This window comes from Plecotus auritus (genome assembly GCF_963455305.1).
Source record: "Plecotus auritus genome assembly, chromosome: 3".
Classification (NCBI taxonomy): domain Eukaryota; kingdom Metazoa; phylum Chordata; class Mammalia; order Chiroptera; family Vespertilionidae; genus Plecotus; species Plecotus auritus.
Window position 1 is genome coordinate 149,171,417 of NC_137772.1, and position 144,179 is coordinate 149,315,595.

At 40.2% G+C, this 144,179-nt stretch overlaps 1 protein-coding gene and 1 long non-coding RNA gene across 2 annotated transcripts in view; both read left to right on the forward strand.

Annotated features, from left to right (window-relative positions):
* The first annotated feature begins 1,171 nt into the window (after positions 1–1,171).
* PAWR (pro-apoptotic WT1 regulator) lies at positions 1,172–116,480 on the forward strand. The gene is made up of 7 exons (XM_080660283.1): positions 1,172–1,269; positions 1,732–2,374; positions 77,414–77,545; positions 91,177–91,211; positions 110,496–110,640; positions 112,633–112,737; positions 115,120–116,480. The coding sequence occupies exons 2-7, from the start codon at positions 1,868–1,870 to the stop codon at positions 115,204–115,206; spliced, it is 1,011 nt and encodes a 336-aa protein (XP_080516409.1). The 5' UTR covers positions 1,172–1,269; positions 1,732–1,867; the 3' UTR covers positions 115,207–116,480.
* A 23,715-nt stretch (positions 116,481–140,195) lies between these two features.
* LOC308243527 overlaps positions 140,196–144,179 on the forward strand; it is an 87,008-nt gene continuing 83,024 nt past the window's right edge. The window contains exon 1 of the long non-coding RNA XR_013960073.1: positions 140,196–140,520. This is a non-coding gene — a long non-coding RNA (uncharacterized lncRNA). The remainder of the gene's footprint in view (positions 140,521–144,179) is intronic.

Consider the following 144,179-nt stretch of genomic DNA (forward strand, 5'->3'; position numbering starts at 1 on the left):
GGCATTATTACTTGGATAGAGTGAGCTCAGTTTCCTCAGGTCCCCGTCAGCAGCAGCCCGCCCAGCCCGGGTGCAGAAAGCTTAGATGACCCGCACCTGAGGATAAGATTTACCCTAGGGCAGTGGTCGGCAAACTCATTAGTCAACAGAGCCAAATATTAACAGTACAACAATTGAAATGTCTTTTGAGAGCCAAATTTTTTAAACTCAAACTTCTTCTAACGCCACTTCTTCAAAATAGACTCGCCCAGGCCGTGGTATTTTGTGGAAGAGCCACACTCAAGGGGCCAAAGAGCCGCATGTGGCTCACGAGCCGCAGTTTGCCGACCACGGCCCTAGGGCGCATTTAAGGATAGAAAAAGAGAGGCACTCACCGCCCCAGCTAATATCAAATTAGCATCAGTGCAGCTTTAGTGCTTTGATAGGGAGCTTTTGCTGCTAAATTCATTATTTGCACAGAGGAGGTGTAGTGGCAGGGTTAAGAAGAAAACTCGAAATAGGATTGAGACAGCCAGTGCAACACACTGTCGAAATGTTTCTAATTTTCTCTTGTAAGCCTAAGATCACAGTAAACTCTTGATAATTCACTGTCCATTTAAGTCCGTGCTTTTAGGTAACCTTTTCCCTAGGAGGGTGAAACTTTTCTTACAAGGGCGGTGTTGGGTTTGTTTCAGTTCTTTCTGTGCTGTCCCTGCCATCTGAAAAGGGGCAGCGAGGAGGAACAGGACGCGAGAGCGTTTTCCCATCCCGGCTAGTCAGGCCCTGAATCATCCCAAGTTGACTGCACTTTCCCCCTCAGCCAGCAGCCTTCCAGACTTTCCCTCGAAGAATTCGTCTTGTACTTAAAAGGAAGAGTGGTGGGAGAAGGGAGAGGCGGAGAAGCGGAGCAGGGTGCAGGGCGTGGAGAGCCGTTCCCGCCCCGAGACCCAGGCGCCGCGAGGCCGGCCGCCGCGGGGCTGCGAGCCCAGGAATGTGCGGTCCGAGCCGCCGGCTGGCGCGGGCGCCGCGCACCTGAGCGCCGGGGGCGGGGCGGCGGCGGACCCACCCCCCGCGGCCGCGCCCCTCCGCCCGGCTCGGCCCTTTCCGCCGGCTTCGGCGGCGCTCGGTTCCCTGACCACCCCTCGCTCCTTCCCTCCCTCCCTCCCTCCCAGCCGGGCAGAGCCGGGGGCTCCGGACGGCGACTTGGCCGTGGTTCCTTTGGCGCGGCCGCTTCGGCTCACCTGGGAGCCCGGTCCCAGCCCCACGCCGCATCCCCCAAACTTCTCCCAGGTAAGGGCTGCCCGGGCGCCCGCGCTCCCCAGGCCCCCGGTCCCTTCCCGACTCGGCTGGACAGCTGGCGTCTAGCGTCCCTCCTCCGCGCCGTGCCCGGGGAGTGGGACCGACGGTGGCGGGGACCTGAGCGGCAGGAGCCGCAGCGAGCGCGGGAGATGCGACGGGCCGACAGGTGGCGGGGTCTGCCCGAGTCCTCTGACCACCGCCGGCGCGGACCCCTGAGTGGACGGGGCGGAGGCGGGGGTGGGGTCGTCCCTGTCCCCTCCCCTAGGGGCGGCGATCGCTAGCCGCCGTGTAGGTGTGTCGGAGGAGCCCTGCAGGTTGGGGACTCGGCGGCCGCTCGCCGGCGGGACCAGTGGGCGCGCTCCGGTGGGGGCTCCGCGGGGCGCGACGCGGGGCAGACCCTCTGGCGGCGCGGGGACCTCACGCTTCCCTCCCGCCCTGTGTGTTTCCCCGCAGACCGCGGCGGCTGGGGACCGTGCAGTCCGCGCCTGGGGCTGTTCGCTCGTCTCTGCGGGGCCGCGCGAAGGAGGAGGCGGCAGCGGCCGGGGCCGGGGGCGGCCGGAGGTGAGAGCCCGGCCGGCCCGCTGGGAACATGGCGACCGGTGGCTACCGGGCCGCCGGCGGCAGCACCACGGACTTCCTGGAGGAGTGGAAGGCGAAGCGCGAGAAGCTTCGCGCCAAGCAGAACCCCCCGGGCCCCGCCGCCCCGGGCGGGGGCAGCAGCGACGCGGCCGGGAAGCCCCCGGCGGGGGCTCTGGGCACCTCGGCGACCGGCGCGGCCCTCGAGCTCAACAACAACCTCCCGGGCGGCGCGGCCGCACCTGCCGCTCTGGGGGGCGTGAATTGCGCGGCGGGCCCCGCGGCGCTGACCCGGGCGGCCCCCGGCCCGCGGCGGCCGGAGGATGAGCCCCCCGCCAGCGCCGCCGCCTCCGCCTCGGGCGCCCCGCCGGTCCGGGGCGAAGAGGAGGAGCGGGACGGCGCCCCCGAGAAGGGCAAGAGCTCGGGCCCCAGTGCCCGGAAAGGCAAGGGGCAGATCGAGAAGAGGAAGCTGCGGGAGAAGCGGCGCTCCACCGGCGTGGTCAACATCCCCTCGGCCGAGGTGAGCCGGGGGAGGGGGCGGGGGGGCGCGGCCGGGCCCGGGGCGGGGGCTGCTGCCTCCCGCGTCTTCCTCCGGGGGCTCTCGGTCCCGGGCCCAGAGTTTTCCCACCGTGGCTCCTGCTGCTTATCCTTTCAGGGAGGCAGGCAGGGGGTGATGGAGTTTTACTCTAACCAATGCTTCCTGGGAAGTTCCCCAAACCCAAGCAGGACACGTGCTTCTCAGGCTTGCAGGCTGAGGTCTCCGACCCAGGATCCGTGTTTACGGCGGTGGAAACACAGCTCCTGGCTCCAGAGCTTCCTCGCTTAGACTTGGTTTTTTTATGCTTGGTCAGTTAGAAAAATTGATTAATGGTGATGACGACAGATTTTATTTAGTTTCTCACGTGTCCGGCTCAAATTATCAGATTGTTTATCTCCTCTCTTAACAGTGTTTAATAGCACCTGTAAAGGAAAAGAAGCCTTAGCCTGAGTATATCCAAGACAGCTTTATCTTTCAATCACCCAAGATGAGTATATCCAAATGAATATATGCGCTTTCCAACACACACACACACACACACACACACACACACACACACACTTTTTTTTTTTTTTTTTCTGAGTAATATTTAGGACAATAGGAACGCTGTAGCAACTCACAATTTTTTTCTGAGACGCTCTCTCGTATTTAAGTATTTGGCTCTGTGTGTTCTGGAAAACATTTGTGGTAAGGTTGTTGTTTTTTTTGAGCAGTCTCAAAACATTTCTGCAGGCAGTAGCATCTTTCCATTAGAGTGACTGGGGAAACATTTTTACTTAGTGAATAGCTGCACCACTTTACCCACAACAAAACAAAACAAAACAAAACAATCCTATACAAATTTTGTTTACTTCAGTAGTAGCTCACAGGTTTTGGGAAGTGATTCAACAACCTTGCTTCACCCAGAGTAGTTAGTGCATCTTTTTCTCATTGGCTCTTTAGGTTTCACTTTTTTTTTTTTTTACTCCTGCTCTTCAATTCATTCAACTTTGACTCCGAGAAGATAGTAAGAATTACTAACTTTAATTGTGGTTCAAGTAAAAGCATTGGCATTAAGTTAGGGTGTATATCAAACATACCCAAATTTTTAAGTCTTAATATGATTTCCGCACCTGGCAAATCAGTTTGTCTTTGAAGGGTATATTTTTGTGAGTGTTTCAGGGAGATTTTTATCAGCCAGCAAAACTGTTCACTGTGGTTTCTACTTGCACAAAAGATCTGTTATTCATTAAATTGTTTAAGAAGGAATTCTAAAAGTGGTAATCAAATTTCTAGGGTTTTTTTGTTGTTTGTTTAGTTAAAAATATGAAGATTAAGGGGAAACTGAAGACAAGGCTTTGGAAAAACTACATTCCTCAACTTATTTTTAAAAGTAGCTGAAGGTCCAAATAAAAGAACTTGTCATTTTCAATCTTTTCCTCATTATTCATCTGACAGGGTTCTTATTTGGGAAATACATTGTCAGATGTTAGATTTCATTATTTGTTTGGCTGCTTGTGCTAAAAAGATACATTTTTGTGTGTTTTTTTTGTTTTGTTTTGTGTTTTTTTTTAACAAGGGTAATGTTTACTGAGGGAAATAAGTATGGTGTATCTTGTGAGATCCTAAGAAACATCCTTTGTTAATACTTCTGCTTTGGGTAAGGAACATAGTGCTGAGAATGTAGATGACTCCCCATTACAATTGAGTCTAATACTCTGGAATGTTTTTCATTTGGGTGTTGGCAACTCCTAAATTTAATCTTCCTTAAAAACAAACAACCCAGGGTACCATTTTTTTTATTTTTTTTTGTCTGTGGAATTTGAACCTTTTTTATTGAATGGAGAATTGAGGACTGCTTTCTTTTTGTGGTTACTATGGGCTCTGTTTCATGCTGTAGGACTCAACAAAACATGGTCATGTTTTACCATAGTATCTAATTAGCAGGCATGCTTCTTGATGCCTCCTCCCCATGTTTTCAGTTAAAAAAAAACAAAACACAATTTAAGTCTTTCAGATTATTTTAGTAATGGTAAAAGATATGGCTCAAAACTTTGAAGGTGAACCATTTTCATATCTTTTGCTTACTGATTTTTACAATTTGTGCCACTCATTTCTATTAGTTGTTTCAACATTGAGAAGACCAGATGCGGAGCTTTGTGGGCGATACTACTTAGCACTCCTGTTTTAAAAAGTTAATATAATATTTTACAAATTTTTTTCAGGTATCAAAGCAGAAAACCACCAATCTGTCAGTATTCAAAAGTAGACTTGTATTATATGTAGTGTTGAGTAAGACTTATTTTCAAACCCTATTCCCAACCAAGTTTATATTAGATTAGCATGTAATTTGTATGCAAAAAGCTTATTTTAGTGATTGAACAGCAAGTTCCTTCAAGAAGTGTTTATTAAACATGTGTGTGACACATTCATTGTGACTTTAATTAATTCATTTTACTAACTACCAAGTATTATAAATTGTTATAAAGGTACCTGACAGCAGCTAAATATACCAAAAGCAACTAGAAGGTACTTTAAGAAGGAAGCAGGTCAAAAACTGAAAGCAGTAGATGAAGGTAAAATACTGGGTGGATACTGGGTCTGATGACTGTAATAAAAAGTGCAAATTTACAGATGCTTATTAGAGAGATAAACTTTAGTTCTCATTTACAAAGAGATTTTTTTTAAAAGCTTTTTTTCTAATTTTTTTTTGGGGGGATAGTCCATATTGGATATTGGATATGACATACTTTCTGCCAATAATTATATATGTTTATTAGATCAGTCAAATACTTACTACATGTTTGTATCCAGGTAATATCATTAGCATTGTGATGAAAAGAAGAAGTAGCAAGACTGTAATCTAGGAAGAAAGCTAAGGCATCCTATATAATAAAGAGCTAACATGCTAATTAGGCCAAACAGCAGAGCAATCTTCTGACCTTCCAGACGAAGCCGGGGCTGCGAGAGCCGAGCGACCTGATCTACCGAGCCCCTTGCAGGAATTTCATGCATCAGGCCTCTAGTAATTACATGAAAAACTTAAGAACTGAGTTAGTTTAAAAGTCATCTTAATAGTTTTAATTAATTGCTTATAAGAAATATTGTGTGTTTAAAGGGAAGAGTTGATTGGCTGAGAGAGGCTATTGAAGATGAGGGTCTTGAGCTAAGTCTTATGTTTCTATACCCATATGTACATACATGTATACATACCTGTTTGTATAGTATTTTAAAAGTCAAAGTGCAGTGGTACTTAACTGTGGCAGCACATTATTATCATGTGAGGATCTTTTTTTTTTTAAAAAAAATATATTTTATTGATTTTTTTTTACAGAGAGGAAGGGAGAGGGATAGAGAGTTAGAAACATCGATGAGAGAGAAACATCGATCAGCTGCCTTCTGCACACTCCCCACTGAGTATGTGCCTGCAACCAAGGTACATGCCCTTGACCGGAATCGAACCTGGGGACCCTTAAGTCTGCAGGCCGACGCTCTATCCACTGAGCCAAACCGGTAGGGCATCATGTGAGGATCTTAACAAAATACGCTCCTGTGCTGATTACTCTTGCCCTCTTCCTCCCTGACCCCCTTATGATTTAGTGGGTTTGGGATGGATCCCAGGCAATAATATTTTGATAAGCTTCCCATGTGATTCTAATGTGAGTCAAGGTTAAGAACTATTGGGCTGCAGTCTGGGTTACAGAAATGAATAGGACACAGGCCTTGCCCACAAGGGACTCCCAAGTAATAAAGGCAGTTATGGTAAGTACAGTGTTAAAGTACAGCCTGTTTCCTGAGCAGGGTACATAACTTAAGGAGGAGGGATATATTTGAGGAAGACTTCCTAGATATATACCCCTGTTTTCAGCGTGCTTGTTATTGCTGTTGAGGTTTGCATGAATGGGTTAACAGATGATTACCATAGAAAATAAACTCGTTTAATAGGTAGAACTCAAATGACACGTAAGGTTTTGATTTAAATACAAAATGTAACATATATTGAAACATTGATTTCATAATAGTTCGCTAATTACTTTGTGTTGTCTTAATTAATGCTCGCAGAAATCCCATGTAGTAGTTATATTTACTCTTTATCCCCATTTCCAGAGGAAGTAAAATGGATGCTTAGAGAGTTTAAAATGACTCTTGATCACGTAGACTCTAGAGGAATATTTTAAGTGTGTGTGTGTGTGTGTGTGTGTGTGTGTGTGTATCTAGGGAAGGGGAGTTTTAAAGAATTAACCTGTCTTTCATTATTTACCTTGTTTCCCTAGATTTTTTTTATAACTTTTTATTAGAGGTTATCTTAAATAATTTAAACATCTAAATGGGGAAAACAGTGAAAGTATGGAATTGAATAGAACTTAAGGTCCAATTTGTAGGCTCAGAGATTGCTTCTAACCCTCTAATCTGTAGTTTGCTTGGCAAAATTTTGCCAGGCCATCAGCAAAATATAAGGCTGTTTTTGGCTAGCAGTCAGTAAATGTGGGTCTTTGATTTTACTTGAGTGTTATGTTGTTCTGTCAAGGTGGGATTTTAACATCTACTCCATAGTTTAAGGAGCATTTTTAAATGAGCAAAATGTAAGTAATAATTACTCAGAATATTTGTTGAACATTATATGGGACAAGTTCCACTTAGTAAACTTTATAAATCCAGGTAGATTAAGAAATGCCATTTGGAATGCCCATTATATTCCAGACTGTCTACCTACCTGTCTATGTGGTGAGTCAGGGGAGGAACTAATAGTGAGTCAGAGTTGGAAAAATATAGCATAAACACTGAGGTTGCTTAATAAGATATAAGCCAGACTTTCCTAAATGTTTTACTTCATTGATAAAGTAAATTGAATTTTTAATATTATGATTTATAGTGAGTTGTCTAAGATGAGATGCTTTTTCCCATAAAAATAATTATGTAAATAACGTAGATGACATTTATGGTGTGCTTTATTAAGTGCCAGGCACTCTTCTAAGCACTTTACATGTATTGGTGCACAACCCTAAGGGAAAATGGGGGCCTCCTGAGAGGGTAAGTTACTTGTCTGAGTTTATGGTAAGAAGCAGAGTAAAGATAGTCTGCCTTCAAAGCCTGGTGCTTAATGTTATTATATACTAGAGGCCCGGTGCACTAATTCATGCATGGGTGGGGTCCCTCAGACTATCCGGGGGCTGGCCAGCCGGAGGGGAGGGGCTGTGGGAAGTTGGCTCTGGGAGCGCACTGACCACCAGGGGCAGCTCCTGCATTGAGCATCTTCCCCCTGGTGGTCAGTGCACATCATAGCAACTGGTTGACCGGTCATTCCAGTCGTTTGGTCGTAACAGTTGCTTAGGCTTTTATATACATTGATTAGTGTATTATATGCTATATTCTAAATTTAATAAATACAAAGATTATTTTAGTAAAATATAAGATACTAACATTGCTATAGAATTTGAAAATGGCCATATTATAAAAGGCAGATGAAGTGGGACTTTATTGGAAAAATTTAGCAAGTAAACATATTAGCATTGACATTAAAATTCTTATTTAAAATCTTTATTAAGCTAGTGGTCTTACTTATGCTCTTTATTAGTTTTTAGCATCTGTGATGTAAGCCAGAAAGTAATTTTGCTATTTAATAGTAATGCTAATATAATGTCTTAGTAGTTTAAAATTATTGGGAAATATTAGAATTTGACATTTTCTATGTTTTTTTTTTCCTTTTTAAAAAGTGAGATATAATTTATATAACATAACATTCACCCTTGTAAAATGTTCAATGTTTGTTGTTGTTAATCCTTGCCTGGTATTTTTTTCCTTGATTTTTAGAGAGAGTGGAAAGGAGGGAGGGATGGGGAGAGAGACAGAGAGAAACACTGATGAGATAGAGACACCGGGAATTGAACCCTCAACCCTTCAGTGGAGGGCTAACACTCTACCCACTGAGAAACACCGACCAGGTTTTAAAGTGTTCCATGGTTTTTAGTATATTCACAGATTTGTGCTCTCTTAAGTGCTTTTATATTTTCATCCTAATTTTTCGTTACGTTTCTAGAACCTGAGGTACCTAAGTGTTAGCTCTCCATTCAGTAAAGAGCAACAGTTTTCAAAGCATAAGAAGCTATTAAATTAAAATAATCAGCCCAGCCAGTGTGCTCAGTGGTTGAGCATTGACCTATGAACCAGGAGGTCACGGTTTCATTCCTGGTCAGGGGAGGTGCCTGGGTTGGGAGCTCCATCCGCAGTAGGGGGCATGTGAGAGAGGGCTGATCAATGATTCTTTCTCATCATTGATGTTTCTCTCTCTCTTTCACAGAAAAAATGAAATTAATGGTAATGGTAGAATCTACTTAGTTTTCAGTTTCTTAAAACTTGGTGACCTATTACCATTTGTACTGGAGTTTAGTGTAAGGTTTTTAATTTAACTGAATGTAACATATCAATTTATTTAAAATTTTACATATCATTCATGGAGATCTGCAAAGCTCCAATGTCTAAACCAATGATTTTCAACCTTTTTCATGTTACGGCACATGTTAACTAACTACTAAAATTCTATGGCACACCAAAAAATACATTTTTTGCTGATCTGACAAAAAAAAATAGGTATAATTTTGATTGAGTTACAAAGATAATAATAGAATTTACCAACCCTTTCTGCTCCAAAGTGACTTTTAAAAAAATCAGGTGCTGTCCTGGCTAGGTGGCTCAGTTGATTGGAGTGTAATCCTATACACCGAAGGGTTGCAGGTTCAATTCCTGGTCAGAGCATGTACAGGAGGCAACTGATGGATGTTTCTCACATTGACATTTCTCTCTCTACCCCCAAATCCCCTCCTCTTTTGCTCAAAATCAATAACATATCCTCGGGTGCGGAATAAAAAAAAAAAAATCCGGTGCCTATAGTTGTATATAAAGATTTCTGGTACCAAGAATTAACCAATCAGATGTAACCTTATTATATACATATTTCAAAATAGGGCCTTCACACCATCGAGGATTGTTGTGTTGGCTGTTATTTATTTTTATTTGACAATCTAAGGGAAAAGAGGTCAGTGCCCCTGACTAAATAGTCAGGTATTACAAAAATTCTTGCTGTACACTGGTTGAAAATCACTGATCTAATCATTTGGAAACTTTGAGTCAGAGCACAAATGGTGTTTTAGAGCACTTACAGTGTTAGTATGTTACTTGGATTAGTGTCCTAAAAGCTGTGTGTAGTTGGGAAAGTGGGGGCACTACCTGTATGTTGTTTCCTCCAAAATGCTGATTACTGAGGTTCATCTCAATCTGGGGAAGGGGAGGGATTATCTGAGACTGCATTTTAACATGTTCTTGAGTAATTCTTGTACACACTAAATTTTAGGAAGAACTGACTTAAATGCCCTGTACTGGTTTACTGATATCTCACAGGAAATTGATACTATTATCTAACAGGATTGTTATATGAACCAAATCAAATAATATTTGTAAAATGTTCTAAAGATGACCAAATGATAAGTTATAATTGCTGTACAGGTTACAATGACAATTGGTTTTTGATGTCTAATGGAAATTTCTTATTGGGATGTTAAGCATTCTCATTTTTTTCTTCTAATTAAACTTTATAGATATTTTAACAGACAACTTGATCTATTTGGAAATCCATTGTACCTTACAAACATTTACGTAACCGTCATATTGCATATATAATGTAAAACATTATATATGCTTTGTTTCTTGTTGAGAATTTGATAGAAGCTTAGACTACTGAAAAAAGCCTCTAAAAATCTATTTTGGCTGATACAAGTATTGCTGCTCCAGCTTTTTGTTTGTGTGTTTTCATTTGCATGAAATACCTTTTTTCATTCCTTTACTTTTAGTCTGCTTGTGTCTTTAGGTCTGAAATGGGTCTCTTGTAGGCAGCATATATACAGGTGTTTTTTGTTTGTTTTGTTTTGTTTTGTTTTGTTTAATTTAGCCATGCTGTGTCTTTTGATTGGAGCATTTCGTCTATTTACATTCAAAGTAATTGTTGATAGGTGTTAGCTATTGCCATTTTATTAATTGTTTTCTGATTATTTTTATAGTTCTTTTCTGTTCCTTTCTTATTCTCTTGCTCTATTTTATAGGTTGAGGATTTTCTATGGTGCTATATTTGGATTCATTTCTCTTTATTTCTTGTAAATCTCCTATAGATTTTTGGTTTGTGGTTACCATATGCCTCATATATACTAAACCATGTTTATAGTAGTCTATTTTAAGTTGATGGTTGCTTAAGTTTGAACACATTCTAAAATCACTACAATTTTAATCACCCTTTCCATGTTTATGATTTTATCTTTGTTGTTTACTTCTTTCGTGTGTGTGTTTGTGTATATTCCTTAATTTATTGTTGTAATTGCCCATTATGTTTGCACTTTGTCTTTTAAATTTTGTCTTTTAAGCTTTATACTTGGTTGATGTACTGTTTTTACTATTTGCTTTTGTCAATGAGCATTTTTTACTTTCCTATATTTTCTTACTCATATTTTAAAAGGACTTCTTAAAGAAATCCATTAACATTTTTTATAGTACTGGTTTAGTGGTGATGAACTTCTTTAGCTTTTTCTTGTCTGTAAAACTTCATCTCTTCTTTGATTCTAAATGAAAACCTTGCTGGGTAGAGCATTCTTAGTTGTAATCCTTTGCCTTTGATCACTTTGAATATTTCTTGCTAGTTCCTTATGGTCTGCAAAGTTTCAGCTAATAGTGTTATGGGAGCTCTCTTGTATGTAATCAACTGCTTTTTTTTAATGCTGTTTTAAGATTTCTCTTTGTCTTTAACATTTGGCATTTTAATTTTGATGTGCTGTGGAATGGGCCATCTTGTTCAGCACTCTATACACTTACTGGAATTGTATTTCTGTTTTCATCATCAAGATTTCAGCCATTAGTTCTTCAAATATGTTTTTAATCTTTTTTTTTTAAATATATTTTATTGATATTTTACAAAGAGGAAGGGAGAGGGATAGAGAGCTAGAAACATCAATGAGAGAGAAACATCGATCAGCTGCCTCCTGCACACCTCCCACTGGGGATGTGCCCGCAACCAAGGTACATGCCCTTGACCGGAATCGAACCCGGGACCCTTCAGTCCGCAGGCCGACGCTCTATCCACTGTGCCAAACCGGTTTTGGCTGTTTTTAATCTTTTGCTCTCTTTCTTCTCCTTCTGTTACCCTGTGGTGCAGAATGTTATTAACCTTGATAGGTCCTTTGAACTATCGTCCTTTTAAAAAATTCTTTCTTTTCTTTTTGCTCTTCCAATTGGGTGTTTTCTGCTACTTTGTCATCTAGATCTCTGATTCAGTCCTCTGATTCATCTAATTTGCTGTTTGTTCCTTCTAATGTATTCATCATTTCAGTTACTGTATTCTTTGTTTCTGACAGGTTCTTTTTTTATATTTTCTGTCTTCTTGAACTTTTCACTGAGTCCCTATATTCTTCTCCTCAGTTCATTGAGCATCCTTATAACCAGTTTTTTAAACTCTGTATGTGGTAGATATCTCATCTCCATTTCATTTAGTTCTTTTTCTGGAGTTTTGCCGAGTTCTTTCATTTGGGACATGCCTTTGTCTCCTCGTTTTTGCTGACTCCCTTTGTTTCTATGTATTAGGCCATCTCCCAGTTTTGAGAGAGTGGCCTTATGTAGAAGGTGTCCTGTGGGACTCTGTGGCAGTCGCCCTCATCACTTGTGCTAGGTGCTCCAGGGGTGTCCCCTGTTTGGGTTGTGTGTGCCCTTCTTTGTAGTTTGGGGTCAATTGCTGTTGGTATGTCAATGGATGGGATTGACTGTCAGGCCGACTGGTTGAGAGGGCTGGCTGTGACTACAGTGGATGAGCTGTTTTGGGTTGAACACCTGGAGCAGGAGTTGCTTTAGTGGGGCTCTGGTGCCAGCTGAGTTTGCCTTTTGGGTGTATTGTTACTGGAGCTGGTTAGGCGGTGCACCAGTGTGCTCTGAAACCAGCTACCAGGAGTGCTGGATCTGGGGCCTCGTAGAAGGGACTTGTTGCAGGCCATGGCCCACTGCTACTTATGCTGGGTGTGGGGCCTCTTGGTAGTAACTCCAGTGTATTAGTAACCTGTGGTTGGCTGCTACTTGTGCTGGGCCTGGAGGCACTTGGGACAGGCCATGCTGTGAACTGAGGCTGGTTGCCACTTGTTCTGGGCTTGGGACCCTTGGTGGGTGCCACATTGTGAGCTGAGGCCAACTTTGCCCCTTTTGCCGGGCTTGTGGCTGCTTAGCCAAAGCTATGTTCCAGGTCAGTACTGGCCACCGCTTATGCCAGGCTTGGATCCCGTTCATGGGGGTTACAATACAAGTTGAGACTGGTTGCTGCTGCTGGGTTTGTGGCTGCTTAGCAAGATCTACAAGGCATGCCAAGGCCAGTGATGCTTGTTTGGAGTTTGTGGACCTTTGAGAAATTTTGGGGAAGTCCGCAGGCTGAGCTGAGGCAGGCTGCTTGTGTTGAAAAGCTGCTAAGAGGCTGAGACAGAGTGAGTAAGTTGGGTGAAGGGAGGTGGTCTCAGGACATCACTGGGGCAGGGGATATGGTGTTAGCCAGGTTAATGGAGAGCACATACATGGTGCCTGCCAGGTAGGGCCAGCTGGGCAGGAGAATAGTTCAACAAAGGAGTAATGACAAATGCCAGCACTTCCATCCCTAGAAAAAGTTGCCCTGATCCTTTCCTCTTCAGCCCTGCTCCTGAAGTTAGTCAATTTAGTTCCTCCCTGTATGTTCTGGCAATTTTTGAGCTGCTGTCCCTGTGCTGGGACTTATAGTGAGTGGGTTTGTGAGTGAGTGAGTCTGTGCATGGTCTCTTTAAGACCTGCAGCTCCTTGGTCTCTTGCAACCATTTGTATCTCTGGCACATAATCTCTGCTGTTTTTCACAAAAAACATGGGGACTCCTCTTTTCTGCATTGATTCCTGATTTGGGGAGCTTGGACCCCTCCTCATTGGAGACCTCCGCAGCTGAGATATCCCTCTCAATTCTTACTTGCCACACCATGGGTGTGGGACCTGCGGGTTCTGCGCCTCTACCCCTCCTACCAGTCCCACATGGCTTCTTCTTTATATATTCAGTTACAGGAATTCTGTTCATTTCGTCTTCAGTTGGCTCTCAGTGATGGTTGTTCTATAATCTAGTTGTAATTTACAAGTGTTTGTGGGAGGAGGTGAGCAGAGTTTACCTGTTCTGCCACCTTGGCTGGAAGTCCTCAGTCTGTGGTGCTCTTGAAAGTGCACAGTAAGTTTTCAATAATAGTCTCATTTGTTTTAACTCATGTTGAATTGAAAGAAAATGGGCTGTTGTATTAAGAAAGTGAGTATTTTGGGGTTTTGGTGAAAGAACACAACAGAGATAATTTATGTTATAGATCATAATTCTGTGACAGCTACAAATTTGTTTGCAAGCTCTTTATATAAATTCTAGGGGACTAACTGATGAGACAAGTAAAAATAATAAAACACAATTTGAAATATGGAATGAAAAAACATCTTTTGTAATAAAATTGACTTCAAAATATACCGTTTAGTATTGTTAATAGCAGCGATTTTCAGCTGGTGAACTGCAAGAATTTTTAAAACATGCAGTAGCTGACTATTTAGTCAGAAGCACTGACCTCTTTTTCTTTAGATTGTTAAATAAAGCAAACAATGACAATAGCCGTCCAGTGTAAATGAATAAAAATGGCACTTCTGTTTTTGTCAGATTAGCAATTTTAGTAATTTTGTGTGCCATGAGATGAAAAAGATTGAAAATTGATGATCTTTGGGCATGTAAATGAACTACTTAATCTTATTTCTTTGATAAATTTGCAGGTTATATAAAGTATGGAATGATTTTCTATTTTGGAATTTCTTGCAGAATATTTTTAGTAGTATTAAAAAAGAATGGAAATTTCAGTTATGAAGAGCAAAATTAACATTTAGAAGATGGTACTTGAAGAATCTATACTAATAAAAGGGTAATATGCTAATTAGATTGGGTCGACCAGACATCTTCTGACGTCCAACTTCCAGACAAAGCCACGGTGGTGGGGGCCAAGGCAGGGGCGGTTAGGGGCAATCAGGCCAGCAGGCAGAGGTGGTTAGGGGCTATCAGTCAGGCAGGCAGGTTAGCGGTTAGGAGACAGCGGTCCCAGATTGTGAGAGGGATCCCAGATTGGAGAGGGTGCAGGCCGGACTGAGGGACACCCCCCCACCCCCACCTGTGCACCAATTTCGTGCACCGGGCCTTTAGTATGAAATAAAAGTAAGATTATATTAGCTGAAACAGTCAAAGAAGTTGCTTTTAGGTTTCAGATTTTTGATAAGACTTTGGTATTTTATAATGCATTTATTATTATTTTCTGGTAAAAGTAATTAAAAAAATGTGTTCAATGTAGTTTCTTTGCAGAAACACAAGGAAAGATAAACATTACCTGTTATACATAGTAATATCTGTTTTCTGTATATCTGCATAAAAAAGGGACCACATTAATACATATTCACATATTTAGTTATTCATTGTGGGTATTTTTATGATGTTAGTATGATTTCAAAAACAGGAATTTTTTTTTTTTTGGGTGTGGAAAATACCCATAACATAAAATCTTAACCATTTTTGTACATTAAATATATTCACATTGTTGTGCAACCATCACCATTCTCCAGCCTGTAACTCTTTTTATCTGATAAAACTGAAACTCACCCTGACCGGTTTTGCTCATGGTTAGACCATTGGCCCTTGGACCGCAGGGTTGCGGGTTCGATTCCCGGTCAAGGGCAAGTACCTCGATTCCAGGTTCCCCAGCCCCAGTAGGGGTGAATGTGGGAGGCAACCAATCAGTGTGTCTCTCTCACATCAGTGCTTCTCTCTTTCTTTGCGTCCTCCCTCCCTTTTATCTCTCTCTTCTCCCTCCCAATCTCTCTAAAAATCAATGGAAAAAAATATACTCGGGTGAGGATTAACAAAACAAAAAAACCCCTGAAACACTATACCCATTAAACAATTACTCCCTATTCTACCATCTCAGCAGCACCTGGCAACCACTATTATACTTCTGTTTTTAGCAATGGAAATGTTCATCTTTTTTGATATTAGAATACTTAAGCATTACTTGATTGGGAAAGGACCCTGCTGCTTCTCTGCCCTATTATGTAGCTTTCTTATTGGCAGATAAATAAGTCATCTTAACATAAACAGCTCCCCTTCCCCCAACCCCCAACATGCACAAACATATTGGGTGTCCTGAAGCATTTTCAAGAAAAGTGTTTGGGTCTTTCAAAATATCTCATAGGTACTAGGACTTTCAGATAATTGTGAAGGATGCCCAGAGTTGGTGCTTTATTTTTTTTTAAATCCTCCTTTATACCTTTGATTTTGGTGGAAAATTGGTCATCAGAACTGCAATAATTGTAAGTGTGGGTAAGCTCTTAACTCAACATACAAGTCCTTAAAACTCACTACGGCATGCAAAATCACACAATAAAAACCACAGGGCATATGACAAATTGAGTTTAGGGACATAACACTAAAAAACTGTCAGTGACATGTAAAAAGATAGAAACTTAATAAAGACAAGCACAATTTTATGCATGTTAAATTGTGAAGAAATACGTAAGTACTATAGTAAATATGACACTTGACCTCAAAAATGATGTAAAGTTTGCCTGGCTGGCATGGCTCATTGGTTGAGCATTGACTTATGAACCAGGAGGTCATGGTTTGTTCTGATCAGGACACATGCCCGGGTTGCGGACTCGATCCCCAGAGTGGGGCATGCAGGAGGTAGGCCGATCAAGGTTTCTCTCTTTTTTTTTTTTTTAAAATATATTTTATTGATTTTTTACAGAGAGGAATGGAGAGGGATAGAGAGTTAGAAACATCGATGAGAGAGAAACATCGATCAGCTGCCTCCTGCACACTCCCCACCGGGTATGTGCCTGCAACCAAGGTACATGCCCTTGACCGGAATCGAACCTGGGACCCTTGAGTCCACAGGCTGACGCTCTATCCACTGAGCCAAACCGGTTAGGGCAAGGTTTCTCTTTCATCACTGATGTTTCTATTTCTCTCTCTGAAATCAATCCTACATAATAAAAGAGTAATATGCAAATTAACCATCACTCCGCTACACCCACAAGCCACACCCACCAGCCAATCAGGAGTGAGTATGCAAATTAACCCAACCAAGATGGCTGTGGCCACGGAGCAAGTGAGCAGGAGGCTTGGGTTTCCCCAGTAACGGAGGAAGCCAAGCTTTCCGCACACCCTGGAAGGCCCAGGCCTCCACTCAAGGCTACAAAGTTTCAATTATAGAAGATAAATAAATCCCAACAAAAACGGTGGCAGCCACGGAGCTGGAGAGAGCAGGAGGCTTGGGTTGCCCCCCCGTGATGGAGGAAGCCAAGCTCCCCCAGTTCTGGCCTGCCTTGGCCTCTGCTTAAGGCTAGAAAGTTTCAATTATAGAAGATAAATAAATCCCAACAAAAATGGCTGCGGCCATGGAGCAAGCAGGAGGCTTGGCTCTGCTCAAGGCTACAAAGTTTCAGTTATAGAAGATAAATAAATCCCAGATACCAGGGCCTCCACTTGGGTTGCCAGGGGGCGTGGTCGGCCTGCAAACCACCACAGGCCCCTCGTCCAGGCTGCCCCATACGCCAAGGGAACCCCCACCCTGATCCAGGACACCCTTCAGGGCAAACCAGCTGGCCCCCACCCGTGTACCAGGCCTCTATCCTATCTAATAAAAGTAATGTGCAGATTGACCATCACTCCAACACACAAGATGGCTGCCCCCATGTGGACACAAGATGACCGCCACAAGATGGCCAGCAGGGGAGGGCAGTTGTGGGCGATCAGGCCTGCAGGGGAGGGCAGTTAGGGGTGACCAGGCTGGCAGAGGAGGGAAGTTGGGGGCAACCGGACCTGCAGGGAAGGGCAGTTGGGGGGGGGACCCAGGCCTGCAGGGGAGAACAGTTGGGGGGGACCAGGCCTGCAGGGGAGGGCAGTTAGGGGTGACCAGGCCTGCAGGGGAGGGCAGTTAGGGGCAAACAGGCTTGCAGGGGAGCAGTTAGGCATCAATCAGGCTGGCAGGGGAGTGGTTAGGGGGTGATCAGGCTGGCAGGCAGAAGTGGTTAGGGGTAATCAGGAAGGCAGGCAGGCGAGCAGTTGGGAGCCAGCAGTCCTGGATTGTGAGAGGGATGTCCGACTGCCTGTTTAGGATCGGGCCTAAATGGGCAGTTGGATATCCCTCGAGGGATCCCAGATTGGAGAGGGTGCAGGCTGGGCTGAGGGACACCCCCCCCCCCCATGCACGAATTTCGTGCACCGGGCCTCTAGTAAACATATAATAAAAAATGTTATAAAGTTTGCTTTTAGGAGTGGATGTCAAAAGAGTTACAACTTGTGATGTGGTGGAGGAAGGGTTATCTGAAATTGGACTGAAAGTGTAGCACCAGGTGTGGATGGGTGTGGCTCTTAACACATTCAGTGAACTGGGCTACCTGGCAGATGTTTGAGGCGTGTGCATTTTGCGTATTTCTGTGTGGCTGGGTTGTGTCTTTTGTGCTTACCTAGTGATTCTTGCTGTTGTACATGAGCAAACATGAAATTTGTCTCATGCTCAGCATGCTCCCTAATATATTGGTTGCCTTGAAACAAATCCAATTTTCTAAACAAATGTTACAGTGTTACAAATATATACCAACACATATACATCTACCTATATATGCACATCCATTATCCATTTATCCGAAAAATATAAAACACTGGCTTGGGAAAGATCGAGAAAGGGCTAGGGAGCAGACAGTGACTAGAGAAGAGTATACCAATACTGATTGCTAGGGCAGTGGCAGTGGAAAAGGAAAGGAATGGATGGATTTGAGAGTATTTCATTGGTATTAAAAGATTATGTAATGATGTTTTGAGCTGGAAAAGTCTTTAGAGATCATCTAGTCCCGTGGTCGGCAAACTGCGGCTCGCGAGCCACATGCGGCTCTTTGGCCCCTTGCGTGTGGCTCTTCCACAAAATACCATGGCCTGGGCGAGTCTATTTTGAAGAAGTGGCGTTAGAAGAAGTTTAAGTTTAAAAAAATTGGCTCTCAAAAGGAATGTCAATCGTTGTACTCTTGCTTGGCTCTGTTGACTGATGAGTTTGCCGACCACTGATCTAGTCCATTATAAAAAAGTATTAACTTGGTTTTTCCAGACTACTTCTGTCTCAAAATTTAAGTTGTATTTCACCCTCAACCTTCAGCTGAGTGTAGCCCAGAACCTAACTACCCAGATACCTTCCCAGAATCTTGCTTATTTTATTCCTTTCTTAAATACTCAGCCTTTCCCTTGGTTCATCTTGCCATGAAGAAATGTGTCCTTAATGCTGCTTCACCTTCAACTTGCTTTTTTCCTTAATGCTTATTTTAAATACGTTGTTTTCACCTGCGAACTCCCACTTCGCTGCTCACTTCCTACTATTTTATGGAAATTGATTCCTCTGAGGTTGCGTTCTACTTCCTACTTGCCAAATGTGACTGCATCTTTTATATTTTCAACCTATTTGTCCTCACTGTACCATTTGCCCTTACTTCTCTCCCTTGGATGCTATAACATTTTTGTAAGATTTTTTTTGGTTGGTTTTATTCAGAAACATTTGAGTACTCTAGTCTCAGTGCTAGATGATACAAAGATGAATTACAAACTCATCAGTCTTTAAGGAACTTACAGTCTTTATTCTGAGAAAAACACAATGTTTTAGTTCAGGTTGCTCTAATAGAATACTATAGACTGGGTGGTTTACAAACAACAAAAATTTATTTCTCATTGTTCTGGAGGCTGAAAGGTTGAAGATCAAGGCGGCAGCAGAGTTGATGCCTGGTGAGGGTTTACTTCCTGTTCACTCTGACTCCTCACATTGTGAAAGGAGTGAGAGAGTTTTCTGGGGTCTCGTTTATCAGGGCTCTGTCCCATTCATGATGGCTCCATCCTTATGACCTGATCTCATCCCAAACGCTCAACCTTCTAATACTGTCATAGAGGAATTTGGGGGAGACACAAATATTCAGTCTCTATTGGATAACAAATTATTAGAATTTGGTGTAATAAGAACTATGATGGAGAAAAGAACAAAATACTCAACTAGCTCAGAAGGAAGCCACCGATTATATAGGGGAGTCAAGGAAGGCTTTGCATAAGATAAAGTATTAAGCCTGGGTCTTGATTGGTAGTATCCCAGTGGAGAGGGGGACACAGTAACATCCTAGGTCAGTGGTCGGCAAACTCATTAGTCAACAGAGCGGCAAACCGCGGCTCGAGAGCCGCATGTGGCTCGCGAGCTGCAGTTTGCCGACCACTGTCCTAGGTAGAGCAAATAGCCTGTGTGAAGGCACAGAGCCAGGAATTAATAGCATTCTATCACATGCCAGCTGTATGCTGAGCATTGTGCTGGGGGCTTTCCATGCTTTATTTCTAATCTTCACAATAACTCACAAGGTAGATTTTTTATTCCTCATTTTACAGGATGAGGAAGTTGAGCCTCAAAGAAGTTGTAACTTGCCCAGAATCCAAACTGGCAGAACTTGGATTTGACTCCAGATTTGTGTGGCTGCCAATTAGTGCCCACACATTGGTTATCATTGTTGGAAAGAGGGAGGAGATATAATGTAACAGAGGAAACTTTAATGAGCAGATACTTTATAGTGGGGAATGAATGGAGAACATCTAAAGAGGGATGATGCAGAACAGTTGTAATAGATCTAAATGTTATGCCAAGGAATTCAGACTCTATTCTGCTGTTCTTTGTTAGTATTGTTGGCTAGGCATTTCCTTCCTCTGTCCATACCTGTTTATACAATAACTCTGACAGCTTCTGGAAACAAAATGTTTTGCCTGCCTAACTTGAAATCATTAAGAGGATTTTCTTGTTCAGAGACAGATAGCTATTCAAGAATAGTAAGTAATACAAAATCCTGTAAAAAGAAAATGTATCCTATCTAATAAAATAGTAATATGTAAATTAACCATCACTCCGCTAACCCAGAAGCCATGCCCACCAGCCTATCAGGAGTGAATATGCAAATAAACCCAACCAAGATGGCTACCGCCACAGAAAGCAGGAGGGAGGCATGAGTTTCCCCGGCAATGGAGGAAGCCAAGCTTTCCATCTGCCCTTGCCGGCCTAGGCCTCCACTCAAGGCTACAAAGATTCAATGATAGAAGATACATAAAACCAAACAGAAATGGTGGCAGCCATGGAGCTGGAAAGAGCAGGAGGTGAGGGTTTCCCACGGCAATGGAGGAAGCCAAGCTTCTGCAGCCCTGGCCGGCCCAGGCCTCCACTCCAGGCTACAAAGTTTCAATTGTAGAAGATAAATAAACCCCAGATACCAGGGCCTCTGCTTGGGTTGCCAGGGGGCGTGGCCAGCCTGCAAACCACCACAGGCCCCTCGCCCAGGCTGCCCCATGCCCCAAGGGAACCCCCACCCTGATCCAGGACACCCTTCAGGGCAAACCAGCTGGCCCCCACCTGTGCACCAGGCCTCTATCCTATCTAATAAAAGAGTAATGTGCAGATTGACCATCACTCCAACACACAAAATGGCTGCCCCCATGTGGTCAAAGATCCTGCCCCCATGTGGACACAAGATGGCCAGCAGGGAAAAGGGCAGTTGGAGGGGACCCAGGCCTGCAAGGGAGGGCAGTTGGGGGCAATCAGGCCAGCAGGGGAGGGCAGTTAGGGGTGACCAGGCCGGCAGAGGAGGAAAGTTGGGGGCGACCGTGCCTGCAGGGAAAGGCAGTTGGAAGGGACCCAGGCCTGCAGGGGAGAGCAGTTGGGGGGGCCAGGCCTGCAGGGGAGGGCAGTTAGGGGTGACCAGGCCTGCAGGGGAGAACAGTTAGGGGTGACCAGGCCTGCAGGGGAGGGCAGTTAGGGGTGACCAGGCCTGCAGGGGAGGGCAGTTAGGGGCAAACAGGCTGGCAGGGGAGCAGTTAGGCATCAATCAGGCTGGTAAGGGAGTGGTTATGGGGTGATCAGGCTGGCAGGCATAAGCAGTTAGGGGCAATCAGGAAGGCAGGCAGGCGAGCAGTTGGGAGCCAGCGGTCCTGGATTGTGAGAGGGATGTCGGACTGCCTGTTTAGGCCCGGTGGGATCGGGCCGAAACAGGCAGTCCGACATCCCTCGAGGGGTCCCAGATTGGAGAGGGTGCAGGCTGGGCTGAGGGACACCCCCCCCCCCATGCATGAATTTCGTGCACCGGGCCTCTAGTATAATATAATAAGTAAATCCAGATTTCCTCATGGGTTAAAATGAAATGCAAGAATAGGCTCTAAACAAAGTTGTGCCGAGTGGTTCTTTTTATTACAAAAACTATAGGCCTGGTGCACAAATTCATGCACAGCTGGGGTCCAGCCGGCCCGCCCCGATTGGGGCTGATCGGGCCGGCCAGGGGGAAGGGATGCAGGAGGTTGGCGGGCTGACCCACCCTCTGGTTGAACTTCTGGTCAAACTCCCAGTCAAGGGGACAATTTGCATATGAGCCTTTTATTATATAGGACTAGAGGCCTCGTACACGGAATTCGTTCATGAGGGGCGGTGTCCCTCAGCCCAGCCTGTACCCTCTCCAATCTGGGACCCCTCGAGGGATGTACCATAGGATCGGGCCTAAATGGGCAGTTGTAATACAAAACGGGCAGTTGTAATACAAAATCCTGTAATACAAAACGGGCAGTTGTAATACAAAATCCTGCCAGCCTGATGGCCCCTAACTGGCCTCCCCTGCAGGCCTGGTCACCCTTAACTGCCCTGCCCTGCAGGCCTGGTCACCCCTAACTGCCCTCCCCTGCAGGCCTGGTCCCCCCCAACTGTTCTCCCCTGTAGGCCTGTGTCCCCCCCAACTGCCCTTCCCTGCAGGCCCGGTCGCCCCCAACTTTCCTCCTCTGGCAGCCTGGTCACCCCTAACTGCCCTCCCCTGCAGGCTTGATTGCCCCCAACTGCCCTCCCTTGCAGGCCTGGGTCCCCTCCAACTGCCCTTCCCTGCAGGCTCGGTCGTCCCCAACTTCCCTCCCCTGCTGGCCATCTTGTGGTGGTCATCTTGTGTCCACATGATTGGCAGCCATCTTGTGTGTTGGAGTGATGATCAATCTGCATATTACTCTTTTATTAGATAGGATAGAGGCCTGGTGCACGGGTGAGGGTCAGCTGGTTTGCCCTGAAGGGTGTCCTGGATCAGGGTGGGGGTTCCCTTGGGGTGTGGGGCAGCCTGGGCGAGGGGCCTGTGGTGGTTTGCAGGCTGGCCACGCCCCCCGGCGACCCAAGTGGAGGCCCTGGGATCTGGGATTTATTTATCTTCTACAATTGAAACTTTGTAGCCTTGAGCGGAGGCCAGGGCTGGCCAGGAAATTTGGCTTCCTCCATCACTGGGAAACCCAAGCCTCCTGTTCACTCCGTGGCTGCCGCCATTTTTGTTGGGATTTATTTATCTTCTATAATTGAAACTTTGTAGCCTTGAGGCCTGGGCCGGCCACGGTGTGCAGGAAGCTTGGCTTCCTCTATTGCTGGGGAAACCCAAGCCTCCTGCTCGCTCTGTGGCCGCAGCCATCTTGGTTGGGTTAATTTGCATACTCGCTCCTGATTTGCTGGTGGGTATGGCTTGTGGGTGTAGCGGAGGTACAGTCAATTTGCATATTACTCTTTTATTAGTTAGGATAATTCTGTACTGAAGATAGATTTGGGAACAACCGTTTTTGGAGGAGCAGAATGGAATAGAGATAGGGCTGTAGTGATATTAAATTGCCAAATTCTGTTCTGAGTGTAACCATGTATAGCTTAATATTGTGCCTGGATTTCGACTTTGTCTTGTATTTGATATAAAAGCATGTGTTTATTCCATTCCCAGATTCTTCCAGTTCATCTTAGAATACAGGTGCTAAAGAATAGGCACTGCCTTTGAATCTTTTTCTACTTATTTATTTAACTTCTCCAATGTTCCTTCCTTCCCTTCCATCTGCCCTCTATTGTAGGGGAAGTCAAGTGTTTCTTCAGACTATGTTTCAGAAATAGTGTTTGTTTATATTTGATTATATGAAGGTGTAATGCCTTCTTATTGCAGAAAATTAGAAACAAACATCAAAAACAGGATTGTGTAAAGGTAAGGTATAGATTTTATCAATTGGAACACAGTCTTCCATTTTTATTTTTATGCGATGGGATTATATTCTATGTACATTTTTATAATCTACCTTTAAATTTGACATTATATCTTAAATAGTATTTCCTTTTTAAAAAATATTTTTTTATTGATTTCAGAGAGAAAGGGAGAGGAAGAGATAGAAACATCAATGATGAGAGAATTATTGATTGGCTGCCTCCTGCATGCCCCCAACTGGGGACTGCGCCTAAAACTCAGGCATGTTGTTTATTTCATATATCCCATGTTGTTTATTCCATGGTTCATGTGGGAATCGAACCATGATCTACTGGTTTATAGGTCGATGCTCAACCATGGAACCACACTGGCAATATTATTTCTGTTTAATTTTTTTTTGAAAACAGAGCTGTTAATTACTGCATATTTTTGTTTCATGAACATAATTCCTACCATCAAATGATAACTATTACTTTATAGTTTTGGTATGTAGTTCTTGAGGATATTTTATGCATACACTACAATAAGTATATTTATAAATCCGGAAATTTAGTCATCTTACAAATATTATACCCTTCTTTTTTTCAATATCTTATGAACATCTTTCTTTATACGTCAGTAAATAAATAGTTGTGTTGTTATCCTCAATGACTACAGAATATTCATAATTTGGATATTCCAATAATGTTACAATACATTTACTAGCTTCTTATGTTAGACACTGAATTAGGCCTATTACCAGCACCATCAGGATTTAGGTGAACTCTAATTCATGTTTTTGTCTTTGAGCAATTTATAATCTAATTTGGAGACATAAGATTATATAAGACCATTTTGAAATGTTAATAAATACATAATAACATGTTAAAGGTTGTGCTATACTGTTAGTACTGAGAAGTGAGAGATCCCTGAAGTACTAAATGGTCCTGGAAGTTTTGTGGAGCGAGTGTGAGATTTGAGCTGATCTAGAAGGACTGATAAGAATGGACAGATGAAGAGGAGAGTCATATTTCAGACAGAGAGAGCAGAGTGGGCAGTGGTACAAAGGTGATAGTTAGCTACCTGATCGGTACAGAGGGTTTACATTTGGAAATAATTATAATAGGTGACATTGGGGAGCAGGATTGTTAATTACCTTAAAAACTAGGCTGAAGATTGTAGGCTGGATGTGTCAGCCTATAGGAGAACTTGAGCAGGATACATTCATATTTGTGAAATTAGGATTTTAGCAAGATCAGTTATTGGGCAGTGGTGTGCAGAATAGGTTAGAACAGTGGTTGGCAAACTGCGGCTTGCGAGTCACATGCGGCTCTTTGGCCCCTTGAGTGTGGCTCTTCCACAAAATACTACGGCCTGGGCGAGTCTGTTTTGAAGAAGTGGCGTTAGAAGAAGTTTAAGTTTAAAAAATTTGGCTCTCAAAAGAAATCTCAATCGTTGTACTGCTGATATTAGGCTCTATTGATTAATGAGTTTGCCGACCACTGGGTTAGAACAGTGGTTCCCAACCTTTTTTTTAGCCATGCCCCACCTAAACATCTCTAAAATCCTGATACCCACCCCCCCCCCCGCCCCCGTGACATATAATTCTTATTATTCAAACAGTGAACTCTTCATGTGGAGGAAGCCTAAAAGGCCATTAACTTGGTCTAAGCAAGCTTCCAAAGAACATGGCATCCATGAAAGAGAAAAATTAAAGAATGAAAGGACAGTTGAAGTACTGAGAAAGAAATCACTAAGAAATTGTTAAAAAAATAATAATATGAAGTGATGTGATATGAAAAAAATAGCAAAGTTATAATAAAGAACTGAAATGCATAAATATGTCATAATAGATGTTTATATACTGTGTATGAGACCCCTAGAACCATAAGAAATGCAAAAAATTCACTGTTAATAACTCATTCTTGAATTGCCCCCTTAAAAAATCAAAATGCCCCCCCCCCCCCCCCCCCCCCGTTGGGCATGTACCCTATGTTGGGAACCATTGAGTTAGAGGAAGGAGAGAACAGAGGCAAAGAGATGAGTTGGGAGGTTGTCATATACCAGTTGGGGAGACATTATATGTGAAGTCATTAGAACATTGTAGTAGAATATAGCTCATAAATCACTTATACTACAAGCTGGTTTTTAGAATATTTTATTATTTTGATTATGGATGAAAAAGGGTATTTGTCTTTCAAGATATGTAAGCCATGTTAATAAATAACATTTGTGTGCTTACTAAGTCTGGCACTATTTAAGATCTTTCTGGGTCATTAACACATTGCATTTTAGAAAAACTCTAAGGAGGTCAGTGCTCTTCCTACTTCACAGATGATGAAAGTGAGGCCCAGAGAGGATAAGCCATGTTGAATTTCTGATCTGAGGAATTAGTTGCCAATTTTGCCCTTGTCTCTTTTTTTTAATTTTTTTTATTTTAATAAATCTTTATTCAGATTATTACAATTGTTTCTCCTTTTTCCCCCCATAGCTCCCCTCCACCCAGTTCCCACCCCACCTTCTGCCCTTACCTCCCCCCCACTGTCCTCATCCATAGGTGTATGATTTTTGTCCAGTCTCTTCATGAACCCCCCATACCCCTTTCCCCCTGAGAATTATCAGTCTACTCCCTTTCTATGCCCCTGATTCTATTATATTCACCAGATTATTCTGTCCCTCAGGTTTTTAATTCACTTGATTTTTAGGTTCACTTGTTGATAGATATGTATTTGTTGTTCATAATTTTTATCTTTACTTTTTTCTTCTTCCTCTTCTTTAAGAATACCTTTCAGCATTTCATATAATACTGGTTTGGTGGTGATGAACTCCTTTAGCTTTTTCTTGTCTGTGAAACTCTTTATCTGCCCTTCAATTCTGAATGATAGCTTTGCTGGGTAGAGTAATCTTGGTTGTAGGTTCTTGCTATTCATCACATTGAAAATTTCTTGCCACTCCCGTCTGGCCTGCATAGTTTCTGTTGAGAAGTCAGCTTACAGTCGTATGGGTGCTCCCTTGTAGGTAATTAACTGTTTTTCTCTTGCTGCTTTTAATATTCTCTCTTTGTCTTTTGCTCTTGGCATTTTAATTATGATGTGTCTTGGTGTGGTCCTCTTTGGATTCCTTTTGTTTGGGGTTCTGTGGGCTTCCTGGACTTGTAAGTCTATTTCTTTCACCAGGTGGGGGAAGTTTTCGGTCATTATTTCTTCAAATAGGTTTTCAGTATCTTGCTCTCTCTCTTCTTCTGGCACCCCCATAATTCTGATGTTGGTACGCTTGAAGTTGTCCCAGAGTCTTCTTACATTATCTTCAACTTTTTGGATTTTTTTTTTTGCTTTTTGCTTTTTCGGTTGCGTGTTTTTTGCTTCTTTGTATTTCAATTCTTTGACTTGATTTTTGTGTTCCTCTAGTCTGTTTTTGGGTCTCTGTATAATATTTTTTATTTCAGTCAGTGTATGTTTAATTTCTAGTTGGTCCTTTTTCATATCTTCGAGGGTCTCGTTATATTTATCGGCCTTTTCTAGGATATTCTTGAAAAGCCTTATAACCGTGGTTTTGAATTCTATATCCAGTCGTTTGTTTTCCTCCATTTCTTTCGTTTGTGATCTGATTCTTTGACGCTGCATTTTCACTGCTTCCCTGAGTTGGTAAGGTAGATTTGTGTGCTAGGTTTCCAATATGGCCCAGTGGGTCGGCCTCCCCAGTTAACCTGAGGTGGACACTCTTGGTGCACCCATTTGTGGACTGTGTGTACAGCCTTGTTGTAATTAAGTCTTGATTGTTGTTGGTATCACTGGGAAGAATTGACCTCCAGGCCAGTTGGCTGTAAGGATCAGCTGTGTCTATGCTGGGAGAAGTTCGGTGCTGGAGACAGCCTTATAGGATTAGACTTGCCAAATTGCAATAGCCTCTGTGCTCAGCTTGGATGGGGTGGAGCCTCAGTCTTGGCTTCCCGTCAGCCTTGCCCTTGCGCACACGTGCGTGCCTTCAGACCTCTGCCTTCCCCGGCTCCCGAGTCTCCGCCCGAGAGTCCAGACTCCCCCCACAAGAGCGTGGGTCCCCAGGGGCTCGCCTGGAACCGGGGTTCAGTGCACTCAGAACTGGGGCCTAGTGCAGTCAGGAGCCTCCGACTCCCTTCCACTAGGGAAAGCCTGTGGCAACGTCCGCAGCCTTTGTGCGCACTGGCACGCGCGCGCGCGCCTTCAGTCTTCTGCCTTCCCCAGCTCCCGAGTCTCTGCCCGAGAGCCCAGACTCCCCCCGTAAGAGCGTGGGTCCCCAGGGGCTCGCCCGGAACTGGGGTTCAGTGCAGTCAGAACTGGGGTTCAGTGCGGTCTGGGGCTTCCTTCCCCCTTCCGCCAGAGAAAGTCAGCCAGGCTCTCAGCCGCCCTTCCTCTCTGCACGCACAAAGACCCTTTGCTGTACCTCCAGTTCTCTGTGAGCTTTTCTCTTTCCTTCTAGTTGTAGAATTTTCACTCAGCCAGCTTTCCTGTGGTTCTGGATGGTGTCCGTTCTGTCTTTTAGTTGTAGTTTTGAAATTGTTGTGCGAGGCAGCAGTTTAGGTGCTTACCTATGCCGCCATCTTGGTTTCCCATATCTGCCCTTGTCTCTTAATTGTTTTTCTCCTGTGCTTCTAACTTCACAGTGGGAAACCTGTACCATACTGTCTTGATTACTGTACTTTATAGTAAGACTTGAAGTTGGGTAGTGTCAGTCTTCCAAGTTTGTTCTTCTCCTTCAATATTGTGTTGGCCATTCTGGGTCTTTTGCCTCTTCATATAAATTTTAGAATGTGTTTGTTGATAGCCACAAAAGAACTTGCTAGGATTTTGATTGGGCCTTCATTGAACCATCGATCAAGTTGGAAACAACTGACATCTTGATAGTGAGTCTTCCTACCATAAACAGGGAATATCTCTCCATTTATTTAGTTCTTTGGTATCTTTCTTCAGTTTTATACTTTTCCTCATATAGATATTTTACTTATTTTGTTAGATTTCATTTATTGGGGGTGGAAATATAAATATATGTTTTTAATTTCAAAACCCACTGGTTTATTTCTGGTAGATAGAAAACTGATTGATTTTTTATGTATTAACTATGTATTCTTTAACTTTGATATAATTATTTATTAGTTCAGGAGTTTTTTTGTTGATTCTTTCTGGTTTTCTATGTAGATGATCATGTCATCTGTGAACAAAGACAATTTTCTTTCTTCCTCTCTTGTCTGTATACATTTTCTTACTGTATTAACTAGGACATTAGTTTCATTTGAGTTTAAATTACCTGATTTCATGGTAATCTTTGAGAATATAGTTCTAAAAATGAACAGGAAGACCCATTTCTAATTTATTAACTTTCCCTGTATTTTTCTTTTAGTTTGTACTTAGTTCTTTAAAACATTTTGTTGTTAAAACTATTTACATTGTTAAAATAGGGGAAAATAGTAAAAATTTGCTCTGGTACAGAGAATGAAACAGTGTGATTAACTGTCTTCTTGCCTATTTTGAACAAAAGCCAATCTATAGTATTTTGTATTCCTGTAGGTTAAAAATATTGACTTTTTTCCTTAGGAAAGTAGTCTATTAAAAATAAAGAATAACTGCTGTCCATATAGAATAACTTACATAATAGTTTCAGTATACTTTTCCATTTATTATTTGATCTTTAAAAAAAAGAACACTTGAGAGTTACTCAACTAAGGATAGATCATTAAGGTATTTATTTGTTAAGAGTTGCTCCTTTTTGAGGACTTAAAAATGAAGCATAGCCGAAACCGGTTTGGCTCAGTGGATAGAGCGTCGGCCTGCGGACTGAGGGGTCCCGGGTTCGATTCCGGTCAAGGGCATGTACCTTGGTTGCGGGCACATCCCCAGTGGGAGGTGTGCAGGAGGCAGCTGATCGATGTTTCTCTCTCATCGATGTTTCTAGCTCTCTATCCCTCTCCCTTCCTCTCTGTAAAATATCAATAAAATGTATTTAAAAAAAATGAAGCATAATTTAAGATGAGTATTAAATGGGAAGAAATTATTTAAATATGTTTCTTAGTTACTTAAGTTCTATGGATACGATGACTGCATTTCCCAAACCAATAATAGGATACTTGAAATATAGGTGATCCTGGGATAATACTATATTATATGCCATGCAGGGAAAGTTCTAAGGCCTCTGTGATTCATAAATCTATTATGCAAATTACTTAAAAATTCTATTAAGATTGTTGTGCAAGAAGTTTTCAATTTAAGATTATTGGTTTTATATCCTTAATCTTTAAATAGCCTCCGTTGGATGGGGAATTCTATATAAAGTTCAAGCCAATAACTTTTAGGGCTAGTCTTTCAACTTCTCCAGGACTGAAGACTTTCAAACCAAAATGTGAAGACCAATCAGTCTATTGATGTATCTGAAATAGGAAAAGGCAGGAGTGAAATTATTTTAAAATGCACTCATTCCTTCCTTCTTTCCACTCCGTTTTGAACTTTTCCTCCATTTCATGGTCTGGGCCAGAGACACAATCAAAACTGTGTGTGTAAGGATGCTGGTGTTTGTTCTGTTGGGATGAGAATCTTTCCTTCTAGTGTGAAGTCCCCAAATTGTCTCCTTATATTTGACCTCTCTATAACTTTCCTTTTCTAGCAGTTATTTTGTTGCTTTTGTTTTTGTTTTAATATTATTGGAGGCAAAGAGTTTAGAAGTAAGATGCTAGAATAACCAAAGACAAACTGCTTAGAGCTGCCTAGTGAAGCAGAAACAACACACGAGGCCGCGTAATCGAAGGAAACATGATTATAATGCCCTGTGGCATTATATAGAAATACATTTTCTCATAATTTGAAACATTAAAAAACAGCTTTTATTGTAGAAAAATCAAGTGAACAAAGGTAAACAAAATAGTATAATTAACCCTGTGTATTACCCATGTTCAATAATTATCAACTATGGTCAATCATACTTATTTCCCCCAATTTATTCCGTTATTTTGAGGCAACCCTAGAATCACATAATTTTATTTGCAAATAGTATACATTTGTAAAAGATAAGGAACCTTTTAATGATAACCATAATACCACTATTAAATATAACTAATAATTCCTTAATATCAAATATCCAGTGTTGACATTTCCATGATTTTCTCAATCATGTTTTTTCTATTTAGCCCAAATAAGGTCTGTTCACTACAATTGGTTGCTATGTTTCTTAACTTTCTTTTAATATCTACATTCTTCTTTCTTTCATTCTTTTGCATCTCATTTGTTGAATAAAGCTGATCATTTGTTCTCTAGTGTTTCCTATAGTCTGGATTTTGCTGATTGCATCCCAGTGGTGGTGTTTAATGTAATACTCTGAACCCTGTATTTCCTGTAAAGTAATAGAATTTGGTTTAAACTAGAAGTTTGATCAGATTAATGTTCAACTTGGGGGCAGTGGCAAGAATACTTCATAGGGAGGACTACTTCCATTAGGAGAAAAATGTCTGGACAGCTCTCTTTCCTATGATGTTAGCAGTTACTGATGAATTGCCTAGATCAGCTATGCCCAAACTTTTTATTATTATTATTTATTTATTTATTTAAAAATATATTTATGGATTTCAGAGAGGATGGGAGAGGGAGAGAGTGATAGAAACATCAATGATGAGAGAGAATCATTGATCAGCTGCCTCCTGCATGCCCCACACTGGGGATTGAGCCCGCAACCCAGGCATGTGCCCTGACTGGGAATTGAACCGTGACCTCCTGGTTCATAAGTTGACACTCAGCCACTGAGCCACACCAGCCAGGGTAGTATTATTGATGTTTACCTTATTAGAAATTAAAACTAAGAAATTCTAGAAATATGTTACTTATTTAAAAATAATAATAACCCATTGCATGCTTACATACATGACATTTTTGTGAAAACTGTTTTGCAAAACAAAAACTTAGTGAAAAGGTTGCATTGTTTTATGTTTTTGAAAATCTTATTGTCCAGTTTAAAAGGAGAGAGCTGGATTCTCTTACCTGAATTATCATTTAGTTTGTTGCAATGTTACATATCATGTAGCCTCTGGCAACTTCATGTATCCTCATGAAAGCATGAGTAAAAAGCAAGTAACTTTTTAATCTATATATATAAAGAGCCAGGGTCCGTAACGTCCAAAAGACGAAAGGCTTGACTGAACACCGGAAGTCAGTCCTGCAGTCAGTGCTGGATTGCCATGGTGACCCAGCATTGACTCCATGCTGCGGGTGCCTCAGCGACCCAGTACTGACTGCTGAGGGGGCTGCGAGCAGGCCCGGACAGAGGCTGGGAGAGAAAAGCAGGGTCTGATCGCAGCCCTCGTGGCAGTCAGTGCTGGGTCGGTGTGGTGGAAGTCAGTCCTGCAGTCAGTGAACATAGGGTCAATTAATATTAAGGGAACATAGGGTCAATTAATACCTCTTTGAGAGGAGTTGAGAATATAAAGTACAGTGTAGAGCAATTACTTATATTATTTCACATAAAACTCTTTTCAACTAAGATACTTTCCTTTATTTAAAATGTATCTTTATTGTTGAAAGTATTATAGATGTCCCTTTGTTTTAGTTTTTTTTTTTTTCCCATTGATCTTCTCCACCCTGCACCCGCCCCTTCCAGGCCTTTGCCAGACTATTGTCTGTGTCCATGAGCTATTCCTATCTAATACATAAAAATCTAGAAAAATTTAGAGAAAATAAAATAAAAGATATGTCAGGTAAATATTGAACAGAAGAGCTGAAGTTGCTGCCTGAATACTGGATACAGGCTTGAAGCCAAAACACAACTCATGAGATAAAATTAGTCATTGTAACATAACAAAAGGTTCCTTTCACTAAAAAGATAAGATGGTTCCCAAAACTTATACACATAATAGAACAGTGTGGGGGTTCAGAATGTGCCTCACCAAGATGTGTCTCAGTGGCATGCAGATTTTTGAGCTAGGGGCAATTTTAGCTTCAGGCTCAAGTGAAAATTCTGCCCCTTCCTTTAACTACCAAAAAAAAAATTGAATTAGAGGCCTTGCCCATAATAAGACATTATCTATACTAATAAAAGGCTAATATGCTAATTAGACCAGGAGACCTTCCGGGAGGCCTTCCGGACGTCCTTCCAGACAACGCTATGGTGGTGGGGCCGAGGCAGAGGCAGTTAGGGGCAATCAGGCCAGCAGGGGAGGGAATTTGGGGGCGAGCAGGTCAGTGGGGGTGGGGGGGAGGCAGTTGGGAGTGGGCCTAAGCCATCACATGGACATCCCCTGAGGGCTCCCAGACTGCGAGAGGGTGCAGTCCAGGCTGAGGGACCGCCCCCTCCGAGTGCACAAATTTTATGCACCGGGCCTCTAGTATTATTATAAAACTAGTGGCCCGGTGCATGAAATTCATGCATGGGTAGTGTCCCTAGGCCTGGCTGGTGATCAGGGCCGATCTGTGGGGCAGCTGGCGGGGCGTTTGGGGGCCCCCAATGGCACCTGCCTTGGCTGGCCTGGGGCCTGCAGGCTTGGGGCAGCTGCTGCATTGACTGTCTTCCCCTGGTGGTCAGTGCCCGTCATAGCGACTGGTCATTCCACCAGTCGTTCCACTGTTCGGTTGATTTGCACATTAGGCTTTTATTATATAGGATAGTTTTGACTTTGCAGATTCTCTGAAAGGGTTTTTGGGGTTTCACAGGGTGCCTGGACCAAACTTTGGGGATTGGTGGTCTAGATCTATTTTATTAGGGGTTGCAAAATGGTGATATTCTAATTCTATCATTTCCTGTAATTTATTAGCTAGAGTATTATAGAAGGAGGACTTTCCTTTTACCAACTATTTAGTTACCCTGAGACATGGTTTATACAAATAAGGCAGGCTAAATGCTTGATTCTTTCTCTTTAGAGAGATAGAAGCTTTATTCCATTTGTTTTACTATGTGGGAAAGAGAGGACCAGGAAATACCCTTTGTACTAACTAAACCATTTCCTATTAGAGACTCCTACAAAGGAAAGGAAGCTCCTTGCTAATACATTTGAGTTGCCTTCTTAAATTATTAAGATGCAGTTTGTGTCTTACAGGTTGCTTATTTTAGTAGTATATCAAATAGCATTACAATCTCTTTAAGAAACTGTTGAGGAGTCTAAAGGATTGGAAGCTTAAAGGTCTTCGGATGCCTTTTAGTAGAAATTTTGTGAAGATTAACAAGATAATGTCTGCGAGTAGTTTATAGCTCTTTTATATTATGCGGTACATTTTTGTTAACTCCATAGAAGGGAAAATATAGGCTGTGATATGGGTTAAGTTTTGCTGCAGTTTGATTTTAGAAAACTGAACTGTCTAATCTACTTCCAGAATTGCTTCCAAATTTGAATACTCTTGAAGTAAGATTGGGAGTTGTAAGCTCTCATAAATGATAAAAACCAGAGACTAAAACTTGGAATGGAATGAAGTCTGGAGAGAGGAGATGAGTGTCAGAGTAGTGTAAGCAATAGATTAATTAGGCATAATAAAATTTCAAGTCTTGTTCTTAAACATAAATGGAAGGGGGAAGTCATCTTAATTTCTTACTTGTATATACTTGAGATGAAATGTGGAATCAGTTTTCCTGTACTTAACAATTTTTATTTTAATTGACTTTTGGAATTTTTATGATATAATAGAAATATGTTGAGATGAGTTTATTGAGCCAACTATCTATAGATCTTAAGATATTTGACAGTTTAAATAGTTATTTATTGTGGGTTAGAAGTGAGAAGGATGTGAGTTGAAAGATGGAAGGAAGCGAACCAAATAGAATAATCTGTCAGCAAAATAAATCTTTGCCAGTTAGACTTAATCTCTTGTTGTTTTTGGACCTGATGAAAATTATTTTGAAGATTAGAATTTAATAGCATAGTTATGGTTTGAAGGTATCTGTTTTAGCTCTGTATTTGTGGACAAGCTATCCTAATATATAAAAACACAGGGTCCATAATGACTGACCGAAGGCTCGACGGAACACCGGAAGTCAGTCCTGCAGTCAGTGCTGCACGGCGACCCAGCACTGACTACTAAGGGGGCTGCGGGTCAGGCCCAGAGAGGCCTGAAGAGAGAGGCAGGGTCTGATCTGCAGCCTCTTGACAGCTGTTGATCAGCCGTTGCCTTTCTCTTTCTCTGGGCTTCACCAGCAGCCCTGCCTCTGTTTCTCTCCAGGCCTCCGCGGGGGCTGCTGATCAGCCCCACCTCTCTGATCAGGCCCAGAGATAGGCCTGGAGATGCTGACTGGCATAGAAACTGACCAGTCAGAACCAAATTGGCCGGCAGGGGAGGGCAGTTGTGGGTAAGATCAGGCCTGCAGGGAAGGGCAGTTGGGGCGATCAGGCAGGTAGAGGCAGTTAGGGGTGATTAGGCCGGCAGGGGAGAGCAGTTGGGGGTGAGATCAGGCCTGCAGGGGAGGGCAGTTGGGGGAGAGATCAGGCTGGCAGGGGAGGGCAGTTAGGGGTGATCAGGCCAGCAGGGGAGGACAGTTGGGGGCGAGATTAGGCCGGCAGGGGACGGCAGTTGGGGGCGAGATCAGGCCAGCAGGGGAGGGCAGTTAGGGGCAATCAGGCAAGCAGGCAGAGGCAGTTAGAGGTGACCAGGCAGGCAGGCAGGTGAGCGATTAGGAGCCAGCGGTCCCAGATTGCGAGTCGGACATCCCCCAAGGGGTCCCCAATTGGAGAGGGTGCAGGCTAGGCTGAGGGAATCCCCCCTCTGTGCATGAATTTCGTGTACTGGGCCACTAGTATATACGTATATAAAAGCCTAAGTGACTGGCTGACTGGCCAGTAGCTATGACGTGCAATGACCACCAGAGGGCAGACCCTCAATGCTGGAGCTGCTGTGACAGCAACTTTGCAGAGTGCCCTCTTGCACTCCGGGACCCTTTGGGGGAAGTCAGACTGCTCGTTTTGGCCCAATCCTTGCAGGCCAGGCTGAGGGACCCCACTTACCAGAGGGACCCCACTCACTTAGCAGACGCCCTTCGAGCCCCGGCACTGCCCCAGGTACGGCCGGCTGGGGAGGGACTGCAGGAGGTTGGCTCTACGGCATGTCCAGCCTGTCTTGCCTAGTCCCGCCCCGCCGGCCACCTTCTAATTAATTTCCTTTCAATGTGCACGAATCCATGCACTGGGCCTCCATAGTAAGAACAATAAATTTAAATAATTTTTGCATTAAAAAATAGTACATTTTTTTAGACTTATGAGTAACCACCATCATTCTATGAAAACATATGTCAGTTTCGAAAGTAAATTAAATCTTTCATTGTTTTTTTAAAAAAATATTTTTATTGATTTCAGAGAGCGAGAGAGAGCTGGAAACATCAATGATGAGAGAGAATCTTTTATCAGCTGCCTCCTGTACGCTCCCCCCACTGGGGATTGAGCCTGCAACCCAGCCATGTACCCTGACTGGGAATCGAATCATGAACTCCTGATTCGATTCATAGGTTGATGCTCAACCACCAAGCCACCCTGGCCAGGCAAATCTTTCATTGTTTTAATCTGTTCTTTATTATATTTATTTAGGGCATATATTAAGCCTTCACAGTTAAACTCTAAAATATAAATATTGTTGATTTTTGGAAAATTTGGTGAACTGCCTCTTCTTCCTTATAATTGAAGAAGAATTGTCTACTTGTAAATGATGAATCAATGACTGAATGTTCACTATAAAGTTAATCAATTTTTTGGTTTATCTAAATAGTAGATGCATATTGACTGTCCTATCTAATAAAAGAGTAATATGCAAATTGACCATCACTCCAACACACAAGATGGGCTGCCCCCATGTGGTCAAAGATCCTGCCCCCATGAGGACACAAGATGGCCACCACAAGATGGCCAGCAGGGGAGGGCAGTTGGGGGCGATCAAGCCTGCTGGGGAGGGCAGTTAGGGGTGACCAGGCTGCCAGAGGAGGGAAGTTGGGGGCGACCGGGCCTGCAGGGAAGTGCAGTTGGGGGATCCCAGGCCTGCAGGGGAGAGCAGTTGGGGGAGACCAGGCCTGCAAGGGAGGGCAGTTAGGGGCAAACAGGCTGGCAGGGGAGCAGTTAGGCATCAATCAGGTTGTCAGGCAGAAGTGGTTAGGGGGTGATCAGGCTGGCAGGGGAGCAGTTAGGCATCAATCAGGTTGTCAGGCAGAAGTGGTTAGGGGCAATCAGGAAGGCAGGCAGGTGAGCAGTTGGGAGCCAGCAGTCCTGGATTGTGAGAGGGATGTCCGACTGCCAGTTTAGGCCCGATCCTAAACCCTAACCACTCCTAATCGCTCACCTATAAGATCGGGCCTAGACGGGCAGTCGGACATCCCTCGAGGGGTCCCAGATTGGAGAGAGTGCCGACTGGGCTGAGGGACACTCCCCACCGTGCACGAGTTTCATGCACCGGGCCTCTAGTACTTACATAATTATCAGTATGTTTTCTGGCTCCTCCTCCCCCTTACCCCTTTTTAAGTGTAACTTTGGTGCTTTAAGAAAAAAATGTTCACTGTGATCTTGAAATAATTTGGTATCACATTTTAGGAGACTTCCTTTTTAATGCTACATTTAAAACCATTAATTTTCAAAAAGCAATATATTACCAAGCTTAATGCCATTGATTTGAAAATATAAACAAAAATATACTTCCAGGGCATGTTCCCGTAAATATAGATTTAGTGTAAAAACTTGGTAATTGTAGTTTATGGTACTTAGTATAATAGCATGACTTGATCATAAGGGCCAAAATTTAGAGAAGACTAAGATAGAGCAACCTTTATATATATATATATATATATATATATATATATATATATATATATATATATATATATATATATTGATTGATTTCAGAGAGAGGAAGGGGGAAGGAGAGAGAGATTGAAACAGCAATGATAGGAATCATTGATCAGCTGCCTCCTGCAGACCCCCCCGGGGATCGAGCCTGTAACCTAGGCACGTGCCCTTGACCGGAATTGAACCCGGGACCTTTCAGTTCCCAGGCTGACGCTCTATCCACTGAGCCAAACCAGGTAGGGCAACTTTTTTTTTAATTATTATTGCTTAATTTACTTTTTTTTTTTTTTTAAGTTGAGGGAGGGCTTTGCAGAGGCATAGTGAAAGAAGAGGATCATTCTGATTCTCCTTTTTAGAAATGTTCTTACTGGTTTTAGAGAGGAAGGGAGAGAGAAACATGGTTGAGAGAGAAACACTGATCAGCTGCCTTTTACACTCTTCCTGCTGGGGATCTAGCTGGAAATCGGGAATGTGCCCTGACCCGGAATCCAACCAGGGACATTTTGGTGCTGGGGACTATGTTCAACCAACTGAGCCAGACTGGCCAGGGCGGATTCTCCTTTTTTTAAAATCACCAAATCCTTTTGAGTAATGAAAACTGGAAAAAAAAAAAAAAGTCACTAGTACCACCAGTTTGGCTCAGTGGATAGAGCGTTGGCCCGTGGACTGAAGGGTCCTGGGTTCGATTTTGGTCAAGGGTATGTACCTTGGTTGCAGGCTTGATACCTGGCCCTGGTCAGGTGTGTGGGGGATGCTCACATTGATATTTCTTTCTCTGTCTTCCCTTCTCCCTTCCACTCTCTCTAAGAATCAGTGGAAGAAATATCCTTGTGTGAGGATTAACAAAACAAAAAAAGGGGGTGACTAGTTCAAGTAGTGGTCTTAAAATAGTGGTCTTTGGTAACTATTTTAAGGAGATTTGCTTTGTATATTTCTTATGAAAATAATTATTTATGAAAAGTAGGTAAATAGTTCTAAATTTTTCATTAGGTCTAGTTATTTTTAATGGCAATTTTTTGTTTGGAACATAAAATGAACTACTGTATTATAAGCTGCTGTAGAGTGAATGTTGAAACCTGATCCCCAATGTGTTGATATTTGGTGGCGGGTGAGGGGTGGGGGCGTCTTTGGGAGGTAATTAGGTCCTGAAGGTGGATCTGTAAGGAATGAGATCAGTGCCCTTATAAAAGAGGTCCCTGTGAGCACCCTTACCTTTTCCACCATGTGAGGAGAGCAGAGACTTCTCATCAGTGAACCAGGAAGTGGGCTCTCACCAGACACCCAATCTGTCAGTGCCTTGATCTTGGACTTCCTCCAGAACTGTGAGAAATAAATTCCTGTTGCTTATAAGCCATGTAGTCTGTGGTATTTTGTTACAGCAGCCCAAAGAGACAGAGACATGAGCTACTGTTCCAGTTAACAGTTTCATAACTTCCAATGCATAGTACTTTTCCTGAAATGTGTGTTTTGCATATGCTTTGTAGTTGGACTTATTTTTGTCAAATTATCTATACTAATAAAAGGGTAATATGTTAATTAGACCAGGAGACCTTCAGGACAAAGCCATGGTGGCGGGGCCGAGGCAGAAGTGGTTAGGGGCGATCAGGCCAGGAGGGGAGGGCAGTAGTAATAATGATAATAATGATGGTAATGATCATAGAAGCTAGGTTTTATTGCTAGTCACTCTTCTAAGACCTGTGTGGTTGGTATTCTTCTTATTATTTTATAAATGAGTAAATTGGCTTTATCTGAATTTAGATCCATGCACTATTGTATTCATTGAGTTTACACCTTAAATGTCCTTGACTACCATGTTACTTAGCACATACTGTACTCATTAAATGGTAGGTTAAAAATAAACACAAGCCCTGACCGGTTTGGCTCAGTGGATAGAGCGTCGGCCTGCAGACTCAAGGGTCCCAGGTTCGATTCCGGTTGGGGCCATGTACCTTGGTTGCGGGCACATGCCCGGTGGGGAGTGTGCGGGGGGCAGCTGATAGATGTTTCTCTCTCATCGATGTTTCTAACTCTATCCCTCTCCCTTCCTCTCTGTAAAAAAAATCAATAAAATATATTTTAAAAAAACACAAAATAAAACAACTATAACAAAAAAACCCTGACTTAACTGGAAAGAGTAATAGTTAAGCAAGAGGTTAAAAGGCTAAAATATTTGCTCAAGTTCATTCTACTAGGAGGTGTGGTAGGAAAACTAGGATTCAAACCTAGCTCTCTATGACTCAAAAGGCAAATGATTTTAACACATAGCTTAGTTTACTTATCTGTAAAATGTAGAGAATAGCAATCTGGAGTGGTTGAACAAATGTAACTGCTTAATGTCATGTCGCCCTTATAGATATTTCATGAATTAGCAATGATAATTAGCATGATCGATATCTAATGGCAGTATATTCATAACAAATTCTCTTCTCCACTTGACTTTACCATGCTTTCTATTTTTTAACTGTCTTTTCAATGATATAAAATATTCATTTTTTCTACCTCATTATCACACACATTCCCCAGGCTTATTATGACTTCCTTATGAAATTAGATTAGTGTCCAGGTACTGTCATTCTTACTAAGACCTGGGCAGTTCTAGTAAATTTATATTGTGCTTTTGTTTTATGTTTTTGTACTTTTTATTTCTCTTTTTAGTGCCCCTCCCTTACCCACATTCACTTGTGTTCTGTGTACATTCCATGTTTTTCATTGGTCTTTATTCAGTAAATATTCAGAGATGATGATATAGCAGGCATTGTGCTAGGTGATAGGCATACAGTGATGGATTTAACAGAGTGTGGTCATGAGTGGGATGAGTATTACAAAAGGGTTAAGTATTGAGCAGTGCTTCTTCCAGTGTGGTTCTGGGTTTAGCAGTGTTATCACTAGGACCTTGTGCAAAATCTTGGGCTCCCCCCCAGACCTACTGTTTCAGCAATTTCTCTGGTTGTGTTGGATGCATGCTAGAGCTTGAGAATCTTTGATATAGACCAGTGATCGGCAAACTGCAGCTACGAGCCACATGCTTTTTGCGAGCCGCGGTTTGCTGCTCTGTTGACTAATGAGTTTGCCGACCACAGATATAGACTATCATAAAAGTACTAGAGGCCCAGTGCACGAATTTGTGCACCAGTGGGGTCCCTTGGCCTGGCCTATGGAAACAGGATGGGTCACAGGCAAAATAGTTTTTAAATATCACAGAAAATTATTTCTTAAAACTTTTGATATTCTGTCTTTATCATTGATAAGTTTTAAATTAATGTCTAGTCTCAAGCTATGATATCTTATCTTCCTCTTATGATATACTAGTATAAGAATGCAATGAATATTCTGAGTGATTGTAGATAAAAATATGTGTAATTATAAGATGGGATTTATTTTAGTCTTATTTAGGAATTGGTTGGTCTGGACAATATGTGAACTGGTGGGCTTTCTCCAGTTATGTATTACTACTGTAGTATGAAAATGTAATGGATATGAGGCCGCTAAGGTAAGTGCAGTGTTTTTTATTTTTAAAAATCTTTATTGTTGAATGTATTACTTATGTCCCCTTTTTCTCCCATTGACCCCTTCTAGCCCACCTCCGTCCCCCACCTCAGGCCTCCACTATCCTATTGTCTGTGTTCATGGTTATGCATTCAAGTTCTTTAGTTGCTCTCTTCCCACCCTCCCCCACCTTCCCTCTGAGTTTCCATGCTTCTGTGTCTCTGGAATTATTTTGTTCAATAGTTCATTTTGTTCATTAGATTCCACATATGAGTGAGTTCATTTGATACTTGTCTTTGACTTTTTTTTTTTCACTTAGCATAATACTCTCCAAGTCCCTCCATGGTGTCTCAGAGGGTGAGAGACCCCTTTTTTTTTTTTTATTGCTGCATAGTATCCCATGGTATGAATGTACCACAGCTTTTTTATCCACTCATCTACTGATGGACACGGGCTGTTTCCAGATCTTAGCTATTGTAAATAGAACTGCTATGAACACAGGAGTGCATACATTCTTTCTTATCAGTGTTACAGGTTTCTTAGGATATAGTCCTAGAAGTGGAATCACTGGGTCAAATGGTAGTTCCATATTTACTTATTTTTTAAAATATATTTTTTATTGATTTCAGAGAGAAAGGGAGAGGGAGAAAGACAGAAACATCAATGATGAAAGGGAATCATTGATCGGCTGCCTCCTGCATGCCCTCTACTGGGGATAGAGTCTGCAACCCCAGGCATGTGCCCTTGATCAGAATCGAACCGGGACCCTTCAGTCCGCAGGCCAATGGGCTCTGTCCACTGAGCCAAACCAGCTAGGGCAATAACTGAATATTTTTAAAGCATATTTACTTTTTTGAGGAAACACCATACTGTTTTCCATGTCTGCATTCCCACCAGCAGTGTACTAGGGTTCCTTTTTCTCCACATCCTCACCAGCACTTGTCATTTGTTGATTTATTGATTTTAACCATTCTGACAGGTATGAGATACCTCATTGTTGTTTTAATTTGCATCTCTCTGATGATAGGTGACTTTGAGGATTTTTTCATATGTCTCTTGGCCATCTGCACTAGTATGTCCACTTTGGAGAAGTGTCTATTTAGGTCTTTTGTCTATTTTTAATTGGATTATTTGTCTTTCTTTTGTTAAGTTGTATAAGTTCCTTATATATTTTGGATATTAACCCTTTATTAGATGTACCATTGCCAAATATGTTCTCTCATACAATGGGCTCCATTTTTGTTTTGTTGATGGTTCCTTTTGCTATGCAGAAGCTTTTTATTTTGATGTAGTCCCATTTGTTTATTTTCTCCTTAGTTTCCTTTGCCCGAGGAGATGTATCCATAACATATTGCTATAAGAAATGTCTAAGATTTTGCTGCCTATGGTTTCTTGTAGGATTTTTATGATTTCCTGTCTTTCATTTAAGTCTTTTCTCCATTTTGAGTTTATTTTGGTTTATGTTATAAGTTGGTGGTCTAGTTTCATTTTTTTGCATGTATCTGTCCAATTTTCCCAACACCATTTATTGAAGAGACTGTCTTGACTCCAATGTATGTACTTGCCTCCTTTGTCAAATATTGAGTGTAATGGCTTGGGTCAATTTCTGGGGTCTCTGTTCTGTTCCATTGATTATAGTATGTCTGTTCTTGTGCCAGTACCGGGCTGTTTTTTTATTTACAGTGACTGTAATATAACTTGATGTCTGGTATTGTGATCTCTCTAACTTTGTTCTTCTTTCTCAAGATTGCTGCAGCTATTCATGGTCTTTTTGGGTTCCATATAAATGCCATGACCAAGTCAGATTTATTCCAGGGATGCAAGGCTGGTACAATATTCACAAATCAAATCAATAAACATGATACATCACATAAACAAATTGAAGGACAAAAACCACATGATCATGTCAATAGATTCAGTAAAAGCATTTGAGAAAATCCAACACCCATCTATATATATACAACCCTAATATGCAAATAGACCAAATGGAGGAACAACCACACAACCGGTTGCTATGACATGTGCTGACCACCAGGGGGCGCGTGCAGAACATGGTGGGCATTGGCAGCAGGTGGCAGAGCGTGGAACATGGCGGGTGTTGGCCGCGGCAGGATGATGGAGCAGGTGAACGGGGGCACCAGACCAAGGCCGGGTGCCAATTGCTGTCGTCGGGGCGAGCCTCTGGTGCTCCTGTGCACCGCGGTCCTGCCCACTGCTTGCATCCACTGCCAGCACCCAGCGCTGGTTCTGATCGCTTGGCGCCATCAGCGGGTGCGAGTGGCGGCTGCCAGCCCTGATCACCCCTCAGGGCTTCTCCACCTCCCCCTGCTCCTCAGTGGCCATCGGGGTAGCAGCTGTTGCTCGCACCCACTGATGGCGCCAGTCTCGCTTGCACCCGCTGCTGATGCCTGCCCCATTTGCTCCGCGCTGTAAGTGGCTGCGAGCGGGGCTGGTGCTGTCAGAGCATGGGAGCAGCTGTGGTGGGAGAGGGGCTGCCGGCAGAGAGGGGACCATGGGCTGTGGCATGAGGGGCCAGGCAGGGGCGGGGAGGATGGCCTGAGACCCACCTCCATGCCCACCATAGCCTCACAGCCCACAGTTCCTTTTAAGGTGCATGAATTCGTGCACCGGATCCCTAGTTTTTGATAAAAACTCTAAGCAAAGTGGGAATAGAGGGACCATACCTTAACATAATTCAGGCGTATATGACAACCCAACAGCCAACATCATACTTAATGGGCAGAAACTAAAACCATTTCCCCTAAGAACAGGAACAAGACAGGGATGCCCACTTTCACCATTCCTGTTTGACAGTACTGGAAGTGCTAGACATAGTGATCAGACAAGAAGAAGAAATAAAAGGCATCCAAATTGGAAAGGAGGAAGTAAACCTCATTGTTCGTAGATGCCATGATATTGTACATAGAAAACCTTAAAGACTCCACCAAAAAAACTTCTATATTTAATAAAGGAATTCAGCAATGTAGCAGGATACAAAATTAACATCCAGAAATCGATGCCATTTTTATACACCAGTAATGAACTCTCAGAAAGAGAAACTAAAACAATCCCATTTACCATAGCAAAAAAAAAAAAAGATACCTAGGAATAAACTTAACCAAGGCAGTAAAAGACCTGCACTCAGAAAACTACAAGATGTTGAAAAAAGAGATAAAGGAAGGTATAAACAAGTGGAAGAATATACCGTGTTTATTGATTGGTAGAATTAACATCATTAAAATGTCCATACTATCCAAAGCAATCTATAGATTCAGTGCAGCCCCTATTGAATTACCAACGGCATATTTCACAGATCTAGAACAAATACTCCAAATATTAATATGGAGGGCAGAATTTTTAATGACAAGAACAAATGAAGCCTATATGTTGGTGAATATGCATGGCTGTATTTAGCCTTCTACATTAGCTTACTTTATCCAATATCTAAAATGCCCTTGCTATAAAATATTACAAGATTTTTAGCTTCAATTTAGATATTTAAAAAATAATGTGTGTTGAGTAAAGAGACTTAACAAATAGAACCTATTTCATAACATTTTAAAAAATTGGAATATTTAGTTGAATCTGTATAAACATTTAAAAGAAGCAATTAAACATAACTGCTTTTTGGTATTACTTTGAAGGATGACTTAATAGTATTTTGGAAATTTAGTGTTATATAACAGATAAATCTGAGTTTGTTTTTAAGATTCTTTACTAAATTTAATTTGCATCTTATGTGTACTGATGATGTGCATCTGTATGTAAGCACATTTTTATTCTAACGGAAAATTTTTTCTGTTTGGTTGGCTGGTAGAGAGAACATAAATAACCCTATTACTCATTAAAAAAGAAAAACTGGAAGAAATTCAAGTATTTAGTTTTCTATTAAATTTAGATGGGAAGATAGACCTCCAAATTGGAGTTTTCCTCATGCTTAATGAGTATGTGTATTAATAATTCTTAGCTTGATTCTGACTTAATTTCCTTTAAAGACTCAATTAAGGACAATTAATTACTAGTATTATCATTTATGTTAAATATAGCTTATTATTTAGAAAGGTGCCAATGCCAGATGCAGAATCTATTGGCAGCTATAGGATTCATGGTTTTTCTCAGCTGTCAAACCTAAAATAGAAATTTCACTGTATTTTAGTTTTTTTGATTAAAAATGACACAAGTTACTGGATAAAGAATGACTATTTGTCTTGGTGCTCTTTGTCCTACAACATATTGCCTGCCTTATAATCTTCCCCTTTGTACATCGAGCTTTTTTAGGCCTTATCTTACATTTGACAATGTAGATGGCTCTTTCCTTGAAAACTTTGTCCTTTGCATTAGTGAAGCCATACTCTCCAGGTTTCTCCTCTTGTTCTTGGACATGTTCACAGACTATTTGCTTTATAACTATTTATTTATTTAAGCCTCACGTTAGGATATTTTTTCCATTGATTTTTGGAGTGGAAGGGAGGAAGGGGTGGGTGGGGGAGAGATTGGTTGCCTCCTGTACGTAGGGATTGAGTCAGGAATTGAAGCTGTGACTCGTTGGTACACAGCCCAATGCTCTACCCACTGAGCAGCACCGGCCAGGGCTAAGTTCTTTAAATGCTGGTATTCTTTATGGTTTTGTTCTAGGCCTTCTGTATCTTTGATTGCTCGGCAATCTCAGCCACTCCCAGAGGCTCAGTTTCCATGTATATGCTGATAGTTTATTTTATTGAGATGTAATTGATATACAACTAACTATATAAATTTGAAGTGTACCATTTGACATGTATACACCCATTAAGCCATCACTACAATCAAGATATCAAACAGTTGCCGAAACCGGTTTGGCTCAGTGGATAGAGCGTCGGCCTGCGGACTGAAAGGTCCCGGGTTCGATTCCGGTCAAGGGTATGTACCTTGGTTGCGGGCACATCCCCAGTGTGGGGTGTGCAGGAGGCAGCTGATCGATGTTTCTCTCTCATCGATGTTTCTAACTCTCTATCCCTCTCTCTTCCTCTCTGTAAAAAATCAATAAAATATATTAAATAAAATAAAATAAAGATATCAAACAGTCATTACCCCAAAAGTTTACCTATACTCCTTTGCCACTTCACCCCCATTCAAGGCAACCACTGATCTTTCTGTCACAATAGATTATTTGGCATTTTCTAGGATTTTATCCTATATAATAAAGAGATAATATGCAAATTAACCCTCACACCCTCACAAGTTGGCTGCCTGCCACCAGGCCGGCAGGGGGGTTAATGAGGGATGACCAAACAACTGAACAGCAGGCTGTGTGGGGCGACAGGGGGGTTAGGGAGAGACGACCAAACGACTGAACAGCAGGCTGTATGGGGCGACCAGGCTGGATGGGGGGCCATGAGGAGTGACCAGGCTGGTTGGGGGGGCGCAGTTGGGGGTGACCAGGCCAGCAGGGGGGTAGTTGGGGGTGACTAGACCAGCAGGGGGGGTTAGTAAGAGGCAACCAGGCTGGCAGGGGGGGCAATTAGGGGTGACCAAGCTGGCAGGGGGGTGTAGTTGGGGGTGACCAGGACGGCAGGGGGGCAGTTGGGGGTGACCAGGGTGACGGGGGTGCAGTTAGGGACGACCAGGCCGGCAGAGAGGGTCAGTTGGGGGCGACCAGGCTGGCAGGGGGGGCAGTTAGCGACCAGGCCGGCAGGGAAGGGGCAGTTGGGGGCGACCTGGCTGGCACGCAGAGGCAGGGAGGGGAGATCAGGCTGGCAGGGGGAGGGGCAGTTAGGGGTGACCAGGCAGGCATGCAGGTGAGTGATTAGGAGCCAGCGGCCAGGATTGTGAGAGGGATGTCCTACTGCCTGGGATCGGGCCTAAATCGACAGTCAAACATTCCCCCAAGGGTTCCTGGATTGGAGAGGGTGCAGGCTGGGCTGAGGAGACCCACTCCCGTGAAAGAGTGCACCAGGCCTCTAGTATAAATATAATCATACATTATGGATTCTTTAAAATCTGGCTTCATTGAGTACAGTTGTATTGCTTTGTTTACACTTATTTTCTATAATCCTTTCAAATGGTTCTCTTCCCAGCTTTGGAGTGCTTCCTCATGTACGTGCACTGTTGATAATTAGTTTAAATCTAGAGAAAGGACCCTTTCACGTCTCTGTGCAGCGCTCTCTTCAGAATTCTGCCCTGCACACTTTAGCTACCTTGGCCTTCCTGGATTTCCACATCCATTTTTTTCAATTCAGGGAGATTGCTGGGCTCTGCCGGTGTTCCTCTTCACTGTTTTGCAGTCTGGAAGCTCTCTGGGCAATAATTGTAGAGCTCACCTTGTTAGTTTTCTGTCTCTTGGGTCATTATTGTTTCTGCCTTATATTGTCTAAGAACCATTGCTTCATATATTGGATCTGTTTCTCTTACTGTTTCAGACAAGAAGGTTAATCTGATCCCTATTATGCTAATTGGCCTGAAGTAGATGTCATTACTGTTAATTTATGAATCTGTATTTCCAGTGTTATTTTCCTGTTAAGCTTGAGAATTGTCTGTCAGACTGCCTACTGAAAATTTCTGCTTTTTTTCCCTAAAAATTATAATCTTTTCCTGCTAAACTTTATTGTTTCTGTGTTCCCTCACTTGTGAGTATTATGATCTAGTTTTTCCAAGTTATTGATATGAATGTTCGGAATTACATGAGTATCTTCCCTTTATCTCTGCCTTAACTCCATATTACATCTGTTCATTCATCACATGTTGTCAAGTTAAGTTTCTAGATATTGCTCAGATTCATTTACTTCTCTCCCATCCTCATCATTACTACTCTGGTTCTGGCCCCAATATTGCTCAATTGGATCACTGTAGTAGTTCCTAATTAATTTATCTGCTTCCATTATATTCTCCATCTTGTAGTCAGAGCTAGATTTCAAAACAGATATCTATTCATACAATTTTCCTTGCACTTCTACTTCCTCAGTATTTCCCTCAGGGTACAGTAGCAAGATTCCTTGATTGTTACTGAACAAAATAAAGGGCGTTTAAGTGCTGGTAGTCCCCAGTACCCAAGTGTTAACTCAGGAGGTGGTAAAGAACCACCAGAATTAGCTTTCTAAGTTAAGCTGGAAGCAAACTCTCCCAGAGCCTTCCTTGGTGGGTTGAATTATGGAAAGGAGAAACACATAGCTATTGCACAGAAGGGTAAGAGGTCTGTCTTTTGAGCCATTGTCTTAGAATTGAGGCAAAACTTTGTTAAATGGGAGTGTATCTCCTCTTTTCAATATATTGTTCACAAGTACCACATTATAATGCTACTAGACGCCCGATGCACGGAGATTCGTGCTAAATGGGCCTTCCTTATCCTGGCTGCTGGCACAGCCTTTGCTCTGGCCCGGAGCCGCCTTTCCGCCTGCCCATGCTGCCCAGAGGCCTGGAGCGGCTGGGGTGGTGCAAAATGCCTGCGTCGTCGCCATGGCGCCTACACAAGTGTCCCGCCCCCGGCCACTGGGCGCCTATATATGCAAATTAACCCGCCATCTTTGTTGGGTTAATTTGCATACTCACTCCTGATTGGCTGGTGGGCGTTGCGAAGGTACAGTCAATTTTCAACTTTCTCTTTTATTAGTGTAGATCATTGGTCATACTCTAACCATTGGATTGACTAGTCCATGTTGTTTCCTCTACACACACATACTTTGCTGGTGCTTTAGTGGAACAGTATTTGTAATTAAGATTACAATTATGTTTAACAAACTCTATTATTTATGCAAATGGTGGGTGCTGTTATTGTGAGTAGACTTTCATCCATTATTCTAATCAATTTTGTTGTGCCAATAAGGATGCTATTTTCCTGAGTCATAGGACCAGAATATTCTCCCAGAATTACCACAAGGATTTTTGGGGTTTCCCCCTATCCTTTAAGAACTGATAATTCATTTTTCTTAATCTTCTCATCTAATTTTCTCAGTTTTAGAGAAGCTATTTTAACATGTTTCACTACTTGAATTAAGCTGTTCTGATAATTTGGCTTTTAAAGGAACATTTCAGATCATTCAGATAGTACTACTACAGTAGTACTTGATTTTCTGTAATTTGTCACACTGCAAGTAATTATCATTTAGAGCAATTTGAGTTTTTAGGCATAAACTAAAAGTTGTAGAATTAAATGGGTGGTTGTTGTCTGTGATAAAAATAATCTGTCAAGCATACTTTAAGAAATAACATTTTGAAATTTAGAGGGTGAACTTATTTTTAATAAGTACTGATATATTTGAGTGAAAAGTGTTTAAGGAAATTGAAATTTCCTCAATTAAAAAAAAAAATACCCTGCTTTTTAGTAGAGAACTTCTTCTTCAAAAGTAGATCAGTTGAGTTTTTAAATGATGCAATTGATAGAGGATTTTCTACAGTTGGAATATTTAACTTAGTCATTTTTTGTTTAAAGTAGAGATGTGGTTTAAATACTACAGTGTTGTAGACAGAAAAAACTAGCACAATAATGTGTAGAAAACAACCAAAAGATCAATTAATTAAAATTTTATATTTTATTTCTTCATTAATGATGGAGAACGTAAATGTGAAAACTTATGATAGAAAAATTAAGTTCTTTAGAAAAGAAACTCTTTGTCAAATCCCAAGTCCAATGCTTTGCTTTTAAGTCAGGTTTCAGTCCCTCACAAACTAATTTAAATCCTCCTAAGAATGCACAGTGTCCCTGCCAAAGGTTTTCACATGGGGATTGATGAAAAGATTTGCTGCAGAATATGCATTCTTTGTAAACACACGTTAGGAACAGGTTAATATAGAGGTTGGAAAATGAAGTGCATAATTGTCTATATTTTTCTTATTTTATGATTGAACTTTTTCCAGAGAGCTTTTGAAAAGTCTTTCTCTACATTATCACAAACCTGAAGCTTTTGCATGTAAAGATTTAAAATGACTTGAATTGAAAGTCTTTCTTTAATCAGCTGAAATCCTCACATTGATCAAATTGGGTCTATATTATGAGGTATATTTAGCCAATGTTATCTTTGTGTTACTTAGTAAGTTAAATATTTAAATTCTACAAATGCTGTTGAAAGTCTTTTAGGGTCTTTCCAGTTGTAAGCTTAATTATTTTTAATCTTTTCCTTTCCTCCCCTTTTTTTTTTTCATTGTGGTAAAATGTACATAACATAAAATTTAACATTGTCATATTCTTAAAGTGTACAGTTCAGTGCCATTAAGTACATTTACATTGTTGTGTAGACCCTTTTTCCTCTTACCAAACTGAAACTGCATTGAGCAGTAACTTCCTGCCCCCTACGCTACCACTATTCCAGTTTCTGTCTCTCTGAATTAGACTACGTTAGGTGCTTCATAGAAGTGGAATTGTACTATATCTGTTCTTTCGTTACTGGCTTATTTCATTTAGGGTAATATCTTCAAAGATTCATCCATGTGAGTGGGTAGTGTGTGTCAGAATTTTCTTGTTAAGGCTGATTAATATTATATTGTATGTGTATACACACACACCACTTGTCTATCCATTCATTGGTAAATGACACTGGATTGCTTCCTTTCCTTTTATAGCATAAATTTTAATTGTATCAGTACCTTCTAGTGTTTCACAAATCGTTCAGAAATCAACTATAGAAGGAACAGAGGGATTTGAGTCTTGGGACTATTCTTTTCCTTCTTGATTTTCTCATTGTTACTTGAGTCTTTGTTTTGCTAGTTCAGTCTGGTTATGAACTAGCCTGATCCTCTGGCCAGATCTGAATTAAGATACCATGAGGCAGCTATATTGAGAGATTGAGCTAAGTTATGAAAGACTATAATCTGGGATCTAGGATTCAGGCTTGTAAGGGAAAGCTTCAAATGCAAATTATGTGCTGCAATTTCTTTAACCGATTCTCTCTTTTGATTGTAATTTGCTTTTATTAGAGATTGTACATGTTTAGACTTATTGGGTGTTTTTATTTCTTTTCTGAGTTGCCTGTTCATGTTTATGGTGTATACTGTATTTTTCAGTCATTTAGAGTAAAAATTTAAATGTGAAGAAAAAAGTACTTTAAATTTCAAAAATAAAATATTTTGCTTTATTTAAAAATTTGTATTTATTTCATCTGACTATGCCTCGTCCATTTCCCAAACACCTAGTTCTTTTTGTTTAAAATCATTTACTGCAGCATCCAAGGAGACTTACTGATTGCAGATACATTAATGTGTTTGTGTAGAATTACTCCTTCCCATCATACTGGCCTTATTCACATTGCTATGCTGTAATACAATTAAAGATTGCTATGACATTAAAGTTGTTCTTCTCATCAAGTATAAAAATCAGCTTTTTTAGTACTCAAAACTTCAGAGCTAACATCTAAGCCTGTTGACTGGTTCAGCTAAATCTTAATTCTGGGTATGGATTCAGTTAAAAACATAGTAAAAAGAAATTGGTGTTGATAATGTTTAAAGTATTAGTTCAGTCCTTGAGTTTTATGTGAAGGGATAATTGAGATAACGATCTCCCATTGCTCTATGTAACAAGAGGATTTTTAAAGTTAAATTGTGATTGGCTTCCAGTTAGGGAAGAATGTTCATCTAGAGCCAGTGGTATTTACCAACTATGCCTGTGAAAACATTCCTTTTTACCCTCAGATGCTCACTCAGCCTTCTGTTTTCCAAGTGACATTATTATAGCCTTTACTAGTCAGAAAAATTAAAAGCACATTTTAAAAGCATGAATAGTAGTCTTCCTTCAGTTGCATAAAATTACTACTTTTTATGATCATGTAAATACGGAAGAGTTTTGAAACTTAGAGAATTTAAGTTTAACTGCTAAACATCCTTTGACATTTTAAGGACACAAGTCATAGAAGTAGAAAGTATATGACAATTTTGTTGTTGTTTTATTGGGCTGCTTAATGACTTTGTTCAACTGAAATGTGGAAATGTGACTAAGAAGTTTTGGGCATTCTTTTTGCTATGACTTCATTGATTGACCAAGCAATGTAATTAGGTCCTCAGATAGGATATAGTAAACAAGATAAATATATCAAATTAAAAGTTTTTCTGGGTAAAGTAAATCTGATTTATTGGCAATTTGTTTACCTATTTGTCTTTAGTCATTTACTTTATGGATTTTTATAAAGTTTTCAAATATTAAAAGAACTATATTGGTAATTACATTGTGATATTTACTTGGTTATCAAAGACTTTTTTCCCTTAGGTCACACTTTTCCCCCCTTTCGTGTTTCTCCCTTCCCCCCGCTGGCACAAGTAAGTTTCTTAGCTTCTGAGTATTAGATTTGTTATCTGTAAAAGGGAGTTATGCAGAGTCTGCCTATTTTGATTGTCTAACTCAGTGCCTAATACATAGTAAAAACTCGATATATGTTTGTTTTTATTACATATGTTTGTTATAATTCTCTCTTTTTTTTTTTTTTACCTCATCTGAGTTCTTTCTTATTTCTTTATCTAATCTCTTAGTCTGTTTTTAGAACTTCAAATTGCTGCAGCTCAAAGAATAAATTTTACCTAATCTTATGTCCTACCTTGGGAAAATTGTCTCTGAAGAAGCATCTCTTTAGTCAGCTTACATTGTGTCAGTATACATCTAGAAAACATTTGCTTCCTAAAGTATGTTTTATTAAAGTGTTCCTAGAATCGGATTGGAAGGAATCCTTGGATTTTGAGGGAATTTTAGTTTTTCTGGCCTTAACTGTATCACTCAGTTTAGTCACTGTCTCTGCAGTAGTGTGCCTTACCGTTTCCAGCCTTGGGCAAACTACGGCCCGCGGGCCGGATCCGGCTGTTCTATCCAGTTCTCTTGCTCTCCCCTCCGCTCCTTTACTTTGAATTTTTATTAGTTCACACAAACACTCCATCCATGCTTTTGTTCCGGCCCTCCGGTCCAGTTTAAGAACCCATTGTGGTCCTCGAGTCAAAAAGTTTGCCCAACCCTGGTTTAGACTTTTACATACTGCTGCTATTTCTGCAAAGTGTCTGTATTAATATTTTATTTTTTTAATTTTAAGCAATATAAACTGTGAAATTACAGATGCAATAGACTAAGTATATTTTTTCATGTATATTAAAACAATTATATAATCATTTTGTGTACTATTTAAAATTGCATTGAATTACCTCTTGTTGTCTAGCATGCCTGACAGGATGATCATGTAGCCTCCAATATAATTTCCCTTCTTTCTCCTTTTTCTATCTTTCTATGTAAACTTGAACATAATCTTTTTTTTTGTAGTGAAATATGGCTTTTTGGTGAATAGAAACCATTATAAATACTTACCGTATGTAGCAAATCTGATGTCTCAAAATATGGGGAATAGTTATTAACTTTTTTTTATTTTAATGTTTTGAGATCATGCAGGGTAAGGAGACTGACTTTCACTCCTGTTTCCATGTGATTTGTTCCTTATCTCCACCATTGACTACTACTAATGCTTCAGATTGAGGCACTTCTTTAATTTAGTATTTGTAGAGAGTAAACCTTATCTGTGGGGAAAAAATAGTTGCCTGTATGAGGAGGGTAGGGAGTTGGGTGTTACAACTTCCTTTTATATAGACTTTTCACCATTCCTCCTGTTTTTGCCCCCTTTCTTCAGGGGCTTCTCATACTTACAATTCCTAGGCCTTCCATTCAGTACTTTGGCATACTTCTTTATTTGGTTAACATGTAGATTTCAACTTTCTCTGCTCTGCTAAGTCAGCAATTGTCCATCTGCTTTATCCCCAAATTTAGTTGTCATTTCCTGTTCTGTCACCTCAGATTTTTGTTTTTTGTTTTGTGTGTGTGTGTGTGTGTGTGTGTGTGTGTGTGTGTGTGTGTGTGTGTGTGTGTGATTAGGTCATTAGGTGCTAATTTCTTTTTAACATTTCTTCATTTTTATTTTCGTGGAAGGGAACTGAGATTAAATATATTAATTTTCCCCCTACTAGAATCGAAGTTCCATGATTGGAGAGATTATGTCTGTCTTGATTATTGCTCTATCCCCATTTGCTAACACAATGCCTTGCATCTAAATATTTGAAGGAATGATGTCTCAATTAAGTTGTTTGTATAACAAGTAGCATATTTTAATTTTAACATCACTAAATGTGGTTCTATAAATATGATCCTTTTTATGGTGGAAGATACTGTGGACTCAGGAGGTAGAGGGGCTTGCTTAAGGTTATGAGATAGCAGAACCTGACTGCAACCCACATGTTCTTAATCAGATCCTGGGCTTGGTACTGAAACCTGCTGCTTCCTTGAATTGCTGTAACAAGATCAACATTGAGCTGGCTCTGTGGGCCTTCAGATTTTACAAATAAACACTATAGGTGTGATAATGAGAATATTGACATTTCAGGATATGGCTCTGAAATTATTTTTTACAAGTTTGTATAGTTAATATTAATGTTGTTACCAATGATATTGTATACGTTGTTACCAAGACCTGTGTTAAATTGTTGAAGAAATTTTGGGCTTTATCATAAGAATACTAGTTGTTTTATCTATTTGCGGAAAGAGGAAAATGAACTTGTGAAACTTCAAATAAGGACAGAGGAGTATTTGCCCCTGGAGAGAGCTGCAAAGAAACTGGGCTCTTAGGCAAGAACTGGACTTCAGTTAAGGCAAGAGGGAGGAGGGTGGAGAATGTTCTTTGAAAAGGTAAGGACTTCAGACATTTGTATATAGAGTATATTAGAGCTTACGCAGTAACTTTCATATGTGGTCTTTTGATGATAATTGTAAACTGAAGTGGTCAGTTAATGTTTTACTAAGTTTAGTGACAGCCCCTTTGGTTGTCACATATCAGAAGGATCCCAAACTTTCTCAATTCACTGCACCCTTAGTGTGCTAGTAACTTTTTCATGAAATCCTTAGATTCAAATAATTCAATTTTCTTAGTAGTTAGGGCCAAATAACTTAAGTATTTATTTATGTTCTAACAACTTGAATAAATAATGCATATGAATTCTTTGGCTTTTCTTATTTGAACAAATACTTTTTATTTCATTCTTAAATAACTCATTTTTCCCCCCAATGGGATAGGTGCATTTCTTGGGTAGTACACAACTTCTTAAACTTTGGAACCAGGTTGGGAATTTCTACTGTCATTTCATATTCTACATTGATTTTTTGGCTTTTAAGAAATTATAGAGGCCTAGTTTTGTAAAGAAATGGTGGAATAAAAAACAATGCAGCAGAATCTATTTTTGAAACTGAACTACCTTGAACTGGTGGTTTATGCAGTGTTCCACAGATGTCAAAAATTAGTTGTTTCTCTTGGAGAGGAGCTTTGAGTTCACTGCACCTTGGTGCAGTGTTTGGGAACCATCTTCCATATTTTAGAATTATTAGGGATAGAGAATTTTAATCCTAATTTTAGTTTAGACTTCAAGTAAGTTGTTTGTTCTTTAATCATGTTTTTAATCTTTAAAGTGACAATATTTTTACAAATAAAATAACAAAAATACAAAGCTTCCTTTTTGTATACAAATCTAACAGACTTTTGAAAAGAAAATCATTGATATAAGTAAAAGTTGTTTTTTTTTAAAAATCTTTCTGAAGAAAGGCACTGTTTAAATGCCAGTTATTTAATAAAGGAAATAGGAAAACACTGAAGTATGGAGAAATGGAATTTTTTACCCAGTGTCCTATTTAAATCTTTCATGTGATTCGTCAATAGTAAATGTGTTCTGAACACTAAAGAAAAGTATATAAATAAATACTTCATGTTCATAATTGTCAGATATATGATTTGATCTGAATTATGTAATGGGAAAGGCATATTATTCTTAAAAAAGCTTTTAAAATATGCTACATAAGAGCATTTTTTCAGTAAATTAAGCATTTGTCAGGATTAAGAAAATTAACTTACCATTTTCTGTAGATATTTTGTTTTCTCCTTTATTATGAAAGTCTTGTTCAGTTCTTCTGACACATGAGATCAAGAACTTTGGATCCTTTTAAAATAAACTAAAACTCAATGTTATGGGGTTTTGGCAATTTCAACAAATCATAAATTTCAATCACAAAGGAAAGAAACCACATAATAAGCACATTTATATTGAAAGGAATGTTTTCCTGTCTCAATAACCATTTTGTGTTAATGTTCATTGATTCAGATGTGTCAAATCAAAGTAGCGTTTATTATCCTACCATTTGCTTTCATACTAAATTGTCTCAATTTATAGCAAAGCATGAACACAAATAAAATAGTAGACCAAAATTGGTCCACTTTTGATCATGTACTGTGTGTGTGTGTGTGTGTGTGTGTGTGTGTGTGTGTGTGTTTTAATCCGAGGATATTTTTCCATTGATTTTTAGAGAGAGTGGAAGAGAGAGGGAAAGACAGAGAGGAATATCAATGTGAGAGAAGCACATTCATTCGTTGCCTTCTGCATGTGCCCCAACTAGGGCATGGGCCAGGGAGGAGCCTGCAACTGAGGTACATGCCCTTGATTGGAATCGAACCCGGGACCTTTCAGTCTGCAGGCTGACGCTCTATCTACTGAGCCAAACTGGCTAGACTAGAGCATGATCATGTACTGTTAATCAGTATAGTGCCATTGAAATATTTTTCGTATGGTTAAGACCCCAACCATGCATTTAGATATTGCTTTATTTTTTGCTGTGTACATCCTGATATTCTTTGATAGTTGAGTAAAGTGGGTAACCATTTAAGAATATGTTTTTCACCTAACTCTAGCTTACTCTGTGCTTCCACTTTCCTCTTTATAGATTGGAGCCACAAAGATGATAAACCCTAAAGGAGCTGAATACTCCAATTGTTTTTTAATGTCTAGTGTTTAGAGTAGGTAGTCTATGTAAATGATTTTTTTTTTATGAAGGCGTTTTTTGGAGGAGGAAGGAGATAAAATTTTGTAAAAATTTATTGTTTAACAGCAGAATCAGCTGGCTTCAAAAATCACCTCTTGAACTCTTAGACTTCCTGGTAATTATATGGGCCCCGTAAGCTTTGAAAAGTTTTAAAATTATGTATTTTTCTACTTCAAATAGTATTTAAATATTATTCAGGGGGAGCTGGACATTTTGTTCATAAGATTTTCTTGCTTTCTACTTTTATGAGTTGTAGAACCAGCCAAAGTCTGTGTTACTTCTTAAACTAGCAGTTTGTATCTTTATACCTTCTTAGAATGTTATTTTGGTTCAAGTAATCTGCAGGGTATCTAACTAAAAGCAGTTAAGAGTGCTATATCCTAGCCCTGGCTGGTGGCTCAGTTGGTGGGAGCATTGTCCGGAACACCAAAAGGTGGTGGGTTTGATTTCCAGTCAATTTTACTTATTTATCAGTTTTGACAGTTCTTTCTGAAGATAGCCTCTTCCCTTATACTAATGCTTAGTTTGTTTCCTTAGTATTATTTGTGTGACTCATGATGAGGAATTTTTATTTTGTAAACTAGAAGCCTGGCGCGGGTACGGTCCCTGGGCCTGGCCTGCGATCAGGGCAGTCTTCCCCAGCTGCTTGCAGCTGGCCTCGCCCCCGGCTGCCACCCACCCCTGGTTCCCTGTTCGCCATCAGGCAATCGGAGACTGCTGGCCATGGAAAGGGACCACAAGGTGGTCAGTGCACCTCATAGTGACTGGTCCAATGGTCGTTCTGGTCATTCTGCCATTAGGGTCAATTTGCATATTACCCTTTTATTATATAGGATACCCAGGCCTTCTACTCCCAATTACTCAGCATAAAAAGTCTAATTAGTTGAAACCTGGGTTGTACATAAATTGTGGAAAGAATTTTCATCTAAAACTAGTATGATCCTGGACTCTGTCTCACTAAATTTGGTAACTTAAAAATATCCAGATTGAAAATAATATTAACAAGATTATTATGTTCAAGCATAATTGTGTAATTAATATCCTGCTGGTCAAGACTTGTTTCTGAGTTACCTGTTTGATCAATTAAGGGATATGGGAAGACCTTCCTGCACACTCATTCCAAAAATAGACAGCTTGCTGAAAATATTAAAGAATTAGTTTTCATATTAGAATTAGACTCACAGCAATAATAAGCTTTAGATTAGTAACAACTGATATTACAAATTAGTGTCATTTTGAAGTTTTAGGATCTTTATTCTTAGCAAGATCCTTAGCACTTACCTGGAAATCCTTTACATTTCACTCACTTCATATTTCCTACATTATGTATTGTACACTTTTAATCTGCCTCACACCCATGACTTCATCCTAAATTTCTACCTCTGATTGTCAGCAGAAGAGCAAAATTATTTCTCAGAGAAACTACAGAACCCTCAGAATTCTCTCAATTTCTCTTTACCTGTATAGGGTCAGGCAAAAGTAGGTTTACAGTGAGTATGTGAGTTTATTACTTAATCATTATTATTGTATTTTCCATATGAACAATTGTAAACCTATTTTTGCCTCACTCTATATCTAACTTATCTGCATTTAGATCTATCTTAGGAGCCTCCCTACAGTGTTAGGAAAAGAGATTTAGCCTTTGATCTGTACTTTGGTCCTTCCTTTCCTCTTGTATATCTTACAAATATTTCATGCTTAACACTAAATTCCTCATCATTTCCCACCTTTTTAAATTGCCTGTGCATGTGGATTACACCATGAGCTAGAAAACTAGGAATCATCTTGTAACTTACTACTATTGGCTTTCCCTAATCCAGTCAGATTCCACTCCTGTTTACTGTCTGTCCACAGTCCATGTCAACTTCATTTCCTTAGTTCTCACTCATTGCTAACCTATATAGCAACAACTCTGTTACGTGGGCATTGCTGCTGTTCCCATTTTGCAAGATCATACAGCTAATAAATGTCAGTAGTTTTCTCCAAATAATTTTCACATTAAATTAATTTTTTTTGAAATAATTATTTTACTGGGAGAATACATTGGGAAAGGCCAAGAGAGCTTTAAAAATGAATAATAATAAAGGGAACTATAGCCACTACTAGATATACTATTAACATATAATGATAAAATAATATGATTTGGCTATTAATGTAAATAGATGAATGGAACAGAAAGCTAAAAAGATAGCCATATAAAAAAATCCTATCTAATAAAGAGGGGATATGCTAATTGACCCTCATGTTGTCGCAGATGGTGGCGCCTACAGCCAATAAGGAGGGAATATGCTAATTATTGCCCCGCCCTCAAAGATGGTGGCGCCCAGTCCCCTCAGCCCTGCCAGGGCGGCAGGCGTGCAGCAAGGCTGGACCAACCCACAGGCGGGCCCAGTCACTCTGCACGCCTGCGGATTTTCCCAGTCCCTTCAGCCCCCCAGCCACCCAGGGCCGGCCCGAGGCACAGGCAAGCCCCGGGTGGCGGCTGCCCAGTTGTCCAGGGCCACCCAAGGCTCAGGTAACCAGGGCCGGCCGAGGCTTGTGCTGCCAGCAGTGGCAGCAGCAGAGATGTGATGGGGGCATTGTCTTCCCCTGATTGCCAGGTCGCCTCCCGCCCCTGAGGGCTCCTGGACTGTGAGAGGGGGCAGGCCAGGCTGAGGGACCCCCTCTCCAGTGCATGAATTTTCATGCACCTGGTCTCTAGTATATAATAAAGAGAGCATTTAAAAATATTTTTATTGATTTCAGAGAGGTAGGGAGAGGGAGAGAGATAGAAACATCAATGATGAGAGAGAACCATTGATCGGCTGCCTCATGTATGTCCCACATTGGGGATCGAGCCACAACCTGGGCATATATCCTGACTGGGAATCCAACTGAGACATTCTGGTTCATAGGATGCTCAAACACTGAGCTATGCTGGCCAGGCAAAGAGAGCATTTTGAATTGGTGATGAGGAGATGGGTTTCTCAGAACCCCTGGATATGAAACCTAGAGAAAGGTGCTGAACTCCTATAGGGCGGCTACTCATACAACCCAATGCCAGTGTTGCAGTTCTGAATTTTTCCATGTATATTGCTAGAACATGTGTTTTGTTTTATTAAAAAATCATTAGATTCCAGTCTCACTATACAACAAATTAAATATGAAATAAGTTAAAAATGAGATAGTAAAAATTAGAAAGCCTCCATGTTTATTAGATCTTAAAATGGAAAACACATTTTCTTAACATAAAACCACAGGGAGAAAATCTCAAAAGGAAAACTTAAACAGAATTAAAAAGGTGAACTAGGATAAAAATGGACAATATATGATAACAAAAGTTACTATCTTATAAAGAGCTTTTAGAAATACTAAGTAAATGAACCAATATAAAAATTGAGAGAGGACATTAGTGAAGGAAATGAAGATACATAAAGAAATACCTAAAGCCAAAAAAAGATAACATATGTTCATCCTGATAGTAGGATTAGTGAAATCATATTTGCCTAATATGTTTAAAGAGTTATAAGCCCTGGCTAGGTAGCTTAGTTGGTTAGAGTGTCGTCCTAATATGCCAACATTGTGGGTTCATCCCTGGTCAGGTCACATACAAGAATCAACCAATGAATTAATAAGTGGAACAACAAATACACCCCCCTTTCATATCAATAAATTAAAAAAATGTTAAGAGAGTTAAAAATAATAATAAGGGTGGAGCAACCTTTTTGGAGGAAAATTTGGCAGCATGTTTAAAAAGCATTAAAAAATAGAGATGGATACACAAATTTATATGAAAGACTATTAAGATTATCTATATACTAGAGGCCCGGTGCATGAAATTCATGCACGGGGGAGGTGCCCTCAGCCTGGCCTGCACCCTCTCCAATCTGGGACCCCTTGAAGGATGTCCTACTGCCGGTTTACAGGGATCGGGCCTAAACCGGCAGTCGGACATCCCTCTTGCAATCCGGGACTGCTGGCTCCTAACCACTCGCCTGCCTGCCTGCCTGATTGATTGTCCCTAACCACTCTGCCTGCTGGCCTATTTGCCCCCAACTGCCCCCCCGCCACCGGCCTGCACCCCCAAATGCCCCCCCCCACCAGCCTGATCACCCCCAACTGCCCCCCATGCCAGTGTGCCTGCCCCCAACTGCATCCCCTGCTGGCCTGCTCACCCCCATCTTCCCTCCCCATTGGCCTGCTTGCCCCAACTGCCCCCCTGCTGGCCTGCTCACTCCAAACTCCCCCCCCCATCCTGATCACCTCCAACTGACCCCCACTGATGGCCTGTTCACCCTCAATTGGCCCCCCTGCTAGTCTGCTTACCCCCAACGGCCCCGCCCCCCACCAGCCTGATCACCCTCAACTGCCTACCCATCCTGGCCTGATCACCCACAACTGCCCTCCCCTCTTGGCCTCTAACCGCCTCTACCTCGGTCCGCCACCATGGCTTTGTCCAGAAGAAAGTCCGGAAAGTCTCCTAAAAGGTCTCCTAGTCTAATTAGCATATTACCCTTTTATTAGTATAGATCAGGGGTGGGCAAACTTTTTGACTCGAGGGCCACAATGGGTTCTTAAACTGGACCGGAGGGCCGGAACAAAAGCATGGATGGAGTGTTGGTGTGAACTAATATAAATTCAAAGTAAAGGAGCGGAGGGGAGAGCAAGAGAACCCTCCACTCTTTCAGCTCCGCGGGCCGGATAGAACAGCCGAACAGGCCGGATCCGGCCCGCGGGCTGTAGTTTGCCCACGGCTGGTATAGATAGAGGCCTGGTGCACAGGTGGGGGCCAGCTAGTTTGCCCTGAAGGGTGTCCCGTATCAGGTTGGGGGTTCCCTTGGGGCATGGGGCAGCCTGGGCGAGGGGCCTGTGGTGGTTTGCAGGCCGGCCACATTCCCATGGGGTGAGGGTCCCTGCTGGGGGTGTGTGGCCAGCTTGGGTGAGTGGCTAAGGGCTGTTTTCCAGCTGGCCACAACCCCTTCAGGGTGGGGGGTCCTGCTTGGGTGCCTGGCCAGCCTGGGTGAGGGGCTGAGGGCCGTTTTCAGGCTGGCCACACCCCCTTCATGGTGGGGGTCCCCACTGGGGTGCCTGGCCAGCCTGGGTGAGGGGCTGATGGCTGTTTGTAGGCTAGCCAAGCCCCCCCAGCAGGGACCCTCACCACATGGGAGTGTGGCCAGCTTGGGTGAGGGGCTGAGGGCTGTTTTCAGGCTGGCCACACCCCCTTCAGGGTGGGGGTCCCCGCTGGGGTGCCTGGGTGAGAGGCTGATGGCTGTTTGCAGGCTGGCCACACCCCCTTCAGGGTGGGGGTTCCCACTGGGGTACCTGGCCTGCCTGGGTGAGGAGCTGAGGGCTGTTTTCAGGCTGGCCATGCCCCCCGGTGATCCAGGCTCCTAGTCCCTCCTTTTTTTCTTTCTTTCTTTTTTTTTTTTTTTCAGCGCCTCCTTGAGCAGAGGCCAGGGCCTGCTGGAAGCTGGAATCTGGGATTTATTTATCTTCTATAATTGAAACTTTGTAGCCTTGAGCGGAGGCCAGGGCTGGCCAGGGCGGGCGGGAAGCTTGGCTTCCTCCATCGCCAGGGGCAACTCAAGCCTCCAGGTCTGTGGCTGCCGCCATCTTTGTTGGGCTAATTTGCATAATCGCTCCTGATTGGCTGGTGGGTGTAGCGGAGTGATGGTCAATTTGCATGTTTCTCTTTTATTAGTGTAGATCCCACACACAGATACTATTAAACAAATTGTGATGTATTCATAATCTGATATCGCACTATGCAGCTACTAAAATTTTTGTTGAAAACAAGGTGATGATACAAGTTGAACTCAAAACAGGATGCCTACAATTCTGTGAATAAAAAAAAAAAAAGAAAAGAAAGCCTTCTAGCAAAAGGTTTTTATTTTATTTTTTTTAATAAATCTTTATTGTTCAGATTATTACAGGTGTTCCTCTTTTTTTCCCCCATAGCTCCCCTCCACCTGATTCCCCACCCCACCCCATGTCCTTACCCCCCGCCACTGTCTTCATCCATAGGTGTAAGATTTTTGTCCAATCTCTTCCCGCACCCCTCACACTCTCATCCCCCTGAGAATTGTCAGTCTACTCCCTTTCTATCTCCCTGATTCTCTTATATTCACCAGTCCATTCTGTTCTTCAGAATTTTTATTCACTTGATTTTTAGATTCACTTGTTGGTAGGTATGTATTTGATGTCATTTTGTTGTTCATAATTTTTATCTTTACCTTTTTCTTCTTCTTCCTCTTCTTAAAGAATACCCTTCAGCATTTCATGTAATCCTGGTTTGGTGGTGATGAACTCCTTTAGTTTTTTCTTGTCTGTGAAGCTCTTTATCTGACCTTCAATTCTGAATGATAGCTTTGCTGGGTAGAGTAATCTTGGTTGTAGGTTCTTGCTGTTCATCACTTTGAATATTTCTTGCCACTCCCGTCTGGCCTGCATAGTTTCTGTTGAGAAATCAGCTGACAGTTGTATGGGTACTCCCTTGTAGGTAACTAACCCTTTTTCTCTTGCTGCTTTCAAGATTCTCTCTTTGTCTTTTGCCCTTGGCATTTTAATTATGATGTGTCTTGGTGTGGTCCTTTTTGGATTCCTCTTGTACGGGGTTCTGTGCGCTTCCTGGACTTATAAGTCTATTTCTTTCACCAGGTAGGGAAAGTTTTCTGTCATTATTTCTTTTAATAGGTTTTCAATATTTTGCTCTCTCTCTTCTTCTGGCACCCCACAAATTTGGATGTTGGTATGCTTAAAGTTGTCCCAGAGACTCCTAACATTATCTTCATATTTTTGGATTCTTTTTTCTTTTTGTTTTTCTGGTTGGGTGTTTTTTGTTTCCTCATATTTCAGATCTTTGGTTTGATTCTTGGGATCCTTTGATCTACAGTTGAATTTCTGTATATTCTTTATTTCAGACAGTGTATGCTTAATTTCTGACTGGTCCTTTTCCATTTTTTTTGGCATTCTCATTAAGGTCCTTGAAGGTCTCACTAAGCTCCTCGGAGGTCTCATCAAGTTTCTTGGCGGTTTTTAGAAGATTCTTGAGTAACCTTATAAATGTGGTTCTGAACTCTATGTCATCCAATAGTTTGCTTTCCTCCATTTCTTTCATTCGTGACATGTTTCTTTGTCTCGGCATTTTGGCTGCTTCCCTGTGTTGATGGAGTGGCTTTGTGTGGTAGGTGACCTATAGGGGCCAGTAGCTCAGCCTCCCCAATCACCTGAAGTGGATGCTCTTGGTACACCCCTTTGTGGGCTGAGTGCAAAGTCTTGGTGTAGTTAAGCCTTGATTGCTGTTGGTACACTGGGAGGAATTGACCTCCAGGCCAATTGGCTGTGAGGACCCGCTGTGTCTATAATGGAAGAACTGCTGTGCTGGAGACACGCTTATGGTGCAGGACTTGTTTCAGTGGGGCTTTGGTGCTCACTGAGTCTGCCTCTTGAATGTGTCACTTATGAATGTGAGGAGTTTAAATCTGGTGTCTCACACTGACCACTAGGTACACTGGCTTCTGGATCTCCAATGGGGTGCAGGTCAGCTACTGTCTGAGGCCACCCAGCAGGAGCTACAGCGAGAACTACAGTTTTCTCCTCTTTGCTTGGGGTTTGGAGGTTTTGGAGCTGTCTGACCTGGGCTGCAAGTTTGCTAGGTTAAGCTGCGATGGGGCAGGCCATTCATATGCTAAAGCTGCTGCTTGGAGCTTGGGTGGGTTTGTAGGTTGTGCAGGGCAGGGTCTCAGGGCGTCACTAGGCTAGGGCATGGCAAACAGCGATGGCTGCCAGTAAGCCGGCTCTGCATCTCCCACCGCGTCCCCACGTCTCGCGCCCCAGTGCAGTAAACAATTATTCCTGCGCGCAGCCCTGCAAGCAAGCACTCTCACTTTCCAACCCAATGGCAGACAGTCCAGCTTCTCCCCGTAGGAGTTTGGGTCTCCCGCGTCTCCCCAGAAACTGGAGTTCGGAATAATCGGGAGCTTATCTCACTTCGTGTTGAAAAAAGCAGCGCTCCCAGTCGCCCGCTGTCAGCTCGATTCGCGTACCTCCGTACCTCAGCTTTTCAGCGCTTGTGCACGTCTCACTGCTCTTTTCTCTTTCCTTCTAGTTGTAGAACTTCTACTCCGCCAGCTTTCCCGTGGTTCTGGGTGATAGACTTTTTGTCTTTTAGTTGTAGTTTTGAAATTGTTGTGCGAGGCAGCAGTTTAGGTGTTTACCTATGCCGCCATCTTGGATCCTCTCGCAAAAGGTTTTTATACCAAAGTGATAACAGTTGTTTAAGACTAAGGATGATTTCTTATTTATTTCTCTTTTAAAAGCTTTTTGAATGTACATTAATTTGTAATTAGGAAAAGATGCCATTTTCTGTTTAAATAAAAAGATCCAAACTATTGTTTTTAAGTTATTATTATTATTATTATTATTATATTTGTTGAAATAGCTGAAAGTGAGAGTGCTTGAATATTGGTATTTGGAGAATTTGACACTACTTAGCCCTAGGATCTGATGGGATCTTTACACAGGTAGTTGGATGGGACCTTGGTTGAGTCATATCTGATAGTATCAGTGTAGAAGTTTAATGGTGAGGAATGTGCTTTAAAATTGTGGGTAAATGAAATTCTAGTCAATTAGGGTGTTTTATAATTAGTCATGGAAATTCATACTTTTTGATTTCTTAAGTTTCTAAACTTTCTAGTGTGTGTGTGTGTGTGTGTAACATTTTAAAATCATTGTAATATAGACAGGCTTTTTAAAGCTACCTAATGAGAGGAGAGAGGTCATTTGTTTATTTTGTTCAGTTATTTTCACATAGAGATGCTCATTAATTTGATCTTATTTCAATTTTCTTTTGTATAATGGAAAATTTATTTTATTTAACCATTTTAAAATACATCTCTTGGCTTAGGAGCAGAAAATGAAGGTAAGGAAAATCTAGACAGCCTTTGAGTGATGACAGAGTGCTATATGCTAGATAAAGGACTAATGGAGGATGAAAAAAGGGTATAGAGAGGGAGGAAGATAAAGAAGCAGCAGTACTGATAGGATTGACATAGTATTGCAGAAGAAAAATGAGTAGAATGTAGCTTAACTCTCTTATACCTTTCATGGATATAGTAACTTTCATTTTGGAAAGCACAACCACTTATCCATATTCATGGTTTGTAATTGTATGATCCCCAATACAGATCCTACCACCATGGAGCTATATAGTTGTTGTTTTTTTCCATTTCCCTAAAAGCTTTGCTAAGATTGCTTACTGATTTTCTTTGTAAACGCAAAGGGCAATCAGAATGCTTTTAGAGCCACATTTATATAATTTATTGAATGTAGATAGAATTAAACTTACTTGGATGTTTCAAGTTTTCATTTCATTTTAGTTCTTTTGTAATTCTGTTCCTCATTTTGATTCACATGAAGAAAATGTTTGGCTGTTCCTTGTGTTAGAGCTTTATAAAGAAGTATTCATACTTTGTAAAAAGTTATTGAAAAACTGAAACACCTGAGGAATTTGTGTGGTTTCTTTATATTAAGATCAGATGTGTATATGTTACATAGCCTGATGTATTTGGATAGAATGGAATATTAAAAAAATTTTTTTGGGGGGGATTCTGAAAATTAAAGGAACTAGCACTTTTTAATGGATTTTATGCACTATTGTCAATATTGTTTGGAGATGAATGGCTTCATTCATTTTTAAGACTCATCATTTATGAAAGAGAACAAATAGGAAAAAAGTAAAAGGAATGTGAAGCAATATCTAGCTGAACTCTTCCAAAAACGAGATAGTATACCACATAATTTATCCTATCAAAATATGGAAGTAGCAAAACTTGGCTTACACATGTATTTTATTAAAAATAAATATAACAATTATTAATATGTTGAATTTTTATTGTATTTTCTTGTTTCAGTATGCATCATTTTAGATAAATCATAGTTGTAATGATTATATATTTTCATTAGGTATACCTCTACTGCCCAATAATTCTTATTAATATAGGTATATATTAATATACTTACGTATTAGAAACATTTAAAAATTTGTTAATACAGATTGTGTTGAAAGTAGACAAATGGTACGCTGATTGCTCTTACTGACCTGAGTTTTGTGGAATTCTTATTTATAAAATTGATAGGTAAAGCAGTCATTAAATGGATCCTGTTTAGGTATTTCAGGCTATAAACTTGTTAAATTTTTGCTATATTAAAGACCGTTGTGCTGTAGTAGTAGAAATTTTAGTAGTAGGAAACTACTACCTTATGATTTTCAGGTCAAGCTTATTTGTACATTTTACATACATATCATCATAAGGGTAGCCTTTTTTTTTTAATATATTTTATTGATTTTTTACAGAGAGGAAGGGAGAGGGATAGAGAGCTAGAAACATCGATGAGAGAGAAACATTGATCAGCTGCCTCCTGCACACCACCCACTGGGGATGTGCGCACAACCAAGGTACATGCCCTTGACCGGAATTGAACCTGGGACCCTTCAGTCCACAGGCCGACGCTCTATCCACTGAGCCAAACCGGTTTTGGCAAGTCTTTCAAAAGCAGTATGTTCTATCTCTCATTTGTTCAAGAAATTAAATGATTGGATGTTTTCTTTGTTTTTAGGACTTCAAGTCCCAGCTGCTCCTTAGCCTCAGTGTCCTTTGTAGTCTTTTTTTTTATTTTATTGATTTTTTTACAGAGAGGAAGAGAGAGGGATAGAGAGTTAGAAACATCGATGAGAGAGAAACATCGATCAGCTGCCTCCTGCACACCCCACACTGGGGATGTGCCCGCAACCAAGGTACATGCCCTTGACCGGAATCGAACCTGGGACCTTCAGTCCACAGGTCGACGCTCTATCCACCGAGCCAAACCGGTTTCGGCGTCCTTTGTAGTCTTGTCCAGTCAGTCTGGTTTCTCCATTACATGTCCCAGTATTTAGTTCAGTAAACATTTATTGTATATATACTGTCAAGGCCAGGTTTGTAATAAAAGGTTGCTATTGTGATGTGCAGTTTGTTGCCTCAAGCAAGGTCTTAGAGCTTTAAAAACATAGTATAGTGGCTTTCAAAGTTTTCTTTCCCGACTGATAAAAGTGCGCTCAAATACCATGATAGTTTTGCTATTCGTGACATCCTCTGAGCAACTTTTTTAATATGATTACTAACAATGAAAATATTATATTCCCTGGATTTACAGGGTAATTGTCTTTCTGGAAAAATCTGTGTATATTTAAAAACCCTATAACCACCACCAAGTCTTCTGTTTTTTAGTGGTAAAATGTGTTTAGGCTGAGATAATTATAGATTTTTTTTATCTTCATGACTATTTATTATTACTGTATTTGAATGGGAGGTGGGTCAGTTCTTTCTTAGAGGGACTAATTTTTTATATTGCACGATATCCATTTTATGCTTCTGATATTAACTGAATGAGAAACATTGGACTAGAACACTGTGGCCAAAGGAGAAACTTGCTCCATAAAGATAGTCCAAAAACACACTAACCCTACCACCAGGCTCTAACGTATGGAAGAAATAAAAAAATAGCTTCTTGTTGAGGGGGGCTAAAAGGGAAAGAGCTTTTTCAAGGAGCCAGCTAGATTTCATTTTGCAGCTGAGGAGGGCAAAAATGTTAATCAGCAGAAAGTCCAGAGGGCACAATGGAATGATTTGAAAGGGAGAGGAGGCATGCAGGATAAGGAAATGTACAGAGCACTATGGAAATGAGAGTCTGTACAGTGATGAATGAGACCTAGGAAAGCTTGGTCTGCTGTCAGTGATGGAAAACATAGAAATGAGACCTGATAGAATCCTTCTAGGAATTGTCTTGAAAATAAAATAAAAAGAGTGTAAAGATGTTAACATGCACAAAACTATAGTGTAGATGAACCCTTACAAAACTGTCATCCAGCTACAACAGTCATCAACTCATGGCCACTCTTTTCTTCCTGCAACTCCCAGCAATTCTGTGTTGACTCAGTGTACTCAAAGTGACTCAGTGTACTCAAAGATAATATGAAACTAAAGTTTCACAAAAAGTGCTCACTGATATTTTGTTTTATTTTTCTTCATAAAAATTCACTGCACTATAAAGAACTCAGACAACTTAACACCAGAAAAACAACCCAATTAAAAAGTGGGCAGAAGACCTAAATAGACACTTCTCCCAGGAAGACATACAGATAGCCAATAGACGTAAGAAAAGTTTCTCAACATCACTAATCATCAGAGAAATGCAAATCAAAACCACAGTGAGATACCACTTCAGACCTTCAGAATGGCTATCATCATTAAATCAATAAACAACAAATGTTGGTGAGGATGTGGAGAAAAGGGAACCCTTGTACACTATTGGTGGCAATACAGATTGGTGCAACCACTATGGAAAAGAGTATGGAGGTTCTTCAAAAAATTGAAAATGGAATTGTATGAGCCAGCAATTTCACTTCAGGGAATATATCCAAAGAAACCCTAAATAGTAATTCAAAAGAATATATGCACCCCTATGTTCATTGCAGTGTTATTTACAATAGCCAAGATTTGGAAGCCACCCAAGTTTCCATCAGTAGATGAATAGATAAAAAAAAGCTATGGTACATTTACACAATGTAATACTACTTAACTGTAAAAAAGAAGGAAATCTTTATCTTTTATGATAGCATGGATGGACCTAGAAGGTATTATGCTAAGTGAAATAAGCCAGTCAGAGAAAGACAAATACCATATGATTTCACTTATATGTGGAACCTAATAAAAAATAAAAAAAAGAAACAGACTCAGAGATGCAGAGAACAAACTGATAGCTGTCAGGAGAGGGGAATTGGGAGGCTAGGTGAAAAAGGTGAAGGGATTAAGCAGTACAAATTGGTAGTTGCAGAATAGCACAGAGATGTGGATTGAAACCTGAAGAATATAGTCAACTAGTGGCCTGGTGCACGAATTCATGCACATTGAAAGTGAATTAATTAGAAGCAATATTTTAATATTGCTATTTGCCCATGCGCCCCCCCCCCCCCCCCATCACCATCTCCTCTCTTTGCCTGGCTGGCACCTGCCTCGCCAGTACTGCCGCCACCCCTCCCCTCTCTCCCCCATCACCGTTCCCTCCCTCTGCCTGCTGGCACCTGCCTTGGCTGGCCTGGTGCTGCCTGCTTGCTGGCCCTGCCCCCCCCCCCCCAATCGCCGTCTCCTCCCTCTGCCTGCTGGTACCTGCCTTGGCTGGCCTGGTGCCGCCTGCTTGCTAGCCCACCCCCTGCTGACTGGTCGTTCTTCCATTTGGTCAATTTGCATATTACCCTTTTATTATATAGGATAGGATAATGTTTGTTATATAGGGCCTGGGGCCAGGTGGGTGCTTGGGTCAATGGGGGGACCATTGTAGAGTGCATAGTATTCCAGCCAATTTGCTGTATGTTTGAAACTGGTGTGGAATGGTATGGAATGTAAATTGTGGTTGGAAAAAAAATTCAATACACTAAATGTATTTCATGTCTAATAAATAGGTTATACCTGGCAGTTGGAAAGTTGAATTTAGGATTGTTGTTATACTGCTTAGGTTGTAGTGCCAACTGCACCCCTCAAGGACTTGTGTCCTTAAGCCTGTTACTTAATTCTAATCCTCAGATCTCTCTCTATAAAGTAATATATACTGTTTAAGGTTTTTATGAAAATTACATGAAGTACTATATGTTAGTGCTTAATAGTGCCCTAGAAAATATTCAGTTAATAGTAGATGCTATTACTATTGTAAGTGATAGCTGGGATTTGAATCTAAGTTTAATTGATTCCAAAATCTGAGTTTTTAGTTTGTGATTTTCTAATGTGACGCACACTTTATTGACAATTAAGAAGAAAAAAGAAAAATCAGTCTAGAGATAGTTAATGCGTATTTTCTATCATTCATGCATAGTTTTTTCCACTCTATGTGAAATTGCAAACATTTTCCATTTCTTTGAAAATAGTTTTAAATAATATTCTACCACTTTGTTCCCTAGAATAAGAAGTGTTATGCTATTTAAAATAAAATATTTATCTAGTTCTAGTTATTTAGTCAATGCAAAGTTAAGTTTTATTGCTATTTTAAAAACTTTATTATGGGCATTTCAGTCATACAAAAGGAGAATGGTGTGATAAAGTTCCCCATGGACCCATCCTTCAACTTTAACAGTTGACAACTCCTGGGCAATTTTATCCATGGCAGCACACATTGCCCATTCTATCTCTTATATTATTTTGAAGCAAATATAGATAACATACTATTTTATTCTTAGACATTTCAGTATATATCTCTAAAAGATAAGGAATTTTTTTAAACAAAGAACAATATCATTCTCACACCTAAAAAAAATAAAAATTTCTAAATCTCATATCCTGAGGCTTAATTCATCATATATTCATTGTTCAAACTGTCTCTTAAGTGATAATTTTAAAAATAGTTTTAAAATAGTTTCTTTATTAAGGACAAAAAAGAGGTTAATATGTTGGTATTGGTGTCCTTACTCTTGAGTTTCATATTTATTAGTTGTAGATACTGGCCATTTGTCTTTATAGTAGAAGCTTGGTTCTATATAAAGGAGAACTAAAAATTGTTTTATCTTTATATATTTTAAAAACATTTTTATTGATTTTTTTTTTAGAGAGAGTGGAAGGGAGAGGGATAGAGAGATAGAAACATCGATGAGAAAGAATCATTGATCAGCTGCCTCCTGTACGACCCACACTGGGGATCAAGCCTGAAACCCGGGCATGTCCCCTGACCAGGAATCGAACCAGCGACCTTTTGGTTGTTGGGTCGATGCTCAACTACTGAGCAACACCAGCCCAACTGTTTTCTATATTTTTAAAGGGTTGTTAAAAAACAAAAACAAAATACCTTATGTAGCTCCAGAAGCCTAAAATATTTGCTTCTTGGGTTTTGTATACTTGTTTGAGCCCTGCTTAGTGTGTCCCACTGTCTGAATTTTCATAATTGCAGCACCATGGTGGTGTCTAATATGTTCTTCTATCCCCTCTAGTTCCTGTAATTTGTAATTGCATGTAGAGGCTTAATCAGATTTAGGTTCAGTCTTTTTTTTTTCTTAAACTCATTTCATTTGTTCAGTATCTCCACTATATTTCTTTTTCATACTATTATGGTGTCATTTACATACAACAATATGCTACTGTTTTAAGAGTGCAATTTGATGAGTTTTGGCAAATGTACACAATTGGGTAAATCACCATGGGAACAGGATATAGAACATTTCCATCACTACTTCTGCCCCTTTCCAGTTAGCCCCCTCACACCCAGCTCCTGAGAACCACTGATGTGCTTTCTGTCCCTCAGATTTCGGTTTCTTCAGAATTTTATATGTGGACTCATACAGTACATAGTACTCACTTTCTGGCGTTTTTCTTGTAAAAGTAATACTTTTGAAATTTTTTCATTTTGTTTCTTAGTATTCCATTACATGACTGTACTAGTGCTTGTTAATCTGTTCATCAGTTGATGGTCATTTGGACTACTTCCGAATATTATGAAAAAAGCTGATTTTTTGGTACGAGTTTTCAGTGAACATGTTTTCATTTGTCTTGGTAATAACTAGTAGAATTGCTGGGTCATAATGTAAGTGTATACTTATTTAAATGTATAAGAAACTGCCAAACTGGTTTCCCACACGGCTATATCACTTTTAGTTCCCACCAACAACAGAAGAGATATGCAGTTGTTTCAAACCCTATCACTTGGTATTCTAGTATGTGTATAGTGATAGTCCGTTATGGTTTTAATTTGCATTTCCCTAGTAGCTAATGGTATTGAGACTCTTGTGTTATTTTGCCATCCCTGTATTTTCTTTGGTGGAGTGCCTTCAAATTTTTGCTTGTTTTTAATGATGCACTGAAATTTATCCTGGTATGTGGTGTGTGGAATAAATCCAATGTCATTTTTTAATACAGCTATCCAGTTATCCCCAAACCACATATAAAAAGTCCATCTTTTCCCACTGATGTGAGTTTCTACTTTTATTGTAACTCAACTTGTCTATGTATTTGGATATATTTCTATTTTTTTTAATCTTATTCCTATGAATTAGTATTTTGAGTCCTAACAGGACTTTAAAGATATCCTAATTTCCTTTTATTTAGTTACTTTGTCAGTTCTATAGGAATGGTCTGAATAAATTGTTTAGAACATGTTATAGCTTCTCTTTTTTAACAACATTAATTGTTTGCAATGAAGATCATACTTTTTTTCAGGGCTTTTATTTGTTAAAATATTAGCACTCTAAAATGTAATTTTTGGGAAAAGCAGCGCTTGGGGAAATTCAGAGATGCTTATTATCATCTCCATTTAAAAGCTGATTTTGAGAGAAAAAAAAAAGAGCTGACTTTATTTCAATTTATACTTGTCAACCCAGTTCTCATGCAACTTTCTCTCTAATCCATGTAAAAGGAGAGAATGACTTTTACATGTTTACATTTATTTAGAAATGAGAGCTAGGAAGAGAGGGAATTCAGTCCCACCTTATTGATACAAGTATAATATAAAATCAGTATCTTGTTTTCATTTTTTTTCTCTTAGCTATATAAAGCTTATACTTCATAAGAACTTTAAAAAATATTTTGGCTTCTTTTTGGTTCTCCTTTGCTAGTACTTATTTAAAAACAACTCTCTCTCCCTTAAGGATACTAGTCAGCTATGTGCTTAGAGAATTATTAATCTTTGCAAGAAACAGAAATAGAAAATGTCTTTGCTCACCTTTGTTTATTAACTCAGTTCGTTTTTGTTCTCATTCTTATTTCTCACCATTTCTATCAAATTGTTCATCTAGGTGTATTTATTCTAGTTATATAAGATAGCTTAAAGAATTTTAGGGTGCTTGTTGTTAAAAGAACTGTACACGTTGCTAGAAGAACTTCAGAGAGAAGTTGTGATTCATCAAGTAATCCCTATTCTAAAAGCTGCCTGGGCTGTAACATGCACACACTCCACGAAGATAGTATGTGTAATGAATAGGTTCCCAGTTCAGTGGACAACCGTGTTTTCATGGAAAAGAACATTGAGAATTTTAACTTGGGGTGCCACAGTCCATCTCCCTGATTTTTCTCATCTTGGTAACTCATTTATTTATCAAACATTTACTGAAGAGTTTTTTTTTCTTTTAATGTGCTACTGGTAAGGGAGTCTACATTTGTTGAGGATGTGAGAGGAGGGAAGAGGAGGGAAGGTTAGTGTTGAAGGGTTGGGTTTCAGAAATGAAAACAAAGATAATATCCCAGTGCTCAGGGAGTTCATGGCTCCCTGCCTCAACTTTTACTTTTTATCTGTCTACTAGAGGCCCAGTACATGAAATTCGAGCATGGGTAGGGTTCCTAGGCTTGGCTGGTGATCAGGGCCGATCGGGGCCTTCCAGCTGCTGGCCAGGGCCTCCCTTCCCTGGCTGCTGGCTGCTGGCTGCTGGCTGGGGCCTTCCTTTGTTCTGCACCACCCCTTGGTGATCAGTGCATGTTGTAGTGAGTAGTTGAACTCTTGGTCTCCCGGTCGAACTCCTGAGGGGACACTTTGCATATTAGCCTTTTATATATATACTAGTGACCCGGGACACAAAATTCGTGCACATTAAAAGGGAATTAATTAGAGGAAATATTTTAATATTGCTATGTGCCCTTTCTCTATGATAGAAGTGTCAGAGATGAAAAAAAATTAGTAAAATGTATATGAAAATCTTGCTCCTGTCAGAGTCTAGGTCGCGCCATGGGAACCAGAGTCAAGTCCCCGCCCACCCACCCATGTGTGCCTTGAAACTGTGCAAGACCCAGCTGGCCCCACCCCCATTGGGCTAGATCCAGACCCAGCCGGCCCCACTCCCATCAAGCTCCGCTGGGTGGGGGGGCGCAGCCTCAGGTCCCCCAGCCTGGCACCAGGGCGGGGTGCACAGCCTAAGGTCCCCTGGCCTGGGGCAGGGGGCATGCCTTGAGGTTCCCATCAAGCCCTGTGGGCGGGGGGCATGGCCTCAGGTCCCCCGGCCTGGTGCCAGGATGGGAGGTGTGGCCTCATGTACCCCGGCCCAGCACTGGGGCGGGGGGGCGCAGCCTGAGGTCCCCTGTCAAGCCCTGCTGGGTGGGGGGGTGTGCCCTGAGGTACCATGTCAAGCCCTGCTGGGTGGAGTCATGGCCTGAGGTCCCCTGTCAAGCCCCACTGGATGGGGGACACGGCCTCAGGTCCCATGGCCCACTGCTGGAGTGGGGGGCAGGGCCTGAGGTCCCCCAGCCTGGCGCCGGGGTGGGAGGTGAAGCTTCAGGTCCCTGCTGATTGCTCGTTAAGGCTCATTACGGGAACTTGGACTCCACTGTGGGTGCAGCCATCTTGTGTTACGGAATCCCTGCCTCCTCTGTGGGTGCAGCCAGCTTGTTATGACGTGACAGTCAATTTGCATATTCCCTCTTTATTAGATAGGACTAGTAGATTCTACAATTTAAGAATTCTAGCTTTATGCTACTGACATTCAATCCTACAGTCAGGGATTTTTGCAATTCAGGTACTGGAGAAAGGGATGGCTGCTTTGTAGAATAGATTAGAGATGAGACCACGCTATTCTGTCCAGGTCTTGTATTCTTGCTTCTCAGCCCCCACTGTACATTAATGGTTGATTCTCTTCTCAGTACTACATACTGACGAATTCCTTTGCTTAATTTTCTTTTCTGTTCTAGGACCTCTGCCATACAGTTTACAGTATTGTGGTTTTATACATTTTAATGTTAACCAGAATGAGTGTTCTGTCATAAACCCTTTTTAAAAAGTAATTTTTCTGGAATGTCTTATGTATTTGTGCATCCAGGTGGTCCACCCTATTTTCCAAATATATTCTCTTAAGATTTTGATTGACATTTTTTTTAATTTTATAACTTGATTTAAGATTATTGACACCTACAATATTAAGTTTTTCTCAATTTAAGAATGGATTTTAATTTATATTTGTAGTCGTTTTATAGTTTTTTTATAAAATGTTTTAGTTTATTAAGGTTATTTTTAAAATTATATAATTTCATTGGCTACTGATGTTACTTTGGGAAGTTATTTAATTTTGCTTACTTATTGAAAAGCCATCTTAAGTAGCTCTAATAATTCTAAAATATTTTGGGTTATATTCTTGATAAAATCGTATCATTTGAAGGGATGGAGTTTTGCCTTCTTTATAGTGCTGAAATCTCTTATTTTTCTTACCTAGTTTTATCAGACAGTCCTTCCAGAGTGATGTTAATAACTATGTTGAAGGTGGACATTAATGTCTTAAATCTAATTTTGCTTTTAAATTTTGTTTATATTTTGCCATTTAACATGATCCTTTATTGGGTTTTGTTTTCCACATAGGAAATATTTTTTTCATAGGATCAAATTATTTATTATGTTATTTGACTAGTCTCTTCATTTTTGGTCCTTGTCTCTCTTAATCTGTATAGTTAATTGCTGTATACAGGTTATTTTCTCAAAATCAGTTTGATCATGTTTTACTTATATGCCAGGGAATTGTAGCACTATAACATCTTTCCATGTTATGTAGTGAAAAGTACAGAGTTCTCAGGCTATTTATAGTATATTTATATATTATTTATATGTGATCAGAGCATATGCCTTTCTAATTTTCACCTTGTGAACTGTGAAGGACCTGAGATCTTATCCTGCTTGCAGGCTAACATGTTAGCCTACAATAGTTTTATGGATCCTGGAAGAAGACAGGAGTCTCCTGGGTCAGAGACAAGGACAGTTTATTATTCATAGCAATTGCAGTAGCGACAGTATCATCATTTTTCTTGTACTGGTTATCCAAGCCTCAATTCCTATAGGTTACATGACTAGGACCAGATGACACCAATACACACAGTTTCATTACAGGAGAGGACCCTAAACATTATCCTCACCCCTTCCATTCTTTTCCTGACTTTCTCCCCACATCATTCTAATTTAAGATTCCTTCTCAGCTTCCATATCCCACTTTGTGAACCTTGTGTCTGAATGTGCTGCTTATGTACTAGGTTCCTCCTGTTCCAGACACTCTAGTGATCCTTCTTGACTTGTACAGTGGCCTCCGTCTTTCTCTCTCTCTCTCTCTTTAAAGAATTTGTAAGTTCTGTTGTCTTTCCTGCCATTCTGTATGATGGTCAGTGTCCTAGTGTTTGCAGAGTGCCTGCAGGGATACTGTTTATTTATTTTTTTGTCTTTCATAGAATCCTTTAGGGCAGTGTATTGGTTAGGAATGTGTTCAGTTAACAATGGATGTAATGGATAGAATTTTGTTTCTGATTATGGGTTATTGTTTTTTCATGTAAAAAGTTGGGAGATAGATACTGCTGATGTTGATTCAGCTTTTTAGCAACACCCTTTCTTGTAAGTTTTTCCATGTGCTCTTCCCACCAACTGAAATTCTCTTTTCTCTATATCTACAGTTCCAGATATTATCCATCCTTTAAATTATAAGCTCTTCTGCAGATCTTTGTAGAGGTGCAAAAACTCTTCCATATGTACTTACAGGTACTAATAAGCTAGAAAGTGGCCTTTATCATTAAGTTTTATATAGATGTCTCATTTTCCCTGTAGACTATAAGACCTTGTCTGTGGTGTATCTTTTTTGTTTCCCTCCAAAAAGTGCCTTGTTTAAAGTAGACACAGTTTGTTTACTTGTTGAATGGATGATACAGAATGAGTGAACCCTACCTTCAAGCAAATCTTGAGATTAAATGTTGGCAGTAATGTGAATTTGGAAGTCTGGCTATTAAGCAGATAATTTAATTTACAGGAATGAAATGTATATCAGTATATTGCTGAAAGAAACATCTTTATTGTGTAAATTAGTTTCTGAATGCACAAATATTTCCTTATACTATCAAATGTATTTTCACATGTACTTTTAAAACATTCTATTAATATTCAGTGATAAAATGGAAACTATTCTTTCTTTCAGTGCTTAGATGAATATGAAGATGATGAAGCGGGGCAGAAAGAGCGAAAACGAGAAGATGCAGTTACACAACAGAACACTATGCAGAATGAAGCTGTCAGCCTGTTAGATCCAGGCAGTTCCTATTTGCTACAAGTGAGTATTTAAAAATACTAGGATGTCACTAGCTCTTTTTTTTTTTTAATCCTCACTGGAAGACATGCCGAGGGAGAGGGAGAGGGAGAGGGAGAGGGAGATGGGGGGGGGGGGGAGAGAGAGAGAGAGAGAGAGAGAGAGAGAGAGAGAGAGAGAGAGAGAGAGAGAGACATATCAATCGATTGCTTCCTGTACACACCCTGACCAGGAATTAAACTGGCAACCTTTTGGTGCATAGGATTGCGCTCAACCAACTGAGCTACTCCAGCCAGGCATCACTAGCTATTTTAATGATAATTTGTAAGTTACTATTAATAATTTTTCTAGTTTCATTTTGGTTGCATCAACTCCATTGAAATATTTTCAATGGATTTAAAAACTGATCGTCCTTATATCCAAATACTTCTTATTTAAGCAGTGTTTGGTCTTTATTTTCTGATCAATGAGTATTTGCTGAGTGACTAGTAAACAGTATCACAATATAAAAAGTATCAGATATAAACAGTATCAATTGTAAAAGCAACCAAGAATAATAATCACCTCTTGGTAAAAACAACCAAGACTAATAATTACCTCTTAGTAAGTTTAAGTGAGTGTACAGTTCTGTTCTAGTTTGATATTTGTTTTAGAATTGCATAGCAAATAAAAGAGTTCAATAGCAAGTTTCTACAAAGTTAAATGTTTAAACATAATAAAAGATAAAATTGTGAATTGTTAGAAACTTCTAAATTTCTGTGTAATTATAAAATGCTTTTTAAAATAAAATTTAACTCAGTTTTAAATTAGCTGTGTTTTTTTTAATTCTTATGGCACAGATAATTGGAAGTTGATGGTATTGGGATGACTAAGTATTAATATTAAGAAAATCACTTTCAGAATCCTTTAATATAAACTCTAACTTGGAAATGATCTTGATATAATGAAATCTTAATTTGATCACATTTTGAGATCTTAAATTAGTGTAGTCTTTTCAGAGTTCCAGTTTTGACTTTTTTAAAATGAATTTTATTAAGATACCACTTTCAAAGGAGTTTCCAATAATGCCCCCATTTTATTGGTTAAAAATGAAATATAACTTGTCTACTAATTTGCAAGATAATGATAAAAGTGCATTTGGCAGAGAGAAGCAAAGTATTTTGAGGTGGTTTGGAATGTGGATAAAGGACTTTGTTCTCCTCTGCTCTTTGAGGAGATATATTGACATGAAAAATCGAAGTGTGATACAGGTTTATCTGTTCACCTGTACCCAAATTGTTGCTACTAGGACAAGTAGAACCTATTACAGATAACATGGTGTAAGCTAACAAGCAGTGTTTCAGCATCTGTGTGACTTCATAATTGAAACTATCTTTGTATCCTTTGTCTAACAAAGTTGAAATTGAATCTGGGCTTATTCCACCTGTAGAGTATTATGCTAAGTGAAGTAAACCAGTCAGAGAAAGATAAGTACCTTCACTTATATGTGGAATATAATGAACAAAATTAAAATAAACAAAATAGAAACAAACCCATAGATACAGAGATCAGACTGACAGCTGTCAGGGGGAAGGGGTTTGGGGATGGGTGAAAAGGTGAAGGGATTAAGGGGGGAAAAAAACAACCAAAATTCATACACACAGACAACAGTATGGTAATTGCCAGAGGGAAAGGAGTGGTGGGGAGGTAGAAGAGGGTAAAGGGAGGATAAATGGTGACAGAAAGAAACTTGACTTTGGGTGGTGAACACACAATACAATATACAGATGATGTATCATAGAATTGTACACTTAAAGCCTATATAATTTTATTACTCAGTGTCACCCCAATAAATTCAATGAAAAAAATGTATTTTTCCGTGAGCCCTGGTGCCTGGATGCAAAATACATAAGCAGTGCTTAATTTCCCTTGTTTGTTTGTTTTTCTTTTTCTCAAAGGACTTTTTTTTTTTTCATTTTTAGAATGGAGCAATGATGAACAAATAAATTAAACGTGAGAATGAGAATCCTAATCTGAAAATTAAAAAAATATGGGCCTAGTCCAGGTGAAGATATAGGCTTAATTTATTTGGATAGAAGCAATATAGCATTTTTAAAAAATAGGTTTTTATTTCTTTTAGGAAGGGAGGAGAGAGGGAGGGAGAGCGACATCAATTGATTGCCCCCTGTATGCACCCTGACCAGGGACTGAACCTGAAACCTGGGTATGTGCCCTGACCGGAAATTGAACTGGCAACCATTTGGAGCACAGGACAGTGCTCAACCAATGCTGAGCCACACCAATGCTGAGCCACACCGGCTGTGGTGAGAATATATAGCATTTTAAGACCTGGTTTCAGTTCTTGGCCATGCCACTTATTCTGGCATACTCAGATAACATCAGGCAGCAGCTTTTAGAAAGAGGGTTGATTTCTTTCTGTGGAATGAAGCCCTTACCCAGTGAAAGCTGGGGTGGCTTGTGTTAGAACACATGGCTTATTCCCAAATACAGAGTATATGCAGATATGGAACAGTCTCAGCTGATCTGGGTTCTCTGAGGAGCTTTCTGCCTCATACAGTTTATCTTTTTTCCTGTACCTTTTCTAATTTCTTGCCAGGCCCACTCTTTCTTTCATTTTTGTTTGTGTCATTAGCAGTTAGGATGGGATTCATTTTTACCTTGGTTCCAAGTGTCTGTTTTGCCAGGCTCTGTGCCTAGGATGAAAGTGGGTTTCTCTTCCAAGGGCCCCAAATTGCCACATTGAAGTTGGAGTGGGAAGAGAAACTCCTCTGTCTCCATAGCTGACCTGAGTTACTATCTAAACTCACATATTTTACTACTCATATAGGTAGATATTTGCTTGCAACTTCAACTTCAAACATCAAAACAGAGATAATTTTGGTATCATTGCTTGAGTTAAGGCTTTTTTAATAGCCAGAGAGACTTTTTTTTCTTAGCATTATCTGTGAGTCAGCCATTCAGTGAAACAAAACTTCAAATATGAAGAATAAAATAGAAATATGAATGTGGCATTGGGAAAAGGTAGAATATTTTAAGTTTCTACTTGACATAGTTTTGGATAATATGAACTAGTGGTAATAAAAAAATAATTAAAAAAATTTTCTGCCCTGGCTGGTGTTGCTCAGTGGTTAAAATGTTGGCCCAGGCACCGAATGGTCTCCTTCAATTCCCTGTCAAGGGCACATGGCTGGGTTGCAGGTTTCCCTACCCCCTGGTCAGGGTGCAAGGGTGGCAACCAATAGAAGTACCTTTCTCACATAGATGTTTTCTCTCTGTCTCTCTCTCTGTCTCTCTCCTTCCTTCCCTTCTTCCCTTCTATTCTATGAAAAAAAAAAAAAAATCAATGGATAAAATAATCTCAGGTCAGGATTAACAAGAGAAAAAAAGATAAGTATTTTGTGAAATTAAAAATGGATCTGCCTTATGACCTAGCTATTCCACTTCTGGAGATTTATCTGAAGAAACCCAAAAACACTAGTTTGAAAGAATATATGCACTCCTGTGTTCATTGCAGTGTTATTTACAATAGCCAAGATATGGAAGCAACCCAAGTGCCCATCAATAGATGAGTGGATAAAAAGTTGTGGTACTTTACACAAAGGAATACTATTTGACCATAAAAACGAATGAGATCTTACCATTTGCAATAGTATGGGTAGACCTCTAGGTCCATTATGCTAAGTGAAATAAGTAGTCAGAGAAAGACAAATACCATATGATTTCACTTATTTATGGACTCTAAAGAACAAAATAAATGATCAAACAAAATTGAAAGAGACTCAGACACAGAGAGCTGGTGATTGCCAGAGAAGAAGGGAATTGGGGGGCTGGGTAAAATAGGTGAAGGAATTAAGAAGTGAAAATTGGCACCCTGGCTGGTGTGGCTGAGTTGGTTGAGCATGGTCACCGTTGAATTCTGGTCAGGGCACATACTCAGGTTTCTCATTCAATCCCCAGTCGGGGTGCATGTGGGAGATAATTTATTGATGTTTCTCTTTTACATTGGTGTTTCTCTTTCTCTCCCTCTCCCTTTCACTCTCTAAAATCAATAAAAATGTATTTTTTTTTTAAAGTAAAAATTGGTAGTTATAAAATTGTCACAGGGCTGTAAGAAAAGCAGAGGGAATATGGTCAATAATACTGTGATAACTATGTATAATACTAATTGGGGTACTGGAAATGTCAAAGAGAACAGTATGTAAAGTATATGGTTGTTGCCCTAGCTGGTTTGGCTCAGTAGATAGAGCGTCAGCCCTTGGACTGAAGGGTCCCAGGTTTGATTCCGGTCAAGGGCACGTACCTTGGTTGCAGGCTCTATTCCTAATCCTGCTCGTGGAAGGCAGCCAATTGATGTGTCTCTTTCACATTGATATTTCTATTTTTGTCTCTCCTCCCCTCCCTTCCGTTCTCTCTAAAAAATCAATGGAAAAATATCATTGTGTGAGGATTAATAAAACAAACAAAAAAGTATATGTTTGTCTAATCACTCAGCTATACATCTGAAACCAATCCTTTATAATAAAAGCCTGATATGCAAATTGTTCGACCGGGAGTTCCACCGCTCACTATGATGTGTGCTGACCACCTGGGGGTGGCATGGAACATGGCGGGCATCAGCGATGTGGTGTTGGCAGCGGGCGGCAGTGGAGCGCTGCCGGCCCCAATGGGCCCCGACGAGAGTGGGACCGTGGTGGGATGGTGGAGCAGGTGAGTCGGTGGCGCTAGGCCAAGGTGGGTGCGAGCCGGGGCCCAGTTGCCCCGCCGATCGCCCCACAGATGGCGACCAGTGGCGGCGGCAGGGGCGGGGGCTGCCGCTCGGCTCCCAGGTGCTGAGGGAGCTGGGCGGGGGGGCCCGGCCCCAACCCATCACCCCGCAGACAGCAACCAGCGGTGGCAGGCTCTGATTGCCCAGTTGGGGCCGGGCCCCTGGCTGGGAGGGGAACTGGTGTTGGGTGGTGGCGACCATCCTCCCTCAGCGCACAGGTAGGAGGCTGCGACCTCTTGCCAGCTACCTGGGGGTGGGGTGATGGGAATGGAGGTGCGGTGAGAATGCGGGGTGTTTACAGAGCTCACTCTCACTCCCCCTGCTACGGTCCCCCGGGACGCCAGGGCTCGCACACCGGGGAAGTCCCTGAACTTAGGTGCCGGGCACCCGCGAGGAGCCTGCCCTGCACTCACGCAGCCCCTGGCCCCTTCTGGGTGAGCCAGGCCGCAGCCGCCAGGACTGCAGGGGCCGGCCGGGCTCCCCATGGGTTCACACAGGAGCTGGTGTGTGAGGCCGGCCGGGAGAGAGCGCAGTTCCCGCATGGCTTCCGTGCAGCGCTGCTGGGCAGCCCAGAGGCCCACGCCGTGCCCCAGCCCGCGGCTTCTGGCTGTGCTCACCGCATCTCCGTGTGGTGACTCGGGCACTGTGATTCAGGCGGAGGTTGGCGCGTGGGGCCCGAGGTGCTTCCCAGGGCCCAGAAGTCAGCTGGGGCCTGCCCTTCCATGCTCACGTTTTGATCACCTGTCAGGCTTAGGGACCACACCCGTGCACAAATTTTGTGCACTGGGCCTCCAGTACAAAATAAAATTGAAAGAAAAAAGTATTTTTTGTGCGAGGGCGTGATGGTCCAGTCCCCCTCCCCCCCCAACTGTGCCAGGCTGCAGTTGTGGATAAGTTCTTTGAACCATGTAGATATCTTAATCCCCATCAAACATTCTATCTCTGTCCATTTATCATATATCTATTTACTTACTAGAGGCCTGGTGCCAAAATTCATGCACAGGTAGGGTCCCTAGGCCTCGCCAGCGATCAGGGCCAATTGGGGCCTTCCGACTGCCAGCCTGGACCTTCCTTCGTTTCGTGCTGCCCCCTGGTGGTCAGTGCACGTCATAGCAAGTGATCGAACTCCCAGTCTCTCGGATGAACTCCCGAGGGGACACTTTGCATATTAGCCTTTTATATATATAGGTATATATATCTCTTTATCGAGTTACTATTCCCTAGTTTATCTGATGGGTTATACCCTGTTACCATCTGTATTTGTTTTTTATTGGTGCTGTAACAAATTGCCACAATTTGGCAACACATTTATCATCTTACAGTTCTTTAAGTTGGAAGTCCTACATGGATCTCATTGGGCTAAAATCGAGGACTGAAATCATAGACTAAAGTCAGGGCTGAATTCCTTTTTGGAGGCTCTAGGTGAGAATCAGTTTCCTTTCCAGCTCTTAGTGGCCAGTTGTCCCCTTCCTTCTTCAAGGCCAGCAATGGTGGGTTGAGTCCTTATATGGTGTCATTCTCACATTTCTTCTTAGTCCTATCTCCTTCTGCCTTTCTTCTGTCTCTCTCTTTCACTTTTAATGACCCTTGTGGTTACATTGGGCCCTCAAATAACCCAGGATAATCTCCCCATTTAGAGTTGTTGATTACAAGCTTAATTTCCCTTTGCTATGTAACCTAATATGTTAGAAGGTTTTAGGATTAGGATGTAGATATCTGTGAGGATTATTATTTTGTCTACCACCAAACTATCATTATTTACTTTGTTATTCAAATTATCTGACATTTGGCCAGTGGAGCCCCTTTAAGCTTTTGTATTCTTTGCCACATCTCCATCATTCTTAGAATACTTCTTTGTTTTCTGGTATAATAAGATGTTACAGGCTCATCTTTAACTTTTCTACCTCTAGCCTTGGAAGCAACCATTTCTCTAAAGAGGCTTGATTCCTTTTACTGGAAAATGATATTTTGAAGCCAAGATCTAGGCTGTGGGTAGCATGTATATCTTGTGTTATTAAGATGTCACTATTCCTAAACATTAAAGAATTTAAATTTAAAAAAAAAGATGTCACTATTCCTAGTTCCTCTCTGTGTGCAGACCTGCAAAATATATGCAAGTCTATGTTGGTGTATATATGTATATCTATCCATATAGATATTGAAACTAATATATACCAATAACTCTAATTCTAGCCTGATACCATAAGGTTTATTCTAGTGCCTGTACCTCCCTTTGTATGACATTGAGAAACCTATTTCCCATTATTCTGAATATATTTTCTTATTTGTTCAACTAGAGGCCCAGTACACAAAATTCGTGCACGAGGGGGGGGTCCCTCAGTCCAGCCTGCACCCTCTCCAATCTGGGACATCCCTCTCACAATCCAGGACTGCTGGCTCCCAACTGCTTGCCTGCTTGCCTGCCTGATTGCCTCTAACCACTTCTGCCTGCCAGCCCAACCTGATGGACGCCTAACTGCTCCCCTGCTGGCCCAATTGCCCCTAACTGCCCTCCCCTGCTGGCCTGGTCACCCCTAACTGCCCTCCCCTGCTGGCCCGATTGCCCCTAACTGCCCTCCCCTGCTGGCCCAATTGCCCCTAACTGCCCTCACCTGCACGCATGGTCCTCCCCAACTGCCCTCCCCTGCAGGCCTTGTTGCCACTAACTTCCCTCCCACACCGGCCTGGTCGCCCCTAACTGCTCTCCCCTGCTGGCCTGGTCCCCCCCAACTGCCCTCCCTGCAGGCCTGGTCCCCCACAACTGCCCTCCCCTGCAGGCCTGGTTTCCCCTAACTGCCCTCCCCTGTTGTTCTGGTCGACCCCAACTGCCCTCCCCTGCCGGCTATCTTGTGACCACATGGGGACGGCCATCTTGTGTGACGGTGTGATGGTCAATTTGCATATTGCCTCTTTATAGGACACATTACAGATACAGTAGGTCCTCGGGTTATGAAGGAGATCCATTCCTACAGCGCAACGTAATGCGATTTTTGCCGTAAGTCAGAACCCACCTGCATAAGCAACTATGTCACTCACATGGAGCACATACACAGCAGTAATGAAGTGAAACAGTAAAAAAAAAAAAAAAGGAAAGATAACAATTCCTGACCTTGTAGTAAATAAATAATAAAATACATAAAGCACATATGTACATACGTTGAAATGTCAGAACTTTTTTTTTTTAAATAAATGAGAGATGGCGACGTAACCACTAAACGACGTACATCAAGTCCATGTAACCCCAGGACTGCCTGTATTTTATTTTGTATTCATCTTCAGCCTGTCTTGCTACATTATGTATATGTATTTTAAATCATTCTTGAGGGCCAGTTAGCATGTTACACCATAATTTTACTGGGAGCTATGACTTTGTTGCTAATTAATTCAATAACTTAAGTATTATTTTGCTATATGTGATTTAAAAAAAAATCTTCACCTGAGGATATTTTTTCTGTTGATTTTTATATAGAGTGGGAGGGAGAGAGAGAGAGAAACATAAACATTGATGTGAGAGAGACACACCAGGATCCAGGGATGGAACCTGCAATTCAGATACCTTGACCAGGAATCAAACCTGAGACCCTTCTGTGGGCAGGCCAACACTCTGAACCATACCAGCCAAGGCATGTCACATGTGCTTCTATACTTGTTTATACTTGACTAGTTCTGATCAGCTACTGCACCTGTAAAGACAATGTTTCTGGGATTTCCTTATTGACCATTCTTAGCTTGAATATAGTAGAATGTTTTGTTTAAACTTATACAAAACAGTTTGTGCTTTGCCAACATTTTCTAAGCTCTACATAGTTCTATTCCTCTGCCCTTTAGTAATATAAACTATCCCATTGCAAGGAAGATTATTCCAGGAAAAGTATATTTTAAACCAGTTGCATAACAGGCTTTGGGGTTATTTGAAGGTCTAATTACATAGTCTTTTAAACAAAATTTTAAGACCAATATCAGTCTTAGCACTGTATTTTTTTTCTTATAAAGACTTTTTTAAATGTATTTTTATTGATTTCAGAGAGGAAGGGAGAGGTGGAGAGAGATAGAAACATCAATGATGAGAGAGAATCATTGATTGGCTGCCTCCTGCACGCCACCTACTGGGATCGAGCCCTCAACCCAGGCATGTGCCCTTGACCACCAGAATCGAACCTGGGCCCTTCTGTCCACAGGCCGACGCTCCATCCACTGAGCCAAACCATCTAGGGCAGCATTTGTATTTTTTCCTAGAAGTTTCCATGATAGTGGTATTTCCTCCACCCTACTCCCCCTCATATTTAGAATAGAATTAACTGTAACAGTAATTATTAAGTTGTCACCGTTTGCTTGGAAATCTTGTGGCCACAGAAATATAGAAGCTTTTGGCTAAAAAATCTAGGGTGGAATTTACATTTGTATAGAATTTTGTTTTAATGTGTAGAAACTTCAAGCAGTTTCCTCCTTAAAATTCTAAGGGACTTTTTCGCTGCACAGTAGGGATTGCTTTTTCTATCTAACATTTCTTATTCAAGATATGCCCAGTTTTCTCTTTTTCAAAAAATATAGAGATCACTTTAAATTCCATCTGTAATTATTGATTTTAGAGACACATTATAAGTAAAGTGCTACCCTTTCGAAATTCTCTACTAATACTAATATAGTCTATCCAATTTGGGGAACATTACATTTTTAAGAAATGTAATTTGATTACTAGAATCACTGTGAAGTAATATTTAGTTGCAAGTTTGGTAATCTAATAAAAGAACATTCAAATCTACCAATAAAGAGTAAACGTGTTGTCTGCCTTCATCAGAATTTTAACTATTGGAGTATTAGTTATCCTATATAATAAAGAGGTAATATGCAAATTGACCATCACTACAATACACAAGATGGTCGCCACAAGATGGCTGGCTGGGAGGGCAGTTGTGGGCGATCAGGCCAGCATGGGAGGGCAGTTGCGGGGGACCAGGCTTGCAGGGGAGAGCAGTTAGGGGTGACGGGGCCAGCAGGGGAGGGCAGTTGGGTGGGACCAGGCCTATAGGGGAAGGCAGTTGGGGGGCGACCAGACCGGCAGGGGAGAGCAGTTAGGGGTGACAAGGCCATCAGGGGAGGGTAGTTAGGGGGGACCAGGCCTGCAGGGGAGGGCATTTTGGAGGGACAAGGCCTGCAGGGGAGGGCAGTTGGGGGTGACCAGACTGGCAGGGGAGAGCAGTTAGGGGCAACCAGGTTGGCAGGGGAGGACAATTGGGAGGGACCAGGCCTGCAGGGGAGGGCAGTTAGGGATGACCAGGCCTGCAGGGGAGGGCAGTTGGGGGGGACCGGCCCTATAGGGGCAGGCAGATAGGGGTGACCAGGCTGGCAAGGGAGGGCAGTTAGGGGTGACCTGGCCAGCAGTGGAGGGCAATTGAGGGCGACCAGGCCTGCAGGGGAGGACAGTTAGGGGTGACCAGGCCAGCAGGGGAGGGCAGTTAGGGGCAACTAGGCCGGCAGGGGAGGGCAGTTAGGGGTGACCAGGCTGGCAGGGGAGGGCAGTTAGGGGCAATCAGGCTGGAAGGGGAGCAGTTAGGCATCCATCAGGCTGACAGGGGAGTGGTTAGGGCAGCCTTGGGCAAACTACAGCCCGCGGGCCGGATCCGGCTGTTCTATCCGGTTCTCTTACTCTCCCCTCTGCTCCTTTACTTTGAATTTATATTAGTTCACACAAACACTCCATCCATGCTTTTGTTCCGGCCCTCCGGTCCAGTTTAAGAACCCATTGTGGCCCTCGAGTCAAAAAGTTTGCCCACCCCTGGGTTAGGGGGTGATCAGGCTGGCAGGCAGAGGTAGTTAGGGGCAATTAGGCAGGCAGGCAGGCAAGTGGTTGGGAGCCAGCAGTCCTGGATTGTGAGAGGGATGTCCCAGATTGGAGAGGGTGCGGGCTGGGCTGAGGAACACCCCCTCCTGGGTACGAATTTCATGCACCTGGCCTCTAGTATATAAATAAGCTTAACCAGTTAACTGCCACATGTGCAAAACGAAAACCATCCCCATATGCCATTATATGTTGAATTTAATTTAAAAAATCAATTTGTCATGAATATTATAAAAATAAATATATTACAATTTAGGTGTTCTTGAATATTTTCAGTTGAAAATTCTCACGAAAAATGATTTTAAAGTTGGTCTATAGACGCTTATGAAGGCAAATCATTAAATTCTAATTGTTTGCACATCTTGGACATAAGGATGGAGTGATTTGATCAAGCATATTAGCATATTAACTTTTAACTCTATAGCAAATACTGTATTACTTAGTTGAGATAAGTTTTAAGTGACCATTTTTTTTAAAAAAAACTAAGAAATGTGGAAAATTCGTATTCTTTAACTTTCTGTTACTGTATTCAACTGGAAACTTGTCTGATACTGACTTTCATTTATAGTTGGAGCAAAGTATAAAATGAGTATATTGCCAGTATAATTTAGTGTTGCTGAAAATGCCATCCATTCCACATTTCTGTATTTATTAAAAGTCTGCTTTAAAACTATTAGTCAAAGTTTAACCACATTAGGGCAATGCCTATTTAAGCTTCAGGAATATTAATTTATTGCCAGGTTGTTACACCATTTCAATCTATACATCAGTAACCCACAGATCAGTAAATCCAGTAAGGGCTGTTTTTATCAGCAGTTCTGCTTATTCTGTTTCAGTAAGCGGTAGTCTGTGTAATCAAGGTGATGTCATGTTTTGAAATATGTCAGTTATAATTAAAATGAGAGCCCTGGCTAGTGTGCTCAGTAGTTAGAGCGGCAGCCTGAGCACCAAAAGGTTGAGGGCTCAATTCCCAATCAAGGGCATGTACCTGGATTGTGGTTTGCTCTCTATGTTGTGGGCGGCAACCAGTCAATATGTCTCTCATAGTGATTTTTTTTCTCTCTCTTTCTTCCCCCTCCGTCTTTCCCTACCTCCATCTCTCCCTTCTACTCTCTCTGAAAAGCAATGAAAAAAAAAAATCCTCTGATGAGGATTAACAAAAACAAACAAACAAACGAACAAACAAAGAGATACGATGTTTTGGAATTTAGGGCATTATTAGCATTTTTTTCTAATGCTTATTTAGACAGGTATTATTTAAGGTGTATGCCTTAGTTTTAGTTCATATAGAATAAGATTAGGGAATTTTTATAAAAGAAAACTGTTATAAAATGTTAGTTGAACTACTGTTTGTGAAATTTTAGGGGAATAAGTTCCATATGAAACCATTATCATCAGCATTCAATAAAATGTATTTTGAGTGGATACACATAAGCTTATTATGTCTTTCTGCTTTATCTGAATAACCAGTGATTAAACATTTTAACCTAGTTATTATGGTTCAAAAATAACTTAAAAACTAAATTTTATAAAGTATATTCTTCGTTGGTATTCACTAGAGATTTCATATTTTTATAAATAGATGTTTCACATGTTTGCTGTACAGAGTACCAAGAATTCATCTGCCTTATCTTTATAAGGTGCCACATTAATGACAGGCAAATAAAGAAACTGTAAAGCGCCATTTTCAGCCTTTTTCATCTCATGGCACACATGATCCAGTCACTAAAATTCTGTGGCACACCAATATATATATATTTTTTGCTGAACTGACAAAAAAAAAAAAAAGGTATAATTTTGATTCATTCACACCAGATGGCTAATGTGTTGGCTGTTGCCATTTTTTAAATTTGACAATCTAAGGGAAAAGAGGTCAGTGCCCTGACTAAATAGTCAGGTATTTCATGTTTTAAAATTCAGCACACCGTTGAAAATAGCTGGTCTAAATTTTACTTTGCCTAGCAAGTAAAGAATAGCTGATGCCCAAGGGTACAATGTCTTTGAACCAACTGGCAAAGCATGGCTTCCTCAGAGGTAATTCTGCTAAGTCAAGCCCACACACAGCGGTACTTCTCGTCCTGTCACCTGGTTACTCCCGTAATGAGTTAATTACAATGGAGTTGTGCGAACTTTTTTATTCACCTATGCCATTTAATTTCCACAATAATCCAGTAAAATAGATATTGGCTATTACTTTTTTTTGAAGAGGAAGAAACTGAGACTGATAGATGTTAAATAACTTACCCGTAGTGCTGGCACTTAGATCTAAATCTTAGTCTAACTATATGGTTTGCTGTACTGTTCCCACATTAATATGTCCTTTATTGCACCACGCAGTCAGTGCTCTCAGTCTGGAATCTGGTCATCTTATGAAGAGAGGTTATTATCTGACTTTAATTATATCTGAAATTTTTTCATTGTAGGGTCTCTCTTGGAGACTTTTAATGATTAAATAGAAAAAAGAGTTATCGGTGTTTACAAGACTCACCATTTAATTTTGACTAGTTTTTATAAAATGATAATGTAAAAATATTGGGAGAGCCTGGGCAAGATAATAATTTTTCCACCCCAGTGATTAATACTAACTTAACAGCAATTTTTTTTTTGTACTTTAGAATCAGCATTAAAAAATACATTCTCACTTTTTATTTTTAGTTGTCTTTAAAAATGAGCAATAGTTATTATATATATATGGTGAATTGTAGCTTTTTTAAAAAAATTTGAGGCCATAAAAAAAGACTGGAAAGGATTATAATTGTTTCATATTTTAATGTTCATTGACTTTCAGAAATATTTAAAGATGATGGTTGATGAAAGATGCTTCCTTTATTTTCTTAGCTTTTATACAATTTTTAAAAAGTGATTGGTTTTGTCTGAAATATCAGATGTAGAGTCTTGTTTTGTTTGACCAGCAGTGCAAATTTTTTAAAGTAATTGTTCTAAATTATTTTCTTTCAAAATGAGATATTTTCTATCAACTGTTTTATGTAATCTAGAATCATGTGCTTGCACACACATTCAAATTGATATGTCATTATTTTTATTTCACAGGAGCCATCTAGAACAGTTTCAGGCAGATACAAAAGGTAAGAATCTTTAAGTTATGACTTACAACATATTGTAGACATGAGTGTAATGTCTGTCTCACCATGGCTTAACTAACTAGAACTGTTTTGAGCAGCTTTTTGAAAAACAAGAAACCTTTATATTATGCTTTTAAAAGAAATTACACTGTAAGTAGGAGTGTAATGTCTGTCTAACCATGACATATTCTGGCATACCTTGCAGTCTTTGAAACTGTACACACTGTGAATTTGTATGGGCCTGGTGAACTTAGCAAAATATAAACTTGGGATTATTTTCCCTTATGTGTTTAAACATTGAAAATACCACCTATATTAATTAGCTTGGGCTGCCATAACAAAAAACCATAGGCAGGATTGCTTAAACAGAAACTTATATTTTCACAATTCTGGAGGGCTGTAAAGTCCAACATCAGAGTTGCCAGCATGATTGCGTTCTGATGAAGGTTGTCTTCCTGACTTGCAGATGGCTGCCTTCCTGCCTTTCCTCAAATGGTGGAAAGAGAAAGAGTGGCTTCTGTGTCTCTTTTGATAAAGACACTAATCCCATTGTGAGGGCCCCATCCTCACAACCTCACATAAACCTAATTACCTCCCATAGGCTCTCCTTTCAAATATACCGTTACATTGAGGGTTAGGGCTTTACCAAGTGCATTTTGGGTGGGTGCAGTTCAGTCCTTTTCTTAGTTTGTTCAGGCTGCTGTAACAAAGTACCACAGACTGGGTAGCTTATAGAAAACAGAAATTTATTTCTCATGGTCCTGGAGGCTGGCAGTCAGAGATCAGAGTGCCATTTTGTTCAGGTTCTGGTCAAGGTCGTCTTCTGGGTTGCTGACTGACAACTTCTTGCTCTGTCCTCACATGGTGGAAAGAGCTAGGGAGCTCTGTAGGGTCTCTTTTATAAGGGCATTAATTCCATTCATGAGGACTACACCTTCATGACCTAGGCACCTCCAAAGACCCCACCTCTGAATACCATTACATTGGGCATTAGTATTTTGACATGAATTGGGGGTTGGTTGGGGGGAGGGGTGAACTAACAGACATTCAGACCATAGTAAGTCCATAGCACCACCTATATACAATGAGTAGTGCTTTCACCAGAAAATGTGTTTTAGTGTGTGTGCACATATATAGGAAGAAAATCAGAACTTGGTATGAGAAGTTGTTTAATGCAGATGCCTGGGATGTTAGCTTTCTTCCCTGTTGAAGCCATAAAGGTTGCAGAAGATGGGCTCATACTTGTGCTAATAATTAGGGAATAATTATACCTCTTACCAAGTTCTTATAATGCCCAAAATGCTTTACATAGAGATCTCATTTAATTCTCACAGTTAAGAGGTACAATATTTAGTTTCATTTCATAGATGAGGGGTTAAAGAGGTAGAATAATTTTGCTGAGGTTACTAAGCTAGTCAACTGAGGAATCTGGATTTGAACTCAGGCAATCTGACTCCAGAACCCACATGCTTGCACATGACCATCTCCCTAGATTTATACATATAAGACTTTTGTTTTCCTCTATGTGTATGTTAAAATTTAGAATATTTGATTAAAAGTTTTGTTTATTATATCTTGTCTAAAATAAAACATTGATTAAGAGAAGCTCTAATTTTAATACTTAGCCATCCCCCCTTACCAGCAGATGTTTCAGGTACCAGCAGACCCCCAGTGGGTACCTGAAACCATGTGTACAGAATCCTTTATATACTATGTTTCCTCCTATACTTGCCTACCTATGATACAGTTTAATTTATAAATTAGGAATCATAAGAAATTAGCAGCAACAATTAATAATAAAATAGAACAATTATTATACTAATATGAATATAGTCTCTATCTCAAAATATCTGATAGTACTGTACTCATTCTTTTGTGATAACGTGAGATGATATCATGTCTATGTGATGAGATGAAGTGAGGTGAATGATGTAGGTATTGTGACATAGCATTAGGCTATTACTGACTTTATGGTGATTTTTAAGAATCACTTTACTGCTTCTCTGTGGCATGTCGGAATTGTCAGCCTCACTACTTTTGGCTTTGGGGCCATTATTAGGTAAAATAAAATAAGAGTTACTTAAACAGGAGCACTGTGATACCTCAACAGTCAGTCTAATAACTGAGATGGCTATTATGTGACTGGATAGGTAGTGTATAATAGAATGGATACACTGGACATGTGGGTGAGTCACATCCTAGATGGCTCAAGATTTCATCGCATCACTCAGAATGGCTTGCAATTTAAAACTTATGAATTGTTTTCCACTTCTGGAATATTCCATTTAATATTTTCAGAATACAGTTGACCATGGGTAACTGAAACTGAAAAGTGAAACAGTGGATAAGGGGGGAATACTGTATTCTATTGAAATCACTCTTATCTTGAACATCTCTCACATGTTCACTGACTCCCTTTTTAAAATGTTTAAATAACTTGGAGAAATTATAGCCATCGCTCGGTATACTTCGGGGATTGGTTCTAGGACCCTACTCAGATGCCAAAAATTAGGAATACTCAAGTAACTATATAAACTCATGGACATTCTCCTGAACACTTTAAATAATCTGTGGATTATTTGTAATAGCTAATACAATGTAAATGCTATGCAAGTAGTTGTTATGCTGTATTGTTTAGGAAATAGTGACAAAAAGTCTGTACATGTTCAGTATAGATGCAACTCTCATGGATGGGCCTAACTACATAGCACACATCAGCAACAATGTAACATTTTTTTTCTGAATATTTTACATCTAAGGCTGGTTGAATTTGTGGATGTGGAGCCCTTGGATGCCTGTATTTGGAGATGTAGGAGGTCATGAAATTTCTGAAACTCAAGGTTTAGGAAAGATGGATCAGTGTCATGTTTGCAGGTTATTTTTCCAATGTGTAATTTTCTTAATAGAATGTTTTCTTGGTTAAGTTTATAGTGTATTGGTTAAAATAAAATTATTTTTAAAAAACCAAGAGAGATTGTTAGATGTGTGGCTGTGGATATCCTGCTTGGTGTGATATCTAAATAAAACCTCTTTTTTTCCTGAATGACTTGCAAAGGGCAGGATTAGCCAGGATGTATAATTTACCATTCTTAAAGAATGTAATTTAACCGTTAAGAATGGCACCGATTAAGAAACAGGGGAAGCAAGTTAAGACAGATAATACGTTTTATCATTCTCACATAGTAATTAACTGGTCCTTTTGTTTTCACAAATTTTTTAATACACTATTGATTATTTTATTAAGTAACATTTATGCACGGTGATAAGTATGTTTCTAAGTTGGCCTCCCCTCCAGTAACATTAATAGGTTATATTTATGTAGCTTTTAATGGTATACTGAGCACCTGCACATACCTTACCTAACAATAGCCTCATCAGGCACCTGGACAGGCATCTTCATTCCAAAATGAGGAAAATGGTTTTAGTTCCACGAGTCCTTTATTATATCACACTAGGGACCCAGTGCACGAAGTTTGTGCACAGGTGGTGGGTCCCTCAGCCCGACCTGCACCCTCTCCAATCTGGGGGCCCGCAGGGGAGCCCTCTCCAATCTGGGTGTTTCTGTCTGTCTTTGCAATCATATGAGCGAATTGTCTGAGACCCCAACCCAGTTTGGTTTGGTGCTCACAGAATAATAGAGGTCTTTTTTTTTTTTTCTTTGCTCCATTGGTGGAGATTTCCTAGAAGTTGCAGAATATCTTCCTTTTAATCTTTCCTTGACACTCTGACTTTACTTATGTCTCTCACCTTTGTTTTCCCTCCATCCCCCACCCGCAAAAGTAACTTGCACCAGGCTCATTTTGCTCTAGTGTCTAGGAGATCCTGCAAAGCGTCTGCCACCAGAACTATGATTCCCAGCATTCCCGGTACTCCCCACGCTCTGGGCTTCCGCTTTCGGTCCAGGGACTGCCACCAGAACTACGATTCCCAGAATTCCTGGTGCTCCCCGCACTCTTGGTTTCCGCTTCCGGTCCAGGGGCTGCAGAAATCAAAAGAACTGGGAACTTCAGCTGCCCCTAGGCCAGGCTGACAGGACTGGACACTCCAGTGGTGTCCCTGGAACCCCGGCTGCTCGGCACCAGTGTGTGCACTGCCCATAGGCCCGCCATCTTTGTCGGGTTAATTTACATACTCACTCCTGATTGGCTGTGGGTGTTGCAGAGGGATGGTCAATTTACATATTTGTCTATTATTAGTATAGATTCTCTCTGAGCAGAAATTAGCTAAGTTACAAGAGAGGAAATATTTTAAGTTTTTTAAGTTATAAGACGGAAATTTTTGTTCATATGCAGAGCATTGGACACGTCAGGATATGAATATTAGGAAGAATTAGTGTTATCTTAGCTGAAATGTAGGTGCAAAATACTATTTCTTATATATAATGTTTCATGTAATTATTGTTCTATAACTATAATTCATATAGCTTTATTAGAACTTCTCTTACAATTTTTTTTGCAGTTACTGAAAATGAGCAGGGTAGAACTTTTATACAACTTAGAATTGTTTATTTTAAAAGTAATTCTTACTATTGAATATTTGGATTAGAAAAACCCACACAGATCAATTACTATTAACATTATATTTATAAGCTTTCTATTTGTATAACTGTGTGGATAATGGACATATAATTTTGCATTCTGTTTTGCTCCATAGTTGATGTAAAACAAGTATCTTCAACTTTTATTTTAAGTTGTATAGAGAATGACTGCTATCAACTGAGCAATCTCTGTTTTTCTCCTTTTCAGTGAAGTGTAGCATAAGTATTCCAGAGACCCTCACTATAACTGTTTTGGGGACCCATAATTTTTTGTTTTGTTTTGCCGTAATTTCTTTATTTTGAAAAAATGTGACTATGATTCTTTTCCTTAAGGACCAGCATTCTCTTCCAAAGTCAGTTGTGCTAAAATGTTTGTTTTGATAATTTGAATTTGTCCCAGTTGACATATTAGGGAACGATTTGACTATAACACAATTTGAGTTTGCTAATACAGAATTTTAATTTTGTTCATGAGAAACAGTAGGTACACCCAGAAAACTGTACCTAGCTCAACCAAGCCACATAGAAATGCACAAACCACACACCTCAAACGTCATACCTCACTGTGAACCACAGCTGTCCACATATGGTGTTAGAAGAACTTCCGTCTAATTTCAGAAGGCCCTCCTTTTCATACTTCACTTAATGTGTAAATAAAAGAAGTGTCACTTTTAAAAGATACTGTATATCTTGAATTATGTCAGATCTCTTATTTTTGAGCTAATATAAAGAAAAGTCAGACCTTTAATTGTCATGTGAATCTTAATGCTCTTTCATAGGAAATTGAATAGGCCCTATATAAGTTTGGAAAGTGAATAATTTATTTAGAAACATAATATTCATACAGAGATTTAAGATGTTGTAACACAACTGTTAATTTTTTTTTCTAAATGAAAGTTTCTTTATAACCACTGTTATAAAACCAGTAGTTCTTGTTTGCACATGTGTTTAAAGAACCACTTAGTCACAAGAAACTTCCTTAGTTTGTAGGTCAGGGGTTATACCAAAACATCATCCTTGAAAAGTAAGAAATTTCAGACTAAAGACCAAATGTATCTCCCAGTCTTCTTGAGCTGTATGTGAACTTTTCTAAAGGAACCTGTTCCTTCTCAAGATCTTTTATGTCTGTACTAGAGGCCCAGTGCACGAATTCGTGCATGGGTGGGGTCCCTCGGGATGGCCTGCAGGGATCAGGCCGAAACACGCAGTCCAGCACCGCCTGCAGCTCCTACCTGCCACTCCCGCTCATCCCGACCCCACTGCACCTGCTGTGGGCTTGTGCCCAATCAGTCTCGATCGGGAGAGGCTCGCGGAGGCACCGCCGCCACAGTGGTGCTCGCCAGCCATGAGCCCTGTGTCTGGTGCCCTCCCAAGGGGAATGGCCTGCAGGATTGGGCTGAAGGCGGCTCTCTGACATCCCTCCAGGGGTCCCGGATTGTGAGAGGGTGCAGGCCAGGTTGAGGGGCCCCACCGGTGCATAATTGGGGCAGGGGAGGGATCATGGGAGGGCTCCAGGGCATGTCCGGCCCCATCTTGTCTAGTCCGGATTGGCCAGACCCCAGCAGCAAGCTAACCTACCAGTTGGAGCATCTGCCCCCTGGTGGTCAGTGCACGTCATAGCAAGCGTTTGAGTGGCCTTAGCATATCATTAGCATATTACACTTCGATTGGTTAAACAGTCGACCGGTCACCGGACCACCAGACACTTAGCATATTAGGCTTTTACTATATAAGATTAGCATCCTATCTAATAAAAGAGTAATATGCAAATTGACCATCACTCCAACACACAAGATGGCTGCCCCCATGTGGTCAAAGATCCTGCCCCCATGTGGACACAAGATGGCCGGCAGGGGAGGGCAGTGTGGGCAATCAGGCCAGCAGGGGAGGGCAGTGTGAGGGGACCAGGCCTGCAGGGGAGGGCAGTTGGGGGTGACCAGGCCTGCATGGGAGGGCAGTTGGGAGGGGCGGCCTGCAGGGGAGGGCAGTAGTGGGGACCAGGTTGGCCACCCAGCCTCGCCCCCTATTGGGGTAGGGGTCGTGATCAGGGGCAGGCCGGCCAGGGAGAGGGGCTGCAGGCCTATCATGGTGGGGCGGGCTGATCAGGGGCAGGGGAGGGCAGTTAGGGGGGACCAGGCCTGCAGGGGAGGGCAGTTAGGGAGGACCAGGCCTGCAGGGGAAGGCAGTTTGGGGGGACCAGGCCTGCAGGGGAGGACAGTTGGGGGCGACCAGGCCTGCAGGGGAGGGCAGTTGGGGGGAACCAGGCCTGCAGGGGAGGGCAGTTTGGGAGGACCAGGCCTGCAGGGGAGGGCACAATCGGGGCAGGGGAGGGATAAAGGATGATGTTTTGGTGTAACCCCTGACCTACAAACTAAGGAAGTTTGTTGTGACTAAGTGGTTCTTTAAACCCTGGTCCCCTGCCCCGATTGGGGAGGGGGGCGGCCTGCAGGGGAGGGCAGTTGTGGGGACCAGGTTGGCCACCCAGCCCCCGCTCCCTAATGGGGTAGTGGGTGCGATCAGGGGCAGGTTGGCCAGGGGGGAGGGGTTGCGGTCCTATCGTGGTGGGGCAGGCTGTCAACTGTCTGCGTGGGAGGGCAGTTGGGGGGACCAGCCCTACAGAGGAGGGCAGTTTGGGAGGACCAGGCCTGCAGGGGAGGGTAGTTGGGTGGGGGAGGCTGCCCTCCCCTGTGTAATATGCTAATGATATGCTAAGGCCACTCAACCACTTGCTATAACATGCACTGACCACCAGGGGGCAGACAGTTGACTGGTCAACCACCTGGCTTCCCCTCAGGGAGGGCTGTTAGGAGGGAGCAGGCCTGCAGGGGAGGGCTGTTGGGAGGAGCATACCTGCAGGGAAGGGCAGTTGAGGGCAACCAGGCCAGCAGGGGAGGGCAGTTAGAGGCAATCGGACCAGCAGGGGAGCAGTGAGGCGTTGATCAGGCTGGCAGGGGAATGGTTAGGGGGGATCAGACTGGCAGGCAGAAGCGGTTAGGGGCAGTCAGTCAGTCAGGCAGGTGAGCAGTTGGGAGCCAGCAGTCCTAGATTGTGAGAGGGATCCCAGATTGGAGAGGGTGAAGGCTGGGCTGGGATCAGGCCTAAATGGGCTGTTGGACATCCCTCAAGGGGTCCCAGATTGGAGAGGATGAAGGCTGGGCTGAGGGACAACCCCCTCAGTGCACGAATTTCATGCACCGGGCCTCTAGTCTATATATATAAAAAACCAGCGACCTTAACGGTCATAACGACCGGTTGCTGTGATGCCCATTGTGGCCAGCGAACCGGCCGATCAGGGGGTAGGGCCAACTGGCCAACCTCGTGGCCCCTCACCCCTGCCAACCTGCCCCTGATTAGACTCTCCCACCCCGATCAAGAGCTGGCCACCGGCCAAACGCCCCCTCCCTTCCCCCCTGGCCAGCCCTGCCCCTGATCAGCCCGCCCACCACGATAGGCCCGCAGCCCCTCCCTCTAGCCGGCCTCCCCCTGATTGCACCCCCTACCCCAATAGGGGCCGGGGCTGGGTGACCAACCTCCTGCAGCACCCCCACTTCGGCCATCCCACCCCTGATCGCACCCCCCCCCACCCCATCAGGGGCAGGGTCGGCTGGCCAACCACTCATGGCCCCTCCCCCAGGCTGCTGGCCCCCCAATCGGTACCCCCTACCCTGTTCAGGGGTGGAGCTGGCCAGCCCACCACCCACAGCCCCTCCCCATGGCTGGCCCCACCCCCAACCTGCTCCCCAACCCCAATCAGGGGTGGGGCCCACTGGCCAATCGCCCTCGGCCCCGTTTTCCAGCAGGCCCGGCCCTGATCGGGCCCCGATGGGGGCGGGCTGGCCAGCCAACCTCCCGCCATCTCCTCCTCCCGACAGGCCCAGCCCTGATCTGCCCCATCCCTGATCTGCCCCAATTGGGGCCGGGCCGGCCGGACCCCACCTGTGCACAAATTCATGCACTGGGCCTCTAGTATCTATATTTTACCAAATGCTATAATGATACAATAGCTGGCTCTTCTGGTTAATGTATTTTGCAAATGGATAGGAAAGTCACAAAATGATATTTTAAAAGTAATTGAGATACTGGTAATTTTCGTGGTCTGAATTCTTCTCTGGTGGATTTGTGAACTTTTTTTCTGTGTTGTAATTATTAGCTAAGATTTATATAGTGTTCCTTATGTATCAGACACTATTCAAAGTACTTGCCATATGTGTTAATTCAGCCAATTCTGCAATAACCTCATGAGGGAGATGTTTTATTATCTCTATTTTACAGATGAGGAAACCAAGGTACAGTGAAGTTGAATGACTTGTGTGAGATCAGACAGTTATTAATTGACTGATTTTTTTCAGCATATGTTGCTTTATCTCATAATAATAATAATTTGCCTGGTATGGGTAGAATGTAGAATGTTTGTTTTACAATTTGATTTGGCTTATTTTGACTTCAAGTAACTGAAAAGTAGGTACTTGTAACTGGATTTTTTTCTGTTCAACATGGGTTGTTTTATTTTTTAGTTTTGTTCTTTAACTTTACATATGTGGACGTAGATTTCATAGAGTCTGTTTAGCTAATTTACTTTGTTTTAGCTACAAGATCTAAAATGTCTTTATAATCAAGAAAGATAATTTACGTTAATAATATTTGGCATAAATATTTTAAGTGCATTTTTTTGTACAGTATTATATTTCCTTGGAAATTAACCACTAATCTGGACATGCTATTCTATAAAATAACTTTATTGAGATATAATTCAAATATCAAAATTAATCCTTTGAAAATGTTCAATTCACCAGTTTATAGTACATTGACAGGTTGTACAACCATCACCACTATCTAGTTCCATAACTACTCCCTCCCCCACCAAAAAAAGGGGGAAACCACATATCCATTAACAGTTAACTCCCAACCCAGCCCTTAGCAACCAGTTCTCTGTTTTCTGTCTTCATAGGTTTGCCTGTGTTGGATATTTCATATAAATGGAATCATACAATATATGGCCTTTTGGTTTGGCTTCTTTCAATTTACATAATGTTTTTAAGATTTATTCATATTAATAGTAGCATTCTTGGTTATACCACATTTTGGTTAATCATTCATCAGTTGATGGACATTAGGTCGTTTCTACCTTTTGGTTAATATGAATTATTATATTAGAATACATAACATAATATGCTATAAACATTCATGTGTAAGTTTTTGTGTGATTCCTATTTTTTCATATTGCTTGGTTGAAAAATCAAAATGGATTTTTATGTTTAATATTTGTTTAATAGTTCTGAGGTGCAAGGTACGTGTCTGGGGCATGCATGCTAAGATAATGAAGAGTGTATAATTTTAGCTCTTCTTACCAAATACAGTGACCTAAATATGGAAGGATGTGTTGTTTTCTGTATTTGTTTTGTCTAGGTCTCAGGTAGTGAAATTTGAACAACTGATGAGATAACTATCATATTTAATCTCTTTAGGGTAATTCACTATACCAGAAATATATACCAGAAATGAGCATGTATAATGACTCCTAACTGGAAAAACTTACATTTTCAGTGAGATAGGTTATAAGCTATAACATTAATATAAATAGTTACAGTGCAGACATTGAACTGATGCTATAGAAAATTATTAATTGTATAGGAAAATTATTTATATTAAGTGGGGAGAGGGAGAGCATATTACAAAAAATATAATATTGAAACAAAGTCTAACATAGTATTTTTAACTTGAAATCTATTGATGCTCTACAAAAATTCTGTGTAAAAGAATATAATGTTTATCTGGGAGAAGAGCTATATTTTTCATTAGATTTTCAAAGGGATGTACATTCCAAAAAGATTGAGAACTAACATGTTATAGTAAAATGTATTGGTAGTTATCTCTGGGTTGTTGGGGTTACTGGAGATACTTATATTTTTCATTTTCTGCAGTAAATATGTATCACAGAGTTGATTTTGATTTTTAGTTGTTGCTCTGTGTGGGGTGTGCATTTAAAGGAAGAAGAGAGAAAAGACCTGAGCGAGTAAGGGGCTGTTTTGAGGAGTGGGAGTGGTGGTGGGGAACAAGGTAGGAAAACATTAAAAATATGAAGGCCAATCATGGAATTGTTGGTAACTTAGGAATTTCATGATTCATCCAACACTTCTAAGTATTTTGATATTCATTCTAAAAGTAGGATTTTACTCATGAGTCTTGTATTTCTTTTAATTGCTAAGATTTAAAGTATCTATTTTAGTGGAAAATTCCTCTAGCTATAATTTCACAATGCTGCCGGTCTTGTTCTCATGATAGTTTTAGAAGAACAGTGTTTATTCCCCTACATGACTCCTCCTACTCTTTCCACAGAAGATGTGAAAATTCCCAGAGGAGGAAAACTTTTGGTAGATTGTAGTATTTATCTTTAATGATACTCTTGTGTTCTTTTTCCTTTTCTGAACATTATAGTTAATATGTTTGTAGCTAAGGGCAGAGCCTGGGTGATTCTTTTTGGAATCCTATTATAGATTTGTGTTAACATTCCTGAGTAGAATGTTACAAACTTTTTGGAGTTAATGAAACAATTTTCTTTTCTGGGTATTTTGTACTGCACATATCAGACCTTCAAAATAGGTTAAAAACATTTCTGTTTCTAGAATAAACAAAGCTAAATTTGGCAGTAAGATCAAGTAACACAATTATTCACAACTCTGACAGTATTCCTTACAAACCTAATCTGAATGTGGATAAAGCACTGATTTTGTTTTCTAATAATAATTATTCCCTGTTTTTAATTTGTATAATGATATCATTTATGTATCAATAAGCCAAATATGAACTATTTTAAAATTTGTTAATAGGTTAAACTTTTTAAAATACTGTTTTAAGCTTGTACATCAATGCTATTAAGGGATATCCATATTTCTAGGTTTTCGTTTGCAGTTGTCAGCATTGTAGTTTCTATTTGAATAATCTTATGGTTGATGCATATAATTGGACTTTCTTTAAGTGAAAAGAAATCCTTTAAAATTATTCTAATGCTCTTATATACTATGATGTGGTTTCAGTGATACTTTACTCTCCTGATTTTCTTCCTATCATTTTGTTGGTATTTCCCAGTCTTATTTGTAGTTCTTCCTTTCCTGTACTTACTTGTTCTTTGTGTTTTGGTGTTAGCTCTCTACTTTAGACTTCATTTCTTAGAACTTAGTACATTTTATTTTCATTAGTCTTTTACAGTATTGTATTTAATAGCAACATAGCATACCATTGGATGTATATACCAACATTTATTATTAAACAGTCCACTTGTGTTACACGTGTAGATTTTTTCCAGTTTTTGATTAAAATACTTTAATATCTTTGTATCTAAATAATTGTACACAGTCTTTTTTTTTTTTAATATATTTTATTGGCTTTTTACAGAGAGGAAGGGAGAAGGATAGAGAGTTAGAAACATCGGTGAGAGAGAAACATTGATCAGCTGCCTCCTGCACACCTCCCACTGGGGATGTGCCCACAACCAAGGTACATGCCCTTGATCGGAATCGAACCCGGGACCTCTCAGTCCGCAGGCCGACGCTCTATCCACTGAGCCAAACCGGTTAGGGTTGTACACAGTCTTGATTATTTCTTTAGGATAAATTCAATATTGGCCCGTTTCATTGTTAGAAACAAGCAAAACAACTTTACTATCTTTTCTGTGTATTTTTTCCAGAAATCACCTCACTCTAATGACCTCAGTTACTATCTATAAATATGCTGATGGGTTCAGATCATTAGCTCTATCCCTGTATAACCAACAACTTTTAAATATCTACTTTTAGATATCACAGAGGCATCCCAAACTCAGCATGTTCAAAAGTAAACTTGTGAAACTTGATGGATTTTAGTAGTTGGCATAAACATCCATCCACTCTTGCTCAAGCCAGAAATCTGGGCATTCGTTATAACGCCCCCCCCCCCTTTTTTTTTAACTACTTCAGCTAAAACTAATCATTTATGGTGCCTTGTTCTCTCCTGTGTATCTCCAGTACCAGCATACCAATCTCTTACATAGATGATACAATAGCCTCTACACTGGCCTCCCTGCCTCCAGTTTGCTCATCTCCAGTGCATTTTGTTAAAATAATTGTCACTTTTCTTGCTTTAATGGCTTCCCATGACCTTCAGATGATGCCTGTGCTAGTCTTCAAGGAAAAGTGATGCGTAAGATAATGTATAAAACTTCTACTTATATTTATCATTTAATATAAAAAACATTAATACTTAATAGCTAGTACTGTGTATTACTCATTATCCTTGCTCTATATGTGAGATGGTCATTTGGTCCTGGAGGTATCCTGAGGGAAGTGTTTTGTTTGTTCACTTTCTGAATGTTGCACAGTACTGCAATTCGAATTTTAAATGGATTTATGAATTATCTAGTTTAACTAATACTTAGAAAATTGATAAGTCTGGGTGGAATTTAAGGAGAATATCAAATCACGTATATAAGGACAAAGATGATCACATGTTTGTTCAGCTGGCAAGATACACAGAATCAGATCTGTTTTTAAAAACAGCAAAAAATCTTTGTTTACTTTGGAATTTTTAGTGAAACTTTTAAAATATTTAAATTTTTATTGCGGGGCATCTCTTTCTGGTAGCATAACCATAAAATCAAATATGAAAATTGATCTTAGAACTAGCGCTTTGAATCTCTATGACAAAGTATTAAAATAAGATTCTAAAAAAGTGATGAAGCATTTTCAGTTATATTTTCATTAAAAATGTCATAGTCCGTATAGATAGGTGGAACAACAAATTGATGTTTCTCTCTCTCTCTCACAAATAAATAAAAAATTTTTCAATATTATGGTCAGTGCTTTGTGAAAACAAAAATTTTGTACCTTAAAAAATTAAAATACAAGCTTTAAATTCTTTTCATCCCTTATGTTCTGTTTTTGTGATACAAATAATATTTATTTTAATAATGTGATTATATTATAAATCACTGATTTATCTGTATGTAATGCATATATATTTTTATAATAATGAATACATAACATGTAATATATAGTTATACATAATATGGTTATATTGTAAATCATATTATTAGAATAGTACATAAATGAACATACATACCAACATGGGTATGTAGTGAATAAGATTTGGAGACCATAAGTTTAAATTCTTATAAAATGACTTTCAGGTTTTCCACTTTTTCAGTGTCATATCACTTCTCTTAAATAGGCCACATGCTCTTTGTTTCTAGACATTTGCACATTCTTAGTCCTCTTATGAGTTTTAGACTTTCTGTAGCATAACTACCATTCAAAGTGTGGTCCTTGAACTATTGGTCATTACCAGTCCATAGCTAGATAAGAACTTGAAGTAAATATTTAGAAGCTTGAATTGCATTTTGATATTGTCATCATATGCAACTGCATTATCAGTGGACTCTCTTTTGAACTGGATATTGTCTAGCCCAAGTCAATGGTGCATGCACAATTTTTTCAATTTAATTTTTAGAGCAGTTTAAGGTTCATAGTAAAATTGAGGGGAAGGTATAAAAATTTTCCACATACCCTTTACCCCACCCCCCCCACACACAAATGCATAGCCTCCCCCATTATCAACATTCCCCAACAGAAAGGCACCTATGTTGCAGTTGAACTTACATTGACACATCATCACCCAAAGTCCATGGTTTACAATACGGTTCACTCTTGATGTTGTACATTGGGTTTGGACAAATGTATAAATAACATGTATCCCCTATTATAGTGTCACACAAAGTAGTTTCATTGTCTTAAAAATTTTCTGTGCTCCACCTATTTATCTCCCCCCCCTGCCCCCCCATTACCTTTCCCCCAACCCCTGGCAACTACTTACTGTTTTCACTCTCTCCGTATAGTTTTGCTTTTTCTACCACGTCATGTAGTTGAAGTCTATTCTCTCTTTTTCTTACTTAGTCCATGTCGGGACCTGTTGGTTTTATTAATCTTTTCAAAGAAAGAGCTTTTGGTTTTATTGATTTTTATATATTGGTTTCCTGTTTATAATTTAACTAGAGGCCCGGTGCACGGAATTGGTGCAAGGGGGGGGCGGGGTTCCCTCAGCCCGGCCTGCACCTTCTCGCAATCCGGGACCCCTTGGGGAATGTCCAACTGATGGTTTAGGCCTGATCCCACAGGGAACCCTGCAGGATCAGGCCTAAACTGGCTGTCAGACATCCCTCTCAAAATCTGGGACTGCTGGCTCCTAATCCCTCTGCCTGCCTGCCTGATTGCCCCTAACCGCTGGCCTGCCTGCCTGATTGCCCCTAACCACCTCTGCCTCGGCCCCCGCTGCTGTGGCTTCGTCTGGAAGGTCATTTGGCTGTCTGATCTAATTAGCATATTACGCTTTTATTATTATAGATTGATTTCTACTCTAATTATTATTTCATTTTTCTGCTTACTTTGGATTTAAATTTCTCTTCCTTTTCTAGTGTCCAAAGGTAGAAAATTACTTAGAATATTGATTTTAGACCTTTCTTCTTTTCTAATATATGCATTCTGTGCTATAAACTTCCCTCTAAGCATCTCACTGCTTTTACTACATCCCACAAATTTCAAGTTGTGGGTTCATTTTCATTTAATTAAAAATATTTTTAAAATTTCTCTTGAGATTTCGTCTTTGATCCACATGTAATTTAGAAGTGTGTTGTTTAATCTCCACATATTTTAAGATTTTCCAATTATCTTTGCTACTGATTTCTAGTTTAATACTACTGTGGCCTTAGAGCCACATACAATCAGACATTTTATGATTTCTATTTTAAATTTGTGAAGATGTGTTTTATGGCCCAGAATATGGTCTGTCTTGGTGAATGTTCCATGTGAGCTTGAGCAGTATGTGTAGCCTCCTGTACATGTGTTATTTTTATATTAGTCATTTGTAAACCAAAATGTTTAAGAATTGAAGAAAATGTGAAAATTTATTTACTTTAAAAATCTTTTCAATTTCTGCATTTGTTAGTATTATCTAAATCCAGGGAGTAAAAGTTTTATTTTTTATTTTTATTCTAATTTATTTAAGATAAAACAAGCTTTAATAGACTTTTTTTAAAAAAATAAGAAAAGATACCCCTTTCTGAATATGACAGTAATAGTAAAATAAACCAAGTGATGATGATGGAAGTACTATAATTTCAAAGAGATACAGAACAACAGAGTCTATACTCGTTTTGTTGGCAAGCATTGTCCTTCCTATACTGAATTCAGTGTTTAGCCTTAATGGATATGGAAGTGCTAAAATGACAGTGAATTATTTGCAGTGATGTACTGTCTACTAAAACAATAAAACCATCAAAATTTAAGTGGCACTTATAATAGGTATGACATAAATATATGCACAACCACAAATGCATTATTTGAACGAATATTATAGTTAAGAAGCTGACAGCCAGTCTTCAGAATTTCATATGTAATCATTAGTGCTTTGTGAATTTCTTTTAAAGTCTCACTTCAGGTTATACACAAATGACAAGACAAAGATACTTGCTTAGAGATGTTGAGTGAATCTGCAGCAAAGAAGGTAGTTTGTGTAATACTTTCCAGCAACATATAGCTTGATAAATTTAGGACCATTTAAGTGATACTGAAAACAAATTCTTCAACAAATAAGATAGCAAAGGAATTTTTGTTATAATTTAATGAACACATTGACTTTTGCTAACATGACAGTGATATGAAGAATTTATTTTTTTACTTCCTTGATGACAAACACAACATGCTCTGAAGTATATAAAACTTTGAAGGGTTAACAAATCAACTGGTTTGAAGTTTGGCTTTCTTTTGTAGAAGTATGTTCTGATTATATAGAGAAAGTGACAGGGAAAACATGCTGGAACTTGTGCCAGGATGTAAATTAATGTCCTGCTTGTTTCTTTCAGAAAGTCTTGCTATCTCAGCTGAACTAAACAGTATACTTGTTATATCAACTAAATTAACAGTGGTTCACTAAAAGTGTGAATTACTTAAACACTAATGCATTAAATTTGAGATTAAAAAAAAGTAAGTGATAATTTAGAAGCTGCACCAATCAACTGTTAATCATATGCTGAAGTAAAAAATAATGTTCAAAGGAAAATTTTCAGACAAAAGTATTTGAACTTTTGGATGAACGCATTGTTTTTTCAAGCTAAGAAATCAGTTTGGTTCCCAGCTTTTAATATATGTGAATTAGACTTATTTCTCTAATAGTTCTTATTTAGTAATCTTAGTCTTCCATGTAAGGGAGACATAAAATGTTTTCAATGTTATATAAGACCAAAGAACAAATATGAATGGAAATGTTGGGGGAGAGTTCTACAAATTATGATGAGTGGAAATGTTGGGGGAAAGTTCTACAAATTATGATGAGTTCCACAATATTTTAACAGTTATCAGTAAAGTTAGTGATTTTATTATTGCACATTTGCATAACGTTCTATCAAAAAAACCTATGCATAAGAAATTAATAGATCAGGAATCCATTTTTTTATCAAAAGCTATTTTATATTTAACTATAAATGATTGGAGCTGATTACTAATGAAGGACTGAAGACATTTTGAAAAGTGTCATTTTCTGCATTTGTGGTAAAAGTTGAAAATGAATATCCTGAGCTTGCTGAAATTGTTTTAAAATCTCTTTTATTCCTATCAGCATACATCTGTGAAACTAGTTTTTCTGTTATGAGTGCTATTTAAACAAAACATGCATGTAGTTTAGATATACCTTATCCCTTGTGAGCAGCATAATCATCAGTCCAACCTAGTATAGGTAAGTTAACAAGTATGGTCACCAGCCTCCAGGAGAGCCCCGGAAGCCCTACCTCCTGGTATTCACACCTTGTGTTACCCACTTCCACATTGCAACATAGTTGATGTGCCAGGATGTCATTTCTGAGATTTGGGCAGAACAGATACGCAGTGTCTGTCTTGGTTGCTATGTCACTTTCTCTCTGGAAGACAGCTGCCATATGGTGAACAGCCCAGTGGAGAGGCTTACATACAGAGGAACTGAGGCTTCTGGTCAGCAGTCAGTGAGACACTGAGGCCTTTTGCAGTCAGACATGTGAATGAGCTTAGAGGCAAATTCTCCAGTCCAGTCAAGCCTTCAGGTGACTTAGTAGTGTGATAGCCTATGATTGCCTATATGCATACTTCCAATGAAAAATATGCAATTTTATGTAATTTTTTCCTTTTTTCTATTTATTCTAATTATATTATTAAAATACAATTTTGTGGGTCAGAATCTAATAAAATATTTGGACTTGTATGGCCTCTTTTATTTTTCCAATAGTTCATTTTTATTTGATCTTTCATGAAAGTACTAGAGGCCCGGTGCACAAAATTCATGCACGGGGGAAAAGGGGGGGGTCCCCTCAGCCCAGCCTACACCCTCTCCAATCTGGGACATCCCTCTCACAATCCTGGACTGCAGGCTCCTAACTGCTCACCTGCCTGCCGGCCTGTTTGCCCCTCACTGCCCCCCCTGCTGGCCTGATCACCCCTAACTGTCTCTGCCTGCCAGCCTGATAGCCCCCAACTGCCCCTCTCCCCCACTGGCCAGGTCGCCCCTAACTGCCCCCCGCTGCCAGCCTGGTCACTCCTAACTGCCCCCCCCCCCTGCCGGCCTGGTTGCCCCTCACTGCCTGCCCTGCCAGCCTGGTTGCCCCCAACTGCCCCCCGCTGCCAGCCTGGTCACCCATCACTGCCTCCCTGCCAGCCTGGTTGCCCCCAACTGCCCCCCGCTGCCAGCCTGGTCACCCATCACTGCCCCTCTGCCAGCCTGGTTGCCCCTAACTGCCCCTGCTGACATGGTCATCCCTAACTGCCCCCCCCCACCGGCCTGGTTGCCCCTCACTGCCCCCACTGCCGGCCTGGTCGCCCCCAACTGCCCCCCCTGCCAGCCTGGTCGCCCCCAACTGCCCCTGCTGGCATGGTCATCCCTAACTGCCCCCCCCGCCGGCCTGGTCGCCCCTCACTGGCCGCCCCCCTTGCCGGCCTGGTCACCCCATGCAGCCTGCTGTTCAGTCATTTGGTCGTCCCTCACTAACCCCCCTGACAGCCTGGTCACCCCACTCAGCCTGCTGTTCAGTCATTTGGTTGTCCTTTACTAATCCCCCTGCTGGCCTGGTCGTCCCACGCAGCCTGCTGTTCAGTTGTTTGGTCGTCCCTCACTAACCCCCCTGACAGCCTGGTCACCCCACGCAGCCTGCTGTTCAGTCATTTGGTTGTCCTTTACTAATCCCCCTGATGGCCTGGTCGCCCCACACAGCCTGTGTTCTGTTGTCCGTCCAGTTGTTTCAGTCGTGACGGCCCCTCACTTTTTATATATTAGGATTGGTCCATGATGGATTGGAATTTTTTTAAAAAATGAAAGTGATTCTCTATCACAGATAGTCTGCATTAATTCTCTGTCATAGTACCCTAAATTACCTTATTGTGATGATGGTCTTGCTTTGTTATAGTTAGCTATAATCTCTGTTAAGCTGAAGGGCAGGGTCTGTGTTTTCTGTTACAGTATCCAGAACAGTGTCTTTACCAGCTATCCAGTAGATATTGGTCAAAAGAATTAATTAGTGTTTTTCATTGTGTTGGAATAATGATTAACTTCTATAGTTATGAATAAGTTGATTACTATAACCAGGTGTCCTTAGGGAATGGTAATTGTTTATGGTGAACAGAAAATATTTTTCAGCATTCTTCTTGCTGGGTATATTAGATGTTTTTTGAATATATATATATATTTTATTTTTTTTATTTTCATAGCACAACCACTGCCTCTGAAGAAGATATCTCAAGATATCCCCGAACAGATAGAAGTGGGTTCGGCAGACATAATAGGGATGCAAATGCTTCAGGTAATTTGGTCTCAAGTAACACATTGGAGAAGAAAATTGAAGATCTTGAAAAGGTATGAGTTACAAATTATTTAAGGTTGATAGAATTAATATACTATTTGGATTTTCTTTTTACTTGCATAGCAGCTGAGAGAGAAAATAAATTGAAATTTATAAATTGAAAAATAAAATAAATAAATTGAAATTTAGCACTGAGCGACAGTGCTAAAAAAAGGGAAAAGAATAAGTGCACCGATAGAAGATATCATTAGTGTTCATTGGTAATTTCCATATATAGTCAACTAGCAGCTTTGAATCACTGTCTTACGTATATTGTCTAGATGCACATTGGCTAGGTTTACTTTCTGATTTCCTTAATGTTTTCCTGTATCCGGTTCTGTTGATGTTACAACTTTTAGAAGCAGAGCCAATTCTTGTATTCCTTAATATTTAATGGCTACTCCCATCCTGCCAAGTGCTATCTTTAATGTATTGAAAATTGTCCTTGCCTTTGAAATGGTTACAAGTTTTCCTGGCAGAATGCACTACTGTGTGTTTATTTTATTATCTGTAAAGATTGTCATTTGTAGACTTCCTTCTGAGTTCTGAGTTAGAGCCCAGAGCCATATTTCGTGTTTTAAAAAATTTTTTTTATTAAATTTATTGGGGTAACATTTGTTAATAAACACAAAGCAATATACAGATGATGTTTGAAACAATTTTAAGAATAAACCTATTTAGTAGTATCTTTGAGAACAATGCAAATGGATATTGGTATAAATTATCAGGTTCTATAGAGTCAACCTCTAAAATTGATAATGGTACTGTATTACTTTCTGATTATTGAAAATGTTTTGTTTTGCTGAATTGAAATTATTACCTGTGATATAAAGATTATTTTTAGTAGAGATTTAATTTGTAAAGTTGTTTCTTTTATAACATTATCATTATTTTTAGTTGACATCTGAGCTTTCAAACTAGTTTCTATAAGTCTAAAGTTAAAACTTTAAGGAATATGTATTTCAGTAGGTTTCAAGGGGATTCTTCAGAAAGGTTTTGAAAGTTCCACAAGGGTTTGGATTGCCTTGTTAGTGGCTGGCAGCAGTTGATTAAAGAGGTCAGCCGGCTGCTTTCGCTGAGGATTAGTAGGAAAGAAACAAGTTCTGGGTGAGACCTTTTCTTTTTTTTCTTTTTTTTTTAATATATTTTATTGATTTTTTACAGAGAGGAAGGAAGAGGGATAGATAGTCAGAAACATCGATGAGAGAGAAACATCGACCAGCTGCCTCCTGCACACCTCCCACTGGGGATGTGCCCGCAACCAAGGTACATGCCCTTGACCGGAATCGAACCTGGGACCTTTTAGTCCGCAGGCTGACGCTCTATCCACCGAGCCAAACCGGTTTTGGCTGGGTGAGACCTTTTCAGTTCTGCTTCTCTTTTGCCCCCAAGGTGGCTGACCTAGCCCAAGTCCCTGGTTTCTCTAAATAAGATTTCTTTGGAAAAGGTGTTACATCATTTAAAAAGAAGCTTAAAAACCAGTAATCTATTTCAGTTTCTTCATTTTATCCATTGTCAGTTAACTAGCAGAGTTGGAAGTAAAACTGAGGGCCATTTTTTTTCTGTTTAGACTTTTCCATACAGCTTTTCCTTTTCTTTTAAAATAATTTTTTTTTCAGTTACAATTAACATACAGTTGACATATATTAGTTTCGGGTGCATAACAAAGTAAATTTTTTAAACTATATTTTTAATAAATTTGAATTTCTTCAAACAGATATTATCTGTCAAAATATTTTATTACTAATGGTGGTGATAAGCTAAAGAGGGAACTTTGAGTATTAGTATTTGTTAAAGACTTGTGTAAACATAGATTTAATCAGAAACGTATCTTACATCTATGTTCCTCTCATTCTCTGGTTCTTTTCTGGGATGGATTTTTCCTTCCCTCATCAAGTGGCAAGAAAATTCAGTGGAAATTTTCATATTTGGCAGATGTATGATACTTAAAATTATAAACCACCAATTACTTTCCAATTAATGAACTTCGTAATTATATTTACTAGGAAATATTAAGAGAAAGGCAAGAAAACTTAAGACTTGTGAGACTGATGCAAGATAAAGAGGAAATGATCGGAAAACTCAAAGAAGAAATTGACTTGTTAAATAGAGTGAGTATTTACATATTTCAGATTCATCATTTCCTTTTTTTCTGGAAATTGTATGAAAATATATAAATATGAAGAAATTATTTAATTTCATTATTTGGTTGATTCGTTAATGCCATTAATTTGTGGTAAGAATGATCATTTCCTTCTGTAAATTGATTTCCTCTGTTTAATTATCAATTGTATTTACTTAATATTATTCTGTTGGAGATGGACTGATGAATGGATTTGCTTTGTGTTTTGTTCATCTGGAGGTGAGAGGCAGCTTGGTCACCACTATACATAAAAGGCACAAAGTTTCCTCAATGAAGAACTACAGTTACTACTTTCTTGCCATAGGAAATTCCAATGTCTTTGTATTTTCTCTACTTCTTTTTCTTCAAGTGTATGTATGCATTCTCAACTTTAGGTTAATAAGCCTTATCTGAAGATCTCTCTTACGAATATTTGTAGCTCTTTCTTTTTTTTTTCCATTTAGCCCTTGAATTTACTTCCTGCTTAAGAAGCAGGTCTTAATGCTAGACCATACTTAGGTAATGGTGATGAGAAGAGAGTCCATAGTTTTGCTTTTAGAAGACTTTAGATAGGATAGAGGAAGGAAATGTTTACCTTGCAAGCAGGTCAAACTCGCACCGCATGCCTCATTTATTTGAAGGAGGCATATGGCCCACAGGCCGCGAGTTTGACATGCTTGCTAGGGGAAAAATAACATATTTCTAATCCAGTCTTAACTCTAACTATGAAAGAAGAGAAAATACAGTCTTCATTATGTGCAACATAACAGAGCTGTAAGGCATTAACTACGGGTTGTAGATGATGATGCTGAAACTCAGAGTTTAACTTGCTCAAGGTCATATGTAGTAATCACATAGTAATCAACTGAGCCAGCATTTCAGGTATTCGAGAATCCTACTTCTAAACAAGTTCTTTAATTTTTATAGGCTATCTTCCATCTTGGTTCAGAACACAGGCATTATCTATTGGTTATGGACTATGATTTAATGAAATCTGCAAATATTTTTGGTGTTTATGATGTATTAGCACTGTTCATTAAAGAGAATGATAAAACACCTGCACTTTCAGAGCTTATAATTCTAAATCTTATGTAAGTCTCAGTTGTAGTAATTTTAGGAATCATGTATTTTTATTGTTGTTTTAAACACATCAGTTTTTCAACATCACTCATGTAGTTTGTGAGTAAATGCAAATTCTGTTTTTGTACATTTTAAAATATTTTATTGATTTTTTTTAAGAGAGGAAGGGAGGGAGACAGAGAGAGAGGTAGAAACATTGATATGAGAGAGAAACATCAATCAGTTGCCTCCTGCACCCAACCCGAACTGGGGATTGAACCTGCAACCTGGGTATGTGCCCTGACTGGGAATCAGACCTTCTGCCTTTTAGTGAACGGGATGTACAACCAACTGAGCCACCCCGGCCAAGGATGTTCTTGTACATTTTTAAATCATGGACCTAATTATCCAAAGACAGTATACTAAATTTATTAGAATGCTGTTCTCCAATAGCACATGAGATGATTGCTCCAAGTTTTAGTATTTTGAATTGCAAGGATAAATCTATAAATGTCTGCTTTCCAACCATCAGTAAATAGTATGCCTTGAAATAATGTTTCTTCTAACTGAAACTTAGAGCAGATGGCCTTTGTATTTACCAAATGGTTGTATATAAGGCACTAGAATTACAATAGGGAACTTAGAGCTAGAATCACATAACTTTAAAGCCAAAGGGTGATTACCTAGTTTAGTGGTATTTTTTTTAAGTTCTAAGACCTTTCACTCAAACAAAATATCATAGAGAAGCCTAATACACACATTGAGCCAGATCAACTCTGTCTGCCCCAGATCTCCTTTTCTGTTTGCCTCAGTTCTTATCAGCTCCTCAGGTTCTCACCCCACAACATACACTTATAAAAGGTCACACGAAGTGTTAGGAGTATATCCAGATCTTGTACCTGGATCTTTTTGATGCCTAATTTGACACAAGGTTACAATCTGAGCCTCTGAACCTCATATTGCCCCAATATGTATTCTTTTTGTGGAATGGAGGATTTTTTTAAAATAAAAAATTAAGTGTTTTGTAATGGTTAAAAATTGGAAGATTTACAATTAAATCTTCTGGCTTCTGGCTTCTCTTGAAAAACTGAAAGATCTGGCAAGAGTTGGCTCATATTATCAATGAGAAGGAGTTGAGTAGTGTATGCTTCCTTTAGGTGGGACTGTTCTATCTAAAGTTGTTTTCAGAACTTGCCCTCATTTCCAGATTAATTGCTTGTATGAATTACCTCTGAGTGTGTATTTTTTGAAGTGTTTTTATTTAGAATATTTTTAAAAACTCACATACTGTTTTCCTTTTTGTTTCCTTAAGGACCTAGATGATATAGAAGATGAAAATGAACAACTAAAGCAGGAGAATAAAACTCTGTTAAAAGTCGTTGGGCAACTGACAAGGTAGAAGATTCAGGCTCAGTGTGGAAAATATTTTAAAACTACTGATTGAATGTTACGGTTAATATGAGGACAATATTCCTGTGCTGCAATACACTAAGTATGTATATTTATTTCTGGAAAACAGTGGATGTTTGTTTTGAAAACATTTCTTTTTCATTGTTAGTTTAAAAAAGTATCTACTTTTTATTTCATGAATAAGTAACATCTTTCGGTCATTAAAATTATAGATTATGCCTCTTTGGTTTTGTGTGGTATTCAAATAATATATAGTTTAAAGTCACAACCATTTGAACATATTTTATCTATGGTAGTGCATTTTCTCCCTAAAGGAATATACATAGCCTTTGTTTACATGAATTCAAATTCTTCTGGGGAGTTACCTGCAAATGCCTTATTACTGTGGTGTGCAACCTTTTATGTGTAAGTGATTTACTCATAAAGGTCTTTCTCTGCTGTCTTTGTTCTTTCAACTTAATCTAAGCAATTTAGAGTATATAGAGTCGCACTATTTTGTATAACAGTCATCTTTAAAAAAGGAAAGCTATTATAAAAAGTCACTTAAATATCACGTACTAACTAGTTGGTTAAATACAAAATTTAAGAGAATACTTGAATTGTGCTATCGTAAATTAAAATGTACTATTTTGTATTTGAATATTGAAAAAATTTAAAATCACGTTAACTTCTGAAGAACATAATGTTTGTAATTTTAATATAAAATTTCTTATGTAGGTACTACCTTTTTTAGTTTATAAGTGAACATGGGGTATTTAAAAAGTTGTTTATTCATCAAGCCTTGATAGAGTGTACGATTTTAGTGTATAAGAAAAAATTTCATATCTTTAATTATCATATACATTAAAATAAAAACCAAGATATTTATCCACACTAAAAACATTTATAGTACCTTACAAAAGAGTACATAAACAAAACTAGCATGGAAATACTTTTGCTTTATTTCTAACTTGGAGAATAACATTGACACAGTTGTTACCATACGAGAGAATTATTGCCTTACCTCAAATTTAAAGGATTTTCTTTCTACTATTAGCTTTTTAAAAAAATAATTATTTTAAAGAATACAATTTTTTCTATTAATTATCATTAGTATTTAGAGTTATTTTATATTACATTTTCATGTTGAGTAAGGAAATCCCCTCCTTTAAAATAACATTAATATTAAGAAGTGATAGTAGAATCTCAAACATGAGTATATGGATGCCCATTTATCTAATTAATATACATAAGTGACTTGAACATAATAAAATGTGTTTTAGGTACCCCACTGACTCGTTTTCCTTCACTTGCTTAGCCCCTTCATTATTCACTATTAGAAAAATAGGAAGGGTAAGACAGTTGGAAAAATTGTAAATGATAAAAATCAGATGTGGAATTCTAAAACTCTTTGCAGTGGCCTAGATTGCACCCCTAGCCCATACCTCTTCCCACTTGAGAAGTTTCAACCTTGGCTGATCATCAGAATCACTTGGGTTGCTTAAAAAAGAATTTCCCGGCTGCAGTTTCTAGATAGGTTTAGATTGAGACCCTTTTAAAGGTCACCATCTGATGATTCTGATCATAACGTAAGTTTGGGAACAGCTGCTGTTGCCTCTTTCCTTCTGTACCTTCCACTGGAGACTCCGGAGTTAATATAATTTTAGCTACCAGCATTGTTTCCCCTTTTAGTTTATTTAATAACCTGGTCTCTGGGGAAGTTCTCATATGTCCAAATATATTAACCAACAATTTCAATGTTAAATTACCAAACTTGATACAGTACAGAATTACTGCCCTAAAGAGCATCCTTTTCAGAGAATATTGCCCAGCGTGGGACAGTGATCCACGACTCTGGATTCCAGTAATTACAGGCTGTTGTTGTTCCTTGTGATTAAGCCCCTATCCCAGTGGTCGGCAAACTCATTAGTCAACAGAGCGGGAAACGCGGCTCGCGAGCCGCAGTTTGCCGACCACTGCACTATCCACATGTCAGATGGTCTGTCAGGCTCAGTTACTGCCTTTAGCTTGAGGTACTCATCTCCCTTTACTTACCCTTAGGTATGTGGCAGAAATATCGGTATTATCTAATTTCCCATCCACATTTTGGACATTGTGAAAATGCTGTCAGTATTTAGCCTTAAAATATGTTAAGTGTACTGTTTTTTCAGTAAAAGAAGTATTTGTAATTTATTTAATCCATATGTAAGTAAAGGAATATTCCATTTCCCTTTTTAAAATTATACCAGTTATTAATACTTGTAAAGACTGAGCAATTTTAATTTTTTTCCTTTTCTCAGTTTATTTGGAACATTTCTGAAGATGACTTTTTACATAATGGTACTTAGTGCAAATGCATCACCTGAGATCTTAGGCAAGCCTTTCACATGCAGTTCTTCCTATATATATATATATATATATATATATATATATATATATATATATATGTGTGTGTGTGTGTGTGTGTGTGTGTGTGTGTGTGTGTGTGTGTGTGTGTGTGTGTATCATACAGATTTTTACACTGAATATTAAAAAATAAAGTAGGATCTGCTACAATATCCCTTTAAAACTTATAAAAATATTGAGATTTTGAAAAAGTAGCTTAAATACATGTGCTCCATCTTAGAAAACTTGGCTATTGTCAATAAAGTGCTAGTATTTGTGAAATTATTAGTCCCATTCAGAAGAAATATTTCTTATATTTCCTGGGAATTTGTGGCATAATAAAGCATATCCAAAGTTATAATGTGTTTATGATATTATTTTCCAAACAGTATGATTATTAACTTTAAAATGAATACAACTGGCCTCCCTGATTTTTGACATGTATTAACTTGGGAATTAATAAAATAATCTGTTTCATTATTAATATTATTGCACTATTGTTACCTTTAGAGGAAAAGGAAGATTTTATGTTAGGATGTGTGTTTCTAAGGGAATTTACTGAACATACTAGATTAGCACTGTCACACTTGGTCATGTGGTTTAAAACATAGAAACTTAAGTATCAGGGGCAGATCCATGAAGCAATGTATTCTTTTTTAAAATAACTTTTTAATTGTGGTAGAAGCAATGTATTCCTAAGGTCAAAAACCTACCTCGATTACATGTGTTTTATGTTTTCTGGATTAATCTGGATTTTTGTAATTAGAAATTAAGATGCAAGATTTTGCATCCACTAATACTTTGTTGAATATAATAGAAATAAATGTATTAGACATATCAATATGTTCAACACCATAAGGCGAAATAGGAAAGGCCTTACATTTGATAATTGATCTGATGTCCTAGATAATACTCACATGTACAGGGATCGTCATCTGTCATCTTTGTATTTTTATGATCTTGAGTCTGTGCCTAGTAAGTTCCATGCAGTGTTGTCACTTACATGCTTTTGTTAATCCATTACAATATTCAGACATATATTTTTATCTTGTAATATAAAAACCAAATACACCAGGTTTTCATTTGGGGGAGTATGTTAAACGAGAAAGAACTAGCATTCACGAATCTGAACTTAAAAATAACATGTTAGAGTCAGGGCTAAACATTCTGTTATTATATCTGAACCACTCCTAATATGTAACAGTAAGCTTCTTTTGTATTGGAATTATGCTCACTAAATAAAGGATATCCCATGGACTAGGATTGTAATTTATATTACTTAGAACTTAGTAATACTTTTTCTTTTGTCCTTCCATTGAACTGAAAGCATAATATTAATTAAACAGTGAACATTTTGTTCATCAGGTGCCTCAATAAAAGGTACTTCCCCCTGTGCAAGTAAGTTTGTCAGTGATGTATAGAAATTGGTTGTTTTATTCTCAGTAGAAAGACTTGAACCATTACCCAAGAAAACCTAGGCCCGTAGTTTTTTTATTTTACTTAGCTAGAATCTCTTATCATGTTCAAGTCGTATCCTCATCCCCAAAATAATCACGTGTCAGTATATAAGAAGACTATGGATGACAAGAGAGTTACATTAAATTTTCATACCCATTCTTTCAGCAAGTATTTATTAGTCAACTGGGTATACAGTTACAGATATTACAGAAGTTATAGAAGAATGGACATGGGCCAGCCCTTCCATTTAGCAATGTACAGTCTATGTAGTGTGAGTCAGGAGCACAAAGTGCAATTTTAAGTAGCATTAACCAGTCTAATCTGAATAGTTCATTCAAAAGTACTTTTTGTATTTATTATTCAGCCATTGTCTTTCAGGTCTTGTTAATAGGTACCATTTAATGTGCTGCAACATTTACTGAATGTTGGAGTGAAAACCTATTGGGAAGTATTGCACCATATTTCTTTTAGATAATTATGTATTATGAAGAGAAAATTTTAAAGGAATTTATAGCGGCACTGAAGTAAAAAGACTTCAACGTATGTCAGATACCCCAAACTGTTGATGTATTCAAACATGATTTTAAGTTAGTTTTTCTGTATATATTATTGATTACTGGTTTGTTTTAGGTATTTAAGTCTAACAAACAGTTGGCATATGGGCAGTCACTTTGGTAATAATAGAATGTTAGTGATGATCACTTGATGGACATTTATTACATGCCTGTTTTGTTTTTGTTTCCCCCTCTGGATACCTAACGTGTGTATATTACTTTTTTGGTGAACTTTTCTCTTGAAAGATTTGGCAGTTATTCAGGGCTTTTTATTATTACGTGTTTTTTTTTCTAAGTTTAAATATTAGCTGGCTACTGCTACCAGCAAATACCATATGAAAGCTAAAATTTACTGTTGAAAAAAACAGCTAATTTAGATAATCAAATATTTTTAGAAAAACATCTGGATACTTTATTGGCCCACATTAGTATTGTGTAGACACCTTTCACAATTCCTATTGCATAGGTTTTCTTTGTGGAGTAGTCAGCTTGATTCACTTTAATATGCTTTGCATGTAAAATAATAAATACTCAATAAAAAAGCAAATTTTCACTTATTTTTAACTCTGGTTATTTCCTTACTGTACTGTCAGTAAAATCCTGACCATGAATTTTACTTTTGAAAGTAAATGCTAATATTCTAATTAACGTATGTGCCTCTTACTGAAACAGTATGCAGTACATTAGAATTATGTTGTAGAAGGTAAAATGTTCTAAAAACAAAAATATAGCTTGGATAAGATTTGACTACATTAATGGTGAGGCTCCTTGAATAAGTGAGGACGTGTACACATGTTTAAGCTGACTGAACATTTTAATTATCTTTGTATTTTAAAACTACATGAGTAATTTCTTAATTCAAATAAGAACTGTTATCAACTACATCTGATGGTGTTCAAAGAATCTCAGGTCCTTCATAGTTTGAAAAAGATAAGTAGAGGTCTAAGAATGTAAAAATCCAGTCTGTGTTTTTTCACTAAATGGTTTTCATAACTTTTTGCTAGTGTGCCATTCTTCATACACTCTCACAAGCTAATCAGACTTCTTTACTTCTAGAACTCTAAGTTAATCTTTTCAGTAATGTCATACATGTCTAACAAGTGAACAAGCATCCTTCAGTCAGAATGTGTAGATAATGTCTCAAGTCCTTTTATAAGAACATACTCCATTACTGGAGTGAGCCTACTGAAAACATTCGCAAGGTCTCTTAGTCTTAATTGAAACTGGAGCCATTTATCTTAGACTTCATTAAATGTCTTTTTTAAATTCTCATTAAATATCTTTTTTAAATTCTCAATTCATTCTGTGTGTGCACACAATTCTATCAGTAGCTGTAAATGCCCACATATTTTCTTAATCTCTTGCTTCTAGTTTCTTTTTTCACCTCTGCAAGAGCTTATTCCTGGTCAACTTCTTGGAAAGAATTTATGTAATGTTGGTCCTTTATGTTAAAGTGATGGATAAAAAGATATAATATCTTTTACAATCCAGACATTTTATTTTGATGTCTAACCAGATAAGGTTAAATAGGAAGCTAAAAATGAAACTTCCATATTAATACTAGATCAAATGTACAAGTTTACTTGCACTTTCAAAAAAATTCTGTGACTGAATAAAGATGTCTTTAAAAGGAAAAAGCTCACTACTTCAGTTTTATGGAAGCAAATTAAGAAAAATTAATAGAAAGGTATCTTATTTATTTTTATTATTTTTAGTGCAAAAGTATAAACAAAACTATCAAAGACACAGGAAATCCCATTTGAAGAACCTTCAAATCACTTTTGGTAAGAATACATTCATTTGATAAAATGTTTAAAAAAAAGTTGAACAGTTATTGGCTTTCCATAGCAAATTAAAAGTTTCATGTACAAATGATTCAGGATAGTGAACAGCGTCACTAATTTATAGTAAAACTATGCAACTGATTTTCATATTAGCTGTAATATTTACTATTTGAAGTAAGCTAGTGAATCAATGAAAATTATAATGGACACTTCAGAAATGCTCATTGATGATCATAGGAGACTGAAAAGTGCCTCATTTCTTGTAACTCAAGATCAATGTACCTTAAGAAGTACAGCTAAGCATAACAAATCAGTTCATTTGAATATAACTTTAACCCTACTTCATTATAGCATAGAAACGTTCAGTAGTGCCAGGCATTGTGTTCAGTGGTTTAAATATTGTTTTTATTTGATTCTTTAGAAATTATGCAAGGTACAGATGGGAAGGATCATTTGCCCAAGGTTACAAAGCAATTCATTGTTCTGCTTTTTGCTATGACATACTATTACAACATAACTAGAGGCCCAATGCATGAAATTCATTCAAGAGTAGGCCTTCTTTCCCCGGGCTGCCGGCACCAGCTTCTCTCTAGCACCCAGGGCCCTGGGCTGCCTTTCCTCCGGCCCTGGCTTCATCCGGAAGAATGTCCGGAAGGACGTCTGGTCTAATTAGCATATTACCCTTTTATTATTATAGATCATTGTCCTACTGAATAATTTGCCAGTGGTTCTCAAAGTGTGGTCCCCATACTAGTAGCTTTGGCTCCACTTACAAACCTGTTAGAAATACAAATTCTTGGGCCCCACCCAACACCTGAATGAGGTGAGGCCCAGCAATCTATGTTTAAACAAGCCCTTTAAGTGTTTCTGATGCAGGTCAGAGCTTGCAAATTTACATTAGCATTTTTATTTTTAAGCAAAGATTTTCATTTCTCTTTTTGGACATCATATGAATAATATAACATGAACTGGTAAAAAAGAAAGTGATCTTTTTATTGTTGCTTACATTGCAAAAGGCTGTAATGTACCAGGAGAAGCCTCAGCATGATGTTGGCAGTTTGACACAAACCCATTAGTTTAGTATTATCTCCGGAACGCAAATAAATTCTTAAGTTTAAGAGACTGTGGAATGAAATCTTTGTTTTTCTGTTAAGATCTTTCTCTGTTATTGTCTGAGGTTTTTGGTAACAATAATGCATTTTTGTTACATTTTAAAACTTTATTGAAACAAATAAATGAATGTTTCATCAATTATAGTTTATTTGTTTGATTTTGCATGTATGGACACTGGGGAGGTCGATGGGATGAGTAAAATCTTTTAATCATTTTTTAAATATGAGGAGATAGTTAAATAAGCTACCTTTTAGTCTTTAAAAACTTTAGAGCAGTTTTATTACAGAATTATTATGAAGATACTACAGAGTACTTGAATAACCTCACAGCCAGTTTACCGTTATTAATATCTCACAATAGCATGGTACATTTGTCATAGTTTAACCAAAATGGATACATTATTATTTACTGAAGTCCATACTTGACTCAGGTTTCCCCCATTTCTCCCTAAGGTGCTTTTCTTGTTCCAGGATCCAATCAAAGATACCACGTCTCCGTACCGTCCTCTTAGGTCGGTTTGTTAGACTTTTCTTGTTTTTGATGACCTTGATACTTTTGAAGATTACTAGTTAGGCATTTTCCACTTCTTACTAAGAACATTTTCAGATATACACAAAAGTATAGAAAATATCCATATCTTGCCAACCTTATTTTAGCCCTCATTGTTTTTTTTTTCTTTCTTTTTTTCTTTTTCTTTCTGGGATAGTTTAAAGTTAAATTACAATCATTCTATCATTTAACCTGTAAATACTTGTATGTATCTCTAATAGATAAGGACTTAAAAAATAACCACACTATGTATTATCATACTTAACAAATTTAATGCTAATTTCTTCATATCTGTTTAGTTCAATTTCTCCTGAGAAACAGGCCTGCAAGAAATTTACTGGGAGAAAACACCTGTGAGGAAAATGGGGTAGGAGGGCGGGGAGGTTGGAAGACCTCAGTTCAGGTCTGACTGATGGGAAGGAGAGAGGGACGGAGGGTGGTTGAGCAGGAAGTCTTCATGCACAGAACAGCTCAGAGTTTTTAGCAAGACTGGCGAAGTCCTCCGGCCAGAAGTGCAAGCTCTCAGGAGCCCCACATCTTGCAGGAATGGGCTTGCCTTTGTATTCCTGCTCTGCTCCTTTGTTGGCAGGGAGCAGCCAGTAGGAAGCAGCTGCAGCTGTCAGTTCACCAGGTGTTGGAGACAGGAGAGGCTCATCTTCATGGCTGCCACAGCATGTCATACCCATGTTCACATTTCCCCAGATACCTCAAAATGCCCTCGTACTGTTTAATTAAATAAAGACCCCAATGAGAGTCATTCATTACATTTGGTTAATATGTCTAAGTCTTTTTTTAACCTATAAATGACACACACACTCCTAGTTTTTATGCCATTTTTCAAATTGAAGGAACTAGATTATTCTGTAGAATTTCCTACATTTTGCATTTGAATGATTATATCTTTATGGTTTAACTTATCCATCTCCCCAGCTCCCCATTTTCTGTAAATTGTTAATTAGATGTACAGGCTTTATTAGATTCAATATTTCATAGGTGTTTGTACTTCAAGTTAAATCACATCCGAAGGTACATAATGTCTTGTTGTCTCACTTGTTTTTTTAAATCCTCACCCTATGATATGTGGGGTTTTTTTTTTTTATTGATTTAGAGAGAGAGGAAAGGGGAGAGAAACACTGATCGTTTACCTCCTGTACTCATCCCAGCTGAGGATCAAACCCGCAACTTAGGTATGTGCCCCGACCGGGAAAACCACAATCTTTTGGCATAAGGGGTGATGCTCCAGCCAACTGAGCGACCAGGGCTGATTGTCTCACTTTTAATGATGTTAAAATTGATTAACAGATTCAGATGCTATTAGCTTGATTACTGTATTTTAAAGTTCCCTATCAATCATTTATGTAATGGGTTATTGTGTGTGTGTGTTTAATATTGATTTCAGAGAGGAAGGGAGAGGGAGAGAGAGAGAGAGAAACATCAATGATGAGAGAGAAGCATTGATTGGCTGCCTCCTGCACGCCCCCCACTGGGAATCGAGCCCACAACCCGGGCATGTGCCCTTGGCCGGAATCAAACCTGTGACCCTTAGGCTGATGCTCTATCCACTGAGCCAAACCAGCTAGGGCTATGTAATGGTTTTAACAAACATTGATAATTATTGCCAAGATCCAATACATGATTAGGTATTGAAAGTGATAGTTTTCTAATTCTATCCGTCTATTTACATTAGTAGTTGGAATTCTTTAAAGGGAAATTTTTCTTCATCAATTACTTAGTTTCCCTAAGACACAAGAAGATAAGATCATGTTGATTCTTTCCCTTTATTTACCAACTTTGCAATAAATGGACCAGAGCCCAAGCAACCTCCAAAGGTAAGTCATTTGTTTATGTATTTAATTTGTTTTAATCCATTGCAGTCATTTTTTATGTCCAAATTGTCCCAGGTTTGGCCATTGGGAAGCCCCTTCCAAGTTAGGCCTGTGTCTATCCTTTTGGTCATCGATAGCTTCCTTGTTTTCTGGCCCAAGGAGTCCAGTCTCGTCTTGTACATTTCCTTGTTAGGACCTGGAATCAAGAGCTACCTTTCTTTGTAGAAAATCAAAGCCTTGACAACCACCTATATTATCAGATGCTATAAAAACCAGAGGGCCTTATAAAGCTCTTCTTGGTAAAAGCCAACATTTCTAACTACTACCTTTATTGGAAAACATAAGAAGACAGAAATCTGCTTGGTCTTTGCCATTCTCATTGATTTTTTCACTTATTTTCTGTGCAAATGGTAGGCAGAGCTTAGATAGATCTTCTGTGTTTTTTAAAAATTTAAATCTGGTTATGCCTGTTGAGAAACTCGGGAAGTTGGTTTAAAAGTCCAGATTTTATTTTTTTGAGTAATTAAATCACTTTAAAGTGGTGTTCAAATTAGAATGTAGCTATATAGCTATGTAAAAATGTATAGCTATTATTGAGTTGGATGAGAAAAAAACATCAGAGCTCATGTAATAAGATAATTATGCTAAATTCATATTAAAAAAACTTGGTGCCCAGATTGTTGTCTCTGTTCCCACCCATTAAAATTCACTGTATGGGTTTTAATAAAGACTAGACACTTCCATCCCTAGTCATATCTGAATGAGGGTCTATGTAGAGGGGCCACCCATTGTTAAGTTTTTATAGCTGATTGTGAGGCAGTCTACGACTCCTCACAGTCCTGGTTGTGAAGAGGAGGAGGAGTGTTAGATGATAGCTTGAGGCACATTGTGAGTTGCCCTATGACTGGTTGGACCAGAGTTCCTGCAGTGGTTAGAATGAAGCCCAGTTGCTGGCAGCCATTACAAAGGGGACCACCTGATGATACCAGCAAAAACCTTTCCTCTACTCCTGACATATCCAGAAAGAGGACAATCTTTTCTTCCAGAATACGAAAACCAGCCTTAGCTTAGAATTCTTGTATTTTATATCTTATATTGGTTCACAAATATACATTATATACTACTTTATGCTAGGTTCAGTAAAAAGACAAATCCTATCCCTATACCATTGTATTATTTGTTGCCCAATAAAAGAGTGTTGGCATAGGGTTGAGGATGGTAACGTCGCAGACTGTCCTTTGGCCCTTTCCAAAAGATGAGGATTGAAATTCACTTACCTGTTGAAGAGATAGTAGCCCCAATACGTGTCATAGGCTATAGTTTGTGTTATAAAAATCATGCTGAATGGTCTAATGTTTGGAAAAGACAGATTTATTTTTCCTAATCTTGAAGTTGGGAGTGATTGAGGATTTAGAGCCTAAATTCATATTTTCATTTAATTTGTTATATGAATTTTATTTTTGCCCCAAAATATGTTCTTAATGGCAGTGCTATGTCCTCAGTTAGGGTCAGGGTCCCACGTTTTCTAGTACATTCTGATCACCTGAAGCATTTGCAATTATTCAGTTTCTGTGCTTAATTTTATAATGGATTTCCAAATAGTGTGTTTCTGTAGCTCATAAAATTCCCAGTCACCCATGGTTAAATAAACATATTTGTTCCTGTGTTTTTCTTTCCTTCTGAGTCTGCAATTGAGGTGGAACTAAGTACAGTGTACTTTGCAAGTTTTCGATATCTAGTTACTTGAGAAACACTCCCCCTGTGGCAAAATCATCATCACCCATTTACTTTTTTTTTTTTTTTTTGTAATATAGTGGTGAGGACACTTTATTCTTCTGTGATTCTTGCCTAAAAATGTATTTTGTTTGGGAAGGACATATGTGGAGGATTTAAATCCAGTTTTGAGGATTTACCCCTTATAAACTTAGACTAGCATTTAGCCTTTTATATTAAGTTTTAAAGAATTCTTACAGATAAATTGGTAAGAGCTATTTCCCTTCCCAGGGCACTTGAGAAGGTTCTCTTACTTGGTCTCAGATGGGTTTACAACATCTTCCTGACTAACTTAAAAAGCTGACTGTGTACATGGGGAAGTAAGAGTGAGAGAGATGTTTTATTTACTCTGAGGTCACACGTGATATACATGGAAGCAGATATCTTTCCAGTACCTGAAAAATGAGGTGTCCGACCACTAATGAGATTGGTCTGCAACAGGTCTGATTAAGAGGGAAGGTTAGAGATAACCAAATACCATAAACCCCTAAGATACAGGAAGTTATAAAAATTATGTTTGGAATGGAGAGTAGAAATTAACTTTGATCTTTGCCTCTATTAAAACATGATTTCAGTTCAGTTAGAGGCAGTATGTAAGGGTGATAGTCTGTCCCTACATCAGAATCACCTGGAAACCTTAGGAATCTCAGATGAATCAGGCTGCCTCTGTTCCCAAAAAGCTTATATGTGGTTAAAGAATAGACAGAGTGTGCACAAATAGATTAATCCCTTAAAGGCCAGAGGGAGACTCTTTAGGACCCTAGATTTAAGGTAAGCTTTGAAGGAATTGGGGAGGGAGGGAGGGTTGGTATCAATTATAGTCAGGAATATTTAGAAAAATATATTCAACATCTGACGAGCCATGGTATTACAGCTGAGGGCTGCAAGGCTCTTTCTCACACCATAGCCTAATGGTGTGGTGGCTTCCAAGTTAGATCCACTTGAGCACTAATTTCCAAGTTAGAGCTATTTGAATTCTGGCTGGACCCTTCAGTTTAAGCTGTGTGACCCTGGACAAGTTGCCTTATGATTTCCTCATCGGCAACCAGGACAAAAGAGCCTAACTTAGTTGGGTTATTGTGGAGAATAACTGACATAATGCATGTAAAACGTGTGACACAATGCTGGTTTATAGCTGTGATGGGAGAAGAATTAAAAAGATGCACCTTTTTGCCCTGGCTGGGTGGCTCAGTTCATTGAGTGTCATCCCGTGCACCAAAAGGTGGCAAGTTTGATTTCCCCATCAGGACACATACCCAGGTTGTGGGTTCAATTCCAGTTGGGGTGTGTGCAGGTTGCAACCGACCAGTGTTTCACTCTCACATCAATGTTTCTCTCTCTCTCTCTCTCTCTCTCTCTCTCTCCCTCTTTCTCTAAAATAATAATAGTAATTATAAGCATGTTGTTAGGTGAGGATTAAAATAAAGATGCATCTTTCATAGTGTGATTTGTACCAGTGAGGAAGTTGAGAAGATTATAATGTTAGTCTTTCTTCCCTGAAATTAAAAGAAAAGGTATCAGGGGGGCTCTGTATAAGTAATAAAACCACTATATCATCTTATATTTCTGCTTTTCTAGGGAGCCTGGCTGTCCTTAGAGGTCCAACTGAAGCAAGTCAGAACTCTGTCCTAAAAAAGAGGGCAGTATGTGTTGATGCAAATGTAATGTAATCTCTGTAGTCCCTGGTAAACTATGACTACTCAGGAAACAGCAAAGTTTTGGGTAAAGCAAAACATCTTTTACAAAGAAAGAGCTTCTTGAGTTCGTTTACTTCAGAAGCTCAAAATACTTCCCAGTTAGGTCTATCTTCCTCTCAAATTCCCTGGCTCAACCTGGGCCTGTGTTCCTATGAAGAAATGTCTGTGCCCGAACTCCTGAACAAATATAAATATAGTTCCTGGCAGTGCCATTAACCAAGGTGATAGGGGAACCAAACCAACAGGGTGAATCAGCTTGAGTTCCCGAAGGGTGGCAACGAGTGCGTTTCTCTCTGTGCTCCTCCACTTGTTTTCTCAGGGTCCCTGATCACTAGTGCCCCGGGTGTCCTGACAGCAGAGCGCAGGAAGCATATCAAAGCAAAGGGCTGTTTGTCTCCTGACCTGCTCCGGTACAACCACAAGCGGTTTTTGTTGATTTGAATACCATAGGGCAGCAAAACAGAGGATGGCAATTATAGGTGTTGGTACTAGGGGGTGACTTTCTATTGCTGTGGCAGACTGCCATAGTGGTATTTGAAAGGGCTCTAACAAAACGTTTTCCTCCCGAATTGCGCAAGGTTGAAAGTAATGTTTGTCTTAGGACCTAGAAAAAGTATCTTAACTGGAATGTGGACATTTTATTTGTCCAGTTATATGTATTAATTGAAACTGCACACACAGCCTAATTCCTTTTGTTGTATTTCCTCCTCAGATATTATATTGTACATTCTTAGACCTTACATGTCAGCTTAAACAAGGGGTGATTTACTTGTCATCATATAAAATTTATGGAATATAAGAAAGAGGTAAAGTTTAATCTCTATTTTAAATAAGTTCAAAAAATAGTAGCAAGTTTTTTCCCCCACGAGTGAGATTGATAAGAAAAGTTAAAGTAGGCAATAGACACTTTCCAACTGAAAATATTTGGGACTTCAGTTTAAATTGGTGGGGGTAATATATGGATTTTCTTAACATCTAAAAGATGGCAAACTGAGCTACTGAACAGAGAAACAGATTAAAATGGTTCATTTTAAAATACATTCCCCATTTAAAAATATTTAGTGTAGTTACCCTGGCCAGTGTGGCTCAGTTGGGTGTCGTCGCATGCACCAAAAGATCTCCGGTTTGTTTCCCGGTCAGGGCACATGCCCAGGTTGCAGGCTGCATCCTAGATATGGGGTGTGTGGGAGGCAGCTGATTGATCAATGGTCTGCTCTTGCATTGATGTTTCACTCTCTCCCTCTCCAAAAACCAATAAAAATATTTTTAAAAATACTTAGTTTACAAAGAAAAGAGCTCTTCCTAAAATACTGAATTGCTATTTCTAGAAATAAAACTAGGGTATCCCTTGTCGAGATTTGCACCCTGCAGGACTACGTTGGTTGGGGGAAGCTTTTCCAGTGCTGACAGCCGGTGATACAGAATAACTGACATTTGGTATCTATGTGCATTTCCTTTAAACAGCCCATGGAGGTTTTCAAATACCTGTTGAATATAAGAATGAATGAATGAGTGAATCAGAGGTCTTGGTTGCTACTTTGGCCTAACCCTGACTGTTATTTATTGTACTAGTCAGTTTTGTGACCTTTAGCAAGCCACTTTACCTATGGCTCTGTTTCCTGGTCTATAAATTGGATTTAATAACACCTACCACATGAAGTACTTAATACATGTTTATTAAATATCTGAATTAATCATTGGATCCAATTCAGATATACTGAGTCCAATATTCTAGGGTCTGGGGATTTGCCCTGTTTTGCAAAATCTACTGGTGAATCTTATGTACCCAAAGTTTGAAAACCACTCATTTATTTTTATTTTTAAACAAAAATTTATTGTTGAAAGTATTACATATGTCCCCCTTCTTCCCCATTGACCCCTTCTAGCCCGCCCCTGCCCACTGCTCCAGGGAAAACCATTCATTTAAACTCTACTATATATTAGGCAAGGCATTATGGCAGAAACCCAAGGCAGTAATAAATATATCAGACTGTCTTTAATAAGTTTACATAGACTAATGTGGACAAGCACAGAAGGAGAGATTAATTTCCTTAAATGACTGGTGAAACTTCTTAAGGATTTAGCATTTATAAGGATTAGGATTTTTTAAATGCCTACATCAGTATGTGTCACAGAACTGTTGGTATTATTCTCTTCACATATTCTTTATCTATACACCCCATACACTTCTTCCTAATCTGTAAGGACGGTGTCTATATTTTTCATAGATCATCTCCAGCCAATTTATAAATTTCTTTAAGTGACTAGACTAACTTTTCTGATTTTTGTGATTTTTATTGCTTTGTTCTGGTGACATAGTTCTAGCAGGTGTGTTTTTTCTTTCTCTTTTTGTAAATCAATTCATGCATTTTCTCATTTCCATTTTGTGACTGAAAAAATTTTCATGAAAATGGAATTTTCTTGCAAACTCACATTGTACTCCTGAGACTCATTATATAATTTAAGAAAATTCATTTTCCAAACTGGAAAAAAGAAATCCATGTAGTTAACTCTCAGGTTTTTCTGGCTTATGGGTGATTCAACGTCTGCTCTGCACATCCAGCTTTCCTCTTATCTGCTTCTCTGCTTGTTAGGCATGGAGAGAGGAAGGGAACCAAGCAGATCTGGTGAAAAGATTTAGCAAAGAAGGGTGGCTAGAGTAAGTCTCCGCTTAGAGAATGCTGTTGATATTAGAGAGGGTGTTAGGGTTCTGTCTTGTTTGCAGAGGTGTAACCTAATGATCCTGGCAGGGCTAGGATATCGACCAGAGACTTTGACCTTTGATCCTGCCACTAACTTACTAGTACTGTGTACTTGTACAAACCAATCCGTCTTCATGTAACAGGGAAAATGCCTACATAATTTTATATTCAGGGTCCAGAGGGATGTCAGTAAAAGGAATTTAAAGAATTCACTGAATGTGAACACAATATTCTAGATACTAAACAAGAAACCACAAAAAATGTACCTTGTCTCTCAAGAGGCTGCATGAGATGAAAACGGAAATGGATTTTTTCCTCTCTTCAGAATTTGTCTACCAGTAGCATTAAGTATTATACAAAATATTTTAGAATTAGTGATTTTCTACTGATGGTAAAATTTAAAAGAGCATTTTTATACTTATTTAATAGTGTGTAAAACTGTTACACACTATTAAATTTGAGGGACTTGCCCAAGGTTAACTAGCTAAATAATGCTGAAATGGGGACTGACATAGTTTTTTCTGATTTTTCTGTTCACCAAAATAACATGCTCTAAGGAATGAGCATTTTTGTTCTATTTATGGAAGTCTGACATGTCTATAATCTGCTGTTATCATGTGTTTAAGTTTTGTTTTTAGACCACATGGGGCGGATGTTAATGTCCAAGCAAAACCAAAGATTTAGGATTAAGCAGAAACTTTCTGAATAATAAGGAGGAATTCTCAGTGTGTTTGTAGCATAACAGAGTGCCACTCCCTGACAAAAGCTTAAATTTTAAGCTAAACTTAAATTGAGGAAAAGTAGTAAAGAACACTGATCAGATAGTAAAAATATCTCTCTTCCTATAACATGAAGGCAATTTTGAGGATCAATAACATTGTGGAAGTTCGTAACATTAACTATAACAATATTAGTGGCTTAGCACTCGTATAAAACCATATATGTAGCTATTATAGTATTAGCTCTAATATTATGAGCAAATGAAATTGATTTTATCCTTTAGAGGTAAATCTTGACTTTCAAAGAAGGTTTAAAAAAAAAGAAAAAAGATCTAAAATGTTTTGGATTAAAAGAATCCAAAGGCTGCTGGTTGTCAGAATTAAAAGGGGGTTTTCATTTCAGTTTCTAAATTACCAAAAGATAAAAATAGATGAAAAGTAAAGCTTATGTTCACGGATTTCACAATATAAAATATATATATACTGGAGAATACTGGAGGCAAAGGGGAGACAGGCTTCATGCAGAGCTGGGAACCAGAAGAGCAAATATTCTCCTGAAGTCTAGGGGCCACGATTGGGCCAGGTCTGATGGTGTAATAGGTGCGCGGTAAGTACTAGTATTTGTTGAATGAATGAATGAAGGAAGGAATGATGAGTTAACACAAATGCATCTGCTCCTCTGCTGGCTGCTTTTCCAGTTGGAACACTGGATGTTTTATCATTTGAATTCCACAAGAAACATCTTAACTAAGTCATGTCTTTAGGCCAATCTGTTTCCAAGCTTGTTTGTGGTTTTCACATTCTTTTTTTGACCTGCAGTATTATTCTGTGACCTTTTTCATGAATTCCAGTAGATCATTCAGTTGGGACCCAAGGAAGTCAGTAAATTAAACTTGATTTGGAATGGAATACATAGGGCGAGTGGCTTGGATTAGAATCAAATTAGGTCTGGTTAATCTTATTTTGGTTTAATCTATGTGGGAAAGAATAGAAATAGAGGAAAAACAAATAAACAAAAAAATAGGGGAAACTATTCTTGTATAATGATAAGCAGTTTCTGTAAAAAAAAAAAAAAAAAATAGTTCTGAGGGCCAAAACCTAAATTATTTTTATTAGAAGTTTGGGAACAAAACTCAGAAAGAGAACTTCCCCAGTCATCATGGTTGCTGTTTACTTTCCTAGCTTTCCCAAGGCAGTGTCTCTAGGCTTTTAAACATGATGCTACACAGACAAGGCATGCTACTTAATAGAGTTCATGTTTTTAATCTTCTCCAGGGTTCTGGAAACAGAGAAAGCAACTAGGCAGGAAAACACTGAGTGTACAGTCAAGTCATCTAGGCTCAGTCTTGAGTTTCAGATGGAGTCTAAGGAATGTTGAGAAAGGGCAGTAAGTTCCTGCACTAGTAATTTCTTTAAGCTGATTTTCCCCTTCTTTTATTGTAAATTATTTCCATTTTGCCATGTATTGGACCACTGAAGACTTCACCTTGGTGCTCAGAGTTCAGAAAATCCCCTTTCGGAACTGGCTGAGAAAGCATTTGAATAAAATGGGAAATTTATTCAAAGCTGCTTAAGCAGGGAGAGGCCAGGAAGCAGCAAGTGAAACCATCAGAGTGAGAGCCCTTTTGTTTGGAGTTTGGACTGGGGCCTTGGGAGGTGTGAATGGGATTGTTCCTTGAAGAGAATTTCATGTGATTGCCTACTAAGTTCTTACAAAGGAGAGAACCAACCAAGACTTACCATTTGGGCGTTTCTGGAATGTAATAATATTTGTTCCAGAAGTTGAATTTCCCCTCCCACGAAGTGAGTATTTTGCTCATTTAATAGAGCAAATTAAGTTTTCATTTTAAAAAGGGGAAGAGTCAGCATATTATTTCTAATTTCTCATAGTTAGCCTGTGGATCCAAGGTATGACTAAAACATGGGAGCTATGTGGGATTTTCCCAGGACTCGCCGCAGGGTTCTCAGGCTCCTGACTCGTCTCCCCTGATGTTGGTGAAGGCTTCACTTGCCCGAACAGAGGGGAATAATAATGGCTTTTCATTTGCCTAAAGCCAATGACTGGGCCAAATTACTTTTTTAAATTTATTTTTTATTTTAATTTTTCTACCACCATTTATGGACCAAAGAATGATTTTATACAGTTCTCTTTAGCATTCAGATTAACTATCCCAAAGAAGTAAATGAATTTTGGCTTTGGTTAATTTTCTGGAAGCAAATCTAAAAATATAAATGACTTTTTCTGCTTCAGCAACACTTAAGTATTTTAAAAATTATTTGTCATGGGATTTTTTGTACATATAAAATTATACACATATATGCAATTATGCACACAAACATATAATGCATGTTATATACTATTGGTATAGGTTTGAAAAATAAGAAAATGAAGATCCAAGTTTATAAGGTCAGCTCAAGGATGATACATTCTGGTTTTTTTGTTTGTTTGTTTGTTTTTGTTGTGTTTTTTTTTTTTTACCAGAGTTACAAAGGTCTTACAGTAAAGGCTGTTCGAACAGAAAGGACATCTTCATTTCATTCTGTTTCAGAAAAAAAAAAGGAAATGGTTACCATTTCATTCGTTCAGTTCTGATTCTCTTCAATAACTGGCATTTTTGTTTTTGGAAATGGCATCTTAAGATATACATTTACTGCCTCAGGCACTATTGATAATGTTTCACCTAAAGCAGTGGTCGGCAAACTGCGGCTCACTGACCTAAAGTAATTGTCGCTAAAAGGAAAATGTCTAGATTGAATAAGCCACATTCCACATGCCTTAGGTCTTTTTTGAAACAAGGAGCTGTATGTATAAATAATGTGCTTTTTGAGAGAAGATGGTTTGAAAGTGCTCTCAACTTGTTCAAGTTTAAAAGGGAGGACATAAAGTTGCAATTTAATATGATCACAACCACTAATCATAGAAGGAAGAAAATTGAACATTTCCCCCTATCTATGGGTGATAGAATTCTCTTTCCTGTTGTTACTGCCATATCTCCTTCACTTCATTTAAGCATATCTGTTCTTATAATGGAAAAGTCTCTACTAGTCTTACAAAGAATGATTGTCCGTGCAGTTTCCGGGCTGTCCAGGAGCTTATCTCAGCTTTATTTCTAGTGTGCTTCTGCCACCTGGTGCTTTCTGAAACCCATTACAGTGATCACTGAAAAAGAAAAAACCTTAGGAAGGTTGGAGAGAAATTTTCATGGTGTAGGGAGGAGAGTGAGAGGGAGGCATATTTCAAATGCATGGAAGATTTGTGTGTGTATGTGAGAGAGAGGATAGAAAGAGAGAGAAATCTTGCCAAAGGTTTGGGTGATAACATGTTTATTTAATGGATTACATCAGTATTGAAATTACATTCAATCATTAGGCCCTGCTACCTGGTAAAGTGGGAGAGAAAGACCTTGTGTTTAGTGCTGATAACAATAAGCTCCAGAAGTAAGGTTTTAAAACATATTTCAATACTTTCTATTCTTGCCTGTTCTCTAAACGTGTTTTTTCTGCATGAAAAACCTCAGCCGGACCCTTGTGCCTGGAAAGCTGTAGGCTGCTTGTTACATGTGTTTCTTTGCATTAAATTGCCTGCTGTGTTTCCGTGAACTGCTTTTCTCTCCACATTATCATTCCAGACAACATTCCGTCGGTTCGGTGCCTCAAACTATTTATATGGTCTGCTGCCCTGCAGTTATGTGAGCTCTAGGAAGGGGGCCGTTACCTGGAACTTTGGCCTTCCTGCCTGAGCGTAAACAGGCTGGATTTGATGACTTGTCTCAGCAGCTCTCAGAGCTTTCTCTTTAGGAATCCATTTAAATACATTAGATTTTGAAATGGTGTTTAAGGAGCCTTGTTTGTCATCTGGACAAACGCCTATTTCCAGGATGGCCCTGGGATCATCTTTCTCAGCTTGCTGAGCTGTTGGCAGTTCCAGGCCTGTGGCAGACTTATTTACGCTTTGGTGTCATGCTTGCCTTGAAGAATTACGGCTATGACTTTTAACTACAGGCTCACAAACTCCGAGGTATGGATACCACTTGGGTTACTAAGCACCCACTAAGGGCGGGCCTGTTATAAGAATTTTTTTTAAACATATGTAGTCACATATAACCCCCTGAGATATGTAATATCTTCCTTATTTCCTGTTTGAGAAAACTGAGATCAGAGATTAAATGGCTTACCTGAAGTCACCTGGCTTGGAAATGGCAGAGTAGAAATTTGAACTCGTGTGGTCTGAAAAGAGAAACCAAGTCTAGAGGTGACTGATAATAAAAAAGCAGGAGGACCACCTGTGGGGAGGTGTGCTGGCTGCCTCAGCATCAGTACCACCTCAGTATCAGTACCACCTCAGCATCAGTACCTCCTCAGCATCAGTACCTCCTAGCATCAGTACCACCTCAGCATCAGTACCACCTCGGCATCAGTACCGCCTCAGCATCAATACCTCCTAGTATCAGTACCACCTCGGCATCAGTACCACCTCAGCATCAGTACCTCCTAGCATCAGTACCGCCTCAGCATCAATACCTACTAGCATCAGTACCACCTCGGCATCAGTACCACCTCAGCATCAATACCTCCTAGTATCAGTACCACCTCAGCATCAATACCTCCTAGTATCAGTACCACCTCAGCATCAATACCTCCTAGTATCAGTACCGCCTCAGCATCAGTATCAACTCCTTATGAAACTGTATCTTTGTAACATAGAAGCCCACACCTGAAACCTATATGTTTATGCTGACCAAATGTCACCACAATAAATTTAATTAAAAAAAAAAAAAAAAGAAACTGTATTTTGCTTTCTGGTAGCCCACTGCTGTTGGGTTTGGCAGAGCACACAGGGAGCTTGGAAGCTCATCTCTAGTACCTCCCAGTCCTTCCCATTTGGTCAGTTCTGACTTGACTTGTATTAGTGCAGTAACCTCCTAACTCCTCTATGGACCTCTGTTCTTGATACATAGCCAATCCATTCTTCACACTGCATCTGGAACAATGTCTCTGAAGAACAAATCTGATCTTATTGCTCCTGAGCATTAACTCTTTCAAGCGTTTCCAGTTACAATTGAGATAAGGTAAAAAAAAAAAATTTTTTTTTAATCCTCGCCCAAGGATATGATTTACTGATTTTTTTAGGAGAGGAAGGGAGAGAGAGAAACATCAATTGGTTGCTGCCATATGGGCCCCAACCAGGGATGGAACCCACAACCTAACCTAGGCATGTGCTCGGACAGGGATCGAACATACAACCTTTTTGGTGCATGGGATAATGCTCCAGCCAACTGAGCCAACACGTGTGTACAAGTCCAAATTCTCTAGCACGGCTTGTTAGCTCCTCCACCCGCAGCCTCGTGTCCGTTCCCTGCCCACCACAAACACTGTGCATCAGCTCAGAGAACTCCTCACGGTCCCCTCAGCACCGGCGTGTTCCTGTTTCTCTCAGACTGGCCATTCTTCCTCCTTTGCCCCTCCTACTCCTAACTTTTGGAGCATGTTATGGTCTCTGCTGAAAAGTTAGTTCTTTCAGAAAGCTTCCTGCCCAGCCCGCTCTGGCTCAGCACTCCGCTCTGCAGTGCACCTGTCCCACTGCGTCGTGATTACCTCCTTTTATTGAGATTACAGTTCACACCCCTTTAAAGTGCACAGGTCCCTGGTTTTCAGTATATTCACAAGGTTATGCAGCCATCACCACATTTCAGAACATTTTCATCACCCCCCAAAACCACACACCCGCGCTCCCCTCCCCATCCGCTGACAACCGCCAGCTTGTTTTCTCCTCCATGGGCTTGCCTATCCTCAGCCTTTTATATAAATGGATCATGGAACATTTGTCCTTTTGTGTCTGGCTTCTTTAAGCACAATGTGTTCAGAGTTTACCATGTTGCAGCATGTATGAGAAGCCCCTTTCTTTGTATGGTTGAATGCTCTTCCAGTGTATGGATAGACCATGCATTAGCTGATGGACGTTTGATCTGTTAGTTCTTTTTGGATACTATGAGTACAGCTTCTATGAACACATGTGTACACATTTTTGTATGATGTGTTTTTAGTCCTCTTGGGTAAGTACCTAGGAGTGGAATTGCTGGGTCATATGGCAACTCCGTTTTCCATAGCAGCTGCACCATTTCACATTCCCACCAACAATGTGTGAGGTTCTAATTTCTCCATATTCTTGCCAACACTTGCTAATACTCTGGAATTTTTTTTTCATGATATCTATCCTTGTGAGTCTGAAGTTATAATTGTCTTATAACTGGCTCATTCCCCTCATAAACTGTGAGGGCAGAGACTTTGCAATACCTTATTATTGTACCCCAGTGCCATGTACATGGAGTCAGTGCTCAATTAACATCTGAGAAATGGGTGACCTGATCTTTTCTATTTGCTTCGCTTCTGTAAATCCAGGAAATATAGGGGCAGGAGTGTGAAGAGAGATTCTGGCTGCCAGTCCACACACTGTTCACTGGAGTGCCATAGGATTTCAATAACCACACTAAGTAGATGCTCCGTGGCTTTAATAGTCTTACCTGAGACGTTCCCTGCATGCAGAACGGCGGGCGTTCTCATCTAACCAGCGCAGAATGGGGGAGACTGTGCGCGACTCGGCTGGCATTTTAATCTGTGATTCCGGGGAGTCTTTCTATTCCAAACACATTTTCTCAGAGCATGTGAACGTTGCCTAATGAGAAAGCCATTCATTTTGAGGGAAAGGGGAGAAGAAAAGAAGCAAAACAAAAGTTCCTTTACTGGAAACAGAAGAGCCACATAGATTATACATTCAGAATAATACGGATTGAAGCCAAGCTGTCATGCTCTGGAACAACTCTATTTAGCCAAGTTACAGTTGGGATCTCATTTATTTCTCCTTTCCTTGCTATCTGTTTTTATTTTTTCCAGTGTGCCCCAAACCGGTATTTGTAAAGGTGAGCTGGAAGCAAAATGATGGGTGTTCCCTGATTTCCTGCAGGCACAGTCCTGGAGAGAAGGTGCCTTCCTGGCCCTGTTCCCGGGGTCGTGAGGAGATGGGCGAGGGCCGTGGGTGCCATCTGCAAGCTCTCCAGTCCATCTCCACCCTTTGTCAACATTCTGCCTCGTGGGGTTTTGCTCAGTCAGGAGTATAAATCTTCTTTGGTTTTCTGCACTTTTTTCTCTCTTCACCTGCTGTGAAACACAATGGTGGCCCAACCCTGGAGCCTTCTGTGGAAATGGAATCCCTAAACCTTGGGACTAATTTTCAACTCCATCTTCCACGCAGTAAATGTGGATTTGCTGAGTTACAGTCACCACCTAACTAATCTCAATAAACTTCCTCTAGTTTATCTTTCCCCTCAAAAACATACTGTGCACCTCTGATCCTCTGAGGGGAGAGGATAGGAAAGGAGAAGAGAGGCCTTTGGGAAAGTGTTAGGTAAATAAATAGCATTGGCCTCGTGGAAAGAGTGTCATGTTATGATATAGCAGTGAAAATACAAAAGAGGAAAAATAACAGAGCAATCTTTGTCCAAATATGGCCACTTGAACTCCGGGTGGTATTTCAGCACTGGAGGGAAATTCCAAAGGTCTCTGGCTGCAAATGTTTCCCTCCCCTTATCTGCCTCTGCTGATAATCCCAGGCTGAGCCCGGTGTCAGCAGGTGTCGGCTGCTTGAAGAAGGACAGCACCAGTGTTGTTGGGGCAGCAGCATCCAGGCCCATGTTCTGTCCTGTACCTTTAACACTCCCTGATTTATAATCTCGCCCAGGACTCTGATCAGATTACGTGGCTTCTAAAAATACTAGTCTCAGAGAAATCAAATGCGCTCCTGCCTCTGTGCTAGGCACGGGGTCAATGCCTAGGAGTGCGAGTGAAGTCACAGGAAGGGGAGTTCTGCCAGGAAAGCCCGAAGTTCCTAGCAGCTTTGCTTTCTTTGGCATACTAACGAGGACCCAACTTACCAGGTCCCAGTTTACACTCTCAGTGCCTCCGGCTGGGGAAACATGTGGCTCTTGGCCCCCGCGTCCCCACACATGACTAATCTATGGCTAGCTGTGGACCAGTGGGCCACCCTGCTTTTGAGCAAGCCAAACGTTTATAATTTGAATTTGGGAACAAAACAGAATCGTGTACAAATAGCCTGTGCTGGATTAGTCAACTCCTTTCGCTCTTGAGGATAGCATATGAGGGAAATTCCAAACTTTAGGAGGGCAAAAATGCAGGTTTAAAGTCTGGATTCTGAACCGTGCTACAAAGTTGAGCAAGATGGTTATGTGGGAAACTTTGGCCTGGGCGATTCGTGCTACGCTGTGATGTGCGTCTGGATGTATCCACCCTGGGTGTGTTTATTTACAATGCGAATTGAAGGGAAACTTCCTGTGGGAGAGTGTGCAGGTGGGCCTGCTCCACACCCAGCCAGAGGAAATCAGTTTCCTGATTAGCGATGACACTGCCCTCTAGTGGTTTGTCTGAGGCTTAAATGAATACACCCCAGGTGTGTGCCAGTTCTCCAAAAAACTTACCAAATAAACTCCCAGATTGTGAGTGGGAAAGAGAAAGGGAGGGGAGGACGGCGAGAGGGAGGGAGAGAAAGAAAGGTGAGGAAGAGGATTCTTGCCAATGTAGCTCATCTCAGCGACTCTGAGGCGACAGGGACAGGGCTTCTGAGACCCAAGAAGGGCCTCAGTGCAAAGATTTTCATTCCAGGATTCCGGCGAGTGACACTAGCTACAAACCTTCATGAAGGATTTGAACAAAGCTGTGTACCAGCTCCCCCTGGCCCACATTCCATTTCAAGGTAAGTCACTGGCAGTGCTGAGGGGTGGAGCGCCTGTTGCAAGCTTTTCTTGCACCGCCACCTTTTTTTGTGTTCCCTTGAGGCCTCCTGTTGTCTTCCCAAATACCCCTGCTGCCCTCTGCACTTTGCTTCCTGCTGCCTTCCCACTAAGAACTCCTGGCCTAATTCCTCAGGTGTCTCTGGGGGAGAATGTTTAGAGAGTGGCCTGGGCCCTTCAGGAATGACAGGAATGCTGAGAATTTCAGGCTCTATTTTGCAGATCAGGGAAAGAAAGTTTGGGCCCAGGGGAGGGGACGGGCCTTCAAAACACCCCAGATCACAGTTACCTCAGGCCATGGAGCTGGACCTGAAGCCAGTCTCCTCTGGGAGCCCTGCCCTGTCTGCTGACTTGGGCTCAGAGGCTTCTGGGAAAGGTGGTGGTTGTGTACCAAATGACAGATAGGAGACACGAGTTATTTGTTGCAAAGTTTTAGTTGTATTCAGCATAACTGGCAAACAACGTTAGGCAATTTTGTAGCTATCAGTCCTTTCAGGGTTGAGTTGTAGTGGCTCCTGGAATCTTTATTATAGGAAAAGGGGGAAATGGCAAGAACTTGACTCAGGGCTATCACCGAAGTCTCTCTGGTTTTCTATCTGCATTAACTTTTTCATTCAATTATTTACTGATTTATTTTTGTTAATCCTCACTGGAGGATATTTTTTCCATTGAGTTTTATAGAGAGTGGAATGGGATTGGGGTATGAGGGGGAGAGAGAAAGAAACATCGTGAGAGAGACACATTGGTTGGTTGCCTCCCCCATGGGCCCCAACTGGTGCTGGGGATCGAACTTACAACCCAGGTATGTGCCCTTGACCTGGAATCAAACCCACAACCCTTCAGTGCACTGGGCTGACACGTTAACCACTTAGGCACTCCGATCAGGGCTCATTTGGCTATTTTTTAATTTTTGCATTTAACTCACATGATTATAAGGATGACCACCAAACCACCCACTACCTCCTCTTCTCCCTCCCCCCTCCTCTGTGACAATTAGAAGAATCTCACTCGGGGAATGTGAGTTGACTGGTTATTTAATGTGAGGCTCCTGTTTTGAATTGTGTATCTATTGTGCGAAGGCATGTGTGGCTCATGATGATGCCTTCACATTACCGTCAAACACTGCCACCATCTCTCACCACCACCCTACTCCACCTTTGTCTCCATGAAAACCTCCTTGGAAACATAAATGTGTTACTTGGGACAGGCAACTCTTCAACTTGTGTTGGAGGAATGCAAACATTAACATGTGTCTGCACTTTTGAGAGAATCTCCTTGTGTTAGAGTATAAACACGAAAGGGTTTTATTTTTCCCATAATTGCTACTGATTGTGTCCTGTCAGAATGCTCTTTGCCTGCTGGATAGTAAGCTCCCTTAATGGCATCTCAACCCAATTGCATAACTTATGCCACTACTGTTAGGGTCACTAAAGAAGGAACGCACGAGGCCCAAGTGGTAAGGGATTATAAATTCATTAGGTCATCTGGATACCAGATGAGCTGAGCCCCCCAAATGGCTCCAGCACCCAGGGATGGGGAGTCAGAGGTTTTAAAGGACTCAAGGTGGGCTTTTTCGGGGCGGAGAATTTTCTGTGCAGGTCCAGATACTAGGAAGGTCCAGAGGGAAGAGATAATGGTCTTAGCAAGTGGAATGTGGTCTTAGCAAGTGGAATGTGGTCTAAGCGAAAGGGAATGTCCATCATGAAGTTCCCAGGGGAGGGGTATCATTCAATTATTTGATCAAACCTAACAACTACCCGTTTATTAAAACAGTGTCACTAAAACCTTAAGACTCAGTAGTGTCGATGAAAGAATGTCCAGCCCAAGAAAAAGTTTATTTGAGCCAAACTGACAACATTTGCTGGGAAACAAAATCTCAATGGATTGGGAAAATGTTCTGGAAAATGGCAGTTCTACAGCTTCCTTTATATACTAGAATCCAAGGAGAAGACGTTAGGGGGGTGCTACATGAAATCCATTGGTGGTAGATTAGGGAGATGGGAGAAAGCAAAGCGGGGAAATCTCTGAGATTGGATAAAAGGTAAAGCAAAGAGACACACTTCTTTTACATAGGTGGGTACAGGGTAGTTAACAATTAACATTTACAGCACATTGATATGGTGTTTGGGGAGCAAAATAAGGATAAGGGGTTCTGTGGTCTCCTGCTCTAGTGGGAGGGGAGATTGTGCCCTGAGGAGTCAGGAATAAAGGGATTACTCTGACATTCCAGAGGTATGTCATCATAGATGCAAAACCAATAGACAAGTTCACGGAAAGACTGACCTTTGTCAAGCAAGCTCCTGACTGAGGATGCAACTACCCACCATGACTTACTCTTAGGTGGGGATTTTTTATGTTCAGACCCTCCTGTGCGGTTACTTTTGGTCTCTGAGTTGGTAAGACTTGCCATGAAGGCTTCCCCTGAGGTTGTCAGGTTTAGTATGTGGCCCCTTTTTATGCCCACAGTAGTGTTTGTTTTAGTTTAAAAATGTTTTATTCAAAGGTCATCTTCGTTCTCTTGCCCACCCCAGAGAGACCAGTACTCTTAGGTGCTGGGGGGTGGTATGGTGGTCTCGCTGTGTTCTCTCACATCCCAGTCCCTTCTCCATGCTAACCCTCTTGATGTAGGAACTGAAGCCAACACTGACTTCTCTCACCTGCCTGCTTCTGAAGAATGTGTCTTATACGCAGCTCTTTTTCCTGTGGCTGCTTTCCTGGCCAACACTATCCTTCACTTAATTCTGTGTGGAAGGAACCTGAATGCAGTTTCTTTCTTGGAGCACACATTCCTGTTCTTCAGTGAGCTCTACAGGCGACCCCTGGCTGGGCTCCAGGTGGAGATCTCTCAGGTGCAATCTTCCCCTTGAGACCATGGTACACATCGCTTGAGGGGCAAGTATAGTGGCTTAGTGCCTTAAGCCCAACTACCTTCCTAGAGTCTATGGGAGCCATGTGATAGTCTGGTGTTCTTGCTGCTCCAAAGAGGACAATGCAGCCTGCCTCCTAGCTCTTCCTATCAGCTTCAACACCTCTCCTGCTCCTCCCTTCACTCTCCCAAGAATCAGGGGCTGTGCCAGACCAGTGATTTGCCAACTTTCCAACCAGAGCTAAGCTCTAATCCTCAACATAGCGGGAGTGGTGGGAAGCAACATTTTCGTTTTAGTCTTATTGTGTGGAGGGCCCTGCTGGAATTCCAACCTATCAGTGAGGGGAAATGAAAGGGATAGTTGACACTGCAGAATGCTTTCCCCCAAAAAAGGTATGCCCTTTCTCCCATCCTTCCTCTTTCATGAAAGAAGTGGATCTGCTGAAATGTTGACCGTCTCCAAGTCTAACTTCATAGGTGTCTGTCTCCTTTGCTTACATTTTTATTTATTGAGTTTTGAGAGAAATATCAGTTTTGTTGTTCCACTTATTTATGCATTCATTGGTTGACCCTTGTGTGAGCCCTGACCGGCAATCAAATCTGCAAACTTGGTGTAACAGGACAATGCTCTAACCAACTTATCTACCCAGCCGGGCAACAATTCTTGACATTTAGCACCCGACAGAAGTCTGTTATACAGCGATGTCATGGTTCTCAGCTCTGGCTTCATGGTAGGTTTAGTCAGTTTGGAAGTGG

What these genes read in the sequence shown, in the direction of transcription:
- PAWR (XM_080660283.1), top strand. Translation starts at nt 1,868, where the DNA reads ATGGCGACCGGTGGCTACCGGGCCGCCGGCGGCAGCACCACGGACTTC. An exon ending in TCAACATCCCCTCGGCCGAG is followed by an intron (nt 2,375 to 77,413) that starts GTGAGCCGGGGG and finishes TCTTTCTTTCAG; the next exon opens with TGCTTAGATGAATATGAAGA. An exon ending in AAATTGAAGATCTTGAAAAG is followed by an intron (nt 110,641 to 112,632) that starts GTATGAGTTACA and finishes TATATTTACTAG; the next exon opens with GAAATATTAAGAGAAAGGCA.